The sequence below is a fragment of the Sitophilus oryzae genome, unplaced genomic scaffold (assembly GCF_002938485.1).
Source record: "Sitophilus oryzae breed Bouriz unplaced genomic scaffold, Soryzae_2.0 scaffold_2008_pilon_pilon, whole genome shotgun sequence".
NCBI lineage: Eukaryota > Metazoa > Arthropoda > Insecta > Coleoptera > Curculionidae > Sitophilus > Sitophilus oryzae.
In genome coordinates this window covers 124,841-269,019 of record NW_022146734.1, presented here as the reverse complement: position 1 = coordinate 269,019, position 144,179 = coordinate 124,841, and the positions used below count along the sequence as shown (strand labels likewise).

General features: G+C 33.3%; 4 protein-coding genes across 4 annotated transcripts; 1 reads left to right on the top strand and 3 right to left on the bottom strand.

The window, feature by feature from the left end:
- Window positions 1–35,329: 35,329 nt before the first annotated feature.
- Window positions 35,330–71,512, bottom strand: LOC115884030 (maternal embryonic leucine zipper kinase-like). The gene is made up of 10 exons (XM_030902469.1): window positions 71,181–71,512; window positions 70,935–71,117; window positions 70,619–70,879; window positions 67,880–68,074; window positions 67,490–67,663; window positions 58,526–58,784; window positions 48,256–48,310; window positions 42,709–42,859; window positions 40,796–40,899; window positions 35,330–36,810 (listed from the first exon to the last, which is right to left on the bottom strand). The coding sequence occupies exons 1-10, from the start codon at window positions 71,400–71,402 to the stop codon at window positions 36,390–36,392; spliced, it is 2,025 nt and encodes a 674-aa protein (XP_030758329.1). The 5' UTR covers window positions 71,403–71,512; the 3' UTR covers window positions 35,330–36,389.
- A 231-nt stretch (window positions 71,513–71,743) lies between these two features.
- LOC115884000 (retinoblastoma-binding protein 5 homolog) lies at window positions 71,744–84,192 on the top strand. Its single transcript, XM_030902428.1, has 11 exons — window positions 71,744–71,890; window positions 71,946–71,971; window positions 72,047–72,191; window positions 72,245–72,501; window positions 72,555–72,736; window positions 72,790–72,909; window positions 72,962–73,155; window positions 77,508–77,683; window positions 77,738–77,836; window positions 77,894–78,029; window positions 83,884–84,192. Exons 1-11 carry the CDS (start codon window positions 71,872–71,874, stop codon window positions 83,964–83,966), a joined length of 1,437 nt encoding a protein of 478 aa, XP_030758288.1. The 5' UTR covers window positions 71,744–71,871; the 3' UTR covers window positions 83,967–84,192.
- Window positions 83,992–85,842, bottom strand: LOC115884001 (mitochondrial import receptor subunit TOM40 homolog 1-like). The gene is made up of 5 exons (XM_030902430.1): window positions 85,489–85,842; window positions 85,144–85,406; window positions 84,863–85,092; window positions 84,623–84,810; window positions 83,992–84,571 (listed from the first exon to the last, which is right to left on the bottom strand). The coding sequence occupies exons 1-5, from the start codon at window positions 85,631–85,633 to the stop codon at window positions 84,432–84,434; spliced, it is 966 nt and encodes a 321-aa protein (XP_030758290.1). The 5' UTR covers window positions 85,634–85,842; the 3' UTR covers window positions 83,992–84,431.
- Window positions 85,843–89,846: 4,004 nt separating this feature from the next.
- LOC115884012 (ras-GEF domain-containing family member 1B-like) lies at window positions 89,847–120,117 on the bottom strand. Its single transcript, XM_030902448.1, has 11 exons — window positions 119,866–120,117; window positions 117,881–118,098; window positions 117,375–117,661; window positions 116,256–116,315; window positions 105,371–105,469; window positions 96,845–97,143; window positions 94,245–94,395; window positions 93,832–94,098; window positions 92,776–92,919; window positions 92,253–92,455; window positions 89,847–92,022 (listed from the first exon to the last, which is right to left on the bottom strand). Exons 1-11 carry the CDS (start codon window positions 120,084–120,086, stop codon window positions 91,773–91,775), a joined length of 2,199 nt encoding a protein of 732 aa, XP_030758308.1. The 5' UTR covers window positions 120,087–120,117; the 3' UTR covers window positions 89,847–91,772.
- Between the last annotated feature and the right edge of the window lie 24,062 nt (window positions 120,118–144,179).

Here is a 144,179-nt window from a genome sequence, read left to right as displayed (position 1 = left end):
TTACGAGAAAATTGCGACAAGTCATAGTTACATTTCTGCGACATTTTTGTCTCATTTTTGTTTTGTTTCAAAATTCGGAGACTTCAATACCCCTTCAATGTCCCGTCACGAGTCGGTAAAGATCAAAGTGTCTATGTTTTGTTCGAATATTTTACGATAAGTTGTCGGCGCAGTGTGGATCGCGTGTGCTGCCAACAGTAGACCAGTGAAATCACACATGGTTAATAAAACTCATTCGCAATAAGTAAACTTTTGACTTTGTCGTACTTTTGTCCTTGCGGTGTGGACAATTCGTCTCAAGTTTGTCTTGTCAGAATTCCTCATTTTTTTTAGCAAGTTTGTCTTGTTTTTGTTTCAAAATCGTGTTTACTTTTTGTCACCTTGGGTCTGGACCCGGCAATACAAGCATATCAAGAGTAGTACAGAGATTCTTATAAAAGGGAAATCATAGGTCAGAATAAGGTCGAAAGCGCATTACTCACCAAATTATGTTAGTTTCTCAAGAATTCTGGCTCTTAGACAGCGTTTTGTCACATGCATACATATTTAAATGCTCGAAATCCATGGACTGCTAATTAGTACTGAAACTGTCCTTTAACCATAGATCACCGACGAGAAAGATTACGTTTTGCGTTTTGCAGAGAACACGAAATTTGATTAGAGCCTGATTGGGAGAGAATGTGTGCTATTTACAGATACTACGAGAATGTGTGCTATTTACAGATAAGTTCCGACATTTCCCGAACAATAATGATAGACGTATTCGTGTATTTCGACGACCAAATAAACGTTATGCCCAATGCTTCTCATAAATTATATCACTTGGGGGAAAATCCATTATAGTTTATGGAGCTTTTACGCGGTGGAATAATATGGAGCGATACATACAAGACATCCTAAAACAACATAGACGACAAAGAAGACTTTTCGCACCAATTTATCAGTGAAATTTTGTTGTTAATGCAAGTTAACATCAAATCTCACCTTGCACCTGTTGTCAGCAATTAATTGGAAGAGCTCCAAAATAACACGCTGGCATGGCCGCCTCTTAGTCCAGACCTAAATCCTTTTATTTTTATATCCGTATTTGGCACGCTGCTGATATGATTTTTTTCTTTTAGCTCACTCCAAAGTGTTTCATAGAGGAGGGAATGGATAGGAAAAAGTGAATGGATCATCATGGAAGCCCTCGAAGTATTTAGAGGTGAGTTTATAGTGTTTTTTTAAACAATGGTAGGTTTTTTAAAGAGTTTTACGTTTTTAGGGTCCTTGTTGGGAGATAGTACTTTCTATACTTTTGCTCATGGGAATTTAAGATCTCTCGTGGTTTCCTGAGGTATATCTGGTCGGCATTAGCCTGTAGTTTCTGAGGCTGTATTCAATCCGGATGCCCTTTTTTCCTGATCACAGTTTTTATGTTTTGCCCTGCAATCTGTGCAGGATTGCTCTCAGTGCTCAGTGCCATCTCCTGCTTGGAAAGAAGATCGTACAGCTAAGTCCTAGTCTTATGTTCTATTTTATCGATATATTTTTAGAGTAATAGCCTCAGTATTAAACGTACTTTTTGCTTAGATTCGTTATTGTTATTTTAATTATGTCCGTTTAATATTTAAAAAAAGTGATTTACTTTTTAAATTCGTTTATAAACATTACCTTATGTGTTATAAACATTACCTTACAGTATGTTCTTTGAATATATACAGTGCGCTCTCAACATAGATTCTAGAATATATCACTCGTTGAGATCGCTTTAATTTAAGATCGTGTTGAAAGGAATATTTAAGTAAAGTAATACCACATACTTTTTATTTTCAAGACTTTTTAAATTCGTTTATAAACATTACCTTATGTGTTATAAACATTACCTTACAGTGTGTTCTTTGAATATATACAGTGCGCTCTCAACATAGATTCTAGAATATATCACTCGTTGAGATCGCTTTAATTTAAGATCGTGTTGAAAGGAATATTTAAGTAAAGTAATACCACATACTTTTTATTTTCAGATAGAGCTTTAGATATATTATATTTTTCTATAATACTTGTACACTTAATAAAATCATAATATTTATCTGACAAATATTTTTTTATCACAACCTTTCAAATTTTACAATGTTAATTACAATTTGGAATCATCCTGATGTAATATAGTCATTTCTTTAAACAACTAAGTACTGACTGTTAGGTTAGGACTAGGTAAGGACTGTGGTTTCATCTGCATTTTACCAGGCGCAAAACTTTTTCAGTTTTAGTGTAATACGAGGTGTAATAGTTATTGTCGTTCTTTAGTGAAATATTGATGAACCCTCGGATGAACCTATAACATAACCCAGGTCTCCGTACAATACAAGCTGCCGTACACAAAAGTTTTGGTAAGAATATAGTTTTTAAATAATAATTTTGTTATTAACAAAAACTGTAACAATGGATCAATTATACTAAAACGTTATGTCGTTAAAAGAGTGGCAAGTCTGAAGTGGCAATGGATAGGACATGTGGCAAGACAGGATCTAGACCGATGGCCCAAAAAAGTAATCCTATGGAGACCTAGGGGAACAACAAGAAGTGTGGGCCGACCAAAAAAGAGATGGGTCGATGACGTCAGGGCAGTGGCGGGAAGACAATGGATAAGATTGGCTAGAGATCGCGAAGCATGGAAAAACCTAGAAGAGGCCTATATCCAACACTGGATGGAACCAGGCTGAGAAAGAAGAAGAGAAACAAGTTATTCAAGCCATTATTGGTGGAAACACTCGCTTCTATTTTCTTTTTCTCAATTTTGTAAAATTTTGCTTATGCTGCGAATTTCAGAATTTCCATTTCTTATACTATCCGGATTATTCTGAACCCCAAACAGAACTTAGTCAGTTTAAACCTAGTAGTAGAAAGTAGAATAACTATAATATTTTGTCGTTGTTTTTTTAATATCAATAAATCTGATTTAACAATGTGGTGTATGAGTGTTAATGTATTGAAGAAATGTATTTTTGACTGCAGGTTTTTCTTAAGGTCCGCAAGTCTAAACTAAGACTAAGTCTAACCGCAAGTCTAACTAAGAACAACTTTGCCAGTTTGACTTACATTTTTCGATTTCAATTATACCTAGTTAATGTGGCTAGTGTCAGAGATAACATGTTATCTGCGCTAGTATCTAGTTCGCATGGTACTAAACAAATTAGTGGTAGGTATACAAACCTCGGAGAAAAATTTTCATGCTGTTGCATAAATGCTATTGAAAAAGGAAAAAGAAAACACATGTTTTTTAAACACCCTGTATAATAGGTACCTCGACAAAATAATTTGATTGAATTAGAAAAGCGTCTTTTGTTTTTAGTTTAGCATCTATCGGTTTCTTTAAAACAAACACAGAACAGCAAACAGAACTCCCTTGCCGCCAGTTATCAGTCAACTCTGCCGCAATTTTTTTTTTAATCAAATAGCATTTCTCACTTTTCCTGTCAGAATTATAAACGAATTTTAAAATAAGTATATTTTGAATTAAGAAACAATTATGCCACAACCACTAAATAAATTATAGTGGTAAGTACTTTATTAGATAGGGTACGCACATAAATAAAACCAGCAAGAGCCGTGTAATTACATAGGAAACACATTACGTCGTCTTACGTAGGCCATATGTTGAGCGTATAACGACCCCCGTCTTCAAGGGGGTGAATTTAATATAAAAAACACAGTTTTGGCGCGTTTTTCAACCCCTCCAGACGACCGCGGGTGGCATCTAAGAAATCAGCTGTTGAAAACGTTAGGCAACAAGAAAAAATACCCCAACGAACATTCCTTATGGTGTGCGTATAGGCCGATGTCATTAACATTTCAAATTAAATTATTCCGTATTCCCTTTTCCCTTTTTTTTGTGTACCGAACAGGTATAATAATTATAAATTGTTCGAGTTCATTTTCATACAGGTGTAATAAAAATGGTAATTTCGAATTTCAGCGTGAAGAAGTTGTGGTTTCTAAAAGTTATTATTAGCGGCCAAAGAGAATGGTTTATTTTAAGCGTTATTACTTGGACGGAAATTGAAATGTATATTTTGTAAAAGGCCTTCTTTTATTTATTCCAAACTGTTACTTTTTTGTTGAAGATGGAATGTTAATAATTATTCTATGATATTGATTTTGTGAGGGTATGCTCATATCTTTGTGATCAGTTAAAAAAAGTTTTTTTTTTAGTTCAGTGCTACGGAAAGGGTCATAATAGTTACTGGAAAATATGATATTTTAACAACGGCAAAGAATATGACGTTAATCAAAATTAATAATAACCATCTATCAAAGAATGAAATCTAATTGATATTACGATAGAAACGCGTTTTGATTTTTAGGACTTCAACCATATTTTCATTACCATATATTTTTTTTATTTTTAATTTTTTTAATTATTTTATTTTGTAGATTTTCTTGCAGTGCAGTGGCGAAATACCCATAAAGGATTTTTTTGGAAAGATAAATTCGCCACATAGGTATAGACATTTTTCATATTTTCATGTTTTTCTTAATTTTCTCTAAAACGGTATGGAAAATTAGAAAACATAAACGGGATTAACCATCTTAGAAGAAGCTAAAGTTTTATAAAGAATGCATTTTCTGAAAAATAAGATAAGTTTCTCCTCTTGTAAAGACAATCCGGGGACATGCTCTAGTTTAAAATGTTATTTTTTTATTTTTAGCCCTATTTCCTTGAATTTTTTAACAAACTATATGTAAGTTTATCAACTTTAATTCGTAAAATCATTTTATTATAAACTTTAGTATTTGACTTATTATACAGCGTTAATCGAAGAGTTGAGTTTTACCCTGTCTTTAAAACGCCCTGTGCAATAATTGAATTGCGTTGTGCAAATTTTCCTAAAACATTATTTTTCGGTCAGAACCATGTCTCCTGAATATTTTGTTTTTTGATTTATGTTAACACATGGAAAATGAAACACTAAATCACCACAATACACAAAAACACTGTTAGTTTTACACTGGACGCGCGTTTCGCTAACCAGCAGATGATTAAAACTAAGGTTAATTTAGTTTTTTAAATGTAAAAGTGTTTCGGTGTATTGTGGTGATTTAGTGTTTTGTTTTGCTGTTGTAACACCAAAGGTTCCAACCCCCAACTGCAATTAACACATGCCTTGGTTAAACATTTTGCATTTTTTTCAATTATCGTTACTTTTTGTTGTTACATATGTTATTCTTCATAATGACGTAGTGGCTTTGGTGATTATTGTTGTGTACGATTGAATACATATAGTTCTTAGTGTCGAAGATTGTACAAAAGTCATTGATCTTGTTGAAAATGGCCGAAATTATAAATATTCGCTTGGTCCTTGAAGAAGAATGGGAAAACATAACACAATATATTTGTAGCCTCATTAACAGTTTGAACTGATATCTACAAATTATAGTAGCCGGGGGAGGCAATACAAAGTAGTAGGGAATTTCTTACAACTTTTGTACATTTAGTTATTACAGTTATTTTTTTAAAATGTCCTTAGTTCTGTTAGTCTTACTAATATTTATTAAAACCAAGCCTGTATCGTTACTTTTTAACGTTTTTTATATTTTAATATAGAGTTCTAATCAGTGTCGATATGATATTACCACAATAGTCATCAAAGCCACCTCGTGATATTAAAAAATAACATCATAAAGTAATGATAGTTGAAAAAATTGCAAATTTTTGGTGGCAAGTTCATTTCGCTCTTAAAAATTAACCAAGGCATGTTGACATGAGTCAAAAAAGAAAATGCTCAAGAGACATGGTTTTCATCGAAAAATAATGTTTTGGGAAAAGTTGCTCACGAAATTATTGCACAGGGTGTTTCACTCACAGTGACACTCTGCTATCCATCGAGCTGAAGACAGATTAGCCTGGAAAGAACAAAAAGTTTATTTATCTATTTATCGTATGGCTCATATACATGCAAGAAAACCAAACCATAAACTACAATGTAAATGAAAACATTACAATGTAATTATAAAAAAAAACAAGTATATTATAAAAAGACAACATAAAAATCGTATTTACGAACACTATATATTAACATCTAGATGCCCTATCCATTCCAAAGCTGATGGAGAAGCCTCCAGAAAGTCCCTCCAGTCTTCACCATAAGCGCGTAGGTTGCACTCTCTAGTTATGTGATGAATGGTTTGGTGAGGGGATCCGCAATCACATTCTGGGGAAGGTATTTTTCCCCATTTATAAAGGGAATCCGCACATCTTCCATGGCCAGAGCGTATCCTATTCAAAGTTGACAATGTTTTCCGGTTTAGATCGGTACCCGGTGTCTGGCAATAATTATTTTTGAACCAGGAGTATAGGTGCGCATCGGCCATTTTTCTCCATAACTAAAGCCACTGTTCTCGAGAATTGTAGTTACTGCTTTTTAGTTGTTCAGCTGTTCGCAAAGGTGGATTCCTCGACTTAAGTCTATTCACCTGTAAAGCAGGAAGTGTTTCATGAACAGGTAGCGTTGGGGTAGCTGTTATTTTATCGAATTCTCTAAGATGAGCCTCGTTTCTGCGTAGATTTGGAGGTAGGATGTTACTCAGAACTGGAAGCCAGTAACTAGGGGTGCATATGATTGTCCCTGTAATCAACCTCATGGTGTTGTTCAGCTGTCTGTCTACGAGATTTGTGTGGTGGCTGTTCAACCACACGGGTGCACAATACTCTGCCACACTGAATACCAGACCAAAGGCGGAGATCCGAAGTGTTGTTGCTTTTGCACCCCAAGAAGTACCTCAAAGTTTTTGTATAATGTTGTTTCGTGTTCTGATTTTCCCAGCAACATTTTCTAGGTGTTTTCGAAATGAGAGTGTACGGTCTAGAGTAATCCCCAGATATTTTGGATATTTGTTATTACGCAGAGTGGTGTTACCAAACTGGACGCTTATTTCAGTATTCGCCAGCTTGTTATTAAGATGGAAGGTAGCCACTTCTGTCTTATTTGCACTGGGTTGAAGTCTCCATTTTATAAAATAGGCATTCAAGGATGCGAGATCCTTTGTAAGCGTTTCTTGGGTTTGATATAGCGATTCATGTTCCGTTGCTATGGCTATATCGTCTGCGTAACAAAATTTTCTAGATTGCGTATCTGGTAGGTCAGAGATGTATAAGTTGAATAAGAGAAGGATGAGAACGGAGCCTTGGGGTAAGCCGTTGTTAAGTTTTTTAGGTTTACTTTTGCTGTCTCCCTGAAATACTTGGATATATCGGTTACTTAGCATGTTGTTGATAACTCGAGCTATAGACAAGGAAGTGCTTCAAGTAATTTATAAACTATACCATCTTTCCAGACTGTGTCGGAAGCGGCTGTTAAATCGACAAAAGCTATGGAGGTTTTAAGCTTAAGTTGAAAATTTCCTTCAATGTGAGATGTAAGTGCTAGGACTTGGTCACAGCAACTGCGTTTAGGAATGAAACCCGCCTGTTCAACTGGAATATGGTCTAAGATACTATCCTTTATTCTATTGAAAATAAGTCGTTCTAGGAGCTTATAGGTACAACTAAGAAGGGCTATGGGTCGATAATTCTGAGGTTGATCTTTAGATTTTCCTGGTTTTAACACAGCTATTATTTTAGTTTTCTTTAATTCCTTTGGAATGTTGCCGGTTGATAAAATTCTCGAGAAGAAACTACAAAGCCACTTGAGGGCAGGGTTTCCAGCGTAAATAAGGAATTCTGGATGAATGTTGTCATATCCAGGAGCTTTGCTCGGCTTGATGTCTTTAATAGCTGTGACTATGTCTTCAATTTCGAAGGGCTGTGAATATTCCGAGATATGGAGAGTGGTTGTTCTTAACTCCTTCAATTTCCTCTTAATCTCAATTGTGTGCTCCTTATCACGTCGAGACCTAGATGTCTCAGCTATATAATTTGCAATTTAATTATCTGATATTTGAGAGCTTGGCCTATTTAGTCTTGTTGAACCTCCTAAATTTCGTAGAAGGGTCCAGGCCTTCCTACTAGATCGATGGAAATCTGTGTTTTCCACTGTTTCAATCCAGCGGTCTCTTCTAGCAGTGTCTAGACTATGGAGGAGATTATCTGCAACTTCTTGATCTCCGCTCTCTTTGAATTCCTCATATAGATGTTCACTGTGTGCGTTCCAGCCCGGTATGTATTCTTTTTTATACCCCCTAGGAATGTATTTATTCGCTGCTGAAATTACGGCCCCGATGAAACGATTATAGTTTTCTGGTTCAGGTGGTATAAAGCGGATACAATGGTCTAATTTTTGTGCATATTGGTCCCAATTAGCTTTCTTAAAGTTCCATCTAGGACGAGGTGTGGATCTGACCACAGGGATTGATACACCCGCATTCAGGATCACTGGTCTATGTTGGCTATGGGGGAAGTCACCGGCAACTTTTCTTTCGACCGGCAATGGAACGCCGTTATGGTTACTAGTAACAAAGCAGAGGTCTGAATTGTAGTCTCTTCTCCAGGCAGCAGATCGAAAAGTACCCTTATCTTTGGCATCGAAAATCAGGTGAAGATTGTTAGCTTCCGCCCAGTCTGCTAAAACAATGCCATTTTCATCATTACCAGTATACAAAGTAAACAAAAAGTATTATCAAAGTAGTCACGACCCTCAGCTATGAGGAACGATTGGAGAGAGAGAGAAAAAAAAGTTGCTCACGAAATTATTGCACAGGGTGTTTAAGTTAAATTAAAGACAACCCTTCCATTAACCCTGTGTAATAAGTATATCATTTTATATGCTAAATTATATTGGGAATATATCATCGATGATCATCGTATATCTAAAGGGGTGAAATTAACTGTGAAAGTTTTATAAAAATGTTAAAATCTGTTATATAGAAATGTGCATCTATGTACATTTTTTGCACAGAGGTTTCTTAAGTGACGTCATTGTTCACTAAGAAGCACTTTTTAGAAATTCATCCCCGAAGAATTAAGGATAAAAAGTTGTATAATTTGTTTAAAATCGATTCTAGAAGTATGAAATTTTGCTCAGAGGTTCCTTAAGTGACGTAACTCAGCAGTAAGGAACTATAGGTTAACAATTATTCATCCCCTAAAGGAGTCAAATTAGCGGGGAAAGTTGAAATTCTGTTCTAGGAGTACGAAATGTTACCCAAAAGTTCCTTGTCTAAAAGGTACAAAAAACATACATGCAACAATATTTGAAAGACTCATAAAGTTTTCTCACGTAAGCAATTTGTAGCTAAATTATCTGAGTTTTTAGTATCTCTTTCTAAATTATTAATAAAAGATATCATCTGATATTAAGAGGAAAACAAAATGTTGATATTTTGTTGAAAGTTTGAAACACCCTGTGGAGTATGTTAACAAAGCAAGGAATTTAACAATAATTTCATCATCCAAATGAATCTTTTCTCGATAGTTTGTTTTTTGATTCATATCTCAATAGCTTTTTTTAGAGATATTCGCTTTTGAAAAAGACACTAACATATTTTCGTATTCTTACATTAAAGCCATGCCTTTGCTTTTGGTCCTAGTCTTGTTTATATATTCTTTATACAAGGATCCTAGTCAACAGACCTATAAAATAGTGTTTATGATTCATGTGTTTGAAAAATCATATTATTATTTTCTGTTGGGCAGTTACTCTAGCAGATATGGTTTAGCAAACATGATAAATTAAAGCAACAGCCGATACTTCAGAACTTGAAAATATCTCTACTAGAGTAAACGCCAATAAACATTTATAAAATGACTTTTCAATGATAGTGGCATTACAAAAACAATAAACACTATTTTATAAGTGTGTTGATGAGGACCCAAAATCATTGCTAAAATTGTTGTAAATCGTTACTGTTTTCTTCAAATTTCGAATTCTTCGAATTTCGAAAAAAATTGAATATCTCTAATAAAACTAAAGCTATTGAGATGAATCAAAAATCAAACTATCGGGAAAAGACGTGCGTAGATGATAAAATGATTCTTATATTCCCTGCTTTGTTAACATATTCCGCAGGGTGTTTAAAAAGTACATCAAAATTTTAAGGTGCCTGTTTTTCGTGCCGGTGATTGTACTTTCTATAGAAATATTAAATACAATAAGATGAAAAAAAAACAGCGTCAGTGCTGAATCAATAAAATCAAGGTCGCTGTCACTTTATAATATGTAAAATTATATATTTTTTCGATCATACAGTTTAATTGAGCACTGAGAAGCGAATTTTTGAAATTCGTCCCCCAAAGGGGAGAAATTAGAGGTAAATATTTGTATAAAAATTCGTTATTATTTGATCTAAAAGTATAAAAATTTGTAGCAAAATTTCCTAAGAAACGCAATTAAAAAAAAAAGAATTAAAATAATACAAATTTTAAATGTTCTATTTAATAAGTACATTGTCAACGAGTATTACTCAACTAAATACCAAAGTACCATGACCTACACCGGCCCTTACACATTAAAAAGGCCTTCTGGCCTATGTGTGAGTGAACCCGAATGCAACACATGATCGGAAGTGTTTAGTTTTTTAACGGACTACCGACGCTGTCGATCAGGTGCATGGACGACAGGTGTAGAGACCGTTTAAAGGTCCACGTGTGGCACGTGGACCATCTCCCGCCAACGACGGCCCAGCAAAGGGACATTTAAATTTTTAGGGTTTAATTTTAATGGGTTTGGCGATAAGGGATACGTTAGATACGTAGATACATTTATAGATCCGTATCTAAGGACGTACTGCTTTTTGTTTTGAAGGAATCCTTTATTCTCGTTTTATTGGGGGAGTTTTTTTTATTATTTATAAAGAAATACAGGGTGGCCCATCGAAAACGTTCCGCAAGGCATAACGGCCAGGGTATTCCTTTTTTCAAAAAATCCAAAATCACGTCAATTTTGTTTGTGAGGGGGACAACTTTTGTCCCAAAAATGATTGCAAAATCTTCAACCCTCTGAGCGCGGGTGTCATACCCAACTTTTTGTAAATTGGAAGGGGGGTCAAGTGGCGCCGCAATGAAAAGAGCTTTCTATTCTCTATAATTCCCCGCCTCGTTTTTGAAAATCGGTAGAGTCATTGAGAAAATATGAAGGATTGAAATTTGAAAAGTTTATTTAAGCATTTATCAGAATAAATGATAAGGATAAATTCCTTCGACCAATTTGCTGTTTTTTCTTATTATTTCTAGATGTTTACGCATTTTTTCACTTGCCACAAGGTTGAACGATCAGGTGCGGTCTCAATATCGTTAAACTGACCCACAATAGAATTTCCAAAAATACCAGCCCGCGACAATCAAAATCGTCTTCGTTGAGTTCTTGTACCAACTGAATTTTGTACGGGTGGAACTTGTGTTTTTTTAATATCCTTTGGACACTTGTACGATTCACGCCGGTCTCATTGGCTAATTTTCTTGTACTCACCGTACTATCCATGGCAACTCGGCCCAATACGAATACCTCCACAGCTTCATTTACTACAGGATTTTTCCTCTGCTTCTTTTTATTCACGACGGAACCAGTTTCACGAAATTTTGCTACTAACTCGCGAACAATTTTGCCATAAAGGTGTTTGTCAGGATGGCGTTCATTGAATATCTGCGCAACCCGATTGCCACATTCTTTATTTTTAAAATAAAGTTCGATTATTTCCACTTTTTCTGCAAGTGAGTACATCATAATTGTTAAAAAGTTTAACGATATTGAGAAGAACTTCAACGCACAAGTCACAGAACAGCTATCTAGCAACTACCGCACCTGATCGTTCAACCTTGTGGCAAGTGAAAACATGCGTAAACATCTAGAAATAATAAGAAAAAACAGCAAATTGGTCGAAGGAATTTATCCTTATCATTTACTCTGATAAATGTTTCAATAAACTTTTCAAATTTCAATCCTTCATATTCTCAATGACTCTACCGATTTTCAAAAACGAAGCGGGAAAATATAGAGAATAAAAAGCTCTTTTCATTGCGGCGCCACTTGACCCCCCTTCCCATGTGAAAAAAGTTGGGGGATGACACCCCCGCTTAGAGGGTTGAAGATTTTGCAATCATTTTTGGGGCAAAAGTTGTCCCCCTCATAAACAAAATTGACGTGTTTTTGGATTTTCTGAAAAAAAAATTACCCTGGCCGTTATGCCTTGCGGAACGTTTTCGATGGGCCACCCTGTATAGACATTTACGTTATACGTCCGCTAAATCCCCACTTTCACAGCATGAGTGAGAGTTTCTACCAGGTCAAAGGGATGTGTGACTAGATAGAAGACTAGCCTCTACTGGTCTCAACCTTGGGGCACCAAGGGGCACCCCAATATATTCTCGTCTTCCATACAGGGGGGTGCCCCTTGGAGCAACTTCTATAGAGCCCCGCATGTAGAAACATGCGGGGCTCTATAGAAGTGGACCGAGTAACCCTTGCGGTGAAGCTGGAGAGGAACCGCCTAACAACACTGAGAACATGTACGAGTTCCAAGGGTGCATCTTCAACAGTGCAAGTTCCAAGAGACAGCTGACATTTGCATGAGACTAGCCTCCACAAGTGGCACACAAGCTACCACCTCCTCAACAAACAAACAAACAAACAACGCTTTATTGTACAAAAAGCCAAAACGGCTTCATCGACAAAGTACTCACAAAACAAACAAAAGCACAAAAAAAATACAAACAAAAAAAAATACACAATAATACAATTCAAAAGAATTTAAGTCTTTAAAATAACAAAAAGAATATACATGGACAATTGCAGAACAATACGCAGTAAATAGATATAATTTTAGAGTTATAAAATATTAAATACTTGACCTTTGACCAGTGTGTGAGATGATCAAAATTTTAAAATTCAAAATTGTTCATAATTAAACATCAACAAAAAAGTCGTTTACCGTATATAGGGCTCTCTCCAGTAAGTATGATTTTAGAACTTTGCGAAATGCGGGAAAGAATGAAAGCGACTTGATATTCAAAGGCAGATGATTGTACATTTTTTTGGCATTGTACAGTATTGAACCTTTAACTAGTTCTGAGCTCGGGGTTGGCAGATAAAGATCGTGCTCCGCATTCCTAAGTGGATAGTAATGAGATGGCCTTTCGGGAATAGCAGATATGTGCTTGCGGATTAAGCAAACGGATTCACAAAAATGAATAAAGAAGGAAGAGTCAGTATTTTGAAATTCTTAAAGAAATTCTGGCAGTGAGTTCTACTGTTCAGTCCCAATAAATATCGAACTGCTCTCATTTGAAGTCTGAAAATACGATCAAATTTTGTTGCGCAGCAAGTATCCCAGAATGGAAGGGCATAACGAAGATGTGACTCAAAAAGGGCATAATAGGCTATTCTAGAGGTTGAGAAGTTAAGTTCCTTAGAAACTGATCTTAGCGCAAAATAGGCAGCGCTTAGTTTCTTTGATAGAGCTTCGATGTGAAAGTCCCATTTTAACGAGTTGTCTACAATAAGTCCTAAAAATTTCACAGAGTCCACGACGTCAATAGTGGTGTTATTAAGTATAAAAGGTTGTATAGTACTTTTATATGACAAAACTTTAGTTTTTGATAGGTTGAGGCATAGGAAATTAGAATCGCACCAAGACTTAATGGTGCGTAAGTCACTGGATATAGTATCATATAGTGCCGCCACATCTGGGCCGCTCCAAGTGAAACTAGTATCGTCCGCAAAGAGGCAGATTTTACCGCTAATGTCTAGATTTGCAATGTCGTTGATAAACACCAGAAACAAAATAGGACCAAGTACTGAACCCTGAGGGACACCACATTCTATAGGCTTACAAGAAGACATAGACGTATCAATCCTCACAAGCTGCCTTCTGTTGCCAAGATATGACTTGAGCCATTCGAGCGGCACTCCCCTGAATCCATAGTATTGCATTTTGTTAATTAAGATATTATGATTTACACAATCGAAAGCCTTAGAGAAATCACAGAAAATTGTAGCTGTAGAGTGATGATTATTCAGGCTAGAGTATACATTATTAAAAAGGTCGAACACAGCATTTGTGCAACTGTTACTTAGAAATCCAAATTGATGGGTAGTATTTTATATTAAGGGAGAAAAGATAGAATCTTATTCCATAAGTCATTTACAATAGTCCAAGTGTCCTTAGCGACATTACCGGCTTTGGCTAGTCTCGCATTATAATAAATGTCCTTGGCAGTTTTTATAGTCTTACGATAAACCTTTCTATAAAGTTTCACGTAATTATTAAAGAAGACGCTGTCCGTGAATTTCTTAAGGTGAGATAATGAGCGCATGTTCTTTGCAGATATACGCAAGCCTGTAGTAGACCAGGGTATACCTTGTTTAATTTTGATAGGCCTAAGAGGAAAGGCCTTGTACGCCAGATTAGACAAGATATCCATAAATCGAGAAAATTCGGAATCGCTGTCAGCCGAGAGGACAACCCACTCAGTTGTTAGACATAGGTGGTGAAAATTTAGAAAATTTTCATCCGAAAAAATACGGCTCAATTTGCGCGAGGTATTTTTGCATTTCGATTTTGGCAAAAACTTTGTCAATACTGCCTCATGATCAGAGAAACCTGAGTGAAGGACTCAACACAATACAGTCAACGAATTCCGGGTCAAAAGACGACACAATATAGTCTATAGTACTAGAGCCAGTCTTAGTTATTCTAGTTAGTGAGTCAACATGTATGAGAAGTAAGGGTCGCGGGAGCCTCCCTCTAGACCCAAGAGGCTACACAAGCTACCGTTTGATAAGGCCGCGACCTGGATCAACCAGGCGGGCTAGCTGATCTGGTGATAGTAGATCTCAGCGGAAAAGTAGTACGGAGATACCACCGACTGCACCACGGATTTGCTCCAGAGGAAGCAAAAGCGAAAACACTCCTCGAAAAAAGGTAGAGAGTAAATGAACCAAGAAATAGCCTGGCGCATTTCCACCAAAGGGCAAGAGAGAACGAGAACCTCTAACCTCTGGTCCGGCAAGGAGAGAAAAAAGTCGGGATAGAAAGCCGTCCAACACCGGGAGACAAGCAGGCACGTATCACCAGGTTTGTCAGAACTTCACTGGAAGAACATCGAGTTGGCGGGTCATCAACTCGAGATCGAAGGGTCATGGTCGGGTCCGCACAATTGGAATTGACCTCAAAACCGAGGAGGCGATAGAGAAAGAGAGCAATATCTTCTATTATAGATTCGGGACAACTCCGGTATCAGGTCTAAGGAGAGACTAACTTAAAGATGAGGAAAAAATGGAGACAGGTCCATCCTCCACCTCACTGGTATCTCAGCTGGAAACAAGCTTCTCGACTGTGAAGGGAACTAAGCGGAGGGCCAAACCCTAACGGTGGAAGGCTGTAGGAGGCCCACTCGTAGGAGGCCCACTCTTGATAGGAAGAAAATCTGTTGTCAGAGGGGGGTGGGAAATACCATGTCTCCCGTACAACGGGAAAATCCCCATGTATGATGAGTTATAGACTGTATGATGAGTTATAACTCAAGAAAAGGGGACACAATAGATTTTTAAAGTCGCGGTGATTAACCCCCCTCACACTCATTCTACATTCTTCTACATGTGTGTATGTTTTTACTTTGTGATTTTTATAGTGTCATTTAGCTGCGCTCAGTATCAGTTTAGACAGAACGTTTAGTAGTTTTGTGTGCACAAACTGATAAAAACACAAACTAGAAATCACTGAACTTTCCGACAAATATGAAATATCTGAATTAATACTTATTTTAAAAAACGATTTAAAAATAACTTGACGGATCACCAACATATTTTGTCAACTAGACCAAAACCAGCCCATATAACACAACACAATCCTATAGATATCTTGAGGATATCCACCAAGGATATAGTAAATATCTTAGGGATATCCAAAAACCAGAGGAGAATATTTATGGGATATCCAGATGGGACAAAAAAAGTCATCTTCAAGACATCCCTAGGCAAGCCTTTTACGATTATTTGGGATATTTCTAGGATAATACAAGGATGGATGTTGGGAGCATTATAGAATATTTTAGGACATTATATGAGGACTGTTATTTGACAATACTTACTTCATCCTTAGTTTATAGTAAAAACGTTCGCGATTTAGTTTTATTTAGCCACATTTTGACGTTATTCATTGGATATTTTTATTAACAGCTCTAAAATATACCTACATATTATGTCAATGAATTTTGCGTCAAAATTTAGAAGTTTATTTGTATGAGTTAACAGAGCTTTCAATTTATACTGTACCATCGAAAAAAAACGGCGTTCAATTGGCTTGAAAATTACGATCGATGACATTCCCCATATAATTTTACACACAAAATAACAGCAATCTTCATTTCCAAGCCACCTCTGACGCCGTTTTTTTCGATCGTATGGTATTATACCAGATTACACTACCCTTTATGGAGTCTAGCAGTTTATATCTAGCAGCAACAGTTTACATCAAAGTTAGCACACAAGATACAGGTATAATTTCTAACACCACACATTCCAAGAACTCACAATTTAAACACAAAAATAGGATTTCTGTTTGAATAGATCCAACACGAAAATGGGTTTAGGGATAAAGAACAAGCGCTTTTCAACAAATTTTCACCTATAATTTTGTCACAAATTTTTCATTGTGAGACCTTGAGTCGTTAGTCGTTTTTCGACATTAGTTGAGGTTAGGATAGAATTTCTGCTAGAACAAGACTAGAACTATGAGTATAAGAAAAAACTAAGTCAAACTCAGCCAGTTTTGTTAGTTTCAGTCATTTTTAAGCCCATTCAATATCGACAAACGACCGAATTCACCTTGAATTTCATTAAATCAAAGAACTGAATAATACACGATGCAAAAACAAAGAACTGTCGAGATGGATTGTGGGAAATTTTTTGCGCGGGCGTTTTAAATTCTCTGTATTGCTGGGAGTGGCCAAGCTCATAAATATCCAGATTATCCAGAAGATACCAACAGGATATTTTGTTGCCTTGACGTAATACATATCTATCTGTATGGTTTATTGCATTTTATGTAATATAAAAAGCCGTACATTATTTATTTTTTCCTAAATATCTAGACGATATTGTTAGGATATTTTATTATCATGAGCATGTTTGGATATCTCAGCTGGATGTACATTAGATATACGACAGAGATTTCTATTCTGAGACATCTACAGGATTTCAGGATGTCTGGAGGATAGATGTCTTTATAAGAAGATCTTATAATGGGACATTCCGACATTCTATGAATATCCTGCGGATATCGTGTGTTATATGGGAGACCATAGAGGGTAGTCAACATAGAAGCTGTCATGTCATCTTCATATATACATTGAATTTTAATGCAACCTGAATTTTAATGCCTTTTGCGCCGTCTAACGATGCGGAAGAAACTAAATTTGTAGGTCTATAAAATTACCATTTAGTATTGTGTCTAAAGTTGGAGTGACAAATCGGTGACAAAATTAGGGACTATTTGACACTTGTCAAAAGTCAAAATAAAAAAAGTAGCCGTGAACACGCACGCCAACTTTTATTAATTTTTCTATATTTGTTTTCAATAAACATTTTTTAATTCCAAGAATACGCACTAGTTCTTTATCACCAGAATATCAAGACGCTCTGTATAACAGCTTTTGATATCAATGACTTTAATACAAAATAAAAACGGTCAACAGCCCTTTTCTCTAACGGTCTCATTATAGAAAATGACCGACGGCTCCTCCTGTTAATAGTCAACTGGGAACTTTCTTTCGGAAGCACCTGTATATGGACGGCTTATAAATTAAGGGGTTAGTGTCCTGGGCACGGAAAACGAAGAATAAAAAAGACATTAGTTACAAGCAGGTTAATTATAATTATGTAAAATGCGTCGTAAGGTGCAGAAAAAGCGGGAAAAGTAGACACAATTGGGTTTTAATAAGCTCGACACTATATAATTTTTGTACAATTAAAAAATATATAGGCTGGACGCACACAGAAGGAGCAAAACTGTTTTACTCGAAAACGATTTTGTCTCGGGCAAAATCGTTTTTTTCTTCCACTCAGTAGTTTAACACAGGTACGGAGTTTAACACAGCTACCATATTACGGCCTTTGGTCAAAAATTAGAAAGAAAAAACAACATTATATAATATTTGATATCAATTAAACTTTTAGTTACGTAATCGAGGGCGCGATTTTTAAATTCATTGTTGCCAATCATGGACATATTCGGCACCGGACTGATTAACTAGAATTTAAATTTTGCGCTGGCAATTCAGGTGGTAGCTCTGCTGTAAAAAATGTCAAGTTGCCACATTTATTTACTTATTTCCTGACATTTTCGTTTGTTTTGACACTTTAGTTTTGTATTACGAGTTTATGGTTTAAATAAATAGTCTAGTAATACTTTAAGCTTAAAAATGTTTACTAGCAGACCTTGCAATCGAACATTGTTCTATTTAGAACCTCTTTTAGTGCGAAGTGTACAAGATAGCTTAATAGCCGTAAAAAAACTCATCACAATTTTATTAGAATATTCTGAACGAGAAAAAACCGGTAGTAGGTAATGGCTCTTTAAAGTGCTGTTAAGGTGAGTTTTGTTGATGTAAATAATAACTGTTTATAACGGGTGCGTCTCAAAAGTGGCTCACTCCTATAACTTTTTATTTTTTCAGAAAAAAAAACCAGATTTGGTATGTCAGTATATGACATAAATTAGGATTTATGGACGATTGACGTATTCAATAATTCTTTTCGGCCATTTCCTGTTTCGCCGGAAATAACTACAACTTTTGATTTTTAAATGGAACCCTCGGTATTTATTTACTTTATTCGATAAAAAATGACACTCTGAATAGATAATATATGTCAATTTTTGACATTTATTATCTATTCAGTCGTGTTTAAAATTCGTTTAAAACAAAATTGTATTTTAACTAACACTAATTTTTTATCAAGCGGCCTTGGAAAAATACATTTGATCGGCTAATGTTTTAGTGTCTTGTCCTAGCCGCTTAAAAGATGCCCTAATCGTATTTTTAATTATATCACAATTTTTTCAAATGGAACGAGGGTGCCTCATTAGCATATTTGGAAAAACCATTTTTTTACGAATAATTTGGTACCACACACTTGGTATTTCGAGACAAATTGTCGTTATGAACCGCATGTTACAATTTCAAATAAAACATTATGCGAAAATGTCAAAGTTGACATATGATATGTCATTCTATTTGGAGTGTCAATTTCTATCAAATAAAGTAAAAAAATATCGAGGGTGCTATTTAACAATCAAAAGTTGTAGTTATAAGTGACCAAAAACAATTGAATATCTCAATCAATCCTAATTTAAGTCATATACTAACATACCAAATATCGTCTTTTTATCTGATAAAATAAAAAAGTTATAGGGGTGAGCCAGTTTTGAGACGCACCCGGTATATTTATAATTAATTTATTTTTATTTCCTAAAATATTTTGATTAAAAGAAAATATATGAAAGCGGGCATCGCTGTGCCGGTCAAGCTTAATTACGTGACTGAAAGTTTATTTGGTATGAACTATATGTATATTTTATTACTATTCATTACACAATATTATAGAAAAGAATTTAAAGAAACCCAATATTTATAGCAAAATATACCTAAGAATATTGTTTTAAGAATATTTGCTAAAGAAATTTACCACATTATGAATATAATAGATAACATATACAACATAACAGAAGAGCCTGTTTTAGTGGCAATATTTCCAAAAAAAATTCTAATATATTTAAGAACCTGATATATTTAAGAATCTTCTACTTCCCGCGTTGAATAAAATAACTAAAAATAAAACAAAAATACTTACATTAACAATGTAAAACATCTTATATTAAGGTGCACGTGCAGCTTAAAATCCCATTTAACTACCGACACTGAATAAACATATTATAAATTACCAGCTAAAAACTGAGAAAATCAATGTATCTGCTGGTTCATTATAAGTTTATGCAAATCAGTGTCGTCCTCTTTAATTGAAATTTCTCGACCACTTCCCTTTATACTTAAACGATCATTATCATTGAATATTGAAATGAGTTATTTTAACTTTAAACGGGATGATTTTTCATGTAGATATGCGCAGGATGTCTTAAAGTTTCCTGCAATCTCTAACATCAGGCACAGTTCGGTGTAACTGTGTTTGTGTTAGTTGGTAAGATTGGAGAGATGGTTATGGTTAATTACTAACTGAATTTCCTTCATTTTTTGTATGAGGCGAATTACAATTCCACATTGTCAAATAAACATCAAAATAAGAAAATCTCTAATAATTTTCACTAATATAAGATTTCCCTATACAAGGTGGCCCAATAGTTCGAGGAAGTCCAATACCGTCGTCGCTGAAAAAAAGTTTTATATAGATATTGCGTGGTTTTTAAAGAAGCACATCCTAAAAATATTATGTTATATACAGGGTATGCAGGCCCTCGCGGCCGCAGTGGTGCAGTGTGTGCCAAATAAAAGTTATGATGATGTTTTTTTTAATTGGATTTTGAATTGCCCCATTTTTGTGTACAAATTTGGATTCAGCAAAAATTTTTGCATTATTTCAAGTACTATGCGGTGTTGTCATTATATTTCATATTTACTGGAACTTTGCTGAAAATCACTATATCCGAACAGTGACATCGATGATTACATATAAAACGACAGCGATCTTCATTTCATAGCCATCGCGTACGCCTTTTTTTTCTCGGTCATATTGTACTTTATTACTTATGCGTGGTATATTTTCCTAAGCACAAGGGATAACAGAATAAACCCGCGAAGGAATATTTACATTATGTAGCACAAGGCAATTTCTATGGTGTCGCCAAAATGGCAATATTTAAAACGCTATATCTCACTTTATTTAAATGCAATATCCTGTATATTACTTTTTTAGATGCAGAATTAAAAAATAAACATTGTTCGTATTTAAAGTGTTCCTAAATTTTTAACGGTTTTGTAGATATTCGCGGTATTATATTACATATTACTTTTCCTATAGTAAATCAAAGCCACCTAATCATGATCTTTGTCTGGTATTTTACCGTTGGAAACTCCATAATTGTAATATAATATACAACCAATATCTGCAAAACAGTTAAATATTTAGGAACACTTTAAACACAAAAAATTTTCATTTTTTAATTCTGCATCTAAACAAAATATAATATACAGGATGATTTATTTAACAAATAGAGAGATAGCATTTTAAATATTCCGATTTTAGTGAGGCCATAAAAAATACATTACATAGGATAAAGTAAACTTTCCATTGTGGATTTATAATAATAATAATAAATAACGCTTTATTGTACAAAAAGCCAAAATAGCTTCACCGAAAAAGCATTTAAAAAACAAAAAAGCACAAAAAATATACAAATAATAAAAAATATCATACAATACAAATCATACAATTCAAAAAAATTTACGTCATTAAAATTACAAATAGAACATATATGGACATTGCAGAACACAAAAAAAGATGTATCAATAAAATTTTAAATAGGAAAATTGTAAATGGATTCATATGCATCATATATCATTTAAGAGTTATAAAATATTAAATATTAGATTTTTAACCAGTGTGTGAGATCAAAATTTTAAAAAATTAAAAAAAAATATTCTGTTATCCTTGGTGTTTAGGAAAATATACATATCGTATACACGTATAGCCGCCCATACTAAAATATGTTAATAACAAGTTGGTAGGCAGTTCTTTTAGTTTCAAAGTAAAGGAATTTTTCCAATTTTGGTCCGCGGTTATTTCCTCTGTCCGCCACCTGGGGTCGCGTCCGATGGGAGTTTGAAGTTCTCCACACGGAATTTCTCAAAAACGGACTATGGAAACACGGAATATCTCAAAAACTGCGACTTTGACTGATTTTGATGTTATTACAAATTTTGTTGCAAATATTATTCCTAATCTTAAATTGAAAACCGCGTTTCGCTAGCTACTGTAATTTTGGAGTTACGATTTTTTAAAATGTTTAACCCCCTCCCATACCAACCCCCCCAAAATATAATGGCCAGATTCTCGGGTGCCACAGTATTTTTGTGCCCAATTTGGTTAAAATCGGTTTAGCGGTTTTTGAGTTATCGTGTTACAGACGGACAGACACCATGAAAATATTTTGTATTTAGGTCAATAACTCAATACAATCAATAATATGTTAATAACAAGTCAAATAACTCATTTTGAGTGAAATTAAAAAAAACTTTTCTTTGCCGAACTTAATAGCCTACCATACCTGTTGGTATGGTCGGCTAATAAAGTTATATTCACTCCAGTTTTTAACCACTTTTCAGATACAGTGTTTTTAACCTTTTTGAGTAAATAATGGGGTATTTAGTAAATAATTCCGGGTCCAGACCAAGCAAACAAAACGACAAGACTTCGAGTTTTACGACAAAATTGCGACAAATCCAATAAATTTCTGCGACATTTTTGTCTCATTTTTGGTTTGTTTCAAAATTCGGAGACTTTTCAATGTCCCGTCCCGAGTCGGTAAAGATCAAAGTGTCTATGTTTTGTTCGTATATTTTACGACAAGTTGTCGGCGCAGTGTGGATGGCGTGTGCTGCCAACAGTAGGAGACCAGTGAAATCACACATGGTTAATAAAACTCATTCGCAACAACTAAACTTTTAACTTTGTTTTACTTTTTTACAATTTTTTGTCGCAAGTTTGTCTTGTTTTTGTCTTAAAATCTTGTTTATTTTTTGTCGCTTTGGTCTGGAATGACAACACCGCCAAGTGCTTCAAATAAAAATAGCGTACTATATGCTGAATCCAATTATCTACAGTGGAGGTTGTAAATCTTGGAAGCTATCATACCGGAACTTTTGGATATTTCTTTAGCTAATTTACGTGAAATATACTTTCAGCAAGATGGGGCTCCCCTTCACAACTTTGAAAATATTAGAATTTTGTTAAATGACTATTTCCCAAATCAGTGAATTGGGACCAAAGGACTGAATGGACCCATACGATGGATCCAGCCTCCCTGTTTCCCGGTTTTGTTCGTTCTCGATTTCTGTATTTGAGGATTTTCGAAATATGAAATATATCCTGGCAACTACAACAATGTCGAACACCTGGAAAATGCTCATCAGGCAAGCTTTTAGATATTTGCAAACTCATCGCGTATAATAAGTCCCGTTATAAAAAAAAGAAAAATATATTCAGAGATTCAGTGGTAACAGTTCAAAAGTCAAATATATCGAACCCAAATTAAATTTTAATGTGTATGACTATTTTTGTAAATACTAGTCTAAGGTAAATACATTTTGATTTTTTTGTTATCTATCACGGCCTACTAATAAGAAAATGATATCTTTTAAATATTGCAATAAATAGTGAAAATAAATATAGAGTGATATATATTTTTGAGAAGCTCATGTCAAGACGGATCATATGATTTAAAAATATACAGGCTGTTCCCTTTGAAAAAACATAACTTTAGTTCATATTTTCAAACATATTTTTTTCGTAGACTACGCCACTGTATTCTACGTAAAAGTTCTATAAGAACCAGTTTTCACCTTCTCGATATCATCCGCAATAACGGAAATACAGGGGCTGTCCCAAATTGCAAAATTTTCCATAAAGCCCTGTAGTTCAGAAACGAAGAGGGCTATGAAAATTTTGTTAACAGCATCTTCCCTTTCACAAAAAAAGTGGGACAGGTTTGTGCAAACCGCATCCTCTATCTTTATTAATAACGGAGATACCGTATGATTTCAACCTAAATGGGACACCCTGTGCTCAAAAAATCCTTTTTGAGGAAAGTTTTGGGTTAGTTCTGATTTTCTCTATTTATTATGTTTTTTTGAGCTGCTGAATTCAAATCTGCGGTTTGCTAACAAAATATCGTGACGGATCATGGAGAAAAATGCAAGAAAGTGGAAAAAAATTGATATTTTGCGGTTTTTTGTTTCTACCTTTAAAATTATCAACTTTTCTTGAATAATCTTTCTATACAAAATTAAACTAGGTACATTCAATTTCAAATAATCTTTGTTATTTAAGTTTTTTTCTCTGAATAGTTCAGGCACAACAGCCAGATGAAAATGTTGCGTTTTTTTGTTGTCCCCGCAAATACCTACTTCTGTGTACTCCAAAACTCTTATTTTATTATTAAAGCCGAGTGTGCGTGTTTTTTTTAGTTTTAAGTTAAATATTCTATAGACACATATAGGCGCAACTACAAGGGGGCCCAGGGATTAGCCACCACACGATGTGCTGGGCACCCTCTAGAAAAATTTTGAATTTTGACTAAATTACGACTCTTGATTAAATATTGTTACGTTTTTCGTCGGTTCCGTGTGGATAGAAAGTCACAATTTATTTAAACACTATTTATTTAACACTAATTAACAAAACTAATAACGATAAACGACTTATAGAACTATTTACAAACGATTTATAACTAAGAATTTATTTTTAATTTTAGCGCGTCAACTGTATATTTATAACTGCCCTCTCTAGGCCACTGCCGCCGGCTTTTATACCGGCAGGTAAAGAACTCTAGAATTGTCCATAGATCGTTAGGTGCGTAGAGAAGGTTTTCGAATGTTCTCGTATGTACTACTCCATTCCAGTAGAACTCGATACTTCTCGAATCTTCGAATGAATCATTACGGTGTCTATGCGATGTTAAGGTCATCCGAGGGCGGGCCATATTGTTAGGTTAAGTCGAGTCCACACCGGTCCGCAACACTGCCCCCTTCTTAGGTACATGCTCGTCCCGAGATGTACACGGTGAATGAAGGTATTTGCAAAGCTGGCCCCTGGTACATTGCGAAGTCTGGAAGAAATAGCAGTCTACAGTTTTCTCTCCCGATCTCAGCTTTGGGTTGTAGCAGCAAACAAGGATCTCGATTCCCGTAAATCTGAACAAGACTTCAATCATGTTCCGGATTGTACGCCAACTCAAACCATCGAGTCCACACGCCAGCTTCGGTATGGCTAATCGTGTAATGATGTTGTTTAGCAAGGCTTCTCTGAGTTCAATCAGGGTGTTCCATAGATTGAGATAAGTCGGCTTACTCGGCGACCATTCCTTAGTGACTAGGTAGAAGATGTGTCTTGCTTGACCATGTGCATTGTCGGTTAGCCTCAAGACGCTTCCAACCTCTGGATCCTGTCGGCGTAGTTCTCTGACACGCCCAAACTTCTCATTGAACGTCGCAGCGATTCCTCTGGACATCCGCAAACCTCGGGCCACACAATGAGCGAGCGAATAATCAGGAGGCACGGAAAAGAGGTCTCGTTGATCTTCTTTGGTTACACCATAGCGAGCCTTCTCACTGCTGTTGTATCGGGCCATGAAATCGTCAAAGGACATCTCCGAATCAGGGGGATCAAAGCTGCAGGTTCTCACGGTCCCAGCACGATCTTCTATTTCGCCTTGGTAGGGGCTCAAACGGTTGAAATGGACTACCCTCGGTTTTCCTTTTGGCAATTTTCTGATACGGTATACGACGTCATTAATTCTATCCATGACTTCGTATGGCCCTTCCCACGAGGATTGTAGCTTCGGAGATAACCCACGACGTCTCTGCGGGTTATATAGCCACACCAACTTCCCTGGTTGGTATCCTCCATGCTCAGCTTGAATGTCGTAGTGTTCCTTCATTCGGTCACTAGCACTTTGAATATTTAGGCGGACTCTCTGATGAATGTCGTCCATCCTTTGACGTAGTGTGTGGACATAATCTTCTCCGGCGACTTCTTCTCCCGGTCGGCAACCAAATTTCAGATCACAGGGTAGGCGCACTTCCCGTCCCATAACGATGCTGGCTGGAGTTTGCCCTGTAGATTCTTGGACGGATGAACGGTAGGCCAACAGGAACAGGTGAAGAAATTTGTCCCAGTCTCTTTGGTGGTCAGAGACTACTTTGGCCAGATAACGGTTGATAGTTCTGTTCATGCGTTCAACCATCCCATCGGATTGTGGATGTAGAGCAGTCGTCCTGGTCTTGCGGATGTTCAGGACTTCACAGACGCCTTGGAACAGATTGGACTCAAAGTTTCTTCCCTGATCTGAATGAAGCTCCATGGGAACACCAAACCTGCAGATCCATTCTTTAACAAGGGCATCAGCAATCTGGACGCTTCTTGATTTGGCAACGCGTAGGCCTCGACCCATTTGCGGAGTAATCCATTACTACCACAATATATTTGTTGACATCGTTCGACTCTGGGAAAGGACCAACCACGTCGATCGCTATTCGTTCGAAGGGACTGCCTACATTGTACTGGCGCATTGGGGCTTTACCGCGCTTTTGTGGTCCATTGATGGCGGCGCAAACGTCACATTTCTTGCACCATTTCCTCACATCTCCTTTGCAGTTCACCCAATAGAACCGTTCCCGCAGCTTGCAAGTGTCTTGGTAACACCGAGATGTCCACCGCTGGTTCCATTGTGAACTTCCTCCAAGACTTCCGGGATCCTCTTCTTTGGAATGACGATCTGCCTTCTCTCTTCTTGTCCCTCCGGTCTCTCGATCACACGGCGAAGTAGTCCGTTATCTATTACCAAGGAATTCCACTGAGCCCAGTACGACTTTACGTTCGGCGAATATCTGCAAACTTCTTCCCACGTTGGTCTTAGGTCTGCATTTTTCTAGTTAATTACTAAACCTAATTCTGGGTCACTGGTTTGGTCATTTGCAAGATCTTCGGGTTGCCAAGTATCATTAACCACAGTTGTTCTTACGAGTTTCGCTTCTTTCTCTTCTGCTCGGGAACAATGCTTACAGTCCTTATCGCAAGGTCTTCTGGAAAGTGCGCCGGCATTTCGATGGATTGCCCCAGCTCGATGTTCTGTGTCGAAGTCAAATTCTTGTAATCGTTCGATCCATCTAGCTACCTGCCCTTCAGGATTCTTAAACTGCAACAGCCATTTCAAAGCAGCATGGTCTGTTCTTAACAAGAACTTTCTTCCATAGAGATACTTGTAGAAGTGTTCCACTGCTTTAACTACGGCTAGTAATTCTCGTCTGGTCACGCAGTAGTTCCTTTCCAGTTTTGACAAGGTCTTACTAAAATAACCAATTACTTTTTCTTGACCATCCTGGATTTGAGACAGAACAGCGCCTAATCCAACATTGCCAGCGTCGGTATCCAATATAAAGTTTCCGTTGCCAAGGGGGTAGCTAAGTATGGGCGCACTAGTCAGGGCCTTCTTCAATGTTCGGAATGCCTCGTCAGAATCTGAGTCCCAAGAGAAACGCCTCTCGCCTTCGGTAAGTCTGGTCAATGGTTTTGCGATGGTGGCAAAACCCTGTACATAGCGGCGATAGTATGCATAGTCCCAAAAGCTTCGTAGTTCATGTTTATCTTTAGGTATCGGCCACTCTTCCACTGTCTTGTGCCTCTGTGGATCTACTGCAACTCCTTTGGGATGAGACTTGCATGGCCCAAGTAGTGTACCTTTTCTTGCGACACAGATGACATTTCTTGGGGCTAAGTTTCAAACCAGAGCTCCCTAGTCGCTTGAAAACTTCTTCCAAATTCTTCAGATGATCGTCAAAAGGATTTCCCAACCACTATGATGTCATCCAGGTACACCTAACAGGTAGTCCAGGATAGTCCCTTTAACACAGACTCCATTAGTCTCTCAAAGGTAGCTGGCGCGTTGCACAATCCAAAAGGCATGACGGTAAATTGCCACAGTCCGGAGCCCACCGAGAACGCTGTCTTCTCTCTGTCTTTCGGCGCCATGTCGACTTGCCAATATCCACTCTTCAATCTAAGGTAGAGAATATAGTCGATCCCGCCAGCCTGTCTAGAGTATCGTCTATCCTCGGCAGGGGATAGCTATCCTTCTTGGTAACATTATTAAGTTGCCGATAATCAACACAGAACCTGGTGGTACCGTCTTTCTTCTTTACTAGTACTACCGGCGATGTCCACGGGCTGTTAGATGGTTCGATGACACCCTCTTCTTTCATTTCTCGAAGGATTTTGTCAGCTTCTTCACGTTTGGCGAGCGGCAGTCTACTCGGATTTTGTTTGATTGGTCGTGCATCTCCGGTGTCAATTTTATGTTGTACTAAATTGGTACGACCTCTATGTCCTGCTTCTCCTTTATCAAACACATCTTGATACTTGATTATCAGGTTTCTCAATTTTCTACTATCTTCGGGAAATAATCCCTTAACGTTTACTAACTCCTTAACCATTTTGTCCGGAATTTTTGAAATCGAAACTTTGGAGGCTTCCACGCTTCGAATGACTGAGGAGGCCGAACAACAGTACCCTAACAGGGTTCCCTTCTTCAAGGATACAGAATGATAATTCGTGTTCATTACTCTTACCGGTACAGACTTCTTCGCTCGTAGCAGGGGTTTTCCAACAGCGACCCCTCGTCCTATTTCGCTGTCATGGTTCCTTGGCTCCAACAGAATAATACTCCCATTATTCGTTTTACCTTCCAGGCGACCATCCAAAAATATCTCACAGCGCTCAGGGATCGAAACATCTTCTGCTACTACCACGCGAAGCGTCTCCTCACATTTTCGATGTAGAACCACTTCTTCTTCATTTATTTTCAAAATTTCTTGTTTGAGGTTTAGTTCAAAACCTCTAGTGGTCACGATGTCCATTCCGAGAATAAGTTCATCTTCGATGTCTGCTACTAACACTCGATGATTAAAACAGGTGCTTCCGATAACAAAATTAAGATCTACCTCTCCATGGATGAGAGCGCAGCTTCCTGTAGCTGTACGTAGTCGCCATTGTGTTGTTTTAATCCTTTTTGATGTTTTAAGGATATCCGGCCTGATGATCGTTTTGGTCGCACCCGTATCCAACAGCATGGTCCGTAACTCTCCATCCACGAAACTAGCCACAAAAATGCTGTTGAACTTGTGTTGTAGCGATGCGACTTGAACAGTTTTCGTTGGAACCTGTTGGGTACTGCTCCATATGTGTCCCTTTGATTCGACACTTGGCGAAACCGAGTCCACGTCTTTTTCTTGACAGTGACTTCTTACGTGTCCTGCCTGGCCGCAATTCCAGCAACAAGTCGGTCCTTTCTTGCCCATGTACTCCTCCATGACTTTCCGTACAATGCTTTCCACGGATTTGTCGGAACATTGGTTGACCGCCCGTACTCTCACTAGAGACCGAGAACTGTTTCGCGGCCTCAAATTCTAGGGCACGTGCTAAAGCATCCACCAAGCGCGTTGGGTGGGCTAGAAGAAGCGCTTGCCTTGTCTCCCTGTCACGTAAGCCATCGGAGAATGTCTGTACTGCCAACCGCTCCATAACATTCTCGGGCGTAGCAGGATACGCAAGGCGAACCAGGCGGGCTACGTCGGCTTCAAACTCCTGCAGAGACTCATTTGACTTTTGAATGCGATTTTTTAGCTGTGAATGATAGACATGTTCCAAATGAGCTTGGCCGTACCTCATTTCTAAATGTCGTACCAATTGCTGATAATCTCCCTGTTCCGATGGTGACAGTGTCTGCAGGATATCAGTCGCATCTCCTCGCAGTGCGACAGTCAAAGCGGTAGCCTTTTTCAGCGATTGTCCATCCGTTCGCTCTCGCAGCGGCCTCAAACTGGCAAAAAATAATGGGCCCAAGCGGTTTTTCCGTCAAACTGTGGAGGCTTAATAACTGACTTTGAGATATACTTATTTTCGACTAGTTTCGGTGCCTCCGATGTTTCTTGACATTTTGGTGAATTGGCCTTTTCTATTTCTTTGTTTTAAAATTTCGATTTTTTTATTTACATCGTTCTCAATTTGTGTTATTTTTGTCTTGTAGCTCCGTAGGAATTCTCTATAATCTTTTCTTCTAATTCCTGGAATTTTCTGTTATCTTTTCTTCTAAATTAAGTATTTTTATTATTAAAGCTGGCCTGTATGTCTTAGAATTTTCAGATCTTATCTTCCAAAATATTAATTTTATCACTGATTTTCTCTTCTAAATTAACTTCCAAGTTAATCATTTTACTATTCAAATTGTTCAAGTTGTCGTTTAAATTGTCTTGTAATTCCCAGGAATTTTCGTAATTTTATCTTCTAATTTTTGTAAGGACGAGTCAAGGTCACCTTCAACTCAAAGCAAAATGTTTCAGGATCCTCACCTTCCCTCCACCAAAACGTCTCTCAGTCTGGCTTGCAAAATGCTTTTTCCATCTGTCTCACACTCTCTCTTCAATATGGATTTCAGTTCGGACACTTTCAAGTCTTTCAACAATTTCTTCGGAGCCATTGTTAGTCTTTTTATTTTTTTTCTAGTCTATCACACACGCCACACTCTGACACCAATTGTTACGTTTTTTCGTCGGTTCCGTTGGATAGAAAGTCACAATTTATTTAAACACTATTTATTTAACACTAATTAACAAAAATAATAACGATAAAAGACTTATAGAACTATTTACAAACGATTTATAACTAAGAAGTTATTTTGAATTTTAGCGCGTCAACTGTATATTTATAACTGCCCCCTGTAGGCCACCGCCGCCGGCTTTTATACCGACAGGTAAAGAACTCTAGAATTGTCCATAGATCGTTAGGTGCGTAGAGAAGGTTTTCGAATGTTCTCGTATGTACTCGTCCATTCCAGTGGGACTCGATTCTTCTCGAACGAATGAATCATTGCGGTGTCTATGCGATGTTAAGGTCATCCGAGGGCGGGCCATATTGTGAGGTTAGGTCGAGTCCACACCGGCTCGCAACAATATTAATTTTTATTTGCCTGTGATGTAGTAAAAATTAGATTTTTTAGTTTTGTTTAGTTAATTTTATTGTTAACTAACACTTGTTAAAAAACTATTCAATAAAATTATGAATTTTAAATGAAGTGAAAAAGCAAAATCTCTTGCTTTTTCAGCACCTTGCTTTTTAGCAGAACTATCATTCTAATTGTATATTGTATGTTGGACTGTAATCCAACCACACTTTTCTAACGAGTTGCAATCGTACATTCAGATAATTAATTTTTCCCTTTGGAGCTTAGTTCCTATTCTCTTTCTCCCTTGTAATTTTTGATGGCTATAGTTTTTTATTGTTAATCTAAGGCTATAGTCTCGAGAAGGTTGTGGAAGCACCAGTGGCGGACTAAGCCTGTCGGGGGCCCGGGGCGGCGAAGCTAAATGTGGCCCCCAGTCTGTTTAGATAATGATATACTTCTAATGCACATTCTTCAAAAATTGAATGACGTATGTATAATGGTTGACAAAATTCAAGTATTTATACAGGGTGTCCAAGGCTGAGCCTGCGTTAGAAGTTTCTAGAGAACTACAATATCTAGATATGAGATTTTGTGCATATCATTGTTTCACAATGAGATCTATCAATTAAAAATATTTTCCGGAAGTTGACAGCAACTTTCTTATTTTAAATGGGTGACCCCATTTGTTATTACATACTTAAATTCTCTGTAAAATTTTATGAATTATGATATTAAACACTCTATACCTAACGTTAACCGTTTTTGAAAAAAAAATATTTATAATTTTTCGAGGTAAAAAACTGCCTGTCAAAAATATGTATATAACCTAAACGTCAAATTTAGTGATTGCCACAGCCACTGTACCATAAAGAGGCATGTACCATAAAGACATGAATGTGGCTATCTATGTCAAAAATTAAATTGTCCGAATGTCATATAATAATGGCCGCAGCTGTCATGGAATTGAGAGATTAAAAAATTATCATAAATCTTTTTTTTTTTCAAATGGAAATCCACTTTTTTTATTTCACTAGTGAAAAGACTTTCGTTACTTTCGTTTTTAAAATTTGGTACTCTGTACCTAAAATAAATAGTTTTTAAGTTATTTAAGATTTAGCTTTAAAGCGTCGTATATTTTTCTTGATTTTAACCAGTAGCCTATGACAGTATATTATCGATCATCATTTCCAAGCTAACTTTGCGCTGTTTTTTTTTCGATCGTACGGTATTATTAAAATATCAACTATTACATATTACTAAAGTACGAAAATACGAGATATATTTATATAAATACACTTTTTAAACTTTTAAGCAGCAGTAGTTATAATATAGGAAATTCAAATAATTCATTTTCTGACAGATGGAAATAAATTGTCTGACTGACACTTAATGTCAAAGGAAGGTAGATAAAATCAAGAAAAATATACGTTTTCAAACTAAATCTTAAATAACTTAAAAACGATTTATTTTAGGTATAGGAATATGTCTAGTTAAAACATAACGAATTGGAAACCTCTTCCCTAGTGAAATAAAAAAAAAGTGGGTTTCCATCTGAAAAAAAAAATATTTATAATAATTTTTTAATCGCTCAATTCCATGACAGCTACCGCCATTATTATATGACATATGAACAATTTAATTTTTGAAATAGATAGCCACATGTCTTATCTTTATGTCACAGGGGCTGTGATAATAACTAAATTTGACTTTTACGCTGTACAAATTTTTTGACAGGCAGTTTATTCCGTCCAAAAATTTAAATATTTTTTTCTTAAAAATGCTTCCAGGGAAATGCCGCCTCAAAATATCGCGATTTTGTAAGTCCTCCAAGATCCGAGGGGCCCCTTCGCTGTCTCAAGCCCGTGGCCCCCGTTATACTAAAGACTTTACTGCTCATCATCAGTAATGAAGCTAGAATACAAGTTATGCTGTGCATTGGTTGTAATTTAAAATGTTTATTCAGTAAAAATAAATAATGAAACCATTGAAAAATAACTTAAAAGATAAAACAGTCTCAAAATATATAAAAAATAATAATTATTCGATATTTTAAGCAAAGAAAATTACCCCTTGATTTAATTTCCTAAATAGAAAGTGCCATTGACAATTACTGGGGCCTGATAATTGATAATTAAGTAAATATCAGCTTCCATTTATACTGTTTATAGTTGGCGTATACATATGATTTGCATACTCCACCTACAAACTGCTTTATAACTACTGAACACATATTGGCCTTGTTTGCCAGTTGAATAAAAAATTACTTATTAAGATTCGGAGGCCCCCTAAAAGACGGGGACCGGGGCGGACCGCCCCTTCCGCCCCCCCCCCCCTTAGTCCGCCACTGGGAAGCACCAAAGGCATAGAAAGATCAGATATCAAGCTGAGGGGGATGCTTATTTCTTTATTGCGAGAAACACTTACATTGGCCCCATTAATGTATTTTGGTATTTTTATTATCCCTTAAATAATTTATGAATAAATGCTCCTGATAAAAGGAGTTATTTTTTATAAACTCACCGGCAAAAAAAAACCGGCCACTAAAAACTAGACCCAATTTCAAAGTTGGATTTCTCGCGAACCACTCATTAGATTTTGATGATTTTTTTTTTAAATTGTAAATTAATTCCTTTTTAACGAATGCTACGTCAGAAATTTTTATTCCGAATTTATTTTGAGCATATACAGGGCACAACATTAAGACGAAGTTTTTTGCCCGAACTTTGTAACACCCTCTAGGATGCAGCAGCGGTAGTAGCTATTGCTAAATTAAATCACATTGTAGCCTCATCTTTTGTTAGCATTTTTTTTAATCACTACATTATCTCTTTTTGTATTGGAGATATGCTGTTTTAAAACGAACGTCTCAGAAAAATGCTTCTTGAAAGGCAGACAGTTTTATGTGTAAATAATCAAGGCGACATAGGCAAAAACGGATTTATAAGTATTTGCAATATAAAAAAACGGTTGTCAAATTAAAAAATGCCATCTATAACGAATGTTGCTCGTATTGTGGCTTTAATTGAGGATGGCCGAAGTCAACGTTATATCTCCGATACCCTGGGTATATTTCGAACAACAGTCCTGGATGCCTCGAATCGGTATATGGAAACGGGAAATTTCACCAGGCGAGTGGACACTAGATATTATGCCTTAAAATTTCTTGACCTTTTTTTTTTAATTTTCATGTTTTTAGTTAGTTTTCAGGTTAAACGTACCTACATTCTGATGTTTGATTTGTTTTTAAAGTCTTTTTCGAGGCGTTTGTTTTAAAGCAGCGTATCTCCAATTGAAACAGAGATAATGTCGTGATTAAAAAAACAAAATGCTCACAAAAGATGAGGCTACAATGTGATTTGATTTAGCAATAGCTACTACTGCTGCTGCACCCTACAGGGTGTTACAGAATTTGGGCAAAAAAGTTCGACTTACTGTTGTGCCCTGTATATGCTCAAAATAAATAATAAAAATTGCTGACGTAGCATCCGTTAAGAAGGAATTAATTTACAATTTAAAAAAAAATCATCAAAATCTAATGAGTTTTTGGCGAGAAATCCAACTTTGAAATTGGGACTACTTTTTAATGGCCGGTTTTTTTTGCCGGTGAGCGTACATAAAAAATCGCATAGCGGTATGCCAAACCTCAAGTTAGCGGTTATGTTCCATTTCCGCACGTTGGTTGGCGGTTAAACGTTAAAAATGTAAAACCTTTTGTTTTCATTGTTTCGTCTTTTTGCAAAGGAAGTTATATCAAATAAAACTACAAATTCAACAATATACTTTATTTTTATATCAAAAATTTCCTTTTTTCAAAACCAAATCCATCAAAATATAAAAGTACAAAATTTGCAAAACACACCAAAATAGAATTTATACAAAAAGATACTCATATACTAAATCTGCGTAAATCGAAATGTCAAAACCACTATAAACGATATAAATACTAGACATAAATTGCTCTAAATGAAATAAGAAAAAGACAGAAAGAGATCAAAGTCACTGAGTACCGTATAATCGAAAAAAACTACCGACAGTAGCCTTTAAAATTACTTTTCTTCAATTAAATATTAATTTTTGGCTATTTTTAATATAGTATTTAAAAGACCACTGTGATGCCGGTTTTTTTTCGATCGTGCGGTGTATTAATTGAAAAGAATCAATAATATAATTACTCTAAATTAAACACTCTGCATACTGAGTATAATGAATCAGAAGAATAGAATCATCCCAAAAGCACCCTAAAATAATTATCCACACTAATTTACTATTTGAAATATATTGATATATTGGGCATAAAAACCATATATTAAATATAAAAGTATAAAATTGGTGAAGAGACTTAAAAAAGAGGCAAAAAGTACTCTTAATACTAAGATTTGAGTACAGTTAAATATCAATAATAAACAATATAAATACGAGACAGATATTGGAGTAAAAAAAATGAAAAAAAAAAATACAGAAAGAGATCATTAATACACATGAAAAGATATACTACAATACGTCCTCGGATTGTCTTTACAAGAGGAAAAACTTTTTTATTATTGACATTTTGAGACAAATACATTGTTCTAAAACGGTTAATCCCGTTTATACTTTTCAAAACTTCAATACAGTTTTAGAGAAAATTGAAAAAAAATGAAAATATGGTTGATTTTTTTTCGATTTCATTCCATTGATAGACGGTTGTTATTAATTTTGATTGGAGTCATATTTTTTGCTGTTTGTTGGTTACGCAACTATTATCACCCTTTCCGTAGCATTGAACTAAATAAATTAACATTTTAACAGGTCATTTTAAAGCACCACAAAATATGACGTTAATTAAAATTTTATCAATATCAATCTATCAAAGAAACAAAAACGAAATTATATTACCATAGTAACGTATTTTAATTTTTAGGACATCAACTCTAATATTTAGAAAAAATTCAACTATATTTTCATATTTTTTAAATTTATCTCTAAAAACAGCATGGAAATTTGGTATAAGTATAAACGGGTTTAACCATTTTAGAACAAGCAAAATGTCAATAATAAAAAAGTTTTTCCTCTTGTAAAGGCAATCCGGAGACATACTGTATATAATATTAAATTATATTTTTTTAACACCAGGTCCGCGGATTGTCTTTACAAAAGCAAACACTTTTTTATTATTAACTTTTTGCGAAAAATGCATTCTTCATACAAGTTAAGTATTAACGTCATAGTTTTTGCTGTTTTAATATGTTAAAAACCACAAAATTTATTTTAGTTCAATGCTACATTTTTCATGTGATAGAAAAGGTGATGAAAAAATGTTAATCAAAATCTATAATTATTTATTAAATAAATCTATCAGAGAACAAAAAACGAAATTCAAAAAATTCAACTATATTTTCATGTTTTTTTTATTTTTCTATATAACTGTACGGAAATTTTGAGAAGTATAAACCGGATTAACCATTTTAGAACAACCAAAAACTTTTATGAACAATATTTTTTATTACTAAAGCTTTTATTGGTTAAAGCTTTTATTGGTTAATGGTTACTTTTTAATAATAAAACGTTAATAATAAAAGTTTTCCGGGGACATAACAGTTGAAAAATTCTACAAGTACACATTGTTATTATTTCTTCGCCTATCACGACACTGTCTTCGTGCAATCAAACGGTACAATGAAGAAAGGAAGCATCCCAAAACCACGTTGAATATATTCAATCCACTTGAAATGATTTCCCTTTATAAAATATAGTATAAAAAATAAATTTGCCTAAACTGCAGACTCTAACTTTTCTTTCGCATGATTATTGAATCCAGCAGATGTTAACGCCAAAACCTCTTCACACACTTTCTTGTAACACCAAGAATCACCTTTTAGCCTTTTTCTCCTAATCCCCACGTATGACGACGATGCATTTCCGATATTTTGACATTTTAGAGTTGAAGAATTCTCATTTGGTTTGATAGATTCGCTACTACTAGAGGCAGTTTGAGCTTCAGTATCTTTGTTTGGCGTAGGTTCATCTTTTTGCAGGATACCGTTTCTAAGAATGGATTTCGAAGGAGTTAGATTATTGGTTGGTAGAATGTTTGGTAAGCTCATGTCGGGTAAGTAGCAGATTTCCAGTTCAAAAGAACAACCGCCGAATCGATGTAAAATGTTTGGATCTAAACTGCCTTTTAGAATGAATCTATAAAACAAACAACACGAAATTAACTTCAGTACAAAAAGAAATACCCAAAAATATTCTACATTAAATCAATCATTTTTTTTTTTTTTTTGATTTAAAGTGAAAAACTGTCTACGGCAGAAAAATTATATCGTCTAAAGGTGAGTTTATATGCATCTGTAATGCGTTGTCCGTCGTTTTTTCGTAGATTTCTATTGGATCATTTCAAATGAACAAAGTTGGCGTGATACCAAATACAGCGCTGGAAATAGTTGAGCAATGCTCTACTTTTTTGGTCAAATAAAAAGAGATGCTAAAAACAAGAGCTAAGTTGAAAAAGGATAACGATGAATTAAAAGCAACATGAATTCTGCTGTAGCCACAGAAGTTAAAACTGAAAAATTACTCAATATTTTGTAAATGAAGGCATAGTAGAATGGCAATGGGGACGGGTAAATAAATAAATATGTGTTTATAACAGTTTTATTTTTTCTCAAACCATATTTTTGTTGTATAAAAACAATTTTCATAGATTTAAGTTGCACTTCTAACCTAAACATATCATCCAATTTGCGTAACTGACTACCAAAATACTTGTAGAAATGATCCACCTCATCTTCCTCAGGAGGTGGTTATTTAATAATTATTGTTGTAGCAAACCAAGTAGCCAAACTTGTTAATGAATTGTGCTTTACAAATTATACATTGTTATTATACATTTTTATGATCAAAAAGCTTTGGTATAATATGAAAATGAGAAATTTTATTAGAAATTTTTTAACTGTCAAAGTCGAAGCCAACTAGATCATAAAAATTGTTCAACAAATGATATAAAGTCTGTCCCACGAGTCAAGGAAGATTTCGACGTTATCTTGGACGCACTGTATTGTAAAGTCAAAAACAAATCGTGACGACATAAACCGTACGATACAACGTAGTTCATGAATGAGTGTATTACACTTTGAATAAAAATATTAATAAAAGAGTATAACACTATCTATGTATTTATATATATATATATATATATATATTTTGTAACCACTGGAAGAAGATAAAACTATCATCTAAATATCTAAATCTTCTTCTATAGGTAGATATCTACCAGTAACACAATTGACTAGTCTATCACTGTAGTTTTTGCGAACAAATTTGTTGCATTAGTTGCAAAAACTAGTAGTTTTATGGGTAATTTCTAAATTTACGGCAATCTAACTGGTACCTTTACATCTGGAGCATATTTAGCGAGAAAAACTTGGAAATCTCTGGGAAGAGTTTGTATATTGGCTCTTTCCGTCATTACTACAGGTTATAAACATATATTTAACAGATTATTACAAACGCAATCGAAATAATTAATTAACAATTTAAAATTACACCAAATAAAACAATAATTACAAAATATGATAACTATTTTACTGACATAACCGGGCGCGTAGCGGCACGGAGTACCGCAATTTCTGTAGTTGCCAGGTTTACGACAGAATTGCTACTGAACCAAAATCGCTGGATACGCAACTATTACGACCCAGAGTGTCAAATATCCCTAAATAAGAATAATTAATGGCACCACCGCCCTACGTCCAATGGATATTTTATATTTTGTTTTAACGAAATTAGTAAAAATGCGTAACAAAATTCCGGGCGCGCCCGGTCGAGGGTTAAATGAAAATGATACGGTGGCATTGTAAGTTGATATTTAAAAAGAAACAATAAAATATTCTCGCTAAAGATTACATAACTAGTATTAATCATCAGTGGCGGCTCGTCAGGGTAGGCAAGGTAGGCGGCGCCTATCCCAAAATTTTGGCAGAATTTAAGCGGTAACATTACATTATTTACTATTAATGTTGCCAATACATAAAAATACTGTTAATACACGGAAGTGTGTTATAATAATCAATATTATTTTAATATTTGTGGTCTTGTATTTTAAAATATTCACTGCCGCATCGACACTATCAGAGTCGATGCACGACGTACGGCAGTCTTCTGTCTCTGTCTAACTCATAGTGCGGTAGCGACGCGACGTAAGTCGGAGTTGTATCGTATAAGGCGGGGCTTAGGCGAAATCTCCGGGCGCCTTCGCATGAAGTCGTGGAGGCTCGGTAGGCTTAGAAGTTAAGGGAATATTCCCGATATTTTATAAAGGAATATATCACATTTCGTTAAGGGGATATTTCATATGATTCATTATACATAGCATTTAAAACTTTTATATAAAAATTCAAAAAACGTTTAAAACAAATTGGAAACGTTATTCAAAATTATATAACTGGTTGTATTTCAGAACACGCCACAGAAATAAAAGAATCCGAAATAAAAGAGCGCGTTATTCGGTGCAAGAAGGCGATACAACAGATATTACAGAAAAGTCTCAGTGTGCTAATTAATTCGATATGTTAATAAATAATGTTACCTATTTTATGAAATATTAGATAACACTGTTATACATTAGAAATAAGGTTTGCAGATAGGTACTCGTATGTCTCAATTATTTTTATTTATCCTAATAAATCCGAAATTTAAAGAATCCTATAAAAAAATTCCAACGCACTACTTGGGTTGGGGACATTTTTCATGTTTGAAATGCATTCAAATTTATAGTAGAGATTCCATGAAAAATAAACGTTTATCGCCACTTGCCTTACTTTCAATCTAAAAAGATCTTTTCACAGCTCTTCAACAATCTGATGATTTTACTGATATAATATTAAATAACTTTTCTTTATCAAGAGACCGACTCATCAATTTAATATATAAAACATAATTATTCTTTTTTATAATACTACCATTTTTTTAAGTTTGCGTAAATAAATAAAATAAAATTCTATGATGTACTCCATAGTAACTCCATAGTAATAGATAAACAAACATATACTTGTACATTATGTCAATCATTATGTCATTACGTTGAATGCTGTCACTTTTGCTTTAGTTTTGTCCTAAATATTCTTGAGCTATGTTTTTAACCCAGAGATAACATATATTTACGAACTGGGTTAGGGTATTATGTAAATTTAGGGGGGGGGGGCAAATAGGGGCAACTAAAATTTTGTCGCCTACCCAATCACATGTGTCACGAGCCGCCACTGTTACTCATAGCGTGTATTTCTAGTTGGTTATTCTAAAGATTAGGGATCTTATTTTGTATCAGTCGTTCATTAAAATCAAATATGAGAATATAATTATGTAGGTATATGATTATTAAATATTTGTAGATATGTTACCCTGAAATTTATTCACAAGCTTCTATCATAAATTGCTAAATTATACTAAAAATTGTAAATCTTTAAGTTTGGATTTTAAATAACACCATAAAATTTTATTACCTAATTAAGAAAGTGCGACACTAAAATTTTCTTACCTAATTAAGAAAGTGTGACACTCACAACTAAATAAATTGTTATAACTTATCTATTCCTATTAAAAATATTTTTTTACTAATTTTAATAACCAGTAACATTCATTGATAACGTAAAACAAAACCAATAATTTATTGAGTCTAGTCTACGTTATATTTTTACCCGGTTTAAATAAAATTAGAACGGCACTGATGAACCGGAATTTAGGTCAGCCATATTGATCCCTTCAATTAAGTTTGTTCATATGCCCCTGATAAAGATATTTTTGAATAAATGAAAATTATCTAAGTAAACAACAGTTCTGTTCCTTTTCCGCGGGCATGACGAAAGCGATAGGACTCGAGCACAAATCGTCATGTCGTTAATTGGGCTCGTTAAGACGCTCGATCGCCGAAAGCATCATTTGCAATTTCGTAAAATCGCTGCGAGCTAACGATTTGCAAATTGGTCTCGTCGGGAGAAAGAGAGGCAAGAAAAAGGCCCGATTGTCGAAATGATAAGGTCAAACATGGCTGGTGTGTAATCATGCAAATTAATCTCATACATTACGTATTCCTCGACGTTTCCACTTCCTTAATAGAACCGTGAGGTTAGAGCAAGAAGCAGAAGAAATACCGAAAAAAATAGATGTAATTCATTCTTACCCTTTTCGTTTGCAGAGTATTCCTTTCTTCTCCAGACCCTTGGACAGTTCGGTTAAAACTAATTCGGGGTCCTTGCAGTGCGTGGTTGAAACGTTAAATAGATCCTGAAATTAATAGAAAAAATCTGTATGATACAGGGTCCTTTACGGCAGAACAGATAAGCAAAGATTGTCAAAAATGAAAGCAAATGGGATTGAAGGACGAAGCCATGTGCAGATTTTATCAATCTGAAGAAGAAAAGACAGAACACATTTTATGTCATCGCAACAGCCTGGAAAATATGCGGTTCGTTGTATTAGGCAGTGATAGGCAATTGATAAAGAGCTGGATATGGAAGCAGGTTCAGTCTCCAAATTGTTTCCTCTTTTTGAAAATGATAAGATTGGAAAACGTAACCTAGGGAACTGAGAAGGACCACAATATATTTAAAAAGATCGCAGTGAACTGAGATCTACCTTAAAAATCTAATCTAATCAGTAAATTTTATAAAATCTTACTTTTATATTCTAATTTTAATGTGCTCGAAGATTTAAATCACACAAGATGACTAGATCAGGAAATAGAGTGGCGGCAGATACTAGAAAGCAGCTTACAGAAGTTCAATAACTACACAAAGTCACGAAAAAAATAGCAGCAAAATTTACATCGGAAATTAATATTTCTTGTGGTGAATTAGCGTTTTATTTCGCTTTATTCAAGTGACGCGTCAAGTTGCAAAACCCTTCTTATCCCAAAAACGTTATTTCGAGATAATATGCAAAAACTGTTTTAGCAAATGTTTGAATTGTTATTTTACAACAAACGTGTCCACTGAGTGGAATCATTGTTTTGTATCTGTTTTTTTCTAGAAATCAAAACTAATATTTAATTTTTAAAGAGAAAAAAAACAAAAATAATTTGGATAAGGCAGGTTTTGTTGCAGTAAGATACATATTGCGGGTTTTGCTACATCTAGATGTTACCATCGAAACTTGATTTATTAGATATGCTATTTTATTAAAATTAAGTAAGGATTTGAAATGGATAAGCCGTCAGTAGTAATATATTATACTTGTGTAAAAAGCCTATGAAAACATGCGGGATTTGCAACAATAGTGACAATAAAAAGCAAATATAAGTGGATAACACGGATGTTGCTCAGGAACGTAATTTATAGTGAATTTTATATATGAATAGGCAACTATTGCTGCAGTTTGGGACTATCTTTATGTAGATTTCCGAGTCTACTTATAATATATGTGCCGAATTAGGTCATTTAAAAAAATGGATAAGGCGGGTTTTGCAACTTTACGCATCAAGTATTTTAAGTTAATAAACATGAAATTAAAGCAAAATAAAACACTAATTCGCCACAACACACCAAAACACTTCACTTTTGCACTGGACGTGCGTTTGGCTAACTATGTTAGCATCATCAGCTGATGATTAACGTAGATGATAAACTTTATGAGTTTTAATCATCTGTTTACGATGTTAACATGGTTAGCGAAACGCGCGTCCAGCACAAAAGGAAAGTGTTTTGGTGTATTATTGTGAATTAGTGTCTTATTTTGTTGTTGTAACACCAAAGTTTCCAACCCCCAAATGTAATAACGAAATTAAGGTTAAAATCAACAAAGCAGATATAAATTATTGCCATAGGATCGCTGCAAACAACATCGACGCAAAAAAAACGAGTCCTGTATTAGTTTTACTTTATCAACAGTGACTACAGGACGACGTATTTTTAAAGAAACGACAACTGAAGGGATCCAGCGCTCTGATCACGCAGTTCTTAAACATGTCGCATGTATAAACATGTTTGTACTGTAATTTTAAAATATTTACCGAAGCCAGAAAACATTTCAAATCAAAGAAAAAGAATAAACAAATTAAAAATAATGTTTAATTTTAAAAATTGACACTGTACTTACTTTATTATTGAGTACCGTCGGTACGCTCGATAGATGGTCGAGTGTTTTTTTCGGAGTCAGCGCATGTCTGACTTTGTGAAGAGACCTCTCTATGCTGCCCAACATCCACCTGGCCGACCCTGGTGTTTCACTGTTTGAATTAAGTTTCCTCCTATGCCAAGTAAAAGAACAAATATTTAATAGAAAACCATTATGATTAATGTATAATCAATATATAGAAAATGCGTGGGTATTGTTAAGGTTCAAGGAAAGAATTATATTTTGTGCGACGTTTAGCGAATCTATTATCGCGTCTTCGGGTACTAAATATTTAGTATTCCAAACTGTTATTTGTTAAAAAACCTCTTATTAAAAATACTGTAATATTGATGGTCTAGTTCACAAATGTTGTAAGTACAAAAATGTATGTTTTGAGTTATATGAATTTTAATGTTTATAAGTTCGCCAAAATTCACGTTCTTGATTATACTTAAGTTCTTTATTATGCTTAACACAAATGGAAGATGGCTCTGGCACAAACAAATTGAATATTTTACTTACCATTGATGTGCATATGAAAATTTTAGCCTAGATTATTTGTTTGCTGGAAAATACACTTACAACATTTACGTACTAGACCAGTAGTTCCCAAACTTATTTTTCTCGTGGACCACTTTCAAAATTTTACTGGTTTGGACCCCCTGCTGCTACATTTCTACCACATTCTTAAAGTCGCCAAAAAATAAAAATTGTGTCACTTCTGAGTTCTGTCCCTATATTCCGATATGTAAAATAAAAACGAAAAATGGTACATTTTATATCACTTTATTTATTAAAAGAATAGAATTACAAGAAAAATATTAAGGTAATATAGGTTCAGGTCATAATTTTAATTAATGGGAAGGATGTATCTGATGGAGTGTCAGCAAACGATCAATGTTTGGCTTTATTTTTGTGAGCAATAACCGCAAATCCCCCGCTCTGTGATGTTTAATTTGCTCTTTTTTTTGTTAAGAGGTTTGTAACGGCACTAAAACTCCTTTCGACAAGGTATGACGAGGGAAAAGCTATTAAAAATTTCCTTGCGATTTCCCACAGTCCAGGATATTTTTCGGGTATTTCTGCTTGCAGCCAAAATGTTGGGTAGCCTTTTCTAAATTTCACCTTCAGCTCCTCATTAGTGCTTAGCTCGAGCAGCTCCTCTTGTAATACAACATTGGCCACTTCCGTTTCATCAAATGGATTTATGATCCATGGTGGTATATCCATCGTCAGTATATCTTCAAACCTGGTTTTGAAGTCATCATGCAGAGCACTTAAATGTTGACTGTAGGTATGGATATCCTCATCAATACATTCTACCTGCGACAAGTTTGGAAATTGAGAGAATTCGCGCCGACTAATGTTTTGCTTCATAAATTTCAATTTCCCAAGAAAAGCCGAAATTATCCCCTTTGTTTTTATTAAATTCAGGCTGTCCCCTTGTAACTGCAAGTTAATATCATTAAATTTTTTAAACAAATCTGTCAAATACGCAATGTCTGCTTTGAATTTGATCAAGTTTTCTTTTAAATCTGGATCTCTACTTTCTAAGAACTCTAATATGGAATCGAAAACAGAGTAAAATCTCGTTAAGCATGCACCTTTCGACAACCAGCGTACTTCAGTATGTAAGAGCAGTCGTTGGAAGTCTTCATCATTTTCGTCGCACAATTGAGCAAATAAACGCGTATTCAATGCATTGCTTCTGATTTTGTTGACAGCTTTTATTACAAAATGAAGAGATTGGTTCAACCTGTCACTTAAATGTTTTGCCACAAGATGTTGTCGGTGGATTACGCAATGAATAGCTGTAAGTCCTGGTATAATTCTTTTGAGATGACTTATAAACCCACGATATCGCCCGACCATTGCAGGAGCTCCGTCTGTTGCCACTGAAATAATGTTTGTAAATGGGATCGATTTTTCCGTAAAAAAATTACTCAGGACATTAAATATTGATTCGCCTTTAGTGTCAGTCTCCAAAGTTCTGGCAAATAGCAATTCTTCGTGAATTTCTTCCTCAACAATAAATCGGACATATGCCAATAGTAATGCTTCATTACTGGGTAACGTTGACTCGTCCAGTTGTATAGAAAAATGAGTTTTTTGCAGATGATTGCACAAAAAGCTTTCGATATCAGAGCTCATTTCATCAATGCGTCTTTGTACAGTATTGTTACTTAATGGAATTCTTTTTAGTACGTCAAATGGAGATTTGTGCAAAACAGTTTTTAAAACCTCTTCAACAGCGGGTAAAATTAATTGTTCTCCGATAGTGTGCGGTTTTCCAGATTTTGCTATAAGTAATGAGATATTGTAAGATGCCCGCAAGCCATCATCGTTACTTTGAGATGTTGAAGCGAACATACTGTGCATGGTGGGTCTCTTTCCATATTTTTCTTTCAATGTTTGAAAATATTTTAAATCTTTACCTATTTTATCAGTATGACACCTTTTTAGATGATCTTCGAGCTTTGATGGTTTCATAGAGTCATTGCTCAAAACTTTGTTGCATAATAGGCACATGGGCAATTGTTTGTCTGCCTCTGATGGAACAAAACCATATTTCAAATAATCGATACTATATTGTCGACATTTTTTCTTTGCTGTAGCCATGTTTCGTGTCAGTTACCTTACCTGTAAAAAAAAATGTTTTAGTAACCAAGTTTTTTCTGAATATAGGTATCACACCGCAGCCTTTGTCAGCACGCGGAAATAGAATTACGGCTTGTAAAGGGACCAACTAATAAACCGCTGAGACAAATACAGACGTTTTCACAAAACGGTATCAATTTTAAAAGTACATAATTTACCACTAATTTTTAATAGTATAAATAAAAATTGGTGTACTCAGTATCGAATACTGATCATATTTGTGTAGGAAAAAAATAAAAGTCGAAATCCCAAAATTGTCCATAAAACGATAACTAACATTTTATTAAATCAATGAGTTCACGCGCTCCGTGTATTTGCGTATTTTTTGTCTGCGGCTTCATTGTTAAAACGTGACAAACTGGCATCGAAGTCCAAGCCCCGCCCTTTTCCCGTCGCCCGCGCACCGCTCGCTCTTTCCGAAACGAATAGTTTTGATAAAATAGTTACTTCAAAACCAATTTAAAATGATTATGAAATTACTGTTTTATAAAATTAGTAGTTATTTGCAAGAAAAATTACAAAATTAATTGCTCTGCAATATTGCTTATTCGGCCTTTTTTAGAGAGGCAGTGTTTCTCTCGTGAAAAAACAATTGAATAAAACGTGCTGTGTTTGTCTTCAAATCGAAAGAGGACAATTAAAATATCTGTAAGTTACTAAGTTACCTATCTATACAGGCCGTTGTGATCAACCGACTAGTACACGTAAACAAAATACTTAAGTACTATAACAAAAAAAGGTAGGTTACTTACTTTTCTCCGGCACTAGCAAACACAGATATAAATTTTCTCACAACTTTTTTTCCAAATTCCGCCTTTTTTTCGAAATTCCGGAAACAAATGAATGCGTTTGCCTTTGGCATCAAGTATTTATAGTGGTGATCAAGTTCATGTCTGAACAAGCATTAAGCATTGTCGGGCGGATAGCGCTTTGCAAGTCTGTACACGAAATTGTACGTAATATCGAATACGCAAGTTTGGACAAGTAACAGTCGCTTGCCTTATTAAAATATTATCTGCTTAGATAGGTACTTAAAACAATGTAGGTAGGCCCTTATAAAAACTATGCTTACATTTTTGCTCTTTACTATCAAAAGCAGATAAATTTTCGTGGACCCCCATTAACATCTTATGGACCCCCATTTTTTGTTCACGCCTACGTAGACCCCCAGCAAGTCTCCCGTGGACCCCTGGGGGTCCACCTGGACCACTTTGGGAATCACTGTACTAGACCGTCGATATATCTATATAGTAGAGATGGTTTTAAGTTCTGAAGTATGGGCTATTGCTGCTTTAATTGATCATGGTAGAGATCAACTTTTGAACTTAAAACCCAGTAACTGCCTAACAGACAATAATAACATGATTTTTCACAGACATTACATAAATCAAACCCTATTTTAGAGGTCTGTTGACTGGGACCAAAAGCAAATAAGGCATGGTTTTAATGTAAAAAATACGAAAAAATCTTAGTGTCTTTTTCAAAAGCGAATATCTCAAAAAAAACTATTGAGATGAATCAAAAAAACAAACTACCGAGAAAAGATACAACTAGATGATAAAATTATTTTTAAATTCCTGGCTTTGTTAACGTACTCCACAGGGTGTTCCAAACTTACACCGAAATATCTACATTTTGTTTTCACTGGTATAATTGACAGATGGCAACTTTCATTTTAAATTTAGAACTAGATACTAAAAAGTCAAATAATCTAGCTACAAATTGCTTAAAAATCATCAAAATCGGTCCACTAGAACAAAATATATAAAACTTTAAAATACATGAAAAGTTTGTGGTGCCCGTTTTTGACTGACAGGTAAAACATTATTTGTGGAAGGGGCTTCATATATCTTGATGTTGGATAGGTATAAATTTCATCCACACGGACAAGTAAAACCGTACAAACTAGTTTGCGCAAGTAAACCTTAAGGGAAACTTGTACGTGTGGACACCATATAATATTTGTTATGATGTTTAAAAAAAGACATAACATCAACCCAACTGTCAATTAAATTGTCAGTAAAGTCATACATACCTTCGATGGACAAACTGTACTTAATATAATAATTATGATACTATAAAGCTAGCGATTTTTTTTCGAATTCCAAACACCTAAATTCGGTACAAATTTGGCCACTCGGTCTGGACTTTACGACCATACCCGATCGTAGTGTTCGTGATTTTACGAGCCCAATTAGCAACGGTCATTGATGACCGCCGCTTTACACTAATTCAGCGCCCCCTACGTCGGAGGGTGCGGTCAAACGGGGGAGACAAGTGGAAATGAGAACGGGGATGTAGTTTAAACAGAGCAATCAGTCGTAGCTTGAAGTGGCTAACAATGTAAATAAAGATAAGTGTTTTTAATGTGCTGCAATATTTTCACTCGCTTAATAAAATTTTTGGAAACAGAATTGATCAAAACTAAAAAAAATAGCAGTAGTTTAACAGAATCACCCGTATACAGGGTGTCCCAATATTCCGTGGACAAATATATACAAAAGTGCTTCCTTTGTCCGTTAGAGCGCATCAGACTTTAAAAAAATACACACATTTATTTAAGATATTTGAAGAACCGTTGTTTCGATTTGAATGAGATTTTGGGTGTCCATGTTGTGGAGGTATGTTGGAAAAGTTTTAAAATATATAACCATCACGATTTTTTTTCATCATACAATGTTGCCCCTATTTACAGGAATATGAGTTTTCCACAAACTTATAAGGTGCATAGCAGAAATACAAGTAAAAACTTTTCATTTAATGTGCAGCAATATTATAGTAAAATAATAATAGTTTATTTTAATATAATGAAAAATGTATAGCATAAACAATGTTAATTGTTAGAAAATGTATAATCTGCAAGTTACTAACCTGTCAGGTGTACGACATGGTGTACCTTTGCCAGGGGTGCATTTCTTCAGTGGTACTGTAAAGAAAAAGTCAGTATTAAAAATGATTTCTTGTGCACATTACATATAGTTTAGTTAGCTTCGTTTTAGTAAGTAAAAGATTTAGACACAAAATATATATAGACTCAACAAATATATCGATTTGATTTGATACAAGCAAAAGGTAAACAATTTGTTTATTTACAGTTGGATTTCGGAACAGAGAGGGGCGGATCCAGAATTCGAAAAAGGGGGGGGGGTTTCACACATAACTTTATTTAAAGTACATACTCCGGAGTCGTTTCGGACATAATAAATTAATAATATCGTATTACATGACAGATCTTAAGGGGGGCGATTGAGCCCCCGAAGTCCCCCCCCCAATGGATCCGCCACTGGGTAAATTCTCTATAAACGATTGAAATTTATTGTTATTGAATTATTGAATTGAGGATATTGCGGACAGAGGGCTGGTTTTCAAAGCTCTCTGGGCTCAGTGGAATTCACTGGTGATCGAGAATGGATTGTTAAACGCACGTGGGAAAGTGCGGATGGCAGGACAGTAACAACTCAGTTACTGGTACCAAGGAAGAAAGTTAGCCAGGTTAGTGATGGGCAAAACTGTTATTTTTAGATAACAGTTGAAACTGTTATAGTTATTTATAAAAAACAGCTTAAAATAACAGCTTAAAAATAACAGGTTTCTTTATTTTATTGCTAAATATCTGAAAGAGTATGAGGCAGTCACCGCCAGGCGTATTAACGCAGTTGCAAGTTGCAACAATGACGTGCTCGGTGGTAGTATTTTCAGGGTGTCATAACATTTCTAAATATCGATTGTTATCTAAAATACCTCTCTAAAAACGGGGGTTGTTTACAAATAAGCGCTGTTTACAAATTGCGATATAAAAAATGCCGCCACTCGTCTATATCTATCAATTCCGATCTATCTACGCCCTACCCCTCGATCCGCGTAGATTCTGAATTGCGTAGCAGTGTACAGAGTGCATCTCACTCGACGGGCGAGAAGCTCTTAGTTATGATTTTACCATTTGCGGTCAAAAAATAGCAATATAAGAAAATGTGTAGTATATTCTTCATAAGTAAACCAATTACACACTAGAGTTCGAATTAATCTTACACTTAAACTAGCATGTACAGTTTGACAAATATAGGAAGAGACTTGGGGATAGCACCGGTCGCGCACACGATAGAGAGAGAACGCGTTCGGCGGAAGAGAGATGCAGTCACACTACGAAAAATCTGATTGAAGCAAATTTGTGGGATGTCCACTGCGCATCGGGGGGCGTCTCTTATTTTATATTTCTCACGTCTCTAGCTATACTTGTTAAGTTGTACCCGCGACTTCGTTCGCGTCGAATTATTAATTTGTAATGGTGATGATAAAGCAAAGCAAGAATTTCCATTAACATACAAACTGGATAAAATTTTCTCACATTTGCCAAAAATATGCTTTAAACGTCGAGCAATTTAAGCAAAATCGTGGTTAATCAGTTACTCAACTTTTTGGAATACCCTGTATTATTTTTTAAAAAATTTCAAAATATGTAAAAAAACAAAATAAATTATGCGTGTCCAATAATTTTCCCGAAAGACTAACCGTTTTTTAAATAATAAATATTGTAATATTAGCGTTTTCACCCTCTTGGAATTTGAGATTCGAGAAACCCCTCCTTATCGCACCTCTACAACCCACAGTCAATCCGTTTGCCAAAAATCAGCTTTAAAGGTCAAGCAGTTTAAGCAGAATCATGATTACTCAGTGGTCATATTTTATGAAACACCCTGTATATATTTTGTAAAAATCTCAAAATATGTAAAACAACAAAATAAAATATACGTGTTTAAGAGTTTTTTCGAAAAACTCACCAGTTTTTAAATAAAAAATATTCTAATATTTGAGGGTGGTTTCACCCCCTTAGATTTGAGTTTCGAAAAATCCCTTCTTATCGAACCTCTACACCCTAAAGTCAATCCGTTTTCCAAAAATCAGCTTTTTACGTCAAGGGCTTTAAGCAGGATCGTGATTAATCAATGACCAGATTTTTCAAAACACCCTGTATACATTTTTAAAAAATCTTAAAATATTATTCTGAAATTTTTTCAGAATAAATAAATACTTAAATATTAAAACTTAATAACAAAGTACTGAAACATACAGCGCTATAATATCTCGACCTCCGCCCGTTATGCTCGTAGCAGGTTGAAAAACAATATGTATCTAAAACAACTGATGCGTTATTCTCCAACCTGTTTCAAACCTCCATCGACCGATGCAGCAGCGTTACTTTCCCACTCCGATTATCTTGAACGCCGTTCTGTTATGCTCGTCACAGGTAAAAAAACAACATAGCTAAAACAACTGATGCGTTATTCTCCAACCCGTTGCGAGCCTCCATAGACAATCGACCGATGCAGCAGCGCTCCTATCCCACTCCTGTTATCTCGACCGCCAGGCGTTATGCCCGCAACTGTTTCAAAAAAGCTGCTTCTTTTATATCCTATTATTTTTAAGCTGTTGTCAGTCCAACACGACGCGCCGCGCCGTAGCGCATACCCCACTCCGTTGTCCGTTGTATCTAGCTGCCTGTATCGATGGTTGTCGAAATAATAGGTTTTCCATCCATACTAGTTGTTTTTTGGAATTGCTTCGAGCAGCATCGAATTTCGTGGCGGTGCAGAGCGCCGACTTCGTTTCACGAACAGTCGATCTCTGCGTGTCGTTATTTTATATCTGTTATTTTTTAAAACTAGTAACGGTTGCGTTATGTTATTTCTAAATAATTGTTATAAAATAACAGATAGTTAAATAACAACCCATCACTAATTAAAATGTGTAATAACTGTAATATGTTTGACGAAAATATATTTGGATGAAAAATCCGCGTTTATGTATTGAAAATTTATTCGTATTAAGCATAGAATAAACAATAAAAATAAAAATTCTTTTATAGGTACTGAATATGGCGTATGATCGAAAAAAGTCATTTAGTTGGCTTGGAAATGATGATTATTGACATTAACCATAATATTTGACATAAGAAACAACAGTGACCTTCATTTCCAAGTCAACTCTGATAATATTATATGAAATTGTTTAATGATAGAAAATCCGTATTATTAACGTACTGTACCCAAAATCCGTAAATTTACGGAATCAGTAGTTCTGGCAACACTATCTCCGGCAACCACTCACTCTCAAAATGTGTAAAATTGGCAAAAACATGAATTGATAAAAAAATATGAAGCATTGATAAAATCATGAATTGAACATGTTAAAAGTTAAAATTTGGGTTATATACGTTAACAAAAGTCAATATATTCGATCTGTGTAAATCAACTGATTGGATATTACACAGGGAAAGCAAAAGATTATTTATTTCTGTTTGTTATAAAATTGCTCAAATTTTTGTTATTTTCTCGGTTATTTTAAATTCAACCTTACGTACCCATAGTACAACTTAACAAGTATAGCTAGAGACGTGAGAAATATAAAATAACACGCGACCGGTGCTATCCCCAAGTCTCTTCCTATATTTGTACAACTGTACAGAGTGGTCGAAATTGGTCTGTTTTAACAGAGAACACCTATTTCCTGACTAGATAAAACAAAACCGACATAGATGTCATGGGCTCAATTTCTGAGACACGTTTAATGGCCTAAACCGCCTATTGATATTTTCACTGCCAACCGAGATACGGGGTCTTTTTGATTTTTTTAACGTTTGGAAAATTGCCCATATTTTTTTTTTCGCGGAATAATACAATTCTGTAAAAACGTTCCTAAGGCACTTTTTTAAGCAGAATCCAGTGGCGTAGTCAGTTTTTTCCTATGCTTGCTCTTTTTATCAGAAATAATGAAAAATATAAGTTTTTAAATGGAAATCATAGTTGGCTATTAATTTAAAAAAATGCTGGCATTTAAGCCTTTCCACCGATATAAAGTTAAGTGTGTCTATTTCGAACAATGGGAGAAATGTTAGGTTTTTTATCTTTATATCGAAGCGGGCCTTGATTTTGTGTTGACCTATTTGCCTAATTATTTTTTATCACAATTTAATATTTTATTATTTATCTGCATAATTAAAGACTTTTTAAAAGGTAAATTAACACTCTATATTAATATTAGTAATTACAATTGAAATATATACAATAAACAAAGAACAATACTAAAAAAACGAATTTTTTGAGTGACGAATATAGTTTTCTAAAAAAAATCATCAAAGATGTTCAAACGGAGCACCTCTTTGTTGAATACACAATAAACATCTTTTGCGCACAAAGTTATAAGGATTTATTAGGCGAACTGGTGTAATAAGTCCAAAAGCTTGCCTATTAGCCTTCTGTAATTCTTCTCTTGTTCCAATGGTTCTTCCCTTATATACATATAAGGTCTTTTAATTTCCCCCATAAAAAAGTCGAAATGAGTTAAATCACAGGATCTAGCAGGCCAAGATATGGGAGTTTCTATATTTCTTCTTCAATCCAATTCTCTCTAAATTCTCCATTTAATAATGCAGTTCCAACCCTGGCGTTTTAATTGTAAATGGTAATACTAATATAGAATGATTTACCTTTTCAAGTCTTTAATTATGAAGATAAATAATAATATAGAATATTAAATTGTGATAAAAAATAATTAGGCAACTAGGTCAACATAAAATCAAGGTCCGCTTCGATACAAAGCAAAAAAAAACTAATATTTCTCTCATTCTTAGAAATAAATATACATAACTTTATATCGTTGGAAAGGGTTAAACGCCAGCATTTTTTTAAGTTCATAGCAAACTATAATTTCCTTTTAAAAAATTATATTTTTTATTATTTCTGACAAAAAGAGCACGTATAGAAAAAAACTGACTACGCCATTGGATTGTGCTTAAAAGTGCCCTAAGAACGTTTTTACAGAATTTTATTATTCCGCGAAATACCAAAGTTATGGGCAATTTTTCAAATGGCAAAAAATTCAAAAAGACCCCGTATCTCGGTTGGCAGTGAAAATATCAACAGGCGGTTTACATTGAACGTTCGCTCGATTTTTGGAGCCCATGACATCTATGTCGGTTTTGCTCTATCTAGTCAGGAAATAGGTTTTCTCTGTTAAAACAGAAAAATTTCGACCACCGAGTACACATATTACAAAGAAATTAAATATGCTACCAATTTTAGTACAAAGCGGCCACATTGTAATGCTGAAAACAATTTAGACAGATGGAGCAGATCCCTTTATCGAAAATACTAAATTTAAAAAATAAATAAATAATCGGTTCTCCATAAACGTCATCCGTAACATACCATGACCGTCAATCATCCCGTGTATAGAACCACTTTCTTTATATTTTTTTAACATAATAGAGCGAAGGAAAAAAAACAAATAGATATTCATGCACCTTAAAATTACATTTGTAGTTTGGCAAAGTGGGAAATAAACTAGCCTAATAACTATATCAGTAAATCTTCAAAATAGAGCTAAAGTTCGCTTGGGAAGAAAGTTTCAAGATGTCTCTCTCTAAACCTTCCCGAACTTAAAATGGCAATAATTTTATTAGAACAACCATAGGCGTAACACAAACAGGAATATGATAAGTACCTGGATTTTGGTCTATGAAAAGAATTTCAACAATGCGGACACAATATTGGAGTATGATCAATTTACTACAAAACACAATTAACTAAACAGCAATATATTTTATAGATCGTTACCTATACAGGGTGTTCCAGAAATAAGTGCAAGTATTTTAAGGGGTGGTAGATCTCGATAACAGAAACAATTTTCTCTTTATGGAGTAAAATAACTCTTAACGGAGTTGTTTTACTCTGAAAATTTCCAAAGAAAATTATTTTTTGCTAAAATTTTAAGAACCACTGGATCTTTTCTGGATTTTCTGTCTTGTAAATTTAATCTACTACCTATGTTGCCATATTATCAAGAAATTATTTTTTTAAATAAAAACTAAAAAAAATTTCAAAAAATTCCGGATTTTCAAATTTTTTTTGGCGAAAAAAACCTCATAGGCGTGTTTCTGGGGTTGAACTATACTACCAGTTAAAGTACTTGCACTTATTTCTTGGACACCTTGTATACAGGGTGGCATATTCTACAGATAAAAATAAGTAAAAAAGTTCGTATAAATGTATGTTCTAAAATGCTTAGTTTCGGAGATACAGGGTGTAGAAATTTCATTTTTATTTCGATTTTCCAAATAATTTCTGAAGTAACGTCAATATTTGGATGGAAATTGGTGTGTGGGAGTTTTTTGACATGAAAAATTTTTTTGAGATTTTGATGTCACTCCTATTTATAGGGGGCGCCACCAACTGTTTTGAAGAGCGATAACTTTTCGTCCGTACCTGTAGAAAACTACTAAGTAAAAAAATATACATTTACGACGTTTTTTTTACGTAAAAAATCTCTCTTGGAAAAAATCGTTATGAGTAATGGATGTCAAGATATTTGAAATCAAAATTATCAATACCTATCATCATTGACATAAATTAAACATGTTGACTAAATAGTTGTTAGATTGAAATCATAAATTTGCAAAGTTTTTTTGCCAAAAGTTCAACAGAAACTGTTTTATTATCATTTCTTCGAAGAAAAAATAAAAAAATTACCATTTCAATCAAATAACTATCTACTCAATATGTTTATTTTTTGTCAATAATGACATGTATTGACTATTTCCATTATAAATATCATGCGAACGGTTGCTCGTAGCGATTTTTACCAAGAGACATTTTTTACGTATAAAATCACGGAAATGTATATTTTTTCACTCAGTAGTTTTATACAGGTACGGACGAAAAGTTATTACTTTTCAAAACAATTAAAATACATGTAGGTGATGCCCCCTACAAATACGAGTCATATTGACATCAAAATCAAATTTCTCATAACAAAAAACTCCCAGACACCAATTTTCATCCAAATATTGACATTACTTCCGAAATTATTTGGAAAAAATAGAAATAAAAATGGAAATTCTACACTTTGTTTCGCCGAAACTGAGCATTTTAGGACGTACATCTATCCAAACATTTTTATTTTTTTTTATCTGCAGAATATACTACCGAAGTTTCCGGAATACAGTTCGGACCACCCTGTATAATAAAATATCCTAGAGATTAAAAAAACTATTACCGGATTTCATTTCAAATCGAACCAGATTATCCTTTTTCTATCCGACGCCACTGCGTCATAAAGTTTCCGTATTTGTACGAGTCCCAGGGGCGTCGTCGGGGGGCCCTTATTAATCCCCCGACTAATTTAAGAGTTGGAGGGTCGTAAAGAAAGAGGCAACGGGCCGCGAAGGGCCGGCCGACGCCGGCAGACGCCATTTAAACTTTTAACTGCTTACCTGTCGCCTGTTTTGTACTACTTCACACGGCGACAGATTTATATACGGTCTCATTTGTTTCTTGGGTATCTAGTCGAAAATCGCACTTGTTCTTAGAGAACTTTTCGGGAATTTTCGCGATGTATACTACAGATAGAATTTTTATCCAGGTCCTTTACAGGGCGTTTCAAAAAACATGTGTCATCTCTCGAGTGGAGATTCCTCATGTAGTTTGTAGCTCCTTTGTTGCGTAGCTACAGGGAGTTAAAGTCTTTTTTTCGATTTATTATAATTTGCTTCTTTTTAAGTACTTTTAGTGATTCGAATGAGATTTTGAAGGTAAAAGTTATTATAATTGTTACATATTTTAGTCTAAAAAAGTGTTGACAGATTCACCAGGGACGTGTATATTATCATTGAAATATGTTTTCTAAAAAAACATGTGCGCCACTGACTTGCTTTTCTCCTGTTAGCAAAATTGTATAGGTCAAAGAAAAAGAGAGTTGATTTCAGTTTCCTTGATGAGATGAACGTGATTTTATTAATTTGCCTTAATCCAAAACTAGTAGCAACCTTTAATTTTCTTTTAATGTCATTAAGTGGCAAAAGTTTTAAATAAGTACTCATTAATTCCTCATAAAAAATATGTATATATAGCAAAAAAAAACTTCCTATAAACATGGGCGCGGGGTGTTAAAGTTACAGGATGTTAGAACTTTAAAAAATAAAGTATTTTGTGATTATCTTAAATACCATTATTTTTGTCTTCAATTTGCTGTAAGTAGCACCGAACAGCAATGTTATAAATTGTAATAAAATAGATTAAAAAATAATTTACTAATTTTATTTTAATTTTAATTTTATTGATTGTGATTAATGAAATTGCGTTTATCGTCATCAAGGAGATGGAAATCAACACTTTTAATCGGAAATTAAATAGTAATAATATGGAAATAAATAAATGGAAACACAACTTTTAATCGGCATTAAACGGCCTATACCATTTTGCTAACAAGAGAAAAGAAAGTCAGTAGCGCACATGTTTTTTTAGAAAAATATTTCAGTAATAACCCATATGCACGTTCCTGATGAATCTGTCGACAGTACTAAAAGAGTAGTACTAAAACATGTATAACGCTTATAGTAACTTTTACCCTCAAATTTTCATTCGTGTCGCTAAAATCACATGGAAGAAAATTATAAATGACTACCGGGTACCAGCGACTTCGTTCGCGTCGAATTAATCATTTGTAATGGTGATGATAAATCAAAGCAAGAATTTCCACATACAAACTGGATAAAATTTTCTCACATTTATGTCAGCATGAGAAAAAAACATTATGGCGATATTATTATATAACTTGGTAATATTTGAAGGGTAGTTTCATCTCGTTGGAATGTGACTTTCGAAAAATCCGTTTGCTAAAAATAAGCTTTTTACGTCAAGCAGTTTAAGCAGAATCGTGGTTAAGAAATAATCAAATTTTTTGGAACACCCTGTATGATTTTTTAAAAAATTTCAAAATATGTAAAAAAAAACAAATAAATTATGCTTGTCCAAGCGTTTTCCCGAAAGACTAACCGTTTTTTAAATAACAAATATTGTAATATTTGAGGGGCGTTTTCGCCCTCTTGGAATTTGAGATTCGAGAAACCCCTCCTTATCGAACCTCTACACCCCACAGTCAATCCGTTTGCCAAAAATCAGCTTTAAATGTCAAGCAGTTTAAGCAGAATCGGGATTACTCAATGGTCATATTTTTTGAAACACCCTGTATAAATTTATAAAAAATCTTAAAGTATGTAAAACAACCAAATAAAATATACGTGTTTAAGAGTTTTTCCGAAAAACTCACCGGTTTTTAAATAAAAAATATTTTAATATTTGAGGGATAGTTTCACCCCCTTAGAATTCGAGTTTCGAAAAATCCCTTCTTATCGAACCTCTATACCCTAAAGTCAATCAAATCAGCTTTTTACGTCAAGCGCTTTGAGCAGGATCGTGATTAATCGATGACCAGATTTTTCGAAACACCCTGTATACATTTTAAAAAATCTTAAAACGTAAAAAAAAACAAAATAAAATATACGTGTTTAAGCGTTTTTTCGGAAACTTGACCGTTTTTTAAATAAAAATATTGTAATATTTGAGGGGTGGTTTCACCCTCTTGGAATTGGAATTTCGAAAAATCCCTTGTTATCGAACCTCTATACCCTAGAATCAACCTGTGTGCCAAAATTGAGCTTCTTACGTTGAGTGGTTTGAGCAGGATCGTGATTAATCAGTATGTCAGTCACTTAAGGATTTTATATATTAGTATAGATTATAATAAATCGAAAAAATAAATGAAGATTTTAACCCCCCGTAGCGAAACAAAGCAGAATCGGACCTATGTTGACATAAAAAATAAATCTTATTTTTACATGATGAATCTTCCCACGAGAGATGGCACATGTTTTTTGAAACAATAATACCAATCAAAATAGAAAATCCAGACCAATCAAAGTGTATTTTTCCACAGTAATAATCTCGTTTAGAGTAAATTTAATTTAAATATAGTACTTGTTTCGAAAATTACCGTCACAATATTTTAAAATCAGAAAATATAAAAACAAGAAAATGATTTTTTTTTATTTGTTATTATTTCCTTGTTTTTATATTTATTTATTTTTTATATTTAAGAATAATTCTGACCTTTTTTAATGATAGGTGATTAAGTTACTCTTGTGTTTAGAAAACGATTCAAAGAGAAAAAATAAACCAAAAAGTCACAAAAACGATTATCAAACCAAATTTGTTGAAAAAATTGCAGAAAATTTAACCGATATCTGACGAAACTTGTAATTACTTTTTTAACAACCATTGTATCTATAATGGTGCATGTTTGTACTAACCTGGCGATGCCTCATCCAGAACCGGACTCCTAGGCCTTTTTAGAGCTTTCCTGCTGCCTCCATCCGCTTTGGCAGATTTGGGCTCTAAAAATTGCCCGAACGGACTAGTCGCGTCCTGAATGTGCACGCTCGGCGTCGGACTAGACCAATTCGGACTGGTCGTCGCCACGTTGCCGAACTTCCGCCGGAACTTCACCTTCTGATTGGGCGTGAGGTAATCCTTGGTGACGACAGGCAGTTCCAGCAGAGGCGTAGTAGGCTGAAAATTAGTTTCAAAAACACTTTAAACAAAGAAAAACTATATAAGTAATACATAAGGTTAGTAAAAAATATATGCATCCACCAATAGTGCTACGGAAGCGCAACATTAATATACTCTGTTTTTTTTCTCAGGTAAGATTTCGACAGACGATGACAGAAGAAAAGCAGATGACGTCCCATACCAATCTATTTATTTTACTAAAAAAAGTTTCTAATTATTTTTAAGTTATCTATGGATGGGTTTAAATATAAATCCGTCATGCGTCGTGTCTTGTTGTTTTTAACCAGTTTTATTGGTTTATTTAAAAAATGACAGATCGTATTTCAATTTTATTGGTTTGACGGAACGATGAACGACAAACGGACGCCGATGCGTATGAACTCGCCTTTAGATTTTTGTCATTTTTGACGCTTGTCAAAGTCTTGCCAAATTCTAGGTTATAATTTTGTGTCAACTTTTGTTAAATACCCTGCGTTTTGGAATATGATGCATTTTGATTCGTATTATTACGTGTGTTTTGTGTCTTTTGAAGTCAAGTGGAGGAAAAATCGAGTGAAAATTAACTGTAGACCCAGAGCACAGTTTATGGTTAATACTCGCTGCCAGGGCAGAAAGTCTTATACACCAATGAAGTTGCTATCGATAAAGTTTGTATACCATTTCGTCGTAGATAAGTGCATCTTGTATATGGTAGAAGGATCAAACTAAACACATACTAAAAACTGGAGTAGCTGTAAAATATCGATATCACACGATAGGTAAATAATGGATTTTAGTACTGCAGAAAAATAATGTCAAAAGGTACTGGTTTAAAAAAATTAAGATTAAAGTTAATTAATCAACCTTTAAGGTATAAAATTTGGTAGGTGTTATTATTAATAAAATAGTTTGTTTTATTTACCTATGTTGTTTTATTTATTCCTGTGGATTATTACAAATTTGTATTTGTACATAAGTTATATTGATAAATATAATCATAAATGCGGGTAGTTTCATAAAGCTTAAAGTAAATAATAGTTCTTTTTATATTTTTTGGTATGTAGTGTCTTGTTCTTGTTTGTTTTGTATTAACACATACCGTTTTTATTAAATAAAATAACTCGATTACATTTTTTCAGTTTTATACAGTTTTTTTCACAATATTTTGAAGTAATGACTTGTCATCTTGTCAATCAAATTTTAAATATTTCCTGCTATGCGTTCCAGTTGTACCAACTTATTTCTTTGTAAAATAAAATAAACTACTTTGAAATTAAAATGACAGACACATTTATCACTGTCAAGGATCTTCTCGTTGGACAGACTATAATGCTATAAACAAGGGTAGATAGGGACATCCAAATCTACCAATCAACTACAATATCATCGAAAAAAAGGGCGTCAGCGATAACTATGAAATAAAGATCGCTGTCATTTTATATGTAACATTATAAGGAGGATGTCATAGATGTTCCTTCCTGTGCCATTTTTTTTCGATCATACGGTATTATATGTATTAATTAGGGTTTCAGGATCCGGAACTGTTTTTCGGAACCGGCCTTTTCTCGCTACTTTCGGTATATTAGATATTTTTTCAGCAAGTATAGCTATATTTCAGCAAAATCAGAAAGCAAGACTTGAAGAAGTAAAATCAAGTAAATATTTTGAGTAAAAAATTGAGTTACATCAAATTTTATTAAGTAAACAACACAAACACGAACGCAAGCGAAGAAAAAACATAGATAACTAAGTTCACAACACACAGCATAAACTTCGATTATTCTTTAAAAAAAATTCCTGTTAAAAAAAATTTACTGTATAATAGTGCCTTCTTCAAAATTCGGTCTACCATAATTTGCCTTGTTTCGTATGTACAAAATTAGTCAAAACTAATGTTGTATTTTTCCCCAATATTTTAAATAGAGCACCCTGTATTTTGCCAAATTGTATTTTGCCATAATCGAACAAGATTTTGTTTAATCTTCTTGTTTTATTAAGCACTTCCTAAACCTAAAATCGTTATTTAATGGGAAAATTGTGTTTTTTGAAAATATAAGACATGATCTCTGACTTACGATCTTTCAATAAATGGTGTCTTGATGGCGTCGTTAAAAGTGTCATACCTATTATTTAAAAACTTTTAATTAACTCAAGAATCAATTTTTAACGTGACAAATTAATAAATATGATTTATTGTATTGGATCAGTTGAAAATACTTTTTAGCAAGAAGAATTTGATAGTACGGGCAATGTAGATTATACAAAAAATAAAAATGTTTGATGTATAAAAAAACAGAATAAGCTGAATGTTTTTATTATTATTAGAAAAAGAAAATAATAATGCTTCCTCTACAACCTCAAGACATATAGGCTCAAACGGACGTTTCTAATAGCAGCGTTAATAGAGTTATAACAACACATAAATATCATGCTTGCTTCATCCACGTTACCGTAGATGGAGCTAAGAAGGCTTAGGTAGGGTATATATAATAAATAAACAAAATACGAGTAGCGGAAAAAGGGGCCAAAAACATAAATATCATCTTTATCAATTGGAACTACATCAAAATCTAAATCACTTTATCAATTTCGCAATGCATATTATGCTTAATACAGTTGGAGATTGAGGCATTTAACTGAAATCTTATATTTCCCGACGAAGCTACTTTTAAAAGTAATTGATTATATTAAATAGACGTAATATTCAAACTTATGCGACAGATAGCCCACACCGACAGTAGATAGGTATGACACTAAATAACAAACACCTTCAATTGAATGAGCGAAAGTCACATCTTGTCGTATATTTTCAAAAAAAAAACACAACTTTCTCATTAAATATCGATTTTACGTATAGGAAGTACTAAATAAAACAAAAAGATTAAAAAAACCTTGTTCTATTATGATACAAAATGCAGGGTGTTCCATTTTATTCTGTAAACTTTGTCCTCGGTTGGTGTCCACCACATGAATATGCATGCACTGCCCACACAGACATGCTGGTGATGTATCACCTACAAGCCAGCGTCATTTCCCGTCCACTATAATCAATTACTTGCGTAAATAAACATGTAACTTTATGTACATATCAACATTTATGAAAATATGGCATCAGCAGATATGCAACAGTCCGATGACATCGCTGACAGCCTTTTATTTAATTACAATATTATTTGAACTTCTTTCATTAATCATATTAACCATCAGATATTTTAAAGTATATTTTTATTTATATTTACCAACATCATGTTTTAAAACATATCTTTGTATCATAATGCTGTAGTTTACGATACACAAATTGTTGTTAAAATTAAGATGATATCAAACGTTTTTCCCTATTTTAATTTTTCTATTAGAAATATTGTAATTCTAATCAGAATCATCTCATGGTGAGTAGTTTCAGTAGATTTAAAGAGCAAATATAACTTAAAAACATGATATAAATCGGTGACAAAACTGCGAACCAAAAAATGAGAATCCAAAATCAACAACGAGACCGTTGAGGCGTATATTTTGTATGTGAAAAATATTAACTTTTTTTTCAGAAATTTTCAGCACTTTACAAAAGTTGTTTTGACGCTTCAAGGAATAGGAAATTTAGAGTCCCATATAAAATAAAACTTCGACTAAAGTTCAAGTTCCACAATCGACTCAACAAAAAAATATGAAGTTCAATGACATGTTAAATTTTGTAATATGTAATATATTCTTGTGCCTGTTCCTCTTGATATTCATTAAATATTTTTGTTTTGTAGTTTAAATTTCGTAGTTAGTAGTTTTTTTTTCCACAACAAGGGGCCGTCCTCTGCCGGAAACACTGCGACCTGTAAGGCCTATTGTGTTTGTCCCCTTTCTATATCTGCACCCATTCTCCTATCCCTGTGCCCTGCACTAACTTATGCTTTTTTTTTATGGCGGATTCATCTTTCCAAAAAAATCCTTTATGGGTATTTCGCCACTGCACTGCAAGAAAATCTACAAAATAAAATAATTATTTTTTGTAAACACTTCTGCGTTAAACCTAAACAGACGCTGCTTGTCAGAAGTTATGTTTACAGTAATACATATAAATTTGCCTAATTATTTTATTTTGTAGATTTTCTTGCAGTGCAGTGACGAAATACCTATAAAGGATTTTTTTGGAAAGATGAATCCGCCACATAGGTATAGACATTTTTTATAGTTCTTCCTGTTCAAGCCTAGCTTTCCCAAATAAAAAGTGTCGCTTGCGATCCAGAGCCTCGCAGTGACATATTATGTGCTCCGCTGTTTCAGGATCTTTATCACAGAGTCTGCAGCAAAGACTTCCTTGATACAGGTTGAGCTTGTTCAGGTAACACTTGACAGCCATGTGTCCTGTCAGGAGGCCTGTTGTATTCCGCACTTTATTCCTGCTAAGCTTTAGCAGTTCTTTTGCGGTTTTAGAGCTAGGTCTTTGAATAAAAGCCTTGGTGTGTTTATGCCCCTGTCTGTTTCTCCAGTGGACATTCTGCTTTTCCCTGTTCCTTCGAGCCAGAGCTCCCAGTTCACCTATAGGCATTCCCAGGCGAGTCTCGACGATACCTTTGTGCTCATAAGTGCCCCAAGTGCCGCCTGACTGTCTGAGCATATATTAATGAGCTTACCTGAATAAGCCCTTCTATTGTTTTCTCTCGCACATTGTAGAATGGCGAAGATTTCTGTCTGGAATACGGTTGAGTGTTTACCCAAGGAAAAGGATAAACTTACCCTTGGTCTTTCCCAAATACTCCAGCTCCTGTTCCTTCAGCGGTCTTTGACCCGTCTGTATACCAGGTTAGTCCATCCTGAAGGAATGTTATATCTGTCCACATTCCTCGATCCATTTTCTTCACCTCGAATGGTTTGTGGTAGTGATAAAGAGGGGTCATTTGCAGGGGCGGCTTGTCCTATGAGGCAGATGAGGCAGTGCCTCACCAATACATTTGAAAAATTACACGTATTAATCGATACATCTTTAATCACAAAATTATATGTTTTCCCTATTTGCATCAATAATAATTATTGTATTTTTTAACCGTCATTCTACAATAAATTACGTCGATGGTATTCCTTTAAACGCGCTTTCTTTCCCATATGCAACAAACTCGACGATGTATATCCATCTCATTTGTTCTTTACGAAGTATATGTGCAGAGGTTTGCCTCTCGCCTTTCCTTGTCTAGCGTATTGTGGTATATCGCACTGACGGAGCGACAGCGTTTACTGTAATCTTAACTATATAGAATGAAAAGAAAAAGCATAGGCAAAACCTTTAGTTGAAGAGAGATAAAATGTATGGAGTAGTAGCGCATAAAAAGACCGTATTGAGGCGAGCCTCAAATGTAAATTTGAACCTTAAAAGCTGTTCGTTAAAAATATGTATCACTTCCCGATCAGCCCGAGAGATTTTAGGCGACAGGCTAAAAATGCAGAATGGCATTATTTGAGAATTTGGCTTAGTTTGAATCAGAGTTTGAATTAATTCTGCTGGTTATTACACTGTTTTGACTACGTTTTTTAATGTGAATTGCATGTTTAATTAGGTACTCTTTTTACTGATTATTGTACATATTAAGTAAATACCTAAAAAGTGGGCAGTGACTTATTGTTGATTGATATGATGATTTAGAGGGACCATGCATTATCAAAGGACTTCCCCAGGTAAAGTTTTTCGAATCATTTCTAGATAAATTGTGTATAGTCAAAAAGTAAAGCGACCTGTTACAGATTTCGTTTTGTTTTATTTTTATAGGATGGGTAGAAAAACAAAATTTTACCATACAGAGTAAAATATAAGAGAAAATATCCTGAGGTCGCTTTGATAAAAATTTGCTGTTGCAATAGCCCTATGTAATAGGTACCGTATGATCGAGAAAAAACGGCGTCAGCGTTGGCTATGAAATGAAGATCGCTGTCATTTTATATGTAAATTTATATGTATTACATACCTCGCTATATTATACGTACTAACGTACTTAAACAATAATATATTAGTAAGTTAAATTCACTCCAGGTGTTTACCACTTTTTAAAAGATGAAATTTTTCAAATATGAATTATCATGGAAATCCCGCATATATAGTGCTTCAAATAAATCAATAGTGTGATGTATGCTGAATTTTATGCTGAACCCAATTCTGTACAGAAAAATGGCAATGCGATTGCAATTTTAAAGAAAATATTTTTTTAGGATATGTACTTTTTTTATATAGAACTTCTACGTACTAATGGCCACGCTATATACATACTAATAAAAATTCTCTTCTAATGTGCCTCACCATCTTCCAGTGCTACGAGCCCCTGGTCATTTGGCTGGATCTCATTTGGAGTAAAGGTCCCCCAATAGAATCTCCCATCTTTGGGTGTCCTGTTTCTGTCCTATTTCCCAGAGACAAGACACTTTGTTGTCGATAGAGTCCCATTATTGCCTCCGCCTGGATCACTAAGTGAAGAGGCGGAAGGTCCAGAAGCACCTCCATTGATGCAGTGGGCGTTGGTTTCATCGCCCCTGTTATACTCAGACAAGTAAATCTTTGCACCTTGCTGAGGCTGAGCATTGTTGTTTGTTGCATTACCTTAGGCCACCATACCAAGGATGCATGTTACTGAAAGCCTCACCACTCCAGTGTACAGCCAGTGCACCATCTGTGGTCTGAGGCCCCAGATTTTTCCATGAAGTCGTCAGACTACCGCTAGTGTAGTCACCGCCCTCCTTGTGACATTTAAATGTAAATGTAATCTAAATGTCGGTTCCAGGTCAGTTTGGTATCAAGCGTGATTCCTAGTACTTGACCTCCCCCGACAGAGGAATCTCATCATCGCAGAGTCTTAGAGGGCCTAGTCCCTCAAGTATTCTGCGCTTGGTGAAGAGGATTATTACGGTCTTTGTAGGACTAATATTTAGTCCCTCCCGTGTCACCCATGATTCCACAATCTTCAAGGCCCTTTGCATTCGCTCCCTTACTGTTGTGTTAAACTTACCTCTGACTAACACGACAAAATCGTCTGCATATCCCAGAGTGTTGAAACCAGCCCTGTTGAGACTATTAAGCAGTCCGTCCATAACGAGATTCCACAGCAGAGGGGAGAGAACTCCCCCCTGCGAGCATCCTCCCGCCACCCGGACTGCAAGTCTCATTTAGTAGGGTGGTATATGCCACTCGACTTTTGAGCATACAGTCTATCCACCTGCAGCAGGTCTCCTCTAATCCGAGGTTCCTTGTAGCTCTCGTCAGTGACTGAAACGAGGTGTTATCAACGCCCTATGTCGAGGAATGCCCCTAAAAGCACTTCTCTTGTTTCGAACGTCGACTCCACTTTGCTTACTAGCTGATGGAGTGCCTATTCGGTTGATCGTCCTGCTGTGTAGGCATTCTGGTCTTCGTGAAATGGTCTTTTTCCCATTATTTCATCCCTAACATTAGTCTCTAAATAGCCTTTAGTACAAACGACATAAGACTGATGGGCCTAAAAGCCTTCGCCGTAGAATAGATAGTAGTTAACCCAGAAGTATATTATTTATTATTAAATTATAGATCAAATTAAAAGGGACACCCGAAGTGATATAATGCATCAAAGGGATATTTTGAAAAGACACTATTATACAGTACTTCCTGTAAAAAAATTAAATCCTTTGAATTTAGAATGTTAAGAGAGCTTAAATAAGCAGTAAATTTAGTTTAAAAACGGTTATATTTCAAAAACCACTCGGTATAGTATATGACTTTATGGTATTTTTGGAAATGGTATATATGGAATATGGTATTATATAGTATATTTTCAAAATGTGCGTTACCATTGCCCCCGTATTATGTAAAAAAATGTAATGACAGATTTAAATAAGAGAAATATAGTTGATGATGAATTGGAGAGATTGAGCTACAAACACCGAAAATTCTCGTGTTTCCAGAAAAATTGCAAGTTGGCGTTTCCAAGGTTCGAGAAAGAACTTCTAAGGGTACAAACATAGTGGGGTATCTCTATGGGACACTGTTTTAAAACGGAGAGTAAGTGCCCGTAGGATGCATCGAGATGCCTCACACTATCTAGGTACCCTTAGGGTATACCGATCTGGTCATCGAAACAGCGTAGTCTGGATTTTAACGTGTAGGACAGTGATGTAGGCAGTTTAAATGAAAAATCAAATGTATTAAAAAGAGATAAGCCCCGTTGTAATATTTCTTCTATGCGGTATTGCCGGATTTTACATCAAAATTTCAAACCGCATAAGTAGGTCATTACGAAAAATGTTGCATCTGGGGCTGGAACTTTATTTATTTTTCACAATTAGTTACTCATTTTAGTACAGCTTTAATAGACTCTTAAACAACTCTCTAACAGAAACGAGCATTACTGAATAGCTTAGATATATTATCTTCGTTCATTATTTTATTTCTCGTACGAACCGGCAACACTGTATGCCGCTTTTTATTTTGTCTCTCTGTCTGTCAACTGGTTGTATATATTTATCTCTGTCGTATGCATTAAGGTACAGACCACGGAAATAAATTGATCAGGGCTAGTTTACAAGGTAATAAGTTGATAACCCGTGAAGGCGGAGAAAATCAGACAGAAGTAGGCAAAATCGATGTTTAGTTATTATTGTGTTACTATTGGTTAGTGTAGTGGTTAGCATAATAAATAAATTAAGTTATTTTATAGTATCTTTAAATTAAGGACCCACGGAATCCTTAATAATTCTAACTTAATTAGTAAAATACTGACTTGATCTTCAGATTTTAACAGTTTCAACCCAGGAGCCTGATTTAGCTTCAAAGAGTGTCCCCTTTTCTTTTTATTTGACAGCAAAAAATAAGTAGCTGTATTATAATCAAATTTCCATTTGGACAATTCATTCCACATCATTTTCTCATCAATATCTATAAATTTTGCCATAATCTGAAAAAAATATTATTACTCTGATCACCTGAGAATATTAGCTAAAATCAAAACAATTAGAAATTTTCGGTTTATATATTTGATATTAAAATAATTTAAAAAATGAAATGATGCTTAAAGAATTGACACGTACAAGATGAAAATAAATCAATTGCTTTTGATATTTTCTTCTAGTGATTTGGTAATAGAGTAAAGCTTAAAAAAATCATTACTTACTTGCACACAATCACTGTCATACATAGATGAACTTCTTGCTTGATACTGGACTGGTTCTAATATGCCTAATGTGATCCAATGATGATCTAAAAGCTCTGTCACTTTTATACGTTTACTTGGTTCAACCTGAAGCATTGATCTTATAAGACTCAGGCTGTCTTTTGAAATAAATGACGGTTCTTCATACTTCCCATTCTATAAGTAAACAATAGCATAATAATATAATACGATAGAATCGAAAAACAAAACGGCGTTACAGTGGGCTTCGAAATAATTACTAATGATAATTATTTCTGTTAAGATACAACTCGGAACCCTATACGGGATGTTATTTAAGTATGTAGCCAAACTTCAATAGTTTATTCTAGGAGAGACTTTAAGAAAAATTATTTAATATTGCATGATAGCTGTGTACAGGGTGGTCAGAATTGTATTCCGGAAACTTCGGCAGCATATTCTGCAGATAAAAATAAGTATAAAAGTTCATATAAATGTATGTCCTAAAATAATTAGTTTCGGAGATACAGGGTGTAAAAATTTCATTTTTATTTCGATTTTTTCCAAATAATTAGTAACGTCAATACCTAGATGAAAATTGGTGTTTGGGAGTTTTTTGACATGAGAAATTTGATTTTGATGTCGATATGACTCCTATTTGTAGAGGGCGCAACCTGTGTTTTAAGAGTTTTAAAGAGTAATAACTGTTCGACCGTGCCCGTATAAAATATATAAGTGAAAAAATATACTGAGTGAAAAAAAATGTCTCTTGGTAAAAATAGCTACGAGCAACCGTTTACATGGTTTAAGAATGGAAATAGTCAATTCAAGTCATTATTGACAAAAAATAAATATATGTTGAATAGATATTTATTTGATTGAAACGATAAATTTGGAAACTTCATTTTTTTAAATTAATCATAAATTTTTCTTCGAAAAAAAATGATGAATGAAAAATCCAATGAAAAATGATGAACTTTTGGCACAAAAACATTTCAAATTTATTATTTCAGTCTAATAACTATTTAGTCAACATGTTTAATTTATGTCAATGATGACAGGTATTGATAATTTACCTTCCAAATATCTCGAGAACCATTACTCGTAGCGATTTTTACACGATACCTTTCTTATGTAAAAAACGTCGTAAATGTGTATTTTTACTCAGTAGTTTTATACGGGTACGGACGAAAAGTTAATTATCTTTCAAACCAGTTAATAAATATTAGGTGGCGCCTCCTACAAGTAGGAGTCATATTGACAACAAAATCAAATTTCTCAGGTCAAAAAACTCCCAGACACCAATTTTCATCCAAATATTGACGTTACTTCAGAAATTATTTGGAAAAATCGAAATAAAAATTAAAGTTTCTACACCCTGTATCTCCGAAACTAAGCATTTTAGGACATACATTTATATAAATTTTTATACTTATTTTTATCTGCAGAATATGCTGCCGAAGTTTCCGGAATACAGTTTGGACCACCCTGTATACATGCGGTGTGTCGACAAATGTGTCGTTTTCTAAAAAAACATGTGCGCCACTTACTTTTTTTCTGTTAGCAAAACTATGTAGGACTATACCGATTAAAAGTTGTCTCTTGATATTTTGTCGATTTCGGTCTCCTTGATGAGATAAACGCGATTTTATTAATTTGCCATAATACAATATACATATGTATGTCTAATAGCAACCTTTAACATTTTTTAAGGTCATTAACTGACCAAAGTGTTAAATAAGTACTTACTGATCCAAAAATCCAAAAATATAAAAAAGATAATATAAAGGATTAAAAAAGATAAGATAAAAAGATTTTGATAAAAAAAATCTTCCCAAAAAAATCTTCTGATGCATTAATAATCTGTATTTAAACAATGCTTATTTTTAAAATTTGACACCCCGTATGTATATTGGAAGTATTTTTGGACCATGTTTATACCATATAAACTTTCCGTCTTAAAATCGGACTTTGAATATCACTTATTAAAAATTGGCATAAGCATTTGTTAAAATTAAAATTTAAGTAGTAAACAATCAATTTTTTTTTTTAATCTGTGTATGATTTTTTATTTTAAAGTAAACACATTTACAAAAATTATGGTCGATATTAATAATTTCATTTCAATTTTTTCAGTCATTATGTGTACTTCACCAAAATGTCAAGAAATAAAAAATCAAAATAATCATAAAACGTTTTATTATAAAATCTCTTAATCTGGTTCATCTATGCAAGGTTTCTTGATAAATTCAATCAACAAACAATATTCAACGCTAAAACCATATCTACATTTAATTAAACTCCATTTAAGACCAAGATTATAATAAACTCTTTTATTTTCTGCTTCTAGAACAGACATAACATTTTTCCTTGTTTTTCTATTTAATAGCAATGAAGGAGACAATAATAGACCTGCCGTGCAACAACAAAACAAACATCCAATAGCCCAGAACCAAAAGTTCATATAAATCTGATGCCTTAATAATGTATTTATTTTGTTTATCGTATACCTATATAAGAAAAACTAAAGTAATATAAATATAACTTTAATGTAAGACCTAACAAAATTACCGATATTCTTCAGGAGCCACTTTTGAAACCAATTTTCTTGGCATTTTATAAATAAAATGATTATGTACCCCATACAAAATAATATTTCCATCACCCCTTACTAGTATCTCACCTTCTTGACACATAATACTTCTTTATGACAGAATAATTCTTTGACACCCAGCAACTTACCAATATCTTCCTATACAAATTATCTATATTTAAATCATCGAAAGGTAAACTTCCAGCTAATAATGCGTAAAGTAAGACTCCCATAGCCCAAACATCCACTTCCTGTCCCAAATATTGTTGTCCGAGAATAAGTTCTGGTGCAGCATACGTAGGTGATCCACAAGATGTATATAATGGACTTTCAATACCTCCCTGTGGTTTGGCACATAATCCAAAATCAATTAATTTTAAATTTTGACTTTTATCTAACAACACATTCTCCTAAAAATAATTGTATGAAAAATATACAATATCTTGAGTTATTATATATACTTACCGGTTTTAGATCCCTATGTGCATATCCAAGACTATGTAAATAAGCTACAGCACTTACAATTTGTCTAAAGAACATTCGACTTTCTCCCTCAGTAAGTCTATTTTTTTCAACTATATGATCAAATAATTCTCCTCCCGAACAATATTCCATTATAATAAAAAAATGAGTTTCAGTCTCAATTATCTAAGTAATTAAATATGGAATTTTTAGATTTTTAAAAAACTTCGTACTATCATGTTTCCTTACCTGATGCAATTGACATATATTTTCATGCGAAAAGCTCTTTAGAGCTTCTAGCTCCAATTTAACTCTCCTTAAGTCCTCTCCTAACATCTGTTTGTCCATTATTTTTATTGCTACTTTCTCTCCCGTAGCTAAATGTGTTGCTAATTTTACTTTTGCGAAACCGCCACATCCTATAGTTTTTTCCAAATCGTAAAGACCTTTTAATGCATTATACCTAACCATATTTAGTATCTAAATATTATACTATTTATCATAGTACTTATCACTTTTTTAATATAATAATATTAATAATTCGATGAAGGCCTAAAACAAAAAAAAATAAGGAACAAAAACTTTTATTTACATTCACAGACATTCACTTAACCTTATTTTTTCAACGACCATTTTGTGTTTTGAAATTTTGAAAACACAAAATCTGACCTTTAATATCGATAGAGAAAAATTTGAGCAAAAACATATAGTTTTGCTACTCAACAACAGATGACAGAAAGAAATTTACCTTCTATATGACAACTGACATATGACATATGACATTTTTATTATGTCATATGTCATTTTTAAAAATGGCTTGTCAATAAAATAAAATGAAAATGTATTGTTATTGTTTAGTTTTTTAACTTATTTAGTTTAGAATTATTAATGTATTTGATAAATTAGATTTTCTATAATTTAATAAAAGAAAATCTTAAACATGAATTTGGAATTACTCGGTAAGTGATAGGTAGTTATTTAATTTCTAGTTCTTCATTTTTTCTTTTATTTTAGAATCCTTTGGGCAGAATTATCCTGAGGTAAGTTGATTTATTTTACAAAACTAAGATATTCTTTATTAATAATTCCACCCTATTCACAACACTTTTTGTCAGGAATTTGATGGAACATTAGATTCTTTATCTATAGCTGTTACATGTGCCTTTAATAAGAGGGGCACACTACTAGCAGTGGGCTGTAATGATGGAAGAATAGTTATTTGGGATTTTCTCACAAGAGGAATCGCCAAAATTGTATCGGGTTAGTGATATGCTATTTAATACCAACAAAATGTTAATTTTTAATTATTTTAGCTCACGTACATCCTGTTTGTAGTATAAGTTGGTCTCGCAATGGACATAAACTAGCATCAGCTTCTACAGACAATACTGTTTGTATTTGGGACGTTTTGACTGGAGAATGTGAACAAAAATACAGGTTTCCTTGTCCAGTTTTGAAGGTTCAATTTGAACCACGTAACTTAGGGAGATTATTGGTTTGTCCAATGAAACATGCAGCAGTTTTGGTTGATACAAATGGGGGCCACCAGGTATTGCCTGTAGATGAGGATGTAAGAACAGTACAATTTTCTAAATAGTGCAAAGAAATATTTAGTACTTTTAGGGAGATTTAAATATTGTAGCTTCGTTTGATAGAAGAGGTGATTATGTATATACAGGAAATGCAAAAGGAAAAGTTCTAGTTATGGACGCAAAAACATTAGATATAAAAGCTAGTTTTAGAATTGTGTTAGGTACTTCTAGTGCTACGGCAGTTAAAAGTATTGAATTTGCAAGAAGAGGAGAGTAAGTAGTATTAAATTAGCTAAAATAAATTAAAACCCTGTTTGCTTTTTTAGAAATTTTTTAATAAACACAGCTGACAGAGTTATTAGGGTATATGACAGTAAAGAAGTATTAACTTATGGAAAAGATGGTGAACCTGAACCAATTCAAAAACTACAAGACTTGGTTAACAAGTATGTAAATGCAAACTAATAGAATATTGAAATCACTTAGATTAATTTTTAGGACCATGTGGAAAAAATGTTGTTTTTCTGGTGATGGTGAATATATTTGTGCTGGGTCAGCCAGGCAACATGCCATCTATATTTGGGAAAAATCAATAGGAAATTTGGTAAAAATTCTACATGGTACAAAAGGTGAACTTCTTGTTGACTTAGCTTGGCATCCTGTAAGACCTATCATAGCAAGTATATCATCAGGTAAGTTTGATTATTCGTTATTGCAAGTTCTGAGTTTTTATCAATAAGAGTTTAATAATCTTGTTCTCTTGTTTGTAATTTTGGCAAAACATGAATTACCAAATCTTTGGTATATACAGGGTGTTTCAAAAAACATGTGCCATCTCTCGTGGGGAGATTACTCACGTAAAAATAAAATTTATTTTTCATATCAACATAGGTCCAATTCTGCTTTGTTTCGTAGCTACAGGGTGTTAAAGTCTTAATAATCTTTCTATTTATTATAATTTTCTTCCAAGTACTTTTAGTGATTCGAATGAAATTTTGAGGTTAAAAGTTACTTTAAGTGCTACATATATTTTAATGCTAAAAGTGTTGATAAATTCATCAGGGACGTGCATATGGGTTATCACTCGAATATTTTTCAAAAAAATACATGTGCGCCACTGATTTTTTTCTTTTGATATGAAAATTGTGTAGGCCGTCTAATGCCAATTAAAAGTTATCTCTTGATATTTTGTCGAATTCGGCCTCTTTGATGAGATAAAAGCAATTTTATTAATCACAATCAATAAAATTAAAATAAAAATAAAATTAATAAATTATCTACATATTATTACTATTAGTTATTATTAGTATTAGTCCAACCTACAGTAATTTAAAATAAAAAAATAATGGCATTTAAGATAATTACAAAAAACCAACTTTCAAAAAGTTTTAACATCCTGTAACTCTAAAGCCGGGTCTCCACCAAAGCAACATTTGTCGCCGATTAGTGTTGTCGACAGTGTTGCTGAAAATTCAGTAAAGTCGTCGACATTTTATGTCGCAGATTTAAGTCGCCGACTTTGTTTCATGTTTCTCTTGAGGAGCGGTACATTAAAGAAAAATCGTGTGGACGACAATGTTTACATAAACATGTCGAAAGACGTCTCCACCGAATCAACTCCTATCAGTAACTTTATCGGGTATATTTTGGCCAGAAGTTTGTTTTTGATTCTGTTGCTAAAAATAAATTTGGTATGTAGTGGAGCAATGATAAAACAAGAAATCTGATTGAAAAATATCAAGCCCACCCTGAACTTTGACACTAAGCATACTTGGTATGCTTAGTTACTATATAAACTACTTCTTATTTCATTGTGGAGCGGATTTAAGTCATCTGTACAAAGATCAGTGAGCAAGTCACTACCACCAAAGTTTACATTTTATTCTGTAAACTTTGCTACCACTATATAAATTTCTCTTCCGGAGGCTAGGATGTATCCAAAAACGACGTTGCCGTCTGGCTTGACGACGCTCATTTCGCGAAATAATAAGGAATGCGGCTGAGATTATAATTACATCCTCGTCGTTACACATGTTGATAAACACTACATAAACTTTCACTCTTTAGTCGAAAAATGAAGTCTAGCAACAATATTTCTTTGGTAGGTACGATTTTCATTTCTCGGCAATATTTTTGAAAATAGTAAGAAAAGTTGATGACAATGTCGTCGACATATATGTTGCTTTGATGGAGACCCGGCTTAAAACTATGCATTTCCATACCCATGTTTATAGGAACTTTTTTTCATATTTTTTGATGAGAAATAAATGAGTACTTATTTAAAACTTCTGCAAGATAATGATATTAATTTTTTTTTAAAGTTGCTATTAGACTTGGATCAAGGCAAATTAATAAAAATGCGTTTATCTCATAAAGGAGGCTAAAATCGACAAAATATCAAGAGAGAGCTTAAATTTTATTATATTAAACTGCTTACACAATTTCGCTAACAAAAGAAAAAAATCAGTGGCGTACATTTTTTTTTGAAAACTATTCCAGTGATAACCTATATGCACGTCCTTGGAGAATATGTTGACACTTTTTTAGCTTTAAAATATGTCCCATTTATAGTAACTCTTACCCTCAACATTTCATTCGAAACGCTAGAAGTGCTTGGAAGAAAATTATAATAAATCGAAAGATTATTAAGAGTTTAACACCCTGTAGCTACGAAAACAAGCAGAATCGGACCTATGTTGATATGAAAAATAAATCTTATTTTTACGTGAGGAATCTCCCCACGAGAGATGGCACATGTTTTTTGAAACACCCTGTATAGAGAAATCAAAAAAAGTTGGCATGCACGTCATCTCTAAAAACTTACCAAATTGACTTTCTAATAAAAATTTATTTAAAACAGAGGGCACTTTTTCCTTTTTCTTATAATCTTATATCCCGTTTAAAAAAGACAACACGCTGTCGCATCATGTCAGCTATGCTTAAGTTTTGTGGCTTTTATTGAAATCACATAGATCTTTGACCCTGTTTCAGCTGGCTCAATATCAGTTTACGGACTGTCATAGATAATTGAGGTAATTAATAGAATATCACAAAAAGGGAATCAAATTAAAATTTTACATTTTCAGGTTTCATTCAGAAAACTTTGCTAATACATATATTCATTTAACTAGAATTTGTTTTTGTAATAATAGACAAAGTTATAATGTAGACATAAAAAAAATGCAAAAGTATTGTGTCTAAAATTGAAGTAAATTACAAATTTTATTTACCACTTGTCAAAAGTCAAAGCATAGTCAAAGTAAAAAAAGCCGCTGTAGTGACTAGGGTTTCCAATTTTCGAGATCGGGATTCTTAATAGAAGATTATTTTCTTTTATCTATGATCGGAATCCTGTTTTGAAATCCTGGGATAAGAATATACATATATAATCTTGGGATCCCAGGATTGACTATCAGAATGAGAAATTGAAATATGAATGTTGCATTGTTTCTAGCTGCATTTTTATTAAGTATTTCTTTATATTATAAAGAAATTAATATAATGTAGCTACAAGAATAAAAATGCAGTTCTTGTTGCAAAAAATATAGCAAACATGGAAATATAACTTTTAGATATTGAAGTTTTGCTTAATAAAAATAAAATATGGTCTTTGAGAGACTAAAGTGTATAAAGTTGAATCATTTTAGACTGGGCATTTAAATTTTTCTAGATATTAGGGATTCCGGGATTTGATATCGGGTTTTCGGGGATAACCATACACCGTTAGAAACCCTAGTAGCAACATTACAACATGCATATTTTGATGAAGTCAACTTTTATTGATTTATATTATTATTTAGTATGTTTTTGTAAAATTTAATACTATAGTAAACGCCACGAATGTTTGGGAGTGATTCATTGCTCGATGAAGTTAGAATCGACACGCGCGCTATCATTTTTACATTAAAAACGTAAATTTTTACCGCAGAGTCTCTGCCGCAGACGCAGGTTTTTAAAGGCCCGGTCTAATCATCTGCCTGCGCTCCTCCTACTTATTCTAAAATGTCAGTGTTATTGACAAAGGCGATACTGTATCGCGTTTCTTTGATTGATTCGTTTTTGTGCGTCAGTCCATTGGTGTGCTTGCAGTGCGACCAATGGGGCATTCCAGTTTATATTTATAACCAAATATATGTTTTGACAAGACTTTGACAGTTTGCTGGAATCCTTTTTTAAGTAATTTGTTACTAATAAATATTTTTGTAATATTCATCAATAAAAATAAATTTAAAATTTCATGCACAAAAACATAAACAACAGATTATATATTGATTATTATACGACTTGAAACACCACGGCACTGGAATTAAGTTTTATGTGACCTTGAACAGATTAGTTCACATTGTAGCGACCAATGACTAAAGAATTCAAGGCCAAATAACACCCGAGACCAAATTGTTACCATGGCACCAAACAGTGCCGTGGCCATATTTTTTCTTAACTTAGCTAGTTGAAGGGATATTTATATTTTTGATAAATGTTTTGACTACGCCTATGGTGTAGGTGGTGGCATCATACTAATTAATTACGAAAAAAACGTATTAAAATGTTAACAAAAGGTACAAAACTAGTATAGACGTATAGCACACATCAAGTACATATAATATCAGAAAAATAATTATCGAATTCAATAAGAAAACTTTAGAAAACGCTAAAAAGGTGGAGCGGACTGTTTATTTACATATGAAACGTAACTCCTGGCTCTTTCTTGTCACTGCTGCTTTTACATTTGAAAGCTGAACAACTAATCAACATTGTAATAAAGTTTATACAAAGTTCACTACACACAAACTATTAAAAATTGCTAAAATTGTTGTTGGTGACCAGCTGATGACTCATTGTTTGCCACCGAAAGAAAAGGCGTCTAAGGTCACAAATTCTGCTGCAGCACGTATAGGGGCGTTACATGTCCTTATATTTCTTATTTTTACATGTCATTGGTAGCGACCGATGAATCACTCCCAAACATTCGTGGCGCGTTTACTATACCATTCATATTGTAAAAGGTGAAAATTGGTCAACCTATAAAATCCTATTTCTCTAGGTGTTGTGAGTGTATGGGCACAAAATCAAGTAGAAAATTGGTCAGCATTTGCGCCAGATTTCAAAGAACTGGATGAAAATGTTGAATATGAAGAGAGAGAAAGTGAATTTGATTTAACCGATGAAGATAAATCAGTTGCCAGTGGCGGAGATGACAAGGAAGACACGGATTTAGAGGTTTCATTCTATTTTTCAAAAATTATATTAATATATAAAGTGAATTTATCTTAGGTTGATGTTTGTGGAATTGAAAAAGTAACGGCTTTCTGTAGTAGCGACGAGGAAGATGAAAATACGGATTGTCTTCAGTTCCTTCCAATATCTCCAGAAGTATGTATTTTTTTCATCTTGATATAATTTGATTAAAAATACTCTATTAAATTTTAGGTGGAAGACCCTGAGGATAATTGGACACCCACTGACACAAATACAGTCCCTGTAAATCAAAATACTGGTCCACCACCGGCAAAGAAGAAAAAATACAAATCTTATGACATTGCCTTAGAAAATATCGCCGATGGAGGTAATTTCACTAAATAATTATAATAGTAATTTTACTTTTTTTTAAGTAGTACAGGATCTTTAGTTATTTACATAATAAATCTATATTTTTACACTAGTAGTTAGATGTATTAATAAGTGGCTACCAAGTTAGATGTTTTTGTAAAAACACAATTTAGAACATTTTTATAATTGACTAATTTGTTAGTCATTTATGGTATTTTATTTTGAAATGACAGTTTTTATCTACGGTTACTGTTAAGTAGTAGGTTTATCGAATCTAGATTAAGTATAGATTTTTTTATTAAGTTTTGTTTGCGAAATAAACTTTTGTCTGTTATTTTATAGAATTCTTTTTGCCTGTCTTTTTTCTTTCATGTTTTGTTTGTCGTGGATTAGTGTCATGTGAAGAAATGTGGCCTGATTTGTAGGTGGGGGTGTCATTTACAGTGGAAGAAGTAAAAAATGGGGAAACGAAATGCAGTAACATTATGCAGGGTGTGTAAAAGTTTGTAACATATGGGAGTTTTTTATTGAGTTATCGAAAAAAAGTTTATTTTATAATTAAAAAAGTATTTTGGCGTTAGACAGCGACAACTGTCATGGCAGCAAATAGAGTCTGTCCAACTAGAGTATCATGAATGACAGTCAGACAACGTGCGCGTTCAGAGAACAGCAGCTGACTGAGCGCTGAGTAGTTTGCTCAGCGGCTGACCGTTTTTGTGTGTAAAAATAGATCGTTTAGGGAAGTCGCTTACTCAGCCACTGAACGCGTACAGTCTGCCATTTTAATTCATAGTTAAATTGTGTTTTGTGTAATTTTTTGCTTGTCGTCTGTCGAATCTTGTAAAAAGTAGGGTTAATGTAAAATTATGTTTTGAACCATATACATACATATAAAAGAATATACCGCCGCCTTCCTACAATAAGCAATGAATGGATTTATGTTCTAGTATTGAAGGAGAGAAAATCGATTTTGTACGGTTTGGGAACATAAGTTCGTTCTTGTTTAGGAGGTGAAATATACGCTTACGTCGAAATGTTATTTTCCTATTAATTGAATGTATTGAGGTCGGTTATCCATTGAATTTTTGTTTGTTATCTCCTCTATATATCTGGTTTTATTTGAACGTCTTTAACCTCAATTTCATACATGTAATTTGGAAATGACAACCCTTCTAATGACAAGATAGACTTAAGCCCCGTTCTTAGAACTTCGTATTGTCGCCAGCGACACGTCAAATGAACCAATGCGATTTGTACAAAGTTCAAACAGCTGTCAATTTTAAATTTAGTTCAGCTCTCATTGGTTGTTTGAAGTGTGAAACGGTGTCGCCAGCAACACGTCAAAAGATCCAATGAGCTTTGTACAAAATTCAAACAGCTGTCAATTTTAAATTTAGTACAGCTCTATTGGTTCTTTGAAGTGTCAACCAGTGTCGCCAGTGATGGAACAATGGAAAATATTTTTTAACATTTATTTCGATCCTTTATACTTCAATATTGGGACAAGAATTCGTGCGGTGCCTACAGTATATTTTTTTATAGGAATATGTTTTGAATAATTTTTCGATATTTTGTCATGGTCTAACCCAACTTTTTGCATATTTAAAAAAGGATATTTTTGTAAAATGCCTCCATGACAGTCATCACAACTAAGTGATTTTTTGTGAAATGATATACTTAATTGATTTCAGATCAACTTTTTTCCCAAAAATTCGATAATTTTTTCCCGCTTGTTATGAACTTTCTGGGACACACTGTATAACTCAGGGTTTGATTTATTTTGCATATTTAACGTGCTTTAAAATGGAAAACATTTTATGATTTTAAATATTTTTTGGCAGTTCTAGTTGAAAAAGTCTTAAATAAATACATGGCATATCCTAAGCATTTAAAAATAAATGATATTAATATTAAAATCTGATCAAAATTTAAATTAAGAGTATATAAAATATACTAGTGTTATAAAAATAACTTTTACAACTTATAAGAATTCAAAATGTGTTAGTAGCTATATTTAACGTGAACTATAGTAGCATTTTATTTGGATTATCTATCTTTGTCCATTTGTAACGGATTTTAAAACAAAAATCAACGCCTTGCTGACCATAAGAAATGTAAGTATGCCATATTATTGATTTTTTTATGTCTCATCATATTTATTTTTCTTTCGATTCAAAAAAATATAAAACAATCTAAAATAGTTCATAAAAATGTTTTATTGAAATTCATTAACAAATCATCTCATTATTTACCATATCCATTTAGTAATAATTAACAATAATTATTATGACTGATCACTATATCAAACACTAAAGTTACATATATTTCATCAATGTCGGTATTTTTTGTTTCATTTTTTACTGTAGTCTGTCCAGTGAGCCGATCCCTAACAGTGACAGTTGTGTCTGTCATTTTAATTCTCAGGTAAATTGTATTTTCTGTCAGTTTTTGGGTATTGCCTGTCGAAATTTTCCCTAACTTGTTGGACAGACTTTACCTTATTAGTTATTAAACTTTTTTCATATCAAATTCTATAAGAATAAATTTCTGTCGATTGTCTACCGACAGGATTCGTGGCAATGACATTGATGACGTGAGCACAACTTTATTTAGCATTTACTATATGCGTCACTAATTTTATACAGGGTGGTCCGAACTGTATTCCGGAAACTTCAGCAGCATATTCTGCAAATAAAAATACTAAGTAAAAAAGTTCTTATTAATGTATGTCCTAAAATGCTTAGTTTTGGGGATAAGGGTGTAGAATTTTTATTTTTATTTCGATTTTTTCCAAATAATTTCTGAAGTAACACCAATATTTGGATGAAAATTGGTGTCTGGGAGTTTTTTGACATGATAAATTTGATTTTGATGTCAATATGGTGTTGTCACCTACAGGTGTTTTATCTGTTTTGAGGAGTAATATCTTTTCGTCCGTACCTGTATAAAAATACTGAGAAAAAATATACATTTCCGTGATTTTTTACGTAAAAAATGTCTCTTGGGAAAAATCGCTACGAGTAGCCGTTCTCAAGATATTTAGAATGGAAATAGCCAATACATGTCATTACTGACAAAAAATAAGCATATTGAGTAGATATTTGTTGAAATAATAAATTTGGGGAATTTGTATTTTTTTAAATTAATCATAAATTTTTCTGCGCATAAATTATGATAAAACAGTTTCTGTTGATCTTTTGGTACAAAAACATTTCAGATTTGTGATTTCAGACTAATAACTATTTAGTAAACATGTTTAATTTATGTCAATGATGACAGGTATTGATAATTTCGATTCCAAATATCTCGAGATCCATTACTAGTAGCGATTTTTACCAAGAGATCTTTTTTACGTAAAAAACGTCGTAAATGTATATTTTTTTACTCAATAGTTTTATACAGGTACGTGCGAAAAGTTATTAGTCTTCAAACCAGGTAAAAATATGTAGGAGGCTCCCTATAAAAGGAGTCATATTGACATCAAAATCGGATTTGTCATGTCAAAAAACTCCCACACACCAATTTTTATCGAAATATTGACGCTACTTCATAAATTATTTGGAAAAAATCGAAATAAAAATGAAACTTCTACACCCTGTATCTTCGAAACTAAGCATTTTAGGACATAAATCTATACAAACTTTTTTACATATTTTTATCTGCAGAATATGCTGCCGAAGTTTCTGGAATACAGTTCGGACCACCCTGTATAACATTATACATAAGTACCACGTAAATAAGCAAACGTTAAATTTTAAAAATATATTCTTATTTCTTGTTCAATATATAGAGTAGCCCGCAAAAATGTTCCAAAAAGCTCCATATCAGGTTTTTTATTTCATATTTCGACTGTTTTGATTCAAATATCTTTCTGCACTTAAGTTGAACTTGTTTAAATAAACTGCTGTATATATTCTTCGATCAGCGGACTTGTCTTAACATTTCCAGTCCAAACCATACGCATACCTTTAATTAAATAAATAAAACAAAGTCGGGTTTGTTACACCATTTATAAACCAAGAACGGCTGAACCGATTTTATAATCTGTTTTGTTCAATTTTTAACTGAATTCACAACAGAATACATATTAAAATAGAAGAAAAATTCACAGAAAAATATATACAAAAAAAAATATTTTTAAGTAAATGAGGTTTGGAACTCCCCATGTTCCGCAATTGACAGCTTACGTCACCCACCCTATAGCTTATTTGTAATAATTGATGTTCAGTGCAAATCACTGACATACTAGACATTATAGAACTTGAATACAAAATCTGATGTTTTTTGGGTCATCCTGTATTCCTGTATTTGGATATTAGAAAAAATCGTTGCGTCACTGTAATCTGTAGCTTGAGGTTACTGATATAAATTGTAGGTCGTTAAATTAATCGTGACATAATTTTTCTATAGCATCTTGTTTATTAAAAGTAAATTAGAAACATACATAAATTAAAAGATGTTATAGAAAGTTATTAAGTAACACGCCAAATAATTTAAATCAATACAAAGCTTTATCTATATATGGGAATTTATTTTGTGCGAACAATTATATTACTTTTTAAAAATCAAGCAACCATTTCTTGCACCAGAGCCTTTAGAATTTGCACTTGCACGATCGCTAGCATCTATGAATAATTTTATGCTCAGGTACTTTTGCAATATCTATCAACACCTGGCGTACCTCGCTTTAGTGTCACAGAGTTTAAGTCTGTCCAACGAGACACCACAGAGACAGTTCTCTGTCATTTTAATTCAGATAAATTTAATTTTCTGTCATCTTTTGGATGTCGTCTGTCAAAATCTTCTCTAACTTGTTGGACAGACTTTACTTAACCATACAGAAGCGACACAGACAATTTTTTCATTGACCAAATTATTAGTGCGTTTTTTGTCATATTTTTTGGGGTATAATTTTATATATATTTCATTAGTTTATAATTGTCAGGGACGAACGTTTAAAAACCGTAATGTAAAAAACTAGTTTTAAGTGTAAAAGCATTTTATGAAAAGCAAATAATCTTTTACGAATTAGTAAAGCTCTTTTAAAAACTGTTTCATGTCAATAACTGTTATAAAAATTTCATTTATATTCTACTACGTCTGTTTTTTGATTGGTATTATTTTTTATATATTCTGATTGGGTTTCCAAACCGGCATCAGGAAATCCCGGGATCCCGATGTATCTTTAATCCCGAAATAACGATATTAAATCCCGGGATCCTGAAAATCTCAAAAAATTTAAATACCCAATCGAAAATGATTCAGCTTTATACACTTTAGTCTTTTAAAGATAATATTTTATTTATATTAAGCAGAACGTCAATATCTAAAAGTTATATTTCCACGTTTGGTATATTTTTTTTTCAACAAGAATTTATTATTCACCTAAATGTTACTTTGTATCGTCTATTTTAATAAAGCTCTTTTCTCATTTTCTTTTTGATATACATAGCTCCATTTTTATTAAATATTTCTTTAGATTAAATTTCTCGTTCTGATACTTAACACCGGGATTATAGGTCCTTATCGCGGGATTTCAAAACGGAATCCCGATTCCGAAAATTGGAAACCCTAATTCTGATATAATTGAAAGTACAGGTTGAGAAATGTCATTTCCTTACACTATCTATTTTTCTACATTTTGTGCCTGTATTTTACTTCAAAATGTGAAGACTCGACTTAAATGTCATTCATGGTTAATATTTCCTATTTTATCCCTTGTAGTTAAGTTATAATTTTGTTTAGTAAATGCTAAGGTCTTCTCTAATTTTTTTAAAATACCTAGATCAAATGACGCGCTTCTGACTGTCGCTTCTGTATAGCCACTGTATTCTGTGGTATGTTAAAATATTTAACCTATTTTTTTACAGAAGTTCATCCATTAATAAGCAATAAATCTAAGGATAAACAAATGGGAGGCGTTAAGAAGGGAGTAGGAAGGCCTAGAAAATGAATATCATTCCAAATTTTTAAACCTATAAAGTGTGATTGTGTCTATTCTCGTCTATTATGAACTTTTAATAATAAATTTATCTTTATATCAACAATATATTTTGTCTACTATTTTACAACATTTTTCATTTACATTATAAAAAAATGATAACAAAAACATTACTGGAAAAAACGCCCGTATTTCTAGAAATAATCACATTTAGAAATGGCACTTATATATAATAAAATGCATAGTGCCCAGTATGATGTTTTCCTTGTTTATTTCTCTTTGTGGAAACAAAAATGGAAAGTATAAAAGATATTTCCTGTACGCAAAAAAAAACAACTTTTAAAATCGAAAAAAAATATTAGTTGCTTTTAAAATAACAATTTTAATAGCAGTCCAAAAAAGACATGTCTAAGTTAATTCTTTTAGTAATAATTTTTGTAGTGTCGCTGCTATTTATATCACTCAAACTCTTTAGTTTTAACCTATTAACACACCCACTCCAAGTCTAAAATTGTTTTTCTGATGATTCATTAGTCCACTAATGGCTAAAGTAAAAGGTAAAGGGCTTAATTTTTTTTCTATAACAGCACCAACTGACCAATTTGAATCTATATGGCCTAAAAAAATAAATAATTAGTAATAACTCAGAAAGAATCCTTTAAATTTACCTTTAAAAACTACTTCACTTTTTGGCAGGTCCACTTGATAACCAATTGATGCAACTGATTCTTGAACTCTATTATTCGCTTCTAATTCAACTCCGATTTGTAATTGTTTGCTAGCCTTCTGATAATAACATAAATGCACACCTGATACACCTAATGTCCCTGAGACCTGATAATTTTCAGTTGCATATCTTCAAATCAAACAATTATTTTCAAAATTTATATATAATTTCACATTTTCACCTTCCTGCTACACTTAACAGAGCAATTTCACCTCCTGGTACACCAGGGCCTTTTTGGTATGCCAGTTCTGTCCCTAAAGCCAATCGTGACGTGACAGCTTGCAAATAATGTAAAACTACAACTCCTGAACTATTAATTACATCAGGATTGGCAACAGTCATACTTGCAGTATAATCACTGCCTCGATAATTTAATGTCAGTTGACCCACTTGAAATTTTGAATTTTGTACCTAAAAATTAAATTTTAACTTTTATTTTTATATGTGGATATTATCATTTACTTGTGCACCAAATTTTGCTTGTAACTTTGGTTGAATTTGGTGAATGATTGTAGCGTTCAAATTTCCAGTAGGGTCAATGTCTCCTAACAAAATAGGATAGGCTTCGTTCTGTGAAAGTTGTTTTGTTCCTACATATGTGGCTCCAAATCGGTACCCACTAGGAGTGACGGAACTCATATTAACTGTATGAGATATTTGAAAATGATTGCTTAAGCCCCTTGTAAGCATAATTCTGGCGCCTTCGAAACACGTAGGGAACACATCTAGAAAGTAATTCATTCAAATTTGGTAGCGATTCCTAAGGATTATATTCAGGTATAGGTTATGTATGATAAATCAATTTACTTTTGCACTTTGTATGTATGTCTTCTAATGGACCTGGATTTTCTACATTAGCTTCTTCTGTAACTTTTGTTTCTGCTTCTTTAGATTTTGTATAGACTCCTGGAGGTGGCGGAGGAGGTGCTGAATAAGCTTGAACATTGCCCATTTTATTATACTTAATAAGTTAATACAACACTAGAGCTCTGAAACGATTAAATACACTAACGAGCCCTTTTGCTTTCTGTGATTTTGTCCAAATTAGGGAAACATTACAAAAGCAAAACGCGTTTTTCTTTTATAAAATCCACATTTTCTAAAAATTTCCTAAAATCACTGACATATGTCAACGGGCAGCCACCTACTTGATCGATTAAACATTTTTTTCAATTTTTACAGTTAACTGTAACTAAGATGTCCACAGATTATAAGTCATTTATCTAGAGTTTCCAGTTTTTTAGCGAAGACTTTCATAACTTTCATTGCTAGGTGTCGCCTAAAAATGTTTATCTCTTCCACGAATTTGAGATATGAAAGATGCAATTTTTTGTATATTTAATTCTAACAAAGTTAATTATATCAGGCAGTAACGATATGGTATCGATATTGATAAATTAAAAGTTATTCCGTGCAGATTCCATGTATCATTGGCGATAAAATTATTTTATAGGGCGGTACGGTAAGTGTATTTTTTTGTTTTATTTTAAACTTATTTTAACAACTATTTTTCTTGTTATTACCTACCACTACGTACTTCTCAATTAAGTCTCTGATTCTGTGCTCTGATTTAAGGTAGGGCGGATGTAATTTAACCCTAATTAAAGCTTAATTTTTATGCATGTGAAATTTGTGAAATGTGGACGTTTTCTGTGTAAAATAATATGGCGGCAAAAAATTCCTATATTCAGGTAACCGAGGTAATATTCTGGTAATATATTTGGATGCATGAAAATGGTTCAATATGAAAATTTTTAAACCTATGTACAGGGTCCGGCAATAGTGCGTCGGGCATCTGTAGCTCCTAGAATAAAAAACTTGAGAATTTTGTTTTAGTGCAAACCTAAAGTATGTACCAGGATGTAGGTATTTCAGGAAAATATTTTAACTTCTATAGGGTGGCTCAAAAAAGTGTGAGCGGATCTGGATGATTTTTTTTAAATGGAACACCCTGTATATTATTGCATTTTTGGCTTCCTTTCAGGGCACTTTACATAACCCTAAGATATGAATAAATATATTTCCATAGTTTCAGAGATATTAAAAAATAAATTAAAAATATATATTTTTCAGCTCTTCTTAAAAATATTATTAAAAATACAAGAACTGTTCTGAAATCAAAACGATATTAGGTATTTACTTTAGATGGTCTGTTCTTACTTTGCTATAAATATGGTAATCGTAATTCATACAGGATATTCAATATTCTACGCCAAACTTTCTAAAATATAAAATATTTTTCTTTGTTTTTTTAAATGAAACACCGTGTATATTATGTTTTTATTAGATGGAGAGTTTAAAAATGAACATTTATTGTATTTAGAGTATTTCAAAATTTTTAACGGTTTCGCAGATACACGCAGTATTATTTCATATGGCGCTTTCAATGGTAAAATACGAGAGAAAAATTACTGGGTGGCTTTGATAAAAATTTACTGTGGAAAATGCCATATGAAATATAAAACCGCAAATATCTGCGAAACCGTTAAAAATTTTGTAATACTCTAAATATAAAAAATGTTCATTTTTTAATTCTCCGTCTATTGAAAAAATAATATACATGGTGTTCCATTTAAAAAAACGAAGAAAAATTATTTTATATTTTAGAAAATTTAGCTTAGAATTTTGAACATCCTGTATAATTTACGATTTTCATATTTATAGCAAAGTAAGTACAGACCATCAAAAGTAAATACCTCATATAGTTTTGTTTTCAGAACAGTTTTTGTATTTTTAATAATTTTTTTAAGAAGGGCTGAAAAAATATATATTTTTGATTTATTTTTTAATATTTCTGAAACTATCAAAAAGTATTTATTTATATCTTAGGGTTATGTAAAGTGATCGGAAAGGAAGCCAAAAATGTAACAATATACAGGGTGTTCCATTTAAAAAAAAATCATCCAGGTCCACTCACACTTTTTTGAGCCACTCTATAGAAGTTAAAATATTTTCCTGAAATACATCCTGGTACATACTTCAGGTATGCACTTAAACAAAATTCTCAAGTTGTTTATTCTAGGAGCTACAGATGCCCGACGCACTATTGCCGGACCCTGTATAACGTAATTTTTGCTAAGAAAAATTGCGAAAAAAACATGTGCCTTGTGGGGAGATAAAAATAAGATTAAGCCCGTGGTTACATTGGATGCGTATCCGTGCGTTTTTTTGGTCGTACGTGCTCGGACGTGCACGCAGCAAAAAAACAAACAAATGGTATCTACGCAGGCGGTTACATTGCATCGGAGTTTGCGCGTCCGTGCACGTTCGTCAATTTCCGTTGGTCGGATAAAAACAAACTGGTTTGTTTTTTTAATACGTGCACGTCCGAGCGTTCGAATTTTTATATCTCTGGGCCCAATACATTCCCGAAAAATTTGAATATTTTTGAATACCAGGTTTATTTTTATTTAGGATATAATTAATGTTGCTGGAAACATTCTAAAATATTCAAAAAATTTTACCGGTTGCTGTTTTAATTTACCAAATATTTTAGATATTCATTTTCTTCCCCTTTTCTTGCATTAATCATTTACCCAACATTTTCTTCTGTTCATAAGTAGTTATTTTAACATTAAATCCTCAGACAGCATCAAAGTAGTGGTGTCCGTTTTGACAAACTCGACACACAGGATACCATGAACGCGCATCTAATGTAATCACTAAAATAAAATAGTCGTGCGAGTAAATTCCGTCAGAGCTGGTCAGAGCTAGCATGTTTAAAAAACGCACGGACCCGCGTCCAATGTAACCGCGGGCTTAAGCTTGATTTTCATGCATCCGTTGTCCGACGATACGTTGATACGATATCAATTTTATTGGTTGAATTTAAAGACTTCGAATGGTTAGAAACGATTAACCAATTGAAGCCTTTAAATTCAACCAATAAAATTAATATCGTATCATCGTATCGACGGACAACGGATGCATGAAAATCAAGCTTTAGGCTGTATTCCGTGGCAAAACCAGGCGAACCAGACCGGTAAACTACGATAAAGAACGGTTCCTGGAAAACATCGGTTTGATACGGAATGGTTTGGTAAAATACTGGAAACGTCAAATGTTGACGTTTTCTAAATTTTAATACCTCGATCTATTATAAAATTTATCTTTTATGCATTTTTAATGTACCTATTCTCTGCTTTTACGTTTACTTCTTCTTTTCAATGGATTTTAATATTGAAAAGTACTTTATGCTGTAATTCTTTATATACATCTGTTAAACTCGTTAGACAGCTCAAGTGAAGATTTGCTGGTCCAATATTAAAACAGATCAATATAATAAATAAACAAATCTAATCAACATTTATATTTTTATAGCTGACAAAACATTCACGATTACTTGTCTTGTTTTTCATGTTTTCTTTAAATGTTCCTGACTTTAAACAATGGCTGCATGATAAGTTTAAATGGCCCTAAAAAGTCATTCTATTTAGTTAATGAAATTTATTATACCTTTACTGCCTACCTCCAATGCTTTTGGATGTAAATACAAAATATTATTACATATTTTAGAAATTAAATGAGAATTTCATTCGAACTTCCAATATTTGCTTGATTTCTGTCAGATAAATGACATTGACAAACAAAACCAGAAAAACCAGTCTAGCGATTCTGTAAACGTATTTCCTGTCTAGCGACTCATCAATCGTATACAAATAGCATAGGCTAGACAGGAAATTTCTTACTACGGAGCTTACAGAAATCCACTGCAGCCTTCTCGCGCTGGTTAGTTTGGTGACAGTTGTAAATGAATTTTTCAGGAACGGTGTTCCGTAATAAGAAAACTTTCAGGAAACCGATAGAAACGGAACATAAAACCATAACCAAGGTAAGTAACGGAGTACACCCTTAAGGCTAGTTCATGCACTTGCGAATTGCGAAATGCGTTCTGTTTTCGTTCTATCATTGGTTGCCTTCAAGGGGGACCTTGAAAGCGACCAATTACAAGACAAACAGAACGTATTTCGCAATTCGCAAGTGCATGAACTAGGCTTTATGTCTCGTCACGTCAAACAGAACTGTCAAAGATGGGGACTTAAGATGTCGATGTCAGTAATAATACATGAATAATATTATCAAACATTATCGAGAACATTATACACTCCTTCCATAATATTTTCACTGAAAGGGGAAGGTTTAACAATACAAGGGCTTATACACAAAACATTTTATTGATACAATACAAATAATTTTTACACTTTAGCAGCTTAAAATGAAATACATCGTAAGCGGTATATCAGATATAATCTTAACTAATGACTAGAATACTGATGATTTTAAGTCTTTCCAAGTTTTTATAACTACTTCGCGGTGACGATTAAAAGCATTTTTTGTAGCGAAAATCCCAAAATTTTGCGATCTATAGTATATTATATTTTGTACATAAAGAATTGAAGTAAAAAAAATTGTAATTCTTTATATACAAAATTGAATAAAAAAAGAAAAGATGTGACATAAAAGGTACTTGCTGAAATACTGTTATAAATACGTTGGTCGAAATAGAATAAAACTTATTTTAAGTACAATACAATAATTAATATGTATACATACAAAACATTCAGGTAAAAAACATTAGAAATATATAGAGGCGTATATAAAACGATATCTTTTATCATCTAAAAAGTTTTCAAAATTGAGTATTTATGTTCCAAATAACTATATCTATCCTTATAGCAGCTAAGTAGATATACATATGTGTGTACTTGTTTGCTCACACTAATACAATAGCAAAAACCTATTTTATTTTAAATAAACAATTTTTGCATCACATATAAACGTTCACATAGGCAAAATAAGGGTCACTTTTTGTTATTCACAAATCAATTCTTAATTATCAGTGTCATGTTTGTTGTAAAAATTTAAACTTAGTTTTCATAAATATAAAATAAAATTAATGCATCAAAAAACAAATAATATTTAACATGCTCCTTATTTTTTTTAACTAGACTTTGTATCACTAAAAAATCATCAAAATATGTAAAAAATACTAAGGTAATTTTCAACTAAATTACTGTTAACTATGATGTGCAGTAGCAGTTATAGTAATTATAATTTTTAAAGAAAAAAAACATTTTTTTTAAATCTATAAAACAATCACAATTAAATATGATGTAATAAAAAGTACATATTATTATGAACTTCTTTACAAATAAATTTATCGAGCAGCTTAACGAAATATTTACAAAATTATTACAATAAAACTTAAAATTTACAGGTGAAATTATTTACAGAAGAAGAAAAAAACTATACAACAAATATAAAAAAATATATAATAACCGATAATAATATATTTATTGGAAATTATGTAGTGAACTATTAAAGCCATAGATTCTATGGAATATTTTTGTACCTTTGTGATATTTTTAAATGAATAAGGGAAGAAGGTAATAATACTTTGAGTTCAGAGCGAATATGTTTCATATAATAGCAGGCCAAGTATATTTATTAGAATATCGAAATAATATATATCTGCAACACCTACTGCAAAAAAAAATACATTTTTCTATTTTGATCTACGAAATTCTTTTAAGGGTGGACTGTTATCTTGCTAATTAAAAGCGGACAATCCTGTATATGCAAAATAAAACAAAATCATTCAGATATGTACAGGCTGTCCTAAAGACCTCATATCTCTTCTAGTTTCCGAGATCCCAATGATGGTCTGCTATGTCATGAAAAATTCTGTAGCTGTTTTCTATTCAGATCTTTTAGTTGGCAATTTTTTCACTATCTTATTTGATATATTTTCAATTAATCGAAAATAAGAATTCTGTCATATTAGTTAATATATTAGGCATTTTATTTGTCCCACTTTTAACTGGCTTTGACTTGTTTATTTTTGGAAATAAAACATTCAGGACAATAATATAGAGCTTATATCCAAGATTTATGACTCCAATACAGAAAATAATCATAAAACTGATTTAAAACAATATTTTCCGTGAGTCATGCTCGCGATTTGAACTGATCTAATACAGAAAAAAATCGACTGAAAGTAGAGCCAGCTAAGAACTACAAAAACCAAACTAATTATGATGACAATATTCGCACTCAGATATTTCCCATAAAAGTAGCTCTTAATCTTTGATTCAATTATTACTACTTCCCTCAGCTTTGAGCGTTTTGCATCTTTCTTTTTCTTGATTGTTATCAGGGGGTTCACACTCGAAACTGGCAAGGGCTAGGGCATTCTCGTTCAGTATAGGGCTGTGCTGAAGCAAGGATATCACACTGTGGTCCTTCTCGAACGGACAGGTGACCTGTTTCCAGGCCATGAATTCCGTTACTTGTTTGGCCAGTTGCCAGAATTTCTCGAAATTGATATGGCCATTCGGCAATCTGGAAAAAAAGGACTTTTTAGTCATTTTTTTAAATAATTATTTATTTAGTAATTCGTTTTATGCAAACGTATCAATCTGGAAAGAATCAGGGTTGTTTTGTTTTAAACATTTGTTTAAAACTCTATTTTCTTATATTTTTCTTCTCTGCAACAAGCCTAAGAACTTAGGAAATAAAATATGATAGCTATCATATTGTCAGAACTTATATAAGTACCAGATAACACTTACTTGCTGGAACAGCCTTGGTTTAGGAAGTACAAATCTTTCACTAGCAAGCTGAAGAATGGAATGACTATCCTCTGTCTTTGGTCTGTAGCGCCTGCGCTACGCCACATTGCAGCTTTCAGAGTGCTCCTGTAACTGCTGAAATTGCTGCTGGGGTCCATCTGGTGTTCCAAGATGGCGAATTTGCCGGACTGTATTTTATTCCACTGAAAATAGGAATAATTGCATTAAGTATTATTTATCTTCTAATAAATCACACAAAAATTTTAGTTGGTAGGTTATGTATCAAAATGATATAATATTTTTTATCCACAGTCAAACAATAATGGTTTTATTCAGTTAAGAAAATTAAACTATTATAATAAAATAGAAACTAAATGCATCTCCAGATATTTGGGATTTATTCAGTAATAATTTAATTTGTACTCATTTCCAATCTTTTTTAATGTTTCAAATACGCAAAAAATATTCAAAAATGTATTTGTTATGAAAAGAGTTTTATTATAAAGAACCTTAGTTAACTTACTGTTTTCTTCAGTCTTGATATTGGAGACATATTAAGCCCTGCTATGATTGCCATGAGACTATTGAAGTTTCCTATGTTGAAACATTCTCTTCCAGTTTCAATCCAGTATTCCACCGTCTTCACTCTCTGTTTCTTCTTATGAAACTATAAAAAAGAATACAATATTTAGAACTAGTTCCCAAGTGTTTTAAAAATATTAAACATATAAGATATAAAAAATAAAAAAAATAAAATAACAAATATCAACAAAAAAATATTAAAAAAAAACTAAAGAATGAAATATTAAAAAATATCAAGATATACAGTATGTCCCCGGATTGTCTTTGGTCTTTACATAAGGAAAAACATTTTTTTATTATTGATATTTTGAGAAAAATATCAATAATAAAATATATATAAATATATAAATATATAAATAATAAATGAATATGCATTCTTCATTAAAATTTTTATGGTTAATGGTTAATCCCGTTTGTACTTTTTCTAATTTCCATACCGCTTTAGAGAAAATTAAATACATGAAAATATAATTGAATTCTCCTAAAATTGAAAGAATTGAGAGTCCTGAAAATCAAAACGCGTTTACGATAGTAATATAATTTCGTTTCCATTCCCTAATAGATAGTTATTGATAGAATTTTAATTATTATCATATTTTTTGCTGTCTCAAAATGTTAAAGAAGCACAACATTTATTTAGTTTAATGCTACGGAAAAGGTGATAGTTACGAAAAAATGGGATAGTTTAAGAACAGCAAAAAATATGACGTTAATCAAAATTAATAATAACCATCTATGAAAGAATGAAATCGAAATTATTTATATTACCATAGAGCCTTTTGATTTTAAGAACATAGAAAAAATTCAACCATATTTTCATTTTTTTTTTTAATTTTCTCAAAAACGGTATGGAAATTTGGAAAAGTATAAACGAAATTAACCATTTTAGGACAAGCCAAAATTTTAATGAAGAATGCATCATTTTTCTTAAAATGTCAATAAGTTTTTCCTTTTGTAAAGACATTCCGGGGACATACTGTACAAACATATAAGTTACCTTGCAGACTTGTGTCGCCACAAAATAGCTCAGCCTATTGAACCACTGCACGTATTGTTCCAAATTCCTCGTTTTCTTCATATCCTTGAAAGACGTCTCTAAAGCAGGGTTCTCTTTGGCGAAAGCCTGCACGAATTCCTCTGGACCAATGAAAGATAGTCTTTCCAGTTCTACGTGAGTTAACTGTTGTGCCAGTTTTTCCGGACTGGGACAAGCTTCTGATATATCTGGACAGCTGATGTTCTCATCAGATGATGCAGTGTTTGTCTGGAAGTCATTAATATATTATATATTAAATTTTAATGCAGCCTGAAATTTTTTGTATATAATTTAAGTATTTCAAGTTAGAATCACCAAAAGCATTCAAAAACTTTTATGAGATTATTTTGAAAGTAAATTTCATATAATTTTACCTGATTTTCCAAGGATTTTTCGTATTCATCTAGGGCAGTGAGTCTTGGATGGAGATTATGAAGCAATAAGGAGACGTTGGCACGCAAACCCGGGTTGATGGAACAGCATTGTTGCGTTATTTTCCTCACGTGATCCATCATACGTTCATCTCTGTAAAGAAAGAAATAATTCAATAAGAAAAATGTCTTCAGTTTAATCTCAAATAGAAGTTTGTGTTATCGCAAATCGGTCCTAAACTAACTAGTTTTATTTTATTTTACAAAAAAAGATCTATTTTAAGGATTTATTTTATATAACAACTTCGTTACTTCAAGTGCAACACCCTGTATTTTTTGGCTGGTGTCGCCATGGCAATTTTCTATTAACTTTTATGAGTTATTTATAAACAACATATGTTATTTAAACAAGTAAGCAAATTTTGGTAATAATTGATTTAAAATCTTGGTTTTAATATGCGTACATCATATATCCGCGCAATATTTTATAAGCATGATTTATATACTTTTATTATGTTGTGGAGACAGGTAATTTTGTATTATGGAATGCCAATATTACTCTACGATTAGCTGAGATAATCTATGTAATTTAAGCAGGAATGTAAATGGCAATATAATATCGATGAATATAGATTGACGATTAAACTAAAAGTAAATGTAAATATTAGCGGTGAATGGCAGTTTTTCAGGTAGAGTATTACTTTGATGTATTTTTAGGATAAACATCTAACAGTAAATAAGAGAATAAAAATAACAAAACAATCACATATTCTCATTAACGTTTTATAACAAAAATTGAATATTAAATAGGTTTAAAAATTCTAAAACAAATACATTATCCTAGTATAACAGCATACATTTTTCTCGGTCGTAAGTTCTAATAGAAGCCCTATAACGAAACAAGTTATAGACAGGCTTTATAATATAGAAACTCTCTCCAGTATATACACAGAAGCCAAAGCAAGAGTAATGATATATAAAACAATCCCAAAATTCCCAACTGGCAAAGGAAACGCAGGGAGATGATATATTCCCAGAGCTGTTTAGTGTTTACAGCAAGGGTAGAAGAAATCTTCCGTCAACTAGAATGGAACTATATCTTAACCATCTAAGATTTGCTGATGACATAGTCATAATTTCCAATAGTCCTGAAGAAGGAAAAGCACAAATTAACGAACTAAATACATCCTGCAATAAAGAAGATCTCAAAATCGAATTAGCAAAAACCAAAGTAATGTACAACGAACATATTATATAACAACTTATATTTTGAATTATACTATTATACACGCATTAGATTGCGGAAATTACCGGGGAATTTCACTACTGGCTATCGGAGGAAAAATTCTTACAAAAATAATGTCAAACCGCCTGCTCCCACATATAGAAAAAAATCTCCCAGAATCGCAAACGGGCTTTCGCACCAACCGCGGTACCGTTGATTCTAAATTCTCCGTCCGCCAACTACAGGAGAAAGTAAAGGAGCAGCAGAGTAAACTTTATGTTGCATTCACATCGACCTAACAAAAGCCTTCGACTCTGTAAACAGAGGTGCACTTTGGGTAATTATGCAAAAGTTCGGAGTACCCAACAAATTTCTTACAGTGTGTAAAAGCCTCCATAACAACAAGTCGAGAGTGTCACATCATGGATCACTGAGCGATCCCTTCCTGATAAATACAGGAGTTAGACAGGGATGTATCTTAGCCTATTCTCTCCTATTCAACCTATTCATGGCAGCGCTCTCTATTATAGTGGACAGCAAACTGCAGAAAAGAGGACTGGCATAAAAGTAACTGTAGGTATGATGGCGGTTTGTTCAACATAAAAGGACTCAGGGCAAAAAGACGTTTAAAATTCATCACAGAACTTCAATATGCTGATGCGCCTCTGCCTCGCTCTAGTTGCAAAAATGTTACACCAATTACAGGAAATGCTGAATACATATATCTTCGCATACGAGGCTTTGGGCCTTAAGCTGAACATCGATAAACTAAAATCATGTGCACTCCCCCAGAAAATCATAAGAGTGCTATAAAAAACGGAGAAGAACTACTGGAATATGTAGCGGAATTCAATTACCTTGGCAGTTTGATTTTCCATTGAAAACTTAAAGGGAATAAGCATGCAGAATCAGTGGGAGGAAGCAGCGCACAATAGAACGCAATGAAGAACAATTGTACACTCAGTTAACAACGACAACCAAAAAGTAAAGAGGCAACAAAGTAATAAAACATATAAAAATAAATGTCCGGAGTGTGGAAGAGATAACATCACTTATCGGGCTTTTCAGTCATAGAAAAGCTCATGAAAGAAAACGCCTTGCGTAACCATCTTCTGATGCGTGTCAAATACTCGTCAGCGAGTAATGGCAGTAGTAGTAGGTTTTCATACTAACGACAGACTCAAAAGAGTATTTAAAAAAAATGGATAGAAAAGTTTCTTCATCAACTAATGTGGATTATTGTATGTATATAAAAATAGCTTGTTATTTAATGAGTATTTTTTTAAAAATTTTAATTATCTGAGATAATAATGTTGACTGCAAACAGGGACCTAATTAGACTTGTTTGAAAGAGAGCACCAAATAAATTAAGCAGTACCTGAAATCGTAGGGGAATGTCTCCGTCCATTCGGCCAGCAACTGCACCATCTTCTCGGCGAATCGTTCCTGCGGAACCGCTGCTGTCCCAGTACCGGTACCACAACCCAATCCTTGCTGCTGGTCGCCCAGGGCTCGCACCCTGGCCAAGAGGTCGTGGGGCTTGATAAATAGGCGTGCAGACAGGAGGAAGGCGAAGAGGTAGGCCCGGTCCGGGTAGTACGACTCAGTGGGCACCATGTGCTGGATGAGGGCCTCTAGGGGGCCGCTGAAGAGGTTGCCGTCCCTGTAGACCAGAGCCTGGAAAGGAATATGGCCGAGTAAGTAACAAGTCAAATATTTTAATATGCCTAAAAAGTGATTACCTATTACTAGCTAATAATGTTTGGTCTATTGAAGTAAGAAATATATTCAAAAAAATGTTGAAAAAGCTCCATCTATTTTAGTATCATTTTGATTTTTTTAAGGTGACATTTTTAACAATTTTGAATTATTCGAATTCAATTACCGGATATTTGGATGGACCATGTTGAATAACGGACTTTTTGGAGAATATACGTATATTTGGGACGGACATAGCCTTTGAATAACAGATAGATAAGTAAATTCGTTTCATTCTTGTTGAAAGCGATATTTGATTTTGGTCTATTGTTCTTTTGTGTATATGTTTCATCCCCCACCTTATCCCCTGAAGTGACGTGTTTCGCATTTTCATGTAAATCTTCATTTCCTACTTTCAAAATTTCGTATGAAAGAAATTGTGCAAATTTTTACGCTTCAACAGTAGAGGCGTGTAGTTCGTGAACGAACTAGTTCCAATGAACTATTCTGACCCCGGAATGAAAGGAACTAGTTCCCGGTTTCTCAAAGAAATAGTTCCTCGGGACCTATTGCGGAATCGAGACTGTGACCGATATATAATATATGCGACGGCGCGGCGACAGATCGGCAAGCGCGATCGTAGCCCGATGCTAGGCGGGAGTGGAGAGCATATACATATAACTAAAATATACTCGGGGTTCCCTATTTAACCCATATACTACCTATACTCAGCCTAATCTCTAAAAAATGAAGCCCAACAGTGAAAGAGAAATATGGAATTCTGCATAAGTCTATTTCACCTGGACATTCATTTAACTGCGCATGCCTTACCTAAAGAAGTTTTCATTGGTCGGTGTTTTTAAAGGGAAGTGGTTGATTGACGCTTCACCTAACCTTCAATTTTATTTATATTTTTATTATTTATAACACATCATAGAGTTGGAAAAACATCAAAAAATAGTTGGAAACAATAAACTAGTTGGAAACAATAAACTAAACAAAATCACTCTTTTACGCGCACAAATAAAAAGTAATCCAAACAGAACTAAAACAACAATCAATCGGAGTTTGGCGCAATCGCAGTTTAATCCATATCCGGGTGAAATAGACTTATGTAGCATTAATATGGAGCTGAGTTATGTTGTCTTTTTCTTACGGCACGGGCACGGAAAAACACACGGGGTTAAATAGGGAACACTGAGTATATTTTAAGTTATATGTATATGATTTAACCCCGTGTGCAGTTTCTGTGCCGTAAGAGAAAGACAACATAACCCAGCTCCATATTAATACTGCAGTCTATTTCACCCCGATATCGATTGAACTACGATTGTGCCAAACCCCGATTGATTGTTGTTTCATTTTTGTTTTTGACATACGCAATTACACGTCTCGTTATATTTCGTATATTATAAAAATTATACAGATCATACTGTGAATAGTTCTGACTGACAACGAAACCTATTAGCAAGCAATGGCAATGTCACTGTTAGTCGGGGACTATTGTGAACTAAATACCTAGTTCAAGGAACTATTCCTCTGGAGGAACTAGAACTAAGGAAATAGTTCCTCCCAAGGAACTAGAATTCCCACCTCTATTCAACAGCTACATATTATTTATAAAACAATATGCCTAGTTAGAAAAAGCATTTACATTTCTACAAGCGCAGCAAAATTATATTTATCTAATGCATATAGTTTGTATAATATCATTAAACTGTCTAAATTCCGAGAAGTAAAGGAGATAGTACTTAGCCTTGCATACATTTAAAAAAAATGTCAAAAAGATAAATTTGAACTCGTGTCCTTCAAAGATTACGCTAGAATAGTCATCTGCTTTTAATAATGAATCATTTCAATGCAATTCAAAATGATAAAAGGAACTGAATGAGTTTATTTTGTTTGAATGACGCTATATGAGGTGTAGTATTTATAACCACTGATAAAATAATAGTCGATAAAAAATTCTATAAATACATGTTTATAAAAAATACATACATATAGTATATTTAACAAAACTTTGATTGCACGTCATCAGTTACACCATGCGTCGTCTTATGGAGTTTGTTGGTGGTCGTATTATGATGTGCAACCAAAGTTTTGTTAAATATACTATATCGTAAAGTTTAACACAATAGATTTTGATGTGTAGACTTTTTCCTCGATTTTTCCTTAACAGATAGTTCCCCCTAGTCCAAAAATTTTACTGTTTTTCTAAAAAAAAACGCTTATAGTCTGTTGACTATGGCTCACAGATGATTAGAATTATTGAAATGCTTTTATAAGTCTCTCTGTTGCTAGAATCTTTCATTTATCTGTAGTCATGGATTCGATGACTTTGATTCGGTCTGATTTGGAAATAGGAATAATTATACTATCGAACAAAGTTACCATGATTATCCTGAGAAAATCATCTCAATATCAGTAAATCATAAAAAATCACCAAACTGACATGTTTATCATTTATGAGTCGACGTTTCTTAATAATTTGGATTTTCAATAGCTTTATCATAGTAGAAGTAAAGTGTTTTATTATTAGAAAGCATTTATTATTTTATACATCAATAACTGTAAAATGCCCGAAGGTATTAAAGACAACAATTTAAAATATTTTTATTTATTATTTGGTAAATAAAATTAACATCCATAATAAAGCGCCGCGCAGGCCGTAAGGCAAATTAAATGAAAACGTTTAATGAATTGAGAAGATAACATGTGAAAGGTTGTTATAAAATTATAGTCGACATGTTTATTTTTCCTAGAGGTATTTACGTGCACTTCAAGGTTCCCTGACTTCACGTAATTTTGATTTATTTTTAGTTTAAAACTACAATGTAAGCTAAGGATACTACGATTCAATGCCACAACTAATTCTATAGTATAATCGATAGATATTTTTGAAGAAAACATAGAACTAATTTTCTGTATAACACTCAAGAAACAAAATACCATATAACTCCTAAGTGTACTCTATAATCGTAAAAAAACGGTGTCCTAGTGATCTTTGAAACGTTACCAAATAGGCCTATCATTCATAGACAAAAACCGCTATCAAAATTTTTCAAAAATTATTTTTGAAAATTTGGATTTTTTTGAAAAACATTTTGGAATTTTCTTTATCTAGTCTTTAGTTAAAAAACATAATTTCTTGAGAATATGGCAACATAGGGAGTAGATTAAATTTACAAGAAGGAAACCCCGGAAAATATCCGGTGGTTCTCAAAATCTAAGCAAAAAATCGTTTTTTTTTTGGAAATTTTCAAAGTAAAATAACTCGGTTATTTTGAAATTATTTGAAAAACGGTAAAGAGAAAATATGTTTCTTTTATCGAGATCTACCAGCCCTGAAAATATTTGCACTCATTTAAAAATCACCGTGTATAAATTTTAACTATCTATAGCGAAAGTTGCCTTATATTCCTGCGTTATAAAAATTAAATACCGCGTAGGCGACAAAGAAAGTTAATTTATATTGTCTTGTGCACGAATAAACAATTGTTTAATATATTCAGTGATCGATCTAGGCTTAAACAATAGAAAGTCCCAAAGAAATAGATAGAAATAAAGCCATAACAAAAAAACATTATCTCCTCTTGGATTTTTTACGATTACTTTTTGTGTTTATAGAAAGTTGTGGTAAAAGTTTTTTTATTTCTTAAAATACTATACTGGTGACTCTTTAGTATTATGAAAAATGTTGACCTGAACAAAGAAACATGTAAGTTTTAAAAATGATGAATAAAACTTCTCAATTTTATTTTAGAGGAAAACCCATTTGAAACCTTTTAAAGAACTTCTTTGCTTATTTTGAATAATTTATACAAATATACTAAATACAAAAATACTAAATTAACCGAAAACTTAAAATAATCCGGTCCTGTTCAAACAAACATAACAATCACAAATTATACTATTATATATAATTACTTAAATATGACATACCTGTTATGATTTTCTTGTACAGATCTGTCAAAAATATCCCAAATTATATACGAAAAAAAACTTCTTCACCCACGCCCACTAATGATTAGTGTTTGGAATATTTAAATGGCTTAAAATTATGCTTCTTTAAAAATACGTCATTCAGTGGTACGATGTTTTTCAACTATTTCCCCATGTATTCTGGTACTTACTTTTTTCCACTTGCATTTTATTAATTTTCATTTATTAGTTCTTGATAATCCCTATCAATATTTATCTTTACAGTATAACCGTTCCTATTGCTTCAAATCCAATAATTGCATTCTTAATTTGTTGTTTTTTTCGAAAATTGCATTTTTAATTTGTTAATTTGTTGGCACGGAATAAACCTACTGTATAAAGGAACAAAAACTGTAGAAAAAGGTGCAGAAAATAAATCCTCTACAGCCCTGTAGACTATTTCCTCTATAATACAACTTAACAACTATCACATATTTTTTCTTCAACTGTATAATTCATTAATAAAATGCATTAAAAAAAGCTAATTTGAAGGTTATTCCAATCAAGACCGGATTTTTTTTTCGATTAAATTGATATTTTTTCATTCATTACTTGGAAACGAATTCGTAGAAGCTACTGAAAATGAAGAATTTGTTTCATTTTAATAATTTCTTTAAAAAGTTTCAAATACATTTTTCTGTAAAATAAAATGGGGAACGTTGTTTGTCGTTTTTAATTTGTTTTTAAATTAATAAAAATCTTTTTTAAAAACTGACGGAGATTCTTTATTTAAAACTGAATGAAAAATTTCTTAACCCGGCTTCAAACATGCATTATTTGTGTACGAATAATCGGCATGACAGAAAAATCATGTTCGTTAACAGAATATTGAGCTTGCACCACACATTGGCTCTTAAAGGTATATTTTTAGCCAACCATACTAACAGGTATGGTAAGCTAATTAAGATCGGCAAAAAAAAGTTTTTTTATTTCACTCAAAATATGAGTTAGTTGGGTCATAAATGACCTAAATACAAAATATTTTCATGGTGTCTGTCTGTCCGTCTGTCTGTATCGTGTCTGAGTAACACGATAACTCAAAAACCGCTAAAGCGATTTTAACCAAATTTGGCACAAAAATACTGTGGCATCGGCCGAGAATCTGGCCATTAGTTTTTGGTGGGGGTGGGCGATTGGTAAGGGGGTATGGGAGGGGGTTAAAAATTTTAAAAAAATCGTAACTCCAAAATTACAGTAGCTAGCGAAACGCGGTTTTCAATTTAAGATTAGGAATAATATTTGCAACAAAATTTGTAATAACATCAAAATCAGTCAAAGTCGCACTTTTTGAGATAATTGAAACTAAAAGAACTGCCTACCAAATTTTATTAACATAATATCACAAATTAACTACAACAGATGCGAAAGAACACCGAATTACGCGTTCAGGTTTCTGTGGCCTTCAGAAAGAGTTCATAGACAATCCGCATCAATGTATAGTTTGGGTTATTATTTGTTTGGGTGAAAATAATCTGCACCAATATGTTATGGAGGCATACAAAAAGGTCCACAGACTTCGAGACATACGAAAAATCAAGTCCATTTAGCGTGTGTCGCAATTTTCACACCTTAAAAAATTAGTTTTTTATAGCTATAGCAACTGCAGCGACTATGAAAAAAGCTGTGTGAATTTCATAGAAAATAAGGGCACCTGTAATTCATTTGAGAATGTTATAAATCGCTAAAAGAGGTTTCAAATCTCTTGGATTTCTATTAATATTAAATAAATGTTATTAAAAATTGAACTAAAATTGTTAGTATCATTAAAAACAATTCAAATTCAAAAATTGTATCAGTCAAATTTCCTCATTTAAGGTGAATATTAAAGTAAATATAAAAACAGCTCATTCTAAGCTCTACTTATCTTTAAGAAAAATTTAAATCATTGTTGCAATTGGGCCTTAATGCCATTTCGAATGAACAATAGTATTAATAATGTACATTATAATAATAATAAATTTTATATCATAGTGTGTATTAAAACTACCAAAACACTTTTAAATTGGTATTATATTAACAACTTTTGTTTTTTAATCCAAAAAAAAGGAAAAATTTAAATCATTGTTGCAATTGGGCCTTAATGCCATTTCGAATGGCCAATAGTATTAATAATGTACATTATAATAATAATAAATTACAATAATAATATAATTTTCTCAATCAAAATATTTGTGGTCCTGAAAAGGACCTTCGTTTTCCCATGTTCATCAAGGTAGGTAATGGGTAAACGGTAAAAAAACAGGATAATGAAATTTAAAAAATTACAAAAATTGTTCAAAAGTGCCTCCCTCTTGCATTAAACAATAACCCAAACGATCATAAAATCCCCTCCTCACATTGGATAACATATCAGGGGTGACAGTGTTAAAGGCATTAAATATTTTCTGCCTTAACTGCTCCAAGTTTTGAATTTCTTCATGGCCGTAAATTTTAGATTTTATGTACCCCCATAAAAAGAAATCATTCACCGAGAAGTCAGGTGAAATTAAACGTCAGTCTAAACAAAACTGTAATTTTTGAAAACTTGTCAAAATTTGGACACACGCTAAATGGACTTGATTTTCCTATGTCTCGAAGTCTGTGGACTTTTCTGTATAATCTCGCAGTAATTTAATAGATTGTTCGTCATATTATATCAGCTCGTAGGTGATTAGGAAAAAAAAGATATTTATAGTATAAAAAATTAATTTATTTAACAAAATTTAATTAAAGATGTGACAAAATAGTTACATTTCTATTGGTTCTATCGGACTTTTTTCAACTATATAAATCTTTATTTTTTGTAAACTTTAATGAATAAAATATTTTCAATCTAATAAATAATTTAATGATGTAAATAAGAGGAAATTTCTCACATGGGTGGTCAAATTCTATAGTTTTCATTATATCAAACAGCCTCTGAACGTTTTCTTCAGTGCAAAACTCATCAAAATTTAATTTAAATAATTTTTCCAGCCTGTAAATAAAATGAACAAATTTTTCCACTTTCATGATCAAAGGCTTTTAAATGGGTAAATAATTTCGAGTTATCCAGAGATTCGGATTTTTTTGCAAATTTTAGACAAATATCACATTGATGTATTTGAACACCCTTTTTAATGATGTAGTCAAACATAATTAAAGGCATTTTGAGTTGAAAACATTTCTCAGAGGCTGTTTGATATAATGAAAACTATAAAATTTGACCACCCATGTGAGAAATTTCCTCTTATTTACATCATTAAATGATTAATTAGATTGAAAATATTTGATGTATTAAAGTTTACAAATAAAGATTTATATAGTCGAAAAAAGTCCGATAGAACCAATAGAAAGGTAACTATTTTGTAACATTTTTAATTAAATTTTGTTAAATAAATTAATTTTTTATACTATAAATATCTTTTTTTTCCTTATAAATAAACACATTTGCATCCCATTTTAAATAAGATATACAAATTACCAAAACTTAGAAATAACAGTTCAAAAGTTCAACAAAAATCCTGCACACGTTTTTAAAAAGAAACATATAACCACGCACTATGTCATTCCAGCAAGCGAATACGACACAGCATAGGTTTCCGGACTAAACGACTGGTGTATTTACACCACTCAATAGGCGTGTCGGGTTTGCCGAGCGGTTTCCGATGCAGTCGCTTTCTTTCGCATCTGTTATAGGTAATTTGTGATAATATTTTAGTATCGGCGGCATACGTGCCTCCCGGCGCCAATTTTTTGGCAAGTATTTAGGAAATCATAAGCTAATCTATTTAAAAAAAATATTTAAAAGATCTTTCTTTTTCTTATCAGAGTCAGAAAAAACAAAAAACGAAATCGGAAAAATTCGTTTTATTCATCAAATATCTTCTAAAGTAATATTTTTTTAAATTTCGAACCATGGCATTCTAGGATTTAGAAAAGTGCAAGTTTTGTATCTCTTCTGAGTTACATCCCTGTAATATGTATACTTATGGGACACCGTGTATTGTTTTTAATCAGAAATATTATTAAAAAAAGATTAAAAATAACGACGTTAATGCAAATTAAAGTTTAATATTTAACTTAGACATATCACCATTTTGTAAATTCACATAAATTGTTTTATAGACATTGGAGTGTAAAAATAAAAGATTATTTATTTTCCTGAACCTATTTGCCTTAATAAGCTCCGTAACTTTGTGTGTTTTAAGTAAATATAGAAAATTGTTTGTTATCTGTCTGATGACTGTGATTTTCTTGTACTTACATTATCCTGCTGTAAACTGGGATCGCCTGAGTTATCTTGGTTCGAGTCGTTTGCGAAAATCGTCGAAAAACTTTTAATGGTTGGTGTTTGTGGCAGACTCTGGAAAGAAAGGAAATATGAATATGAAAGAAGATAATTTTTTTAAATGTTAATGATTTGATCATTTGTTATCTATTGTTATAGCTAGGAAAACCCAACTTCATAAAAAATATCATAAATATATAAAATCTAAGAATTAACTATCCATAAAAGAATTATTTAGACATTTACGAGGGTTGTCTTTTATATTTTGCATATAAAAACATAGTAGGTGCCTGTCAACATATGTATCAAATGTTAGAATTAATTGTAATCTTTAGTGATCTTAACGTTAAACTTTTAGACCGATTTGTTTAAAGCTGTACCTAAACTGAATTTTTCAAACTAACAAGTCGGTCGAAAAATGGAATTAAGCCGAGAAAATTTTTGCGCAATTATTTTTTACAATTTTCGAAGACAGTTGTTTCAATAAGAATGCCTTGCCTTTGAATAGTCTTAGCAATGATCGAAGAACAGGTCCACCAAGAACGGCAGTCATCCAGGAAAACCTCGATGCTCGATGCTGTAGGTAAGCTGATCCAAAAAGATCGAAATGTCGCATATCATGAAATTGAAGCATCATGGGCATTTGAAAGAACTCAATTCAAAACATTTTACATAATTTATCCGTTAAAAAATAGTTTCTCGTTGGATACCGCATCTGTTGATGGAAGAACAGGAAGCAATTAGTGTCAATTGGTGTCACTCTATACCGGTTGAACCAAAACTGACAAAAGTTATCCGTTCTCGAAGCAGGGTGTAAAGAAATCTTTTTTGAAGATTTTTTAAAAAAAATCTAAAAAATTGCCATCGATTTTTTTTATGTAAATCAGATTTTTTATATTAATCTTATTTTTTTTTTATTTTAATCAATTTTCTATTTAAATCGGATTTCCAACTAATTAAAGACTCATTTTCAGTTAAAGTCCTATCCTCAATGGCAAAATCTTCGTAACTCTGCCGCCCGATATCGATAATATTAACATTTCTACGCATGTTGTTTTTTCACATCGGTCACCGATATTCTCTGTAAACTTTGCTGATGCCTCTATTTCCGCTAAAAAAGTCGCCCGCTTAAATCAAGATATCTTGTTTGAAAATAGTCATGACTCTGTCTTAAATTGAGAATAAAATTAGTATCATCTAATTTCAATGTGCAAAGTACTTATTGCAGAACAAAATGTGGGTAGAAATTATGCGGTAGAAATTTGGAAAGAACTAAAAGATAAATTGGAGATTGGAGAAGGCATAAAAGTTAGCTTGAACAACATACAGTTGTTTCAAAGAAGATATTATAAAACAGCCATGACACCAGTATATTTTTTGACATTGATTATAGATACTCTGGAATAAAAATATAACCTAACATCAGAAGAAACTAGTTCTGCACTAGACTTTGCTGTTTAGAAGTGTAATGAATTCACACGAAATTATTTCAAAATTCGGCCCAACATTTTAATAGATGAATACATATTAAGTCGATATCTGTATATGTAATATACAGGGTAAGTTTCCTACGATATTCTCTATGGGTATCTCGAAAACTACTGGAGATAGAAAGTCGGTTAAATGGGGAAAGAATTGCCGTTTTGTGGGGTCATAAATATACGCGTTTCAGATTTTTGAAAAAGTTCATGGCTTACTAGATATTTCGAAAAAAACAAATTTTGGCTATTTTAAAAATTGTCCCTAATTCCATTATAAGCTATTTTAGACAAAAAGTTTTCAGATAAAAGTTGTAGATAATCACATCCTTAATGAGACCGTTTCCTCCGTTTTTTTCTAAAGCCTGTCATTTTTGACATATGACACAAACATAGTTTTTTTTCTAAATGGAAACCATAGTTGGCCATGACTTCATAAAAAGCGCCATTTTTTAAGCTTTTTACTGATATAAGCTATAATATCTTTTCTTCGAAAAATTACTGAGTTATAGCCAATTCTTATCTTTTTTAAACAATTTCACTTAGTTAGCCATGGAAACAAGTTCAATCGCCGTTGCTCTCAGAAATGTGAAGATGTCATATCCAAAATTTGTAAATTCAAATAAACAAAAATTGTAAATATGAATTTTTCAAATGAAGAAAAGCGTGTAGATACTCGCGCATCAATAGAGTGGTTCCAACATGACTTTCATTATGACACACCACCCCCCACCCCTCATAATGAAAGAAATGTTAAAAATTATTTATATCATAAGTAGGTATACAAAAGCAGGGATAGGAAGAGGTGGACTATTTGGGGCCTCTCCCCAAATAGTCCACTATTTGAGACCATGGGCCTCCTCGATCACCTGACCTATCCATTTTAGAATTTTTTACGCGGTATAGTTAACAATAAGGTTTACAAAAGAACTTATGAATTAAGAGAGGCTTACCGCCACTCGAAGTGGCGGTACGAGAAAAGCTTAATTAAGTCGACCGGTCCTTCTGTGAAAAAGATGCAACTCAGAACAATGGCGGATTTTTTGAACATTTTCTAAAATAACTTAAAGTGTATGTAGTGATATTATTTTTTATAAGTTTTAGTTTATGTAATGTAAATTGTAAAGAACCGTTTAGTAATATATTCTGACTTTTTATAAGTTGTATCATAACCGAATAAGAATACCATGCAATCTAAGTGAAATTAGTCAAGAAAGATAAGAATTGGCTATAACTAAATTTAACTTTTCTAACATGTCTTGAAAACCTTCTCTAAAAAACGTAACATTCACCGGTCAACGTATCCTCGAAAATGTATGACCAAGAAAAGTTGAACCAATAATCCTACACGCTTTTCTTCATTTGAAAAATTCATATTTACAATTTTTGTTTATTTTAATTTACAAAGTTTGGATGTGACAGCTTCACATTTATGAGAGCAAAGACGATTAAACCTGTTTCCATGGCTAACTAAGTGAAATTGTTTAAAAATGATAAGAATTGGCTATAACTCAGTAATTTTTCGAAGAAAACATATTATAGCTTATATCGTTGAAGAGCTTAAAAAATGGCGCTTTTTATGAAGTAATGGCCAACTATGGTTTCCATTTACAAAAACATATGTTTATGTCATATGTCAAGAATGACAGGCTTTAGAAAAAAAACGGATGACACAGTCTCATTAAGGAGGTGATTATCTATAACTTTTATCTGAAAACTTTTTGTCTAAAATATCTTATAATGGAATTAGAGACAATTTTTAAAATAGCCGAAATTTGTTTTTTTCGAAATATCTATTAAGCCATGAACTTTTTCAAAAATCTGAAAGGCGCATATTTATGACCTCACAAAACTGCAATTCTTTCCCCATTTAACCGACTCTCTATCTCCAGTAGTTTCCGAGATACCCATAGAGAACATCGTAGGAATCTCACCCTGTATTTGTTAGAGAAATAGTTTTTTATAGCTTTATAGAAAAACTTTTTATAACTTTTACAGTTATTTTTCGATTTATTATAAGTTTTTAAACAACTTGATTTTTTTATTTAAATCAATGATCAAAATAAAAAAATCCGTTGATTTAAATCACGATTTAAATCTTAACACCCTGTCTCGAAGGGTTTCTAAACAGATGGTGGCGACATTTGTCTCAAAAGCGGGTCATCTAGTAACAATTCCTCTGCAAATCACACAAAGGTTACTGCTGATTGGGACAAATCTTTTTGTTTGCCGGAAATAATTGCTGAGGTCTCTCACACAGTTCTAAAAACAATTGAGCTTTTAAAGCAAGAAAATATCGAATTGTTAGTTTGTTTTTGTCCATATAGTCCCAACCTAAGTCCTAACTACTTTTTTACTTTTCCAAAAATTAAGAATGAACTGCGTGGTCAAAGGTGAAAGAGAATGAACTGCGTGGTCAAGAAAAAAGTTCCAGTCCCCAGAAGATGCAGTCAGCATATTCAAAAACGCAATTTTAAAGATACCAACAAGCGAGTGGAATAACTGCTTTCAAAGTTGGTTCCAACCGATGCAAATATGCATTTACGTTCGTGCAGAATATTTCCAAAAACAGTAGTGTTTAAAAGTTATCTATTGTTTTTTTTTCTACCTCTATATGCAAAATATAAAAGACAACCCTCGTAGTACCCTGATATTTGTATTCGACTTTAACTATACCTGGAAACCAATATCGATAGTATCTAGACAAATTTCATTTTCAGAGCTTTTATTTTCAGCAAAACATTTGCATATAGGGAATTTTTTTGCATATTTGGGTGTCGCTAGTTATATCTAAAATATTTATTAGTTTCAAACATCTGTTTCAAAAGTGATATTCCAAAGATATACACATACAAAAAAACGCTAACTAAAATAATTCTGGAACGAATCAAACTATGTGTTATTTTCATCTCTGAAATTTTCATCAAGTCTAGTGGATTAAAAATTTAACATTCTTTCATTGCCTCGCTATATTGTGCTGCACTCTCGCTACATTGTGATGCAAGATCTCTGTCAGCGTTTGAGAAGATGCTTTAGCCATGAAAATGCTTTTACCCAACATAAATTTTATTCTTGTAATACGTTATTAAGAAATTCTTATATATTTTTTGGACGTTTCCCTAAAACAATTTTCTGAGAAAAATATGCTTTTAAAACCATTTCTCATTTCTTAAAACCTCAAAATAACAGTTTCTATACAATAGCGTTCAGGGTGTCGCATCCTCATTTATTTTACCGGGTTTTTCGTTCATGAGTAGGGACTTTTTAAATGAGTGAAAACTGAGTCCCGTAGAGTTGTAGAATCCAGTGGGGTTACTAGTCTTTAGCTAGAATCTGTTATTATCTAAATATGTTTTTCGCTATTTTTAAATTGTACATCCTGTATATGTTTTTTTGTTGCCTTGTTATCAGCTCACTAAAAATATAATATGGGTACTCAATTGCTGTCCTCCATTCGCGAATTCCAATTTCCAGAGCTTTACGCTCTGGGCTACACGAGAACGGTCCTGAAAGGAGCTGTGCGTGATAGCCTGGTGCCTCCATATGGCGGGGAACAGTTCTGAACACTATGACTCAATTGAATGGAGTGATGGTACCGCGTTCTTGAACACTTCAAAGCTGCAGAACTGCGTGAATGGACGACAGTACACCTATCTGTTGAGTCTTATCCAGGCTCATAACTCCAATGTAAGGATATCGAGTTGGCGAGTCATTGACTCGAGGGACATGGTCAGATCCTCACAATCATCATCGACTCATGGTCAGGTCCTCACAATAGGAATTGACCTCAAATCCAAGGAGGCAATAGAGAAAGAAACATATACCCTCTATTTTAGATTCGAGACAACATCGCGGTATCAGGTCTAAGGAGAGTAATGGAGACAGACCCTCCAGCTTCCACCTCACTTCAGCCGGAGACAATACTCATGGCTCCTCGACTGTGAAGGGCACGGAGGGCCAAACCCCAACCGTGGGATAGTGTATACCCTCGGAGGAACAACATCTGTTGTCAGAGGAGAATGGAAAATACCCTGTCACATCAATACCCTGTTAGAGTTAATAATGATAGATTTCAAGAATGGCAAATGTGTGAAAAACTAGTTACACCACAGAATTCTAAGAGGAAAACTTTATGGGACTCAGTTTTAAAGGGTAGTCGAAAAAGGCAACAATTTAAAATTGGACCTGTATTTCAGGAACTAGATAGATAGTGTTTATATCGCATAAATAGAAAACTATTCATAAATGAGAAACCCTGTAAAACACGCGAAAATGGGACACTGTACTCTGTACTGTAACGTCAATCCGCCGCTGCATTGTCAAATTCCCAAAAAGGGATTAAACTGCGGTCAAATAAAAATGAACATAAAATGGTTTGTTTACATTTTCCGTGCATGTATATGTTGGGTAAATACAAATCAATGTATATGGTTTATCTACTTTTTATACATATCCAAGGGTTACCCGGTATACATATTTCACCCATTATATAACTGGAATTGATGCAAGAAATATCCAGTTTATCTTCGTCAATTTTACAAAACAATAATAGTTATTATGAAACACTGCCAGTAAGTGGACCGTAGGAGATCAATTGAAAGGAAAATTTAATCGATATCTTCGTGGACGGAGAGAAAAAACATAATTGATCGTCATTGAACCTTTACGGTACTATTTGGGTCAGTGCAGTAGTTTTTAATGAACAATAAATAGCGTTTAATAATTGTTTGGGTCAGAGCATATGGTGCGAGTAATTCATGGCGGAGATAAAATCTAGAATAATGTTTAGAAGTTGCCTTATATTATAGTAGTACGAATCTAATAAAGTTTTATTAGAAGAAAAAATATAGAGATTAATTATAAAGACCCAAATTCGAGCCTCATCATTGGAATCTCTAAAACTAGAAAAGATACAAGGTCGGTTAAATGCGTGATCCGGCTTCCCGTTCCTTGCCGCCATTGCCTTCTGTCCATCCGGTCATCGGGTTGTAAATTGCGTAATAACATTGCCTTTGCTACCCTCTTTAACCATGTCTCTCGGGGTCTTTCTCGTTTCCGTTTTCCAGTTGGAGTCCATTTCATGATATTCTTTGGTAGCCTTGCTTCTCCCATTCTGTTTACATGCCCATACCAGATTAATTGCTTTTTCTTGGATTTCTTCTAAGATGATTATCTCGTTATTAGATGATTATATCGTTATTTTTTTTTATTTCTTCATTTCGCACTTTTTCCAATTTTTATTTTCTTGCCGATCTTCTGAGAGTCCTTTTCAGTTGCTAAAAGCTTTCCCTCCATGGACTTGCTTATCTGCCGTGCTCTTAACTATCGTGTCATATATATGCGAGTTTTTGTTGCGATGTTTACATTTTTTTGCCAAAGAATATATAATATATAATAGTGCCTCTGTAATGCTTCTGGCTTTGTTGATACTGTTGTCGATGTTATTGTCACTTTTTCCATTATTATGTATGTTAGTACCTAGGTATGTGAATTCAGTATATGATTTAATTTTGTTTCCGTTTTTCATTTCTAGCTCTTGTCCATTGTTGCATTGTTCGTCTTGTTCATTGCACAACAATGATGAACAAATTAGTGTATTTTGTAATATTGTTGTCTGCAGGCCATAGCAACTAAAGCCGATAAGCAAGGCAAAGATCATCGAAATCCTACCTTAGTGCCGTAAAACTCTGGATCAGGGTAAATCATACATTGGAGAAATAGAGGAACAGGCATACCAGCCTTCATCCAAGGACCTAATTCTAAAACCACAAAGGAACTGCTAGTGCTTAGCAGGAATAAAGTGTGGTTTAAAACAAATCTCTTGACAGGATATATGCATGTCAAATGCTACCGGAACAAAATCAAGCTGTGCCAAGGTAGTCTTCGCTGCCGACCTTGCGATGAAGATCCTGAAACAGCAGAGCAAACATAATATCACTGCGAAGCTCTGGATCGCAATCGGCAGTTTCTATTTGGGAAAGCAAGGCTAGAACCGGAGAAACTATATTTCTATCCTATCAAGGACCTGCACAAGTTCTTTATTCGAGGATTTTTACTCAACCTAACCAAACCAAACTAACCTGCACAAGTTAGTGCAGAGTACAGGGATAGGAGAGTGGGTGTAGACATACAGAGGGGACAAACAAAATAGGTCTTACAGGTCGCAGTATTTCAGTCATAGGCCGGCCCCGTATTATAAAAAAATATTGTTGTATCTATACGGGGTGTTTCCAAAATCATGTGCCATCTCTCCTGGGGAGATTCCTCTCGTAAAAATAAGATTTATTTTTTATATTAACATAGGTCCGATTGTGCTTTGTTTCGTAGCTACAGGGGGCGAAAGTCTTCATCTTCTTTCGATTTATTATATTTTTCTTAGTGCTATATTACTCTGCATACACTACATACACTAAAGCTTTGCATATACTAAGTGCTTAAAGCGATTTGAATGAAATTTGGGTTATCACTGGAATGACACATTAAATAAATAATTTATTAATTTTATATTTTTATTTTAATTTTATTGATTGTGATTAATAAAATTGCGTTTATCTCATCAAGGAGATCGAAATAGACAAAATATCAAGATACAATTTTTAATCGGCATTAAAAAATGGCTTGCACGCTTTTGCTAATAAGATGAAAAAAAAAAATGAGTGGCGCATTTGTTTTTTTCTGTCGACACTTTTTTAGCATTATATGTATATGTAGCAATATGTAACTTCTACCCTCCAAATCTCATTCGAATCGCTAAAAGACCGTGGAAGAAAATTATAATAAAGCGAAAAAAATGAAGACTAACCTTCTGTAGCTACAAAAGCAGAATCGGACCCATTTTGGTATGAAATATAAATCTTATTTTTACGTGAGAAATCTCCCCACTAGAGATGGCACATGCTTTTTAAAACACCCTGTATGCATAAACTAGAATGTTTTTTTTTTGTAAAAATGACACAAATATGAAACTTTATTCTCTTTTAGCATGTTTTACGGTCGTAATAAAATCCTCTTGCAATTTAATTTTTAGAATAAAATAGTATAATATACACGCAAAATAGGAAAGTTTACAATTCCGAATTTTTTTTTATCAAAAAAGTAATATCTAGAACAGAATCACCCATGTATATAATATCAACAGAATATGTATATTTAATATCTTTCATAAAGAAAGATAATTTTTTGCTTAACATCCGGCAAATTCTGCTGCAATAGAAAGAAGATTGCAACGAGATTAATCTAAACTACGTATATGTATACATATATACATACGCATATTTCCTACTGCGTTTTATATTTGTTTAACGATGCAGTTAATTTGAAATTAGATCTGCTGCAACGTAAAATCTTTTATGCCGCGAGCGTGGCAAAACTAGCGAAAATAAATAAAACAGAAGCTGCAACTCTGCCTTTGGTTTAATTGCCTCCTCTTTGCAACATTTCTCTTGAGAGGATTTTTTCAAAAGCTTAATTAAATCGTGTAGAATGTTGCTCTCGAATTTTAATTATTAACTTCTGCTTCAATACACACCGGAAGTAAGTAATGTTGGGCTTGGGCTATTCTCTAATACACGAGCTCCTCGACTTATAGACTAAGATTATTCGATCCCAGGAACACTTCTACATGGTTTGGTTAGGTTTTGACAAAAAGAAAATTTGAATTTTTCAAAAACTTTTTTGAATGTTTGTCTTTAGGTTTCGTTTTTATTGCAAGATAAAACACTAATTCATCACAATACGCCATAACATTTTCTCTTGCACTGGACGCGCACTTCTCTAGCCATGTTATCATCATCAGCAGATTATTAACATGGTTAGCGAAACGCGCGTCCAGTGCAAAAGTAAAGGGTTTTGGTATATTGTGGTTACTTAGTGTTTTATTTTGCTGTTGTAACACCAAAGGTTCCAACCCCCAACTGTAATATTCATTTTTATGTTCCAATTTCTTTGAGATTCTTTAGAGAATTCAACAAAATGTAATTCAAGTAGGTACTTTACATTTTTCTAGTAAAGTTAGTTTTTATTAAATTCCTCTCTAGGCAACGATTTTATTAAATCAGCAATATCTTTAATTTGATATCTGATACCTCGCGTCGACAATGTGTGGCCATATGTGGCCAATATCTATGTTGCCCTTTCTTAGCAAAAGTTACAAATGGACAGCTCGGTGATTTGTTCTCATATTGAGTTACATACATATAAACCTTTACTATTTAATAGAGAAATCTCTGGTGACAAAAATGCTAACGCGTATAAGCGAAACGCGTAAAACGAGGGACTCCTTTAAGGTTGATTCTCACTATACCTTCCATATCAGCTCCCTTCCGTTTCCCTTCCGTTTACGTAAAATATTATACAATGCACACTATCCGTTCTGTTTCCCTTCCGTTCCATATCCTTTCCTTCCATACATTTTTTTGGCGGACGGACTGAAACGTATCGGAAAGCGTTGTCAAGTTCTTACATTTGTACCAGCTCTGTTAACATTTTGCTGACATTTATTTATTCTTTCACCTCTTAATTAAATCTATTACCCTTTTCAAAAGATACAAATTTTTAAAATAAAACTTTCCTAATGATATAAATTGAACAATAAAAAGTATGGAACTGATAAGGAACGAAAGTTTACGTATAGCGTCAATACAAAAAAAAATACGGAACAGATATGGAATGGAAACGGAAGGTATAGTGGGAATCAACCTTTAAGTAATATCTACTGGATCCTTCAGGGTGAGTCTTAAATAAGTGTAATAATATTTTTAGGGGTATTACATTTCGACCTCAGAAACACGATTATGAGTTTTTTTTCACCAAAAAAATTTTTGGATTTTTTTTTGTTTTTAGTTAAAAAACATAATTTCTTGATAATATGGCAACACAGGTAGTGGTAGTGTATTCAATTTACAAGAAAGAAAACCCAGAAAAGATCCAGTGGTTTTTAAAAATTTCAAAGTAAAATAACTCGTTTATTTTGGACTTATTTGAAAAACGGTAAAGAGAAAATATGTTTCTTTTATAGAGATCCACCAACCCTGAAAATGTATGTATTTAAGATAGATAGATAATATATGAATGTTATACTTATTTAAGACTCACCCAGTATAATAGTGCGTCGGATATCTATAGATTCTTTAAGAAAAACTTAAGAATTTCGTTTAAGTGCAGACGTAAACCGTGTACTTAGATGCATTGCTATAAGCAATGCAGTAAGACATCTATACTTTAAGCAAATATCTGCTGTAAGTCAATGCAATGAAGAATAACTTGAAACTTTTGTTATTTTGGAAAATTTAATCTTGCTACTTTAGGGCTAAGGTTAATGGTATAAAAAGACTTTGGTAGAAATGTAGATGAAACAAAATTAAGAAATAAGAACAATAACTTACCCGCCTATTAGAACAATCCTTTGGAGTGAGGTCAGATGCCACTGTTCCGAAGATTGTTGGCTACAAATAAAAAAAATATATGAATTTCAAAATAATTAGTTATATTTTCTATAAATATAGAAAATTTATTTGCTGCTGGTAAGAAATTAATTTAACATACCGTTACGTAGGTATATAAATAATATCGATTAAAAACCACCGGGCAATTGTTAGTTATCCATTATAATAGGAAAACTTTTGTTCTATTGTGTTGCGCAAACTTTCCTGAATAGGGAAAAAAACAAAGAATTTATCCCCATCGTTCAAACATTTCCAATAAAAAGAGATTGATAGACTATAACGTTCATATTTTTTCATGGTAACAATAAACTTTTAAATGAAAATTTTGATTGGTAAAAGCTAAGTCTAATTGGAAATAGTAAATCCTTAATAAAAAAAATGATGATAAATATTATATACTTAGTATTGAATCCATGAGAGACTGTTACTGTAAACTATTAAAATATGGAAGCAGTAGGTATTGAAAAATATATCAAGCATTGAGGAAAACGACAAACATGTCGATGTGATATTAAGATATTCTTAATTAAATAAAATTTATGAAAATAACAAAGTACTACCAATTCTTGCTTCTTAACAAAAAGGCAGATGAAATGACCAAACAATGGTTATATCAATGTCATTCGTATACCCAGAAGTGGAGCTGCAAAAGCGGTCACAACTGGGGCCCAACAAATATATAGAATTGTGGAGAAATTCACCAAGGGCAAGCGAAATAGTATATAATAGCAGAACTTTCACCAAAATTTAGGGCAGACCTGATAAGCACAGACTTAAAGATTGTCACAGCTTTAGTTTAACAGACATCCAAAGCTGGCCAATCTGAAAAAGAAAGACAGTGTCTTGTAAATTTGCTGTTCATTATATTAGACAATGATAAACCATTGACAAAGCGCTATATGGAGGGTACAATCTCCAAGCTGTTAGACTTTTTGAAAAGGAGACACGGACAGGTAACCTAGAGACAAGAGGAAGATCACAATGGATCTGAAAAGGTCGCAGTGAAAAAGGGCGATAGCTCACCTCAAAAAACCTAATCTAATTCCTGTTTCTACTTACTAAATATCCGTTGGTATATCCATTTCCTCCTACAAAGCTAGCGCATTTACTCAGCTGATCGCAAATGTAATCCGTGTCGTCGTAGCTAGAAAGCGAATCTATGCTACTCTGCGTGAAATCCACCTTATCCGTCACCGTAGAGCTCATGTGGCCTGAGTCTTTACTCAGACACTGCTTGGGTCCGTAGCGGAGCGGAGTCTCTTGCTCAGACTCGTAGCTGGAAGCGCTGGAACTGCTTCCGAACTTGGACCACTTGGAGTTTCCGTTGAAGGCGTCGCTTGAACTGCCTGAGCGAGACAAAGGTTTGTTTATATCAGGAAATGGTGGTCTTGGGTGATTTTTTTAGAAATATATCTTGCATAGTAACTGTAGTAGTTTTCCTTTAAGATTTGGCATTTCAATTTAAAGGTAAATGTACATTCTAAGTCTACATCTGCTTTCCTAATTTTTCGACTATACAAAACTTATTTCCAAAAAACTACCACCATCCAGCTCTACCAACTAACCATTGTATCGGCCGTTTAGCAGTTCGGCAGTCGGAATAATTTTAATCGGTTCGAAAACTTCTGTCATGGCGCTCGTGTAGTAGGACTGGTCCTTTGTCTCTCTACTGCGTTCGTCCACAACTTTGCCATCCCTGGATACTGTCACTTCTTCCTTGATTACAGTCGTACTTTTGACAGATAGGGATGTATCAAGTTTAACAGGCGCTTTCAATATGCCACTAATAACAATAGAAGGCTTAAATTGGGTTTGAATCGATAGTTTTTAATCGGTAAATATCCGTAAGAATTTGATACAAATATCTGGATTTTTTGGTTTTAGTGAGCCTAACGTCCGTGAAACTACACACGGAGCACCATAAAAATGGACAGCTTAAGGTTGTCGTTCAATATGTTTTGTTCTATTGGTTCGATTTTGGTGATTTTTTAGCAATATGTAGCTAATTTATTTGACTTTTTTAGCCTCTTTTAAAATTAAAAAATAAAGTACACTACTGTTTATCACACCAGAAAAAACAAAAAGTTGAAAAAGTATAATAAGTAAGAAATATAAAGACTACTTTATCATTATGGTGTACCTTATTTCGATGTTTTTTTTATTCATCTCAACAGATTTTTTGTTCGGAGATATTCGCTTTTGAAGAAGACAGTGACTGAGACTTGTGATTGAGACAGTTATTGAGACAGTGACTGAGAAGAGAGTGATTGAGACATTTCAGACTTATTTTTCAGACATTTCAGTATTAGAAACATGCCTTTGCCAAAACCAAGAGGTTCTAATCAACACACTTATAAATAGTACCGTATGATCGAAAAAACGGCGTCCCGTTGGCTGGGAAATGACCGATGAAATGACGAGAAATGAAGATCGATGACATTTCCTATGTAAATTTACATATAAAATGACAGCGATCTTCATTTCATCCCTGACGCCGTTTTTTTTTTGGATCGTACGTATTTATTCTTTTTGTAATGCCACTGTCATTGAAAACTCTGTAGTTTCACTCACAGTCAGGTTCACGGTTCAGTCTCACTGACCGTTATCTAAAGTCCTAAAACTGCTGAGCTTATATACTAGAGCTGAGCATTCACCCGTGAAGATGGGTGGAGTCAAGCATGAGGTTGGCCACTGGGAATACCCGCATTGGTGCGTTTTATGAGTGGTTGCAATATTGTTAAAATTTCCATACTTGTGAACAACCCGGATTTCCAAACATTTTATGTCGTGTTCCTTGGACCACACATGATCTGCAATGCCCGACTTCATTGTTACATCTCTTTGCGTATGTTTTTTTATGTTCGTCAAGTCATAAACTGCCAAAAAAAATAATAATATGGCTTTTCAATGACAATGACATTAAAAACAAACAGTAAACTCTACTTTATAGAGGTGTGTTGATTAGGACCAAAAGCAAAGTTATTACTGTCTCCTTCAAAAGCGATTATCTTCTTAAAATAAAAGTATTGAGAACCGAAAAAAAAACATTGTCGCGAAAAATGCACTTAGATGAAAAATGCTTACTATTCTACAGGGTGATCCAAACTTTCATCAAAATATCATGAATAGACAACTTTAGATTTTTATTTCAAATTTAAAAAAAATATTAAAAACCAAATAATGTAGCTACGAATTGACAATAAGTCATTAAAACCGTCACACCAAATATATCAAAATCTAAAAGACATGACAATTTTAAGGTTCCCGTTTTATGTTCCTGTCACTTTATATAAAGGCTAATTTACACGTATCCAGTATCTGGCGCCAGTACCTCTGATATGCCAGTACTGACATGTTGACTTTTCCGTACCAATAACTAACACGAAAAAGTGGATTTGGATACTACTGGATACGCGGAACTTTATCTTAATTGGTCAGTTGTTTTCTAGTAATGGTATTTCTGTGAGCTCAGATAAAATCAAAAAATCATTCGTACTTTTAATATCAAACCCTTCACAATATTTAACCATAAAAACCACAATCCAATTACCTATTAATCAGCAGCTTATTCAACAAATCACACGGCGGTACTTGGCCCGTGATCAGGGCCTGTTTTATAGCCACCCCATCCCTGCCTTCCAACGTCACCGGTATGCCGTTAATGTAGAGCACTTCCTCTTCTTTAATCGAAGATTTCTTCTCGCAATCGACTACTTTCACCCCCTTGCCCAAGATGGCTTCCACCGTTTCTTGGATCTCGGGGTCGTCCATCTATGGCCAACTTCGGAGTGCTGGAAATAAGAAGGAATGGTTTTGTTGATGTGGGTTTTGGTTTGGTTTTGACCAGGAATATGAGAGAGCAATAATATATTTGGTTTCGACATTAAAATATTTTCGAGAAAAAATAGTAAAAATGAATACCATTTTTTTCTCGAAGCGACCCACGACACTTGACCCCTCTGTCTCGTACGACACTTGGATCGTTGTGGATAAAGCAACATATTTTTGTGATTAGGGGGGTCATAGTTTAGAGCCAGTTATGTTTGGTTTGGTTTGGGTATGGTAACAAAATGATTGCCATATATTGGCAATAGAGCCATAACTTTGTATTTCATCAACTTTATATTTTTTTTTAATTATGGATCTGGATCATTATTTCACTTTAAAAGCTTATTACTTCCTAAATATAATGATGTATTTGCCCAAAAAACGTACAATAAAAAATATTCCCATTAGAAGCAATGTATTGCACTGAGGTATAAAAGAAAAATAAATGTTTGGTTAATAATAAATCATTGAATTTGAAATATGATTCCAAAAAGTGAATTAAAAAATTCAGGTCCGTATTTAAAAAAAATAAAGCTCACAATGGTATTTCAGAAACATGAGATCGAAAATCTACTAACATTAAATTGTAGATCAGGAAAAATAGCAAAGAAGAAGTGAAATTTATATGTATTGCCAAATCTTCTCAAATAGAGCCAGAAAACCATAAAATCGAGATCGGGAAAATTCTTTTTTCTAACCATCTTCAGAAATGATTCGGATTTTTTTAGCTGTCGAAAGATGACGTTACCTAGGGTTCAGGAAGGCGTAGTCTAACTTTTAATAATCATCTTTTTTGTTCTAGTTTACGAGGTCCCTATACTGTGCAATCTTATATGAGCCGTCCGTCGTGTTTATTTAAATTTTATGCCATATATATGACCTATTAATAGTAGAAAAAATACTTGAGCGTTGTTATTTCCGTATTTCCGCTTCGAAAGTTGCGACGATACAATCCTCTTTCCGCTCACTTAAATATCCACCCAGACATATGTTCGGAATTCAGTTCAGAAGAGAGCGAGACAGAAAGACTGAGGATGATGGATGGATAATTTTGGCTCGAGCCATTCTGGAAATATCTATCGGAAATAAGGTATTTAGCGTATCTGGGCGATGTCATTTCCTCTGAATTATATCTCGCCCATTTGGAAGACACTTCCGGAAATATATCGTGATGCGCTATTTACGAAGAAGGTTTGTCTACTTCCATATTATCAAGATAATAATAATAATAATAATATAAATATATAAATATATTATTATTAATACATCATAAATATGATCATAATCCAATAGATAATTAGTAAAAATAAGCATAAAAAATCATAATTAATAAAATAAATATCTAGAAGGGATAACTATTACATATCCCATTAAAAATATAAAATGTAAAATATCTCAAGTCTCGCAACACAATTTTTCCACTACAAAAAGTTGTGAGGCCTCAAGGTTACTATATTAAACAGGTTGCCTCTTAACTTTTGGACCAATAGGAGCGAAGCTGCAACTACGTTACAGGTAGGGTTACCAGACGTCCGGATTAATCCGGACATGTCCGAATTTTCACTACGTCCGGTTGGGACCGGGCGGATTTTTTATAAGCGTCCGGATTTTAATGTTCTCTTTTTAGAAATGTCACAATAATGCAAAATAATATATACTTTTGGTAGTGGTAGCAATCCAAATATTTCCGATAATGGCGGATCGAGTTAAAAGACACTCTTGCTGTGAAAAAACAGCACGAGTTTCTAGACGTTCACCCGTTCATACACTCACATCGTCTAACGTCGCTTAACTTCGGTGAACTATCGCAATCGAGCGATTCAATACAAATTACTATATTACGAAATATTTTATCAGAAATATTGCCAGATGGAAAAAGAACTTTCTTTTTATTTTTATTCATTCTAAAGACTTTCATTTAATTTTTTGTTTGTTTTGGAAATATAAAGGGAAATATAGGTTAGTCGATATCTGTTTTGAAGCTACGAACGGTTAGAGGCAAATAGAAATCTTCCCACGGATGGGGATTATAGTTAAAACCTCGCCTTCCACATTAACATATTCAAACAAACACTGACACTAACAAGAAAATCTATACAAGCAAAAACTCAATTAGATTTTCCTAGCTTTTAGGCAACTAAAATAAAAGCAAACAATGCTAAAATTTTCCGGTATTTTTATTAAAACATTTGAATGTATTAATACATGATTAACATTTTCGAATATTATCTAAAATGTACAAACAATTAATTTTGAACAAGGCATTATTATAAATTAGTTTCAAAAATAATATAATAATACAAAAAATCTGTGATTTAACATATTTTCAGAGAGATGAGATTTAAGTATCTGAAGTATTATGTATCTGAAACTGTTTTACAGAGGTTAATTCTTCACTTACGATATGAGTCGTACCAAAGTTTATGGCACGAAAGGTTGTGGCTCGCTCAGTGATTAGGTGTTCTGGTGTTTCCCCATTTTTCCCACAGAATCTGCATTCGCCATTGTTTCTCAGCTTCCATCTATTGAGGTGTTCATTGAGAAGACAATGTTCTGTTCAATTGTTTGGACAGTGTTCCAAACCAAACCCCGTATGGGGGAACAATCAAAATTGTTCTTATTTAAATCAAGGAAAATATTTTATGTGTGTGTCTTAGACCGATGGAGGATTCCCATTCCAGGTGACGTTTGTAGTCTTCCAGGTTCTTGACGAAACATATGAAGGGTCGACGGGAAAAACATGATAAGCCCCATATCACTAATTTTACAGGAAAGCACTGGACGGCTGGTGGTTATCAGGTTCTTTCCGTTTATTTTATATTTTTACTAGGCATATATCATATGGTTTAACAAATTATTACAGTGCATAATTTATAAATTTTGTAGGGATCAGTTAGACCTGCTATAATATTGTAAAATCCTAAAATTAAGAAACTGCACTTATCAACCCTTCATATTTAAGTAAAATATAAACAAACTGTTGTTCATTTACAGTTTACTTTGACCACAGACTTAATATGATATTTTTTTTCAAGATAAAAATAAAGTAATAAGTCTGAATCTCCCTGCATAATAAAGAAACATATTGATGATCAACCTGGATCCTGGATGAACTTCCAATATTATAAAAAAAGGTACTGGTTATTTGAAAATAAAATATATAAAAATGGCAATAGTTATGTGCAATTTAAATTAGAAAATGATAAAGGGCCAAATATTTGTTGATGCCCAATTGATATGTAAAATATAAAACGAAATTTTATAGTTTTTTTAAAGTTTTATAGTTTTTAAATGTTTAATTCAATATTCAAAATATTTTGTAATGAAATCGGTGAATATAAGTAAAATACATGCAAACGCCAGAGATGAATATAAAATAAAAGAAGACTGTTTACTGCAAATTATTTATAAACAAATAATGGTATATAATTGGAAGATCAAGGTGAACAAGTTTAGTATAATACCGTGGGATTTTTTCTCAACAATTATTATGTGAAGATGATTTCTTTGAATAATATTATACTGCTTTTAACTAGATACTTTTGAAGAACAGAATTAGACTTTTAGAGGGTAACTTTTTGAGTTAAGGCTCATTTATATTTGCCACATTTGCCACTTCTAATCATCTTGGAGGAATCATCCAAAGTTATAAGTGTAGATTGTCTCTAATTTTGTTTCCTCCAAAGTGTACACCAAAGATGAAGGATGAAACTATTTGATCCCGGGAAAAACTTTTGATGAAAGAATCGTTTCCCGATCTGATGATTCATCCAGAGTGGAGGCTCATTGAAAAATGTAAACAGTTTCGTCTTATTTTTTAGTTTCCCAGTATTTTTTAGTTCATTTCATAGTTTTTTTGTGTTTACTATACAGGTAGTTTTAAAACTTACTTTGTTTTAAACTTACTATAAGCATTATTCATCATATTCGTCCATCTTTATATTTCTTCTTGAACAAGACATCCTGTCATCACGGGTCGATCCAGAGTGGAGATGCAGAGTCGTTTGTGATAAAATAAATTAATAATATTGGATAAAAAAATGTAAAAAAGGATGATTACACTGGATGACTTCACTATTAGTGATTCACTTTGGACGTGCATCAAAAGATACAGTTATTATACCGCTTTGAAAAATAATTGAAAAATTATGTATTAGTTTTGTTTTTTAAAAATTGAGCATTGAAGATTTTAAACATAAGTAGTCAATCTATCTATCCTCCACTATTTTTTGAAAAACAGAAAAAATATTTGTCGAAGTGTTCTTTTTCCAAAATAGTTCTCCACAGTCTCCACGAAGTAATTGGAAACTTACCCCTGTATAAATACGAATGTTAGTAATTATTATAACATTTGCTATTATGTCAAAAAACGATATTTCAATTAAAATTTATCCTATTTCCGTTTACCCATTTCAAAAATATTAAATTAATTAAATACTGCACAGTTAAAACGAATATTAATTCAAAAGTCAATATTTAGATTTATATACTGAAACGTGATGCATATTATAGATTTGATGTATTATATAGTTTCATAAATAAACATACATGTTAACAGTAATTTATATTTATATTCTGGAGCGTGCATAGCTAGAGGAACTAACTAGATATGACAAATTTAAATTTGTCTGTGTTGATTCAAGTATTTAACAGATGATAAATACTGAATCAATATTAAGTTAAAAAATTAGTATGAGAAATGAGAAATATTCAACCATAGACATGCATAAAACTCCCTCTACACCTAACGTTTCAGTTTCAGTTCAGTTTAATATTTACAGGCTTCCATTTAAAAAAAAACACTACTTTAGTGTGAAAATATTTTTAATACAATGATATTTTTTTACGAAATACTCTAATTCCTATTAGATATTTTTTAATATTCAGCTAAAATCTGATTTATGTTGAGCTTTGGTCGTTGCAACTTATTTATTTACATTGGCAACACTGCTGGCGTACCACTAGCATTCCTGTAGTGCCCTCTAGGCCACATTCCCACTTCAACGGTATGTGTACTCGACGCATCTTACGTTTCATACTTTTTCCTCTTTTTTTTGGACTTTCTTTTTTGAATACCGGTTCATTACCAGACCAGTGTTGCCGTGCTGTACCGTTTTTGGATGTCCTTCTTTTCATATTATTTATTTCATATCAGTTTGTCAAGTACATTCATTTTCGAAATCATTTTAAAATTATCTGATTTTGAACAAATTTGTCTCATTTACAAATTAATTTTCTGTGCTAAAAAATTGAATAATCAGTTTTATGCAAAAAAGGCAGACATAAAAAATACAATTAAAAACCAATAGTTTGATAAAAATTACGACTGGCCAAATACCTTTGATGTCTGAGTTATATCTCTATGTCCTAATGTAGTCCCTACATATCATTTATATATAAAATGACATCAAATATAATCAAAAATGAATAGTGTAATAGAAAAATGTAAAGTTTTCAACCATTTCTACGCAAGTCGGTTCATTAAAAATTATTTTTTGAAAATAGATTTGTCTGGATACTTCCTACCTTTTTCGAAATATTATAATATAATAAATAAATATTAATATATCTATCAAATTTCTATGTGTATGTTCAAACTTTCTTAAAATAAGAAAAATAAATAAAAAATCCTGAAAACTCTGATAACTGTAGGAATGCGTCACTATTCATATTTTATGAAATTTTGTTTATACAAGAGTGGTCCAGACTGTTGTATGTGTTTTTTATTTATCTAGTATGAGTTATTACACTCGTTTTATTTGGCACTTTTATTCTTGTATTTGGAATGGGTCCAAATAACATGAATCATTATTACACCACACTAAGGAATTCGGAAAATGTAAAATTTCACTTTTAAAAATTCTCCAGATGCGCTTATTATAATTATTAGTTATTGTTAGCATTTCATCACAATTTATAATAGAAATATTTCTACCTATTAATATTATTATTAACTTTTAAATTGTATTAGAACAAATAATAATGTGTTTAAAATTTTTATATATATATACTAAAATCCTCTAACAATACACTTGTACCTATTGCTAACATTTTCAATCATTGTGGATTGATTACATATTCAGTTACAACTGAATTGAGGCCATTTTATCCTAACCATTTTTTAAATCACAGCGTACATGATTACTTGTGTAATATTTTATTTTACACCATCAACATCCATCATATAAATTAGACATTCGAGACCACCGGAGTAAATTTCGGTCTGTTGAGGGCAAAAGGGAGAAGAAAACACGAAAATAAATCAACAGCTTTGGTATTTTGCTCCCCAAAGAGGCATTTAATTATTTTGTGTGTGTGAGAGTGTATAAAAAAAGGAAAACAGATTTTTTTCTTTACACACTTTTATTTAGTGAAATGAATATCCATGGATGTTTGGTTTGGTTACAATTATTAAACATAGAAAATTATGTAAAAAATACTTAAAACCCTGAAATTAAACTACAAAAATGATTAGGTATCTATAACTATTGCCATTTTCATATACTGTATAATCGAATTAAAATGGAGTCTAGATGGTTTGTAAATGACAATCGATGAAATTCACCCTATAATTTAACTTGATAGCGAACGTTTCCAAGCCATCTTTGACGACGTTTATCGCATGTTATTAAGAATTTGTTACCAAACGTCGTTATTACAAAAAAAGAAGTTGATAATTCTGACATCAGACAAATAATATGGATTAAAGAACAAATCTAAATAAGTCCTGACCTATACATGCGAAACCTGGACACTTAAAGGTTGATTCTCAAAATATCTTCCGTTTCCATTCCATATCCATTCCATATCCGTTCCGTATTTTTTATTGTATTGACTCTATACGTAACCTTCCGTTCCGTATCAGTTCCATACTTTTTATTGTACAATTTATATTATTACGAACGTATTATTTTAAAAATTTGTATCTTTTGAAAATGGTAATAGATTTAATTAAGAGATGAAAGAATAAATAAAAATCAGCAAAATGTTAACAGAGATAGTACAAATGTTAGAACTTGACAACGCTGTTTCCGATTCAGTTCGTCCGCCAAAGAAATGTATGGAAGGAAAGGATATGGAACGGAAGGGAAACGAAACGGATAGTGTGCATTGTCCTATTCATTTACATGATATAATATTTTATGTAAACGAAAGGGAAACTGAAGGTAGCTGATACGGAAGGTATAGTGAGAATCAACCTTAAAACGGACATCATAACGACACTGCAAGTCGCACAACGCTCAATTAAAGGAAATATGCTAGTAATAACCAAGAGAGACCGTAAAAGAGTAGAGTGGATGCGAAAAAAGTCCCAGGTAATAGAGATCCACAGAGTCAAATCCCTCAAATAGCAATGGGCAGGACACTTGACAAGAAGAACAGACAACATATGGACTATAAAAATTACAGCATGGTATCCACGAGGAATTAGACCTACAGGAAGACCGAACCTAGATGGAACCATGATATTAGGAAATTAGCAGGGATAACTTGGGCCCGTATAGCCAACAATAAACAACAATGGACCCAACTACAAAGAGAGTATATGAGGGAGGCTACACCATAATTGGAAATGGTTGAATAAGCTGAAAATGATAATGATGATGAATGAACAAATCTACTGTATACAGTAGAGATTGCTGTAGAAAATACCATCATCATTTTCCGCTGTTTTTAAAAAACCTTTGCAAATTTTTATGACACGTTCATGACTACGTTCTCGTGTTTAAACAAATCCCTAAAACACGTTAAATTAGATCACACTGTAAATAAAATAGTTTATTTATGTTTTGCCTGGTGTATACCGTGCTGGCAACTTTTTCTTTTGGGTCGGCATTTACATGTGTGGAAGTAAATCGCATAGGGATCTTATTAAGTCGGAGTGAGAGAAATGCGACCGACAGAGGCAATGCGCGACGGTGTGCTGTTGCGGCGTTGCCGATACGCCTTTCCCTATCAAGTAAAGTAAAATCACGATCGCAAGCCGCTTATTTTTAAAAGTCCTGTTTTTCAAGAGATAACTAGATAAAATCATTAGACATGTTTCTGAGCATCTGAACTGGAATCATAAGGATATCGTTAAGGTGTCATTTTTTTATAACGAGAAAACAGTAGTAATCGCGATAATTTAAAAACTCAACTTTTTAACACATAAGAGGCCATAACTCAAGAACCACTTTAGATACTGAAACTTTTTTTTATTTTCAAGATCGGATATTTTACAATATGTTTACATAAGAAACATTCGATAAGGTTGTTTTTTCCATTCAAAAATTGTAAACAATCCATCCCTTTACTTTCAGAGCATAGCAATTTTCAGCAATCGTGTAATTTTTTTATTGATAAAGATTTTCACATACTGTCTACAAAGAAAATACAGCAGAAATAGTAACAAAGTTCTTGAAAAAACTACAATCTGTTATTTCTAATAGATTTCGAGATATCGATTTTTGAATTCAGAGTTCTAATAGCGAGTGCAATAAAAATGCAAGTGTTTCTAGCTTGCACTTAAAAAAATTCAAGCTATACGGAAAATTACAACGACTCGTTAATAAATAAACAAATTAAGTATCACGAGACGTAATTAAATCGTGAAGCTGAAAGCATGACGTACACCTTTCCCTAGAACTTTAAGTACTGACAGAGGTATTGATTGGGTCGACCGGTCAACTGCGACAAATCTGCTATATCCCCTTCCACGTCTCTTAGCGATATGCACAGTGTCTCGATTTATTTCATACGTTTGGCAACGTGTTTACTGTCCTCTCTTTGTTCAGTACATTATACACGCATTGTACTCTTCTTACATATGGAAATCTCGAACCAAGACAAACCTTTGCCAGCCCTTAGTATGTCAGGACAAGAGTCAAAATAAATCAATGTTATATGGTAATAAGGTTATATAATCTTTTATATCTACATAATAATAAATTTCTTATTAAATTTTCTCAAAAATGATGAGCCCTTAACGAAATTATTATTTCTCTAGCATCTCTGGAACAAAAAGAAAGTCAAATAATAACGTGAAATTTAAAAAATAAAGAAAACAAAACCCTTCCACGTCTTTTTCTTTGTTTTCTTCTACGAAGGCGCTATTAAAGTAAACGGGTTTTGTGTAAGTTCCGAAGAAGATTTTAAAGTCAAAGGTTCTACCTCGCATTAAATTCTGTTTCAAGCGATCGTTTACGGTTGTACAGCGGAATCCGTTTATTTAAATTTACAACTCATTAAAGGAATTAAAAGCGGGGAACATGATAGTAAAAAAGACTTTTGATGTGTTCTTTTAATTTGTATGGAACACAGAGGTAGATTAAACTGTACCGCATTGCACAAAGGTTAAAAAATTTACCAAATTTTTCGGATTGGGTTGTTTGATTATTGTGAATAATTAATTTGATCTCTCCCACGTATCATGTTTTTTTTCAAATTTTATTAGCGCTATTTCAACAAAAATATCAATTTTTCAAAAGCCTTGCAAAATGGTACGGGTCAGGAAGCAGATCTACGGTCGTAGATCTTGAAGATTTTGCCGGTAAGAGCACAACGGTAAGAGTCACCCGTTTCCTCAATGCTATCGAAAGGTATTAACACTTAACAATTCAACTGTACCATCCATAGGGATGGGGTCTCAGAGTGTGTGGTATCAAAACGGAAATTTTGCCAATTGGGAGTTCGCCACTACAACCAGAATAAGTAAAAATTGACTTATTCAACTTTGTTGGGCGATCCTGTGTATATTTGATATCAATTATACTTTTAGTTACGTAATAGAGGGCGCGATTTTTAAATTAATTGTTGTAAATCATGGACATATTCGGCGCCGGGCTGACTAACTGGAATTTAAATTTCGTGCTGGCAATTCAGGTGGTAGCTCTGCTCTAAAAAATGTCAAGTTGCCATATTTATTTATTTATTTCCTGACATTGTCATTCGTTTTGATACTTAAAAAAATTATCGCAACTTTATTAGAATATTTTAAACGGGAAAGCGGTAGTAACCCTTTATGTCCCTTAAGTGCTGTTAGAAGGTAAGTTTTGTTGATGTAAATAATAACTGTTTATATATTATGTATTTATAATTAATTTATTTTTGTTTCCTAAAATATTTTGATTAAAAGAAAATATATAAAATTGGGCAACGCTGTGCCGGTCAAGCTTAATCACGTGACTAAAAGTTTATTTGGTATGAACTGTATATTATACTATAGCATTAATAGAAAAATCATGTCCTCGGAATGTCTTCGGTCCTATGTCCTCGGAATGTCTTTATAAGAAGAAAAACTTTTTTATAATATATATTTATGAAGAATGCACTTTTCTTAAAATGTCAATAATAAAAGTGTTTCCTCTTGTAAAGACAATACGGGGACATACCGTATAATGACTGTGGTTAGTTTTAATTTTCGTTGCGAAGCATTTCTGTAAATAAATGTTATTCTGTGCAATAACGAATACCAATTTCTTAAAACGTAAACTTCGAAAAAAGAATAATATACACAAGTCTGTATACAATGTCGAATAATTCTAAACAGACTTTATACTTTATTTCGTCCATTTCTATTATTGAACTGGGTCAACTAGTGGGGCGACCGCTGCCTGGCCGAAACAATCCATTATCGTTCGCTCTCATTTATTGTTTAAAAGGTTTTTCTCCATTTCCGCAAAAAGCGGAAAACTCGTTCGTCAATTTCTTCGATTTGGTTCCATTTCGGCCTCCTACATTTTTTATTGTCATCATAGAGGCTTGTATTTTTTACGATCTCGTCAATATGTAACGAAAACCTTTTTTTTGTATTGACTAAGAGTGGGTCCCAGGTGGGACCTATTGCGAAGTTTCTACAAGCTCTTTAATAGCAGAAGAGCATTAAAGTTCACCATCAAGACCCAGTCTGTTAACATAGGCCGCTATGTCCGATGGTGATATGTCTCCTAAGTCTGATAGATCTAGCATGGGTTTGCCAAACATCTTAAACTTGGTCCTGCTCCGCTAGGGTACACATAACGTACTTCATTGTTTCGCCATCTTCCATATACAGAGTTGGTATTCGGCGTTTTCCACCAGTCCACCTCTGTAGGTGTGATTTCAGCCGGCAGTGGCCCGTGTATACTGCAGTGAGGATACGCACTCCATTCCTTCCAGCCTTTAGGAGTTCTGCTGTTCTACGTTTGGATGGCCCTGCTAGGATTTTCTTGGCATGTTTCATTCCGGGATTGTCATTCCAGTTCCGAAACGTCGCCCCCTAACCCATTCACAGAGTCTGTTTCTTGCGAGATTTTTTGGAACGCTAAGTGTCGGTTCTGGGCCCACGAATGGCGAGCCTGCACCAATTTTGGGGAGGGAATCAGCACGTTCATTTCTCTCTAGCATTCTACTATTGCGCAGGAATTTACTGCATCGGTCCAAAGACTGAGATCTACCGCAGTCTTGGAAAACATACCACAATTTTCCAAGCTGATCTATATGCTATTGAAACATGTATGCAACTGCTGGTAGAACAGCAATACACCGGGAAAACAATAAGCATATTTTCGGATAGGCAAGCCACGTCGAAAGCACTTGAGGCAACGAAAAGCACGTGTATGACGATTCTTCATTGTAAGAAACTACTCAATATATTAGGAGATAGGAACAAAGTGTCGCTAATACCGGGACATCGTCGGCCTAGAGGGAAACTAACGCCTTACCTGTTCAATCAAAATGTATCAAGTAAAACATTGTGTGTAGACAAAAAAAACGTTTTACTTGAACTGATTTAAGACGGAAGGCGGTAGAGAACAGACAGTATCATTCAGTTTTACAACAAAACTGTCGTTTTGCCTACACGGAAAAAAACATAAGTAAATTTACAAAAATAATATGAATATATTCCAGCATCTTTAATAAGCGACTTTAAAAATCGAATATAATTTTGTATAGTTTTACAAAATTATTTAGAGATATTTCATAATTATTGCCAAATGAATATTATTTTCACAACTGACATTGTCTGTTTATGAATGAAACTTAAATAGGTACAATTTTGTAGTAAGATTCCATATTTATTTTTTTCTTTTCAACTACACTAGACATAATGAAATAATGTATAAAAGCAGGGCTTCCTCCTTCCTCCATGATACACAAGCTATCGACTATCGTCTCCTCTAGTCGGCCTGGGTCAACCAAGTGGGCTAGATCTCAGGGGAGTAGGAGTACGGAGATATTGAGCACGAAGGATTTGCTCCAGAGGAAGCAAAAGCGAAAACACTCCTCGAGAAAAGGGCAGAGTAAAGAAACCAAGAAACAGCCTGGTGCATTTCCACCAAAGGGCAAGAGAGAGAAAGAGAGAGCGACAACCGCATGACCTATGCTCCGGCAAGGAGATAAAAAAGCCAGGATGGAAAGCCGTCCAACACCGGGAGGCAAGCAGGGACGTATCACCAGTTTTACCTCACAATAGGAATTGACCGCAGATCCAAGGAAGCGATAGAGAAAGAGAGATATAAACCTTCTCCAGGCTCAGAACTCCAATGTAAGGATACCGAGCTGTCGAAGCGTCAACTTGAGGGAGGAGGGCCATTGTCAGATCCATTCAATAAGAATTGACCTCAAATCCAAGGAGGATATATCCTCTATTATAGATCGGGGACAACACCGGTATGAGGTCTATGGAAAGAGCAAGTTAAGGAGGTGGAAAAAATGGAGTTATATGCTCCAGCCTCCATCTCACGGGTACCTCACCCGGAGACAAGCTCTCCGACTGTCGGGCGTCGGTATAGAGGACTAAACTCCAACCGTTGAAGGGTGTAGGATGTAGATAACATTGTCCACTCCTTGGAGGATGAACATTAGTTGTCAGAGGAGGATGGAAAATACCCTGTCCCTCTTACAACAGGAAGATTCCTATGTATGATGAGTTATAACTGAAGAACGGGGTTTAAAAAGATTACAATATATCTTTAAGATCACGGTTATATACATTACGGTCACGTGTGCTTATAAGACAATAAGACCTAAGACTAGCCTGCTGCCTCGTATATGTCGAGGTAGCTGAATCGTTGTTTGCAATATAGTACCAAATTAAGTTACGTAACAAATTAGACAATTTTTTTATTCCGCCTTAGTGCACTGTAACAAAAAAACGCTGTCTACAATAATCAAAACCATTACCTCTAATTTAACGTAATTGTGTATCTCTGAATGGCAACGGTTAACAATACGATTCATTAATGCGCAGAGCGATTTGTTCTCTCCTAATGAGACCGTGGGACCTGGATCCGTCCATCCATCCAATACGCCCAGTTGCAACCTTGAACATCGGCGAAAATTAACGCATAACGTGCCCAATTGGCGCTCTAAATACTTGATTAAGCGAATTTTTCAATTGAATCGTTAAATCGAAACCGTCCCCCGTTTGAATTAACTGGGAATTATTCATTTGTCGGTCCGGTAAATTTTGTGAAAAAAATGTCAAGTTACAAAATAAAATACGTACCAAGTTGTAACTGTGACCAGAAATGGCTTACGATGTCAAACGACACAATTTTTGATAAAAACTGCGTTATTTTACAAGGTACCATTACAGTGTCACAATAAAGTCCGCACCATATGAAACTTTTATATTATTTATGGTTTTAGGTGAAATTTGATTCGGGCGATAATTTCTGATTTGATTTACATTAAAAATAACAAGAAAATGGACTCTGTGGCCCTCTGTACCTCTAGTATTATGTATATTTACATAATAAATGTTTAAAAAGCGGGTTTCCTGGTCAAATTTCGAATAAATTAATTTGAAAATTTTGTTTATTTTTTAATTTTGTGAGGTGATATCATTTTTATACATTTTTTATCTCTAATTATCAAAATTAAGTTTAGATTTCGTTTAAAAATCAGGCCTGCTGTAGTAGTAAGTTGTTAAACTTTTTTGTAATAATTTTTGTTGTATTTTTTTTGTAATAATTACTTTCATTTTAATTTGATCAGAGATTATAAAAAAAATATTTATTTTTAAAATGATTTATTTTAAAACTAAATAATTTTTTTTTAAATTTTCAAATTTGAATAACTCGGTTATTTTGGACTTATTTGTATAGAGTCAATATCTAACCAAACAATTCGATAAGTAGTAATAGCCTAGTTATAGAATATATATAGTTAATAAAGTTTGATATATAGTATTGTGCAAATAAGTTTCTAGCATCTACAAATCTGAATTTTAGGAGTATGATGCCATCCATCTCCATAAAAGTACTTCATACTTTGCCTTCTTACTTTGTATCACTATTTGTCTAATTTTTACAAGTAAGTTTGTTTTTCTTTAAAAACTATTAACATATTCAATAAATTTAACTGAATATATGACCGCTAAATATCTGTTAATGAGTGGTTAAAAAAATTGCCGCTAAATATTTGTTATGGCGTCTAGCACGAGAATTGGCTGCTACTGGTTAAAAATTTCCAAATTTTCTTTTTCATCTAGATGGCTGAAAATTGGTAAGCTTATATAAAATTAAAAAAGAAACGCTTTTTTCAAATACAGTTTTTCGAAATTCTGAGAGCAAATTGCTTCGGGAAAATGATGGTACGGTGCTCGACTTGGCGGGGACCACTACCGTGACCCAGGTAATAGAAGTACCTATTTTAAAGCAATTTTTTAACCAGGCTACAATTTTTAGCCGACCATACCAACAGGCATGATAGGCTATTAAGATCGACAATTTTTTTTTAATTTCACTCAAAATGAGTTATTTGGGTCATAAATTACCTAAATACAAAATATTTTCATCGTGTCTGTCTGTCCGTTTGTCTGTAACACGATAACTCAAAAACCGCTAAACCGATTTTAACCAAATTTGGCACAAAAATACTGTGGCACCCGAGAATCTGGCCTTTAGTTTTTGGTGAGGGTGGGGGATTGGTAAGGGGGTATGGGAGGGGGTTAAAAATTTAAAAAAGTCGTAACTCCAAAATTACAGTAGGTAGCTAGCGAAACGCGGTTTTCAATTTAAGATTAGGAATAATATTTGCAACAAAATTTGTAATAACATCAAAATCAAACTCGCAGTTTTTGAGATAAAAAAAATTGGAAAAATTCCTTTACTTTGAAACTAAAAAGGAACTGCCTACCAACTTCTTATTAACATATTTTAGTATGGGCAGCTATATGTTTCCCCCGGTCCTCCCGGCGCCAATTTTTTGACTTTATTCGATAAGATATGACACTCTAAATAGAATGACATTACATATGTCAACTTTTGACATTTTCGCATATGGTTCATTTGAAATTGTAACATGCGGTTCATAACGACAATTTGACTCGAAATACTAAGTGTGTGGTACCAAATTATTTTATCACAATTTAATACACACCTTTACCATAGGTATTTTTTGAGAATTTTTTTATTAGAATGTTAAAAAGTAAAACTAATATGTTCTTCTTTACCACATCCTAGAGTTGTGCTAGAGGCAAGATAAATAAACCAAGTATTTCTGTCTGACAAACTGAAATGCGGACTTTTTTTTCTGCGCACCCTTGTTTTTCTTTGTTTTTCTCTCTTTTCTGACTTAATCTATATCTGTCCCCGACCGAATAAGATATGTTTTCGACTCTTAATTGTGCCGCAAATATTTCCTTTTATCGCCCTTATATGTTTGATTTTTTCTTCGACCACGTTGCCGCCGCCTCGCTATGCTATTTTTTGTCATATCCTTGAGTTTTCCGCAATAAATTATCCCGTTTGAATAATGATTAAGTTTATTCGCGTGCTATCTGAAGGTTTTTACATAAACGGAGACATGAATAAATGTATTTATTTATTTATTGTCGGTAAGTTTCAAAAGGAAAGTCAATTAGTTTATTTTTCTTGTGTTTGTGTGGATATTAGTCAATTTAGTTGGCGTCTATAGTAGTAGTCTGTAGAATATCTAATAAAGAAGGAACGTTATTGAAAAATCTCAATGGCCAAACTGATGATAGATTTGGAACTTTCTGCAGTAAATCACATACATTTTTTCCATAAGAGAATGTTTTTGAAATAAACCTTTTCATTTAATGTTAGGAAATATTATAGACAGGTATAAAAGACTAATCATAGACAGTACGTCGATCCATTGCGTAGATCCGGGGCATCCATAAGGGGGGAAACTCTGTTAGCCAGCAATTCATGGGCGTGCCATAAATATGTTAGATAACATTACTTACTTACTTACACAAAAATTTCAAAAATACCCAATCAGTCCTAGTTTTTCAGTGTTTTTCCAAGTAAATGAGACAGAATCTTTATAAAATTTAAAAAATTAAGAAGAAAAACAATAAACAATCAACAAAATTACGCAACTATATTTTGCCGATAACGACTGCACTGTTCTCCAAGCTTGGTCTACTACCGTTTTAATCGATGTTTCTCGTAAAAAATTAGACGACGCGTCCCGTCAATAAAAATTCGACAAATTTGCATTAGCCAATATAATGAGTGGCCGGGGTGTATTTTGCGATGACATACTTGTCAAGTCCACGTGGACTTTCCGTCGGTTGTATATAGGATATCTTCCAGCGGTTCTCAAAATTTTAGCAAAAAATATATTTTTTTGAAACTTTCAAAGTAAAATAACTCCGTTATTTTGGACTTAAAACGATAAAGAGAAAATATGTTTCTTTTATCGAGATCTACCACCCCTTAAAATACTTGCACTTATTTCTGGGCCAGCCTGTATATCTACTCTTCCAGTTTCGCTTTTTTGCAATTTCCAAAATAATTGTTAGAATACGTCAACGTATGTGATATATTTGTTATTATTATTATTTATTATATATTTTTATTAGTTATATATTTTTTAATAATTTTAATAGTTAATAACATTTATTAACAACGAGAAACTTTTTTTTCTCGTTTAAAATAAAATTAGAATGGCACTGATGAACCGAAATTTAAGTCATATTAATCCCCCATGGCGCATGGCGCTCCACCTCAAGTTTTTTGATATTTCTTTAATATTTTTATTCAAAGGTAGCAATAAATTAAAAAACAAACGTTACCTAGGTTGACCTATGTATATGTTAAAGCGCCTTTTTTGTACATATTTCTTTGATGCAAATATAGTCACTAAAAATAAAAATAAAAGATAATTTTGATTACCAGTTGGATATTTCCATTTTTTTCTGTATACAAAGTAGGTATTAATTTATGGAGGATTTTCCAAATATTTACGGTCCGCTTACTATGCCTACGCGTTTTTGCATTTTTATTGCACCATTGAAATTTGAAATTAAAAGAAAATTTATTAGTTAACATTAAATTGGATTAGAGTACATGCCTGTAAATCGGCTTTTGTTATTTTATTTATACGGACATTAGGAGAGAAGCTGTAAGTTTTAGAAAAAAAAGTTATTTCGCTATTTTATTTTACATTCCACATGCTTTGAAGGATTATGTTCGTGCATCATTTTTATGTCTTCATTTATTACCGAAGGAAAATTTATACTAAAAGAATTATAGGGAGCTGAGTCCGATTTTATAGTCACAAAAGTTTTAAATTATTATTTATGTAATAGGATTGATTAATTCTTATCAGAGTGTAAAAATTTAAATTATAAATTATATCGTGATTTAAATCTTCCGATTTTCTCTATCTTAATCATGGATTTTAATAGAAAAATCAACTTGTTCAAAAACTTATAATAAATCGAAGAATAACTGTAAAAGTTATGTTTTTTCCTATAAAGCTATTTCTTCATCAAATATAAACCATACAATCTCTTCAATCCTTAAACCAAACTATCTCTTCATCAAATAAATATTACACTTGTTGTAATGTTTAAATACTTTTATTAAAGAGAAAATCCTATTTATTTTGAATTTATTTCCAACTATAGTGCAGAACTAGATTCTTCTGGTGTTAGGCTATATTTCCATTTCCGATCTACAATCAATGTGAGAAAATATGCTGGTGTCTAGGCTGTTTCATGTCTTTTTTTGGAACAGCTGTATGTTGATCAAGCTAACTCCAATTTATCTTTTAGGTCTTTCTAGTTTCTTTTTTAGCCATTTAAGATAGGACTTTAACTGGAAATAAGTCCTTAATTATTTGGAAATCCGATTTAAATTTAAAAAAAAAATAAAATCTTTTTGAAATATATTTTTTTTAAAATCAAGGTATAGAAATAAATTTCAAGTTCTTTTATTTTAATTTACAATTCATAATTCGGGTAAAAATGATATAATCTGTCCATCGAGAGCATACATGACACTGACAGCTATTTGTCATTTTAATTTACATACACTGAATTTTTTGAAAACTTCTTAGACTCCTTAGACATCCAACTTTACCTGTTCATTTGCATAATTCTACATATTATTTTAATATTTTTAGAGAGTAGTAAAAAGTAGCCTTATCCCAGAAAATAAAGAATATAAATAATAGATAATATAAATTAATTTTACCACAAAGTAAAAGGAAATGTACCTATACTGAATAAATGGATTGATGTGCCAGCATTATGTGTACAAATTGATTGACAAATACATTTTGCAATGATTTATTGTACGTTTAAGATTAAAAGTTTTGTGAAAGGCAATAAATTTACGTTACTTCAAACAGCTTTAATAGAAATAAATTGCGATTTGTTGAGTTATTGGTCAACAGCCGTAGATTATCAAAGATGCCGCTTTGAATTTCTTGAGATACCTTAAAGAATATTGAATACTTAAATGTTATCTATCTTTGCAACTGTAAATTATTGTGAACAATAATTGAATTTAAAATTGAATTACTTATCTATCTAAAAATAAAATAAGACCGCGTTATATGTTTTTTAACAATAGATTTAAGTGAAATCTGATTGGTTGAACTTGGGTATCAGTCAAATTTGAGATCCAAACGAATATATGTATATGACAAAAGATACGTTTTTGATCGAATTTTTGAAGAATTAAATTTTTTTTTCGATGTTGCGAGGGCTAGACCGATTTTGTTTACTTATTAATAAAAAATATATACGATGTATAGTCTGCTTAAATTTTCGATGTTAATGATACGTAAACTCCCATGCTTACAAAAGTCACCCCATTTAAATATGTAAATTGCGCATAAATAAATTAAGAGCGTTTTAGCTCGCACGGTACAACAAATGGTCCGAATTAAACTTTTAAGGAAAAACCGGAAAACTTTCGGAAGCAATTTGTGAAATAGAAAGGTGTCATATTTTCCGCATTTTAAATGTAGCAGGCGTTTCCTAGTCTCCTAGCTTTCAGAAAATTGGACTATGCATTTTAATATTTTCTGGGTCTTAAGACGTAAATTGTTAAATATTACTTTTCGTAATTAGACGCATTTTTCAAAGAACAATTTCACAAAATGATTATGTAAAATGCCATTTATACTAAGAAAAAAACACAATTTTTGTTTGTGTGAAATGATTTTGCAATATTATTATTATAAATTTTGAGTGTTATCATCATCATCATCATTTTCAGCTTATTCAACCAACTCCTTGTAGTTGGGCCCACCGCCATCTATTGTTGGCTATGCGGGACCAAGTTATCCCTGCCAATTTCCTAATAGGTCTCCTTATTCCTCATGGGTACGATGCTGTAATTCTTGTGGTCCATCTATTGGCCGTTCTTCTTGCCAGGTGTCCTGCCCATTGCCATTAGAGGAATTTGACTCTGTGGATGACATCTATTACCTGGCTCGTTTAGCGTAACCACTCTATTTTTTTACGGTCTCTCTTGGTTATTCCCAGGATATTGTACGAGCGTTGTGCGACCTGCAGTTTCCTTATGATGTCCGTTTTAAGTGTCCAGCTTTCATATGCATAGGTCATGACTGGTAGTACACATTGGTCGAATGTTTTCTTCTTTAGATAGAGTGGCATTCTAGATTTGAATATGATTTGAATATGATTCTTCAATAAGTATTGCATGCTTACTTAATCAACTGTTGATTTCTGTTAGTAGAGATCCCAAGCTGTGTATTAATTGTCCTAAATATATATTAAATTCTTCTACTATTTCCAGTGTTGGTGTTATTTATTAGAATGTCTTTTCTTTCCACTAGTTCGTCGTTACTTTAGTTTTTGCTAAATTCAATTCAATTCTTACTATGAAAAGCATTATTTAAAGTCTTTTTGGTAAAGAAAAGTCTGTCAAAAAGAATATTTTATATAAATCTTTTCCGAAAAAAAGTTAATAAAAATAAATATGTTTACGTTGAAGTCATGTTAGAGACGAAAAAGATCACAGCCTCAATCCTATTGTTAATATAAACAAAGGCGAATTGGTTTACGTAAAACCACTGTTAGGGCACGTTCCCACAATAGCAGCCGACTTCCTCCGAGGCAGTAAATCAACTTTCGAATAAACAGCTGCGGTGTAAACTTATTTAAGTTAAAAACCGAATTGTCGCCTCGAGAAAACCGCAAATTTGGGGAGAAAATCCGTAAAAAGATTGTGTACACTGAGAAAAGTTTATAAAAAAGACGTTACAACAGCAAGTGTAACTTTTGATTTGATGAATAGATATAGGGTATATTTTTGTTATAGGAATAACTTATAGTATTATAGAAAAAGTTTTTATAACTTTTATAGCTATTTTTCAATTTATTATAATTTTGATTTATTAATATTTTTGATTTTTTATAAATCCATGATTAATTAAATCGTTTAAATCTTAAAAATTAAATCTTCTATTAAATCAAGTGGATTTAAATCTTTGCACCCTGTATAATTTCCTAAAGTTTTTCTACCGAAAATTTGTTGTAACATTACTAATCCCCTAATTACTATTCGAATATAAATTATCTTAAAAATAACCAAGGCTCTTTCAGAAAAGTCACTTGTGTGGAATACTTGTAATACTGTCTTAGAACCTACTTTTTCCTAATGTATTTTCCTTGTATCGTTCCCAAAACTCAATTTCGTGGGTCCTAGACCTTAAGTCTGGCCTGTCACCGGCCTAAATTAAATTAACGCGCGACTTCACGCCCGCCAACCACGGTCTTCCGTTCCATTTGGCCCAAAATACTTCGCTCGACCAGAAAAATAAGTAAGCCTAGAGGATTTCTATAGTATCTCACGATACAACAATCACTTGAGTACAAATCTATAGCACGTACAGCAAAAAGTTGAAAACAAAGTATGATCTTGAGTAAAATTTTTAATTTCGGACTTCTGTTTGTGGATTGTAAATGTGACTGCTGATTTCCTTTCTTAAGTTAATAAAAAAAGTTAAGTAATTGGGAATTTTTGTGCCAATCTTGCATATTTTTTATCTTGGATGTCTTTTCGATCAATTTTTTATGAGTATCCACTTTGTATTCTTTCTGATGATTTCTGTTTCGTTGTTGAATGCTTCTGGACATTACAATATATCAGAAACTCGTTTTTACTTCTCTTATTATTTTAGTTCTGTTAACGGACAATTAATAAAGTTATTGTTTGTGTAACAACTGTTTCCAGCATTAATTGACGAGTATAAATTAAATTTTGGTATTGCCCATCTATCGAAAAGCAATGGAGGTCATTCTATACATAACACTACTGCACATTGTCATCAGGAGATATGCGAATGCGACAATGATTAGACTGACGAAAACAGTACTGGGAGAATTGTCAGATCAGGAGCTTGGGACACCCTCAAAAAAAACCACTAATCAAGCTTCCATCAGTGGATGACATACCAAGAATTTAGAAAAGCTTTAGACCAGAATCACAACAGGAAAAATGAAATATATTCTTTAGTTAACAATAGTTAAATAATGAAAAAGCATTTACTTTACCTTTAATACCTAACATTCTTTATCACAAAACTTACGAACTAAAATAACGTCAATGCGTCTCGAATGGTAGTCTAAAAGCTATTATTTAACAAATATTATCTCTGGTCGTCGCCTAATTTCCCTCTCCATAGTTTGTGAATAATATTATAAAAATCATAAATTTTATTTATGTATACAGAGTGTCTTAAAAATGAATGTTTTGAATTTAAAGAAATGTGTGTATTTTTAAATAGGCGGTTCATCTCAATATTATACAGTTTGACTAGGTACTGGTTTTATATCTATAATTAACCACTGTGACCTCATAAGTTATTGTTCATCTGTTCTTACAGATACTTCAGTGTGATCGAAAAAGTATGCTTCAAAAACCAAGGAACAGGGATAGGAGTATTTAGGCCGAAAACTAAATACTCCGAACCAATAGGCTCCTACTCCAGCATCCAGAAATTTACGATATCGAAAGATCTATCTAAGACAACTTATCTTAGCTAGAAACGGGAACAAGAAATATCCGTCTTGTACCATAGTCAATTTGGCAAAGATAATATAGTCCTCCTATTAAGAGAGCTAGCCCACCAAGGGGTAGAAGGCAATAAAAAACAAATGATATAGCTAAAAATAGAGCGAAAACCCACTAACTGGACCAGGACCGTTCTGCGTCCCAAGTGGAAACCAACTTAAAGCGGAACTCAAGAACCTGGAAGATCCGAAACCTGGAATGGGAATTCTCCAACTGTCTAGAAAACACTCGAAAAACTTTCTCAAAACTTACAACCGAGAAAAATCAAAGATTTTCCCTGATTTAAGGAAGAACAATCTTCAGATTGTAAGGGTTTTTTAACAGGGACACTGTCTCCTCAACGAACACTTCAGTAGATTGCAAATTCAGCGAATGCAACGATTCTGTAGCGAAAATGGGAAACTACTAGAACACCTTATCACTGAGTGCGCCAAGATGGCCACCATTTGTGTCATGAATTTTCGGTACGACTGATATCGGAGGTGCAGAACTAACCTCTGTAAAACCGTCTCAGATACTGGCTTTTGTCAAAGCGCTAAGACTGTAGGATGATGACTTATAACTCAAGAAAGTGGAACATAATAAATAAAAATGATGTACGGTCGCGGTGATTAACCCCCCTCCTACCTCCTATACATTTTACATCTATCGAAATCAAAAACGAACAAGTTTCAGCTAATAATACGTGATAATAGGAGAAAGGGATAATAGGAGACATTTCTAAACTATTGCTTATCTGATAAACGGATTACTTGACTGTATAAATAAATAAATAAATAGCTCTCGCTTTCTAAAATTTGAATTTTCGACTTATAACCAATTTTTTGGCAAAAATACTCTTCCGTGCGTCGCGGCGGTTTAATAAGGAATGTTCTGTTGGTTTTTATGTATTTTGGCAAATTTTGCAAGCCTTTTTTTATTCAGGTGTAATTAGAAGTAATACTTGACATTAGTTAAATCCAAAAAAAATTGTATTATGTAAATTAAATAGAGAATTATAATATATCAGTAACTAATAATAAACATGAAACTAAAAGTAATTGTTTTTGATATTCTACCATCAATAAATAATATTTATGTTCTCTGGCTTTTCAATAATACACTGACGTTGCAATTAATTACAAACTAATGTTATTCGAGAGTCTCTATATTTACTTATTTTTCTGAGTTTGGTCAGAAAAAGTGGAGATTGCATTCGCTCGACAAAAACAGAAATTAATTTCGGCAGCCCCGGTGTGTGTGGTACAAAATTTGCAAGTTAAGCTGTGGCCATGTGGTGGTGGTGTTATGTTACCAAAATGTTTCAAACAGGTGGGATACTGTGTAAAAAAACACTCAGGAATCAAAAACTTGAAACGGTGGATTCTAGAGACATATTGCGGTTTGTGATGAAACATTTACACTAACTGTAGCGTTTAAGCATTACTAAAACGTTTATTGAAACTTTAAAATTTATATATTTGTTCTTTAATTTATTTAATGAAATTGGTAAGTATGTATAAACTGCCACTATAACAAAATATCGGTATTTTTAGATGCGTAGACGTCTGGAAATCTTGCTGTTGTCCCAAGACAAGAGTGAGACGAACTACTTAGTTATGCCTGTTAGAGACCGGATGAGATCGTATACGTTATGAATATGAGTCGATTTAGACACTCGCTAAGATGTCAGGCCTATATGGTCAGAATTATATGGTTGAGGACTGCGGTTCGAACTCCGCGTAAGAGAAGTAGCTCCCGTCCAGATTATTAATTTGGACGG

Excerpts from the sequence above, each read along its gene's own strand:
- LOC115884030 (XM_030902469.1), bottom strand. The coding sequence starts at position 71,402 with ATGGTTAGGTATAATGCATTAAAAGGTCTTTACGATTTGGAAAAAACT. Across the intron at positions 48,311-58,525 it reads TCTGGATGAGGCATCGCCAG|TACCACTGAAGAAATGCACC; the intron begins GTTAGTACAAAC and ends TTTTCTTTACAG. Across the intron at positions 42,860-48,255 it reads CCATGTCGTACACCTGACAG|GAGGAAACTTAATTCAAACA; the intron begins GTTAGTAACTTG and ends TACTTGGCATAG.
- LOC115884000 (XM_030902428.1), top strand. Across the intron at positions 71,972-72,046 it reads TTGGGCAGAATTATCCTGAG|GAATTTGATGGAACATTAGA; the intron begins GTAAGTTGATTT and ends ACTTTTTGTCAG. Across the intron at positions 73,156-77,507 it reads CATAGCAAGTATATCATCAG|GTGTTGTGAGTGTATGGGCA; the intron begins GTAAGTTTGATT and ends CTATTTCTCTAG.
- LOC115884001 (XM_030902430.1), bottom strand. The coding sequence starts at position 85,633 with ATGGGCAATGTTCAAGCTTATTCAGCACCTCCTCCGCCACCTCCAGGA. Across the intron at positions 85,093-85,143 it reads AAGCAAAATTTGGTGCACAA|GTACAAAATTCAAAATTTCA; the intron begins GTAAATGATAAT and ends TTTAATTTTTAG. Across the intron at positions 84,572-84,622 it reads AAGTGAAGTAGTTTTTAAAG|GCCATATAGATTCAAATTGG; the intron begins GTAAATTTAAAG and ends TTATTTTTTTAG.
- LOC115884012 (XM_030902448.1), bottom strand. The coding sequence starts at position 120,086 with ATGGACGACCCCGAGATCCAAGAAACGGTGGAAGCCATCTTGGGCAAG. Across the intron at positions 105,470-116,255 it reads AGGATTGTTCTAATAGGCGG|AGTCTGCCACAAACACCAAC; the intron begins GTAAGTTATTGT and ends CTTTCTTTCCAG. Across the intron at positions 92,456-92,775 it reads TATCAAGACTGAAGAAAACA|TGGAATAAAATACAGTCCGG; the intron begins GTAAGTTAACTA and ends TCCTATTTTCAG.